Source organism: Coregonus clupeaformis, unplaced genomic scaffold (genome assembly GCF_020615455.1).
Source record: "Coregonus clupeaformis isolate EN_2021a unplaced genomic scaffold, ASM2061545v1 scaf1192, whole genome shotgun sequence".
NCBI lineage: Eukaryota > Metazoa > Chordata > Actinopteri > Salmoniformes > Salmonidae > Coregonus > Coregonus clupeaformis.
In genome coordinates, this window is record NW_025534646.1 from 45,090 (window position 1) to 170,432 (window position 125,343).

At 42.7% G+C, this 125,343-nt stretch overlaps 1 pseudogene; it reads right to left on the reverse strand.

Annotated features, from left to right (window-relative positions):
• Positions 1 to 13,699: 13,699 nt before the first annotated feature.
• Positions 13,700 to 121,496, reverse strand: LOC123486395 (annotated as a pseudogene).
• Between the last annotated feature and the right edge of the window lie 3,847 nt (positions 121,497 to 125,343).

Sequence of the window (125,343 nt, forward strand, 5' to 3'; positions counted from 1 at the left end):
CAAAACAACAAACTAACGTTGAAGCTCTAGGACTGATAAGCACTGATAAACCTAGGCCTGCTCTGCGCCACTCCATCCGTAGGAATTGATACAGCTCACAGAGCCTAAGAAGGGGTGATGATCAGGACCAGGTGGTGGATTGCGATGGATGGGTGGGAAATAAGAGGGAGCCCCTTGGAGCAAGCCTCTCGAACCCTGGGGAACTGGAGATCACGAATAGGAAAACCTGAGTTACTAGGACAGACACTTCAGACTGGGGATGTTGAGCAGCACTCCTCCGGATTAACGCCACCGGGAAGTGACTTCCTGGAGCGCCAGGATGGAGGCGGGAAATCACTGATGAGGCTGGGGCATTCAGGACCTGTCGCCAATGAATCCAACTCCTCTCTTCAGGCTATACCTTCCAATCCACGAGCATATGGATCCCCGGCCCGCCGCCTGGAATCCATGATGCGGACTGAGACCACCTCCGATCATCCCAGGAGAGGAGGAGGAGGTTGAGGAGGCAACAGAGGACTGAGGGCAGGCTTGCAGTGAGACATGAAAAGGTGGGATGGACTCTGAGCGCTCGGTAGTTTGAGTTAAACTAGCTACTGGATTGACTACATCTTCACCACAAACGATTCAATGAACTTCGTAACAACTTCCTTAGACTCAGTCCGTACGAAGATCCAAGGTAACCAGACCCTATCTCGATGGTGTAGGTGGGAGCTGGCGACGATTCGCCTGAGCTGATAAATGTCGAACTCTAAGGAGTGCTTTCTGCCCGATGCCAGGTCCGGTGGCAACGGTATTTAATAAGGGCCTGAAGCCAGGTTAAATATGGAGAGCTCCCTTCCTGGAGAAGGGAACAAGGGAGGTTGAGAGCCATACAGGCACTGGAAGGAGACATACCAGTGGCAGATGTAGGGAGAGTATTGTAAGAACACTCCAACCTAAGGTAACTGAGAGACCCAGGAGGTGGGGTTGGAAGAAAACAGCACGTAGCGTGATTCCATTTTGCTGGCTCTGTCCGCCTGACCATTAGATTGGGGGGTGAAAACTAGATGAGACTGACTGTAGCTCCAATGGCCAAACAGAAGGACTTCCAGACAGCAGAGGTAAACTGAGGGCCACGGGTTTGAAACGATATCACTGGGCAACCCGTGGACCCTGGAACCCCCCCCCCTAACCAAGATCTCGGACGCCTCCGAGGCAGAGGGAAGCTTGGCAAATTGGCACAAAGTGGGCGAACTTGCTGAATCTGTCCACGATAATAGAACGACTTATTGTGAAGGGAAACCAAAGACAAAGTCCAGGCTGGTGATGCGACCATGGTCGCTGGGAATAGGAAGGGGGGAATAGTCAGAGCTGGGCCGATTGGTACTCTTATTCTTACGCATGGGACAGGCAGCAACATAACCCCAGTATCCGCCATGGCAGGCCACCAAAAACGCCTAAGAAACCATCGTCGAGCCACGCTAGGTGACAAGCCATCTTGCTGGCGGGACATTTGAGGACTGCAGGACGAACCGAACTGCACAAACAAAACGACCGGACTGCTACTGGGACCGGGCTATGTCCGAAGAGCTGCCATCACCCCCCCCCTCAACTTCCACCTAACAGCTCCTAATGACGCAGTTCCGGGGAGAATTGTTCGAAGTTTGACCTACTCCCCTCTCCGTCTTGGAGAACATCCGAACGCGCCCCGCCTTGCCGTTTAGATCTGTGGAAATTCAGGACAAACTTGAATCGTCAAAACAACGCCACCTGGCCTGGACGGGAGTTGAGACGCGCGAGCCGATTGCACGCAAGGTGATTTGTGGTCAGTCCAGACAATAAACGGTTGCTCCGCCTCCAACCAGTGGCGGCACTCCTCCATGGCAAGTTTCACTCGCAACTCCCTGGTTACCCACATCGTAATCCGCAGGCGAAAGGCGACGGAGTAGTAGGCGAGGGGATGGAGTTTACTGTCCGTGGAGCATCAAAGCACAGGATGGCGCGCCAACCTCACATCAGACGCCCATTCACTTCAACGACGTAACTGACGGCGCGGAACCGTTGAGAGAGAATCGTGTGCTGGTGAATCAGCTTCTTCAAATCCAGAAACCGATCGCCCGGATTCCACTTGAAGGTCTGATACTGAAGTCAAGGCAGCATGGAGGACCGTAATCCCGGATGAATCGCTGGTGCAGAAATTGGCAAACCCAAAAAATCCGGAGCGTAATCTCGTATCGTGGGCCCATTCCAGAACCGCTCTAACCTTCTCCTGGTCATCCCCAATCTCTCCCTGGAGATGATGTACCCGAGAAAGGATGTCGTGTGGGCGTGAAACTCGTACTCTCGGCCTTCACTCTAACAGGCGATTCTCCAACAATCGCTGCAGAACTGCCTGACATGCTGACGTGGGTGGAAGGTTCCTTCGAGAAGATCAACGGGCTGGTCCAGGAAAAACACAAAGAGACCGATCATATCTCTCAGGACGCTGTCAAAATTACACTGAATAGAGCATTGGTAGTCCAAACGCATCACCTGATACTTAATGACCATCGATTGAAACCCACAACCACTGGTCCCCTCTCTCTGATCCGGGACCAGGTGATACGGCTGCGTAGGTTAGCTTGGGTGAACACCGAAAGGTTCTGTAAGGAGTGAAGGCAGAACTATCAAGGGCAGGGATATTGTTTGACGCACGCATTCAACCTCTATGACCAATAATGTAAGAGAGCCACTCCTTCTTACCCACAAAGAAGAATCCTGGGCCCAGGGGTGATGACGAGGGACGGGACTGTGAGACCAGTTAGAGTGTAGGTTCACGCCGGCTGTCAGGGCCTGGGAGATACAAACAACCTTCCCTTTGGGGTAGACAGCTCCAGGGACCAAAGGCTGATGGAATATATGGTGGGTGGGGAGGGAATGACAGAGCTCTTCTGCTTACTGGAAACTTCCCCCAAATCGTGATATGTCTGGGAAACTAGGACAATTGGGGTTTAGCCTCAATCACCTGACTGGGAACCGAATGGGGGCAGGAGTTCCGTGGAGACAGTTAGCATGTGACAATCAAGGCTCCAACTCGTTACCTTGCCCGCCTACCCAATCGAACGCGGGATTGTGTTCCTTCAGCCCATCAAGGACCAGAGGAACATGGGAAGACAATGAAGAATGAAATCATCTCAGAATGATTCCCCGACAACCGCATCTTAACCGGTTCAGTCCCCATCGTGGATACGTGGCTGTGACTACTGCCGCCTCAGAGTGGTCGCTTCAATGGCTTCCGGCAATTGCTCTTGAAAGTCTCAGCTGTTCCACCAACTGGGCATCAAGAAGTTCCCATCGGCACCTGAATCGATAAAAGCAAGCACACAAGCTCTGATTCCTGTTCACAGGGTGGGAAAGGGAACCACAGAGGTACTGGGAGAGGCTGAAACTGGCTGCGCTAAAAGTCCTCCCAACTTTAGCGAGCCGGGCAGTTTGACGCACTGCCGGGAACAAGTGGAGATGTAATGTCCGAGCTACTACAGTAGAGGCAGCAGTTGGTTTATGCTCATGTTGACGCTCCTCCTGTTTAACCCGTGCCGCCCCACTTGCATGGGTTCAGAATCGGGAGAGCGATTCCACTAATCCATTGTGGTGGAGAATGATCGAATTGTTTGGTCCACCACCCGACCACTGGGAACTGAGAAGCTGATCGATTGGACGGACTCCATTGTTTCTCCCTCCCTTCTCGGACTCGAGTTATCCACCCGAATAGACAAGGCTACCAAGCTGTCCAGGTCACTTGTGGCCCTCGGATAGGAGATCAACTCATCCTTGAGTCAGTTCGACAGACCCCAAAAGGCCGCTTGCAGAGACTCCCTCTGCCCACCCACTTCACCAGCTAACGCTGAACTCATACGAGCACGCTATGTAGTTCCTTGGTGAAGCGAAAACAAATTTAGCCAAGCGCCCCTCCTCAGACGGAATGGTCGAAGAGACCTCATCTCGGCCGTGAACTCCTGGTATGAAGCCATGCAGGGATCCTGTCGCTCCTAAACGGGAAGTTTAACTCAGCGCCGATCACTTGTTAAATTAAATCACAAAGGCTATCCTAGCCTTGTCTGTGGCATAAGAGTAGGCTGTAGATCGAATACTAATCCACACTGCATAAAAGGAAGGAACGGCATCTTCCCAGCTCCCTCATATTTATCCGGCGCCGGAACCTTGGGCTCACGGAGGGACACAACTTCAGAAGCGGCAGGCGAGATGGGTGAAACGGCAGTGGGTCCTCCACCGAACTGGCGGGTTAACAGACCGCAGGTGCTACAACTGACAACGCGATCTCCACACGATATGATGGCCCAACATCTTCTCCTGCTGGTAATGGTGCATAAAATCAGGGTCGCTGGGTTCATTATGTCGATGCTCATACAGTTCCAGACAGAACCCAGAAGCAGACCAGACAAGGAGAGTTGAACTAAGGTGAGGGTTTATTACAGATTCAAAAGGTGCAGAATAACTAGGAACAGAGTTGGCGGAAGTGGATGAGCTGAGGGTGCAGTTGTTGGTCCAATGATGGGCTCGGCAGCCGCCACCATCAGGCAGAGTGTAGGTGAAGGTTCCGGACGAAAGTGACTGTAGATGGAAATAAAAACGGAGGTAAAGTAAACAATAGACCAACAAGGTACAAAATAACAAAACTAACGCTAGAAGCTCTAGGACTGATACACTGATAAACCACTGTTCATGGCTAACGATCCGCAGGAACTGGATGTTCGCCAGAGCCTAAGAAGGGTGATGATCAGGACCAGGTGTGGTAGATTGCTGATGGGATGCAGGTGCGAAACAAGAGAGTTGAGCTTCCCCGAACCCTCGGGAAACTGGAGATCACGAACAGGAAAAACTAATAAGACAGGACCCGGCCCAGACTGCCGAACTCAGGTGGGTGGGGATTGTGGGAGGCCAGGTATCTGCTGCAGCACTCCATCACTCTTTCTTCTTGGTCAAATAGCTCACACAACCTGAGGTGTGTTGGGTCATTGTCCTTGCTGAAACAAATGATAGTCCACTCAAGCGCAAAACATGAAGGACGCTGCAGAATGCTGTAGCCATGTTGGTTAAGTGTGCCTTGAATTCTAAATATATCACTGACAGTGTCACCAGCAAAGCAACCCCACACCATCACACTCCTCCTCCTCCATGCTCTACGGTGGGAACCACAAATGAGATATCCATTCACTCACTCCAAGGCTCACAAAGACACGGCGGTTGGAACCAAAAATCTAAAATTTTGATATCAGGCCAAAGGACAGTACACCAGTTCACTGTCCGTTGCTCGTGTTTCTTGTGGCCTAATCAAGTCTCTTCTATTGTTGGTGTTTTAGCAGTGGGCCTACACAATTCCGATCATGAAGGCCTGATTCACGCAGTCTCCTCTGAACAGCTGATGCGAGATGAATCTGTTACTCTGAATCAGAATGCATTTGGGCTGGCAATTCTGAGGCTGGTAACTCTATTGAACTTATCTCTGCAGCAGAGGTAACTCCTGGGTCTTCCATCTCTGTATGTCCTCATGAGAGCCAGTTTCATCATAGCCCTGATGTTTTTTGCGACTGTATTGAAGACACCTCTCAAAGTTCTTGAAATGTTCCGTATTGACTGACCTTCATGTCTTTAGTAATAGATGGACTGTGTTTTCTCTTTTGCTTATTTGAGCTGTTCTTGCCATAATATGGACTCTGGTCTTTTAACAAATACGCCATCTTCTGTATACCAACCCTACCTTGTCACAAATACACTGATTGGCTCAAACAATATGCAAGGAAAGAAATTCCACAAATTAACTTTTTAAGAAGGCACAACTCATAATTGAAACATTCTAGGTGACTACCTCATGAAGCTGGTTGAGAGAATGCCAAGAGGTGATGTATCACAAAATACTTTGAAGAATTCAAATATAAAGAGATGTTAATATTTCTGGTTGGGCTAATGATTCCATATGAAATATTTCATAGTTTTGTAGAATGTAGAAAATAGTAAAATAAAGAAAACCCTGGAATGAGTAGGTGTTCTGGTAAAACTTTTGATTGGTACTGTTATATTGGAAAATTAATATTAATACATATACAGTATATATTTTGCTTGTGGAAAACCTCCGGGCCAAATAATATCACCAGGTGTCACCTATTGGGGAACCCTGATTTAGAGCCTAACCACTGATTCTTCTGATGTCTAGGTAAAAGGAAAATTAGAACCTTGTCTGGCAGAAATCCACACATCTCCGAAGATATTGTTGGATTTCAAGAGAAGAAACCTGTTAAAATGTCTTTATAAAGTAAGAAGGTGTTGATATCAGCAGATTTCCTCCTGTAGCCTACGTGGGTTTTATAAAACTAAAGCCACCTCTCACTAGAATGAGCAGAAGACCAAGTTAAGTTGTGGCAGGTTTTACACAGTGCCCACCCTGTGCCTATTCAAAGTGACGGCTCTGCGTGTGTTCAAAGAAACGGACGTACCCTCCTCATTAGTTCACTTGTGAGGTCCGTTCTTGAGTGTCGTTTAGACAGTTACCTTTCCTGTTACATCGCCTAAGTAGGGAGGGGAAGGAGTAACACTTTGGAGCTTTCTATGACTTGGTTACTCTCTAATACTGTATCTTTCCTAACTGGGTAACCTATACAATATTTATAACCTTTGTCAATTTACGCTCCAATTAATATATTATAACAGGGAACTAAAAGACAGCAAAAGAACATGACGTATCATGGACGTATTTTATTCACCCCGCCTGGAATAATCTGCCGTGGGCAGATTCTGCGCTGCTGACCAAATTACACAAGAACACTTCTGGGTTAAAAGAGGTTAATGCCTGTATACCAGCAGCCACAATTAACACAGCAAGGACATGTCTACACATACTGGAGCACATTCCTGAGGATGCACAATTCCTGAAACAGGATCGGAGAGCAGAGTAGACAGCCACCCCCATATGATCTGAGGGCAGAAAGCACGAGGGGGATATTGAGAGAAATCTGAGGGCATTTGTGTGTTTTTGCTATTATAGTGAAAGACTGCAACTTTAATTTAGCTGGCCAGGTTTGAGTTCCATGTGGCAGTATATCTGGAGGAGGCATTGACTTGTTTTCAACCATATCAGACAAAAATGGGAGTTATAGACTGGGGAGACGATTTAAAACCCAGGCTATCACTTAACAGTAAATAGTGATTGCAGCTTCCTGCTTGGCTTGAGAGAAGGTGTGGTGTATAAGGTGTTTTGTGGGAGTGTTTGGTAGTGCAGATACATTTAGTCTAAATATAGGCCCATGACAAAACCCAGGTGTTTTAGCCTTTAAATTCAAACTATTAAACTGTTGTGTAATAATAGCATATTATTTCAGACTGACTAAAAGCAGGTGAGGTAAGGCTTTTCAACAAAGAAAATAATTATAAGAAACCTTGAACTATAATTAATACCATGGAAATAATTGTACTGTCTTCTAACAATACCTCTTCTCTCTCTCCCCCCCCTTACCCATCTCTCATCAGATGGCAAAATCAATGTGTCTTTCTAATGCTGATATCTTTTGAAACCATACACCTATTGTGCTGGGGCCCCGAGTACTACCATGTTTCATCGCATTGTACAAACCCGGAGTTGCACCCTTTTTTAACATAGCGCGTATGAAAAGAAAAGGCAATATAATTGGGGATATAGATCTGGTTAATGAGAAGTCCTGTATCATCATACATAATTCCTCTCCTCTGTGTTTTTGAAAACGTTGTCTCCCACTGTGGCCCTGTAAAGTAGCAGCCTACCATGTGCAGTTAAAGCTAACTTGCAGGGAAGTTAAAGGCATTATTCAATAATTGATGTTCTGCTCCTGAGAGTTACAAAGGGAGAGCGAACAAGTGACTTGGGAATACAGATGTCACGGCTATTTTAACTGTGAGGAAAACAATAGGACTGAAGAATGAAAGGTTTAATAACAGTGATTTTGCAATAATTGATGTAATGTGCATGTGTTGTTGTTTTGAGTGATTTACACAAAGTGGCATGGGTGGATTGAGAGATTAATCCATGTTGATGGATTTCCTTGTTAGTTAGAAAGGAAGGATGAGCCCATCTATTTATGATTGAAAGACCAAGAATGTTACTCCCCATGGGAGTCACCAACCACTGAAAAGACAATTAAAAGACAGCATTCATAATAGATTCCACACAGCAATACAGGGTTCAGCAAATAAGTATAAAGTAAATACTACAACCCAAGCTACTTTCAATGTACATTATATAATAAGGTGTCTGCTTAGCCATGAGTTTATCTCACCTTTTCAATGGTAAATTTTTGACAGATTTTCAAGACTGTTTTGGACACATTCTGGACACTGGGACCTTGTTTAGAGAGGTGGTGAAATCACAGGAGGCTGACAACACAACCAACCCTCTGCAGTGCAGGCAGATCAGACAAAGAGGCTAGTGGAATTAAACTGTGCCTAGTAGAAGCCTGTGCAGAGGAGCTGTGAGACTCATTTCCCAAAGGAAAACACAATCAATGTGCATGTAGAGCCTGAAAGTCATTCTGATCGCAGAAGGATACAGTACATTGAATATAGTAGTGCCCAACACAATATGAGTGCTCACATTGTTGAAGTAATTTCCTTTTCTCCTTTGCTTTTGAAGATATATAATATGGAAACATATCCTAAAATGTGATCATGTACAACAGTTTCTGGTTTTGGTGCTGTGGTTAAACTGAGAAAATTTTGAAATTTGCAAGAATGCAGTGGGAAGCAAAAACAATTTAGGGACATACAGTGCCCCCTACTGACTCCAACAATTACCACCCCCAAAGACAATCAACAGGTAAAGGAACAGTCCGGGCACTGATGCTATTGTTCTAACGATGAAATTAGCCTTAAGAAGCTTTTGGTAACTGGGCCCAGACATGTTCACTCAGTTGCAATATTTTGAGTTTAACAAAATGTTCTGTTTGCAATCACGTTGTGAACTCTTGATATAATATATTTTGCAGGTAAAACAGCAACACAATATATAGATATAGATATATATATATGAGTCTGAGTGCATTTGAAAGGTCAAGAAACTCCCCCATTATTAAATATGATGTATGTAAGGTTTTGTATAAAAGTATAACGTAATATTTGTCAGAAAATACAAGCCAAACTGGACATATATAAACTACATATAAAATTATAAAACTTTTGTTATATAGCTCTTATCGTCATTTGAGAAGGTAAATACTGTATACATGAACGAGGCTGGGACACCATAGTACACTCTTTTTTTTTTTTTCTCCATCAGAAAAGATCTTTGCAACAACTCATCCCCTCCCTTGCAACACATTGATTAGCGATTGATTAGCGATCAGTTGGTAACAGTTGCAGCAAAGCATCAAAGCAGGGTCTACTTTAGTTGAAGGAAACCGCTGAAGGGAAGGTTATTTTTAGGTGCTGTTTATCGGCAATGCAAAAGATACACATCACAGTGTTGCCTTGTGATGTGCCTCAGATTATAACATGAAAACAACAGAAAGTTGTGCTGTGATATGGACATATAAAATCTTCTTTTCATTTCCTTTGTACATTTATACAGCTCATATAAAATATACAATAGCGTACAGTAAAAGTGCTGGATAGGCTTTATGCAATACCCTCGGGATAGTTGCCATTCCCTTTGGGAGTAAATATTGATGAGGGTTCTACAGTTTGTCTGATCAAGGTATAACTTGGGTATATGGGTTGGAGTAGTTTATAACTGGAAAGCAAGAACAACTAAAAGGAGATATATTAATTACACTAAATATGGCTAGGATGTGCGTAATAACCATTTCATTGGGCCTACATTATATAAATTAGATTAGACTAAATAGTTTCGTATCTTCAGACGCCCAGCCTATATGGGCATATGCAACAATTAACAGATAACATGATCAAGCATTTTGCAGCACGTCCAGGAGCCTTATTGTTGCTTTATAATGCTAAGACAAGAACTGTCACTGACATCCAACCAGGTGACTGTAGACAAGCTCTAGCATATGGAACAGGTTTTTAATTATAAACTGGGTGGTTTATATTCTGGAATACTGATTGTATTTACAGCAGTGATATATCAGACCGTATACCACGGTATGACAATAAGAGGGGAGATGATCCCCTGCTGATTTTTACGTTGCCCACTGACAAAGACATGATCAGTCTATAATTTTATTGGTAGGTTTATTTGAACAGTGAGAGACAGAATAACAACAAAATCCAGAAAACGATGAAATGTTATAAATTTATTTGATTTTAATGAGGGGAAATAAGTATTTGTAATCTCTGCAAAACATTACTTCTAGTGTATGGGTGGCAAAACCCTTTGATAATAAGAGGTAGACGTTTCTTGTAGTTGGCTACCAGGTTGGTACACACATCTCAGGAGGGATTTTGTTCCACTCCTCAATGCGGATCTTCTCCAAAGTCATTAAGGTTTTGAGGTTTGACGCTTGGGAAACTCGAACTCCTACAGCTCCCTCCACAGATTTTTATGGGATTAAGGTTGGAGATTTGGCTAGGCCACTCCAGGACCTTAATGTGCTTCTTCTGAGCCACTCCTTTGTTGCCTGGCCGGGTTTGGGTATTGTATGCTGGAATACCATCCACGACTCCATTTCTCAATGCCCTGGTTGAGGGAAGGAGGTTTCACCCAAGATTTGACGGTACATGGCCCCGCCCATCGTGTCTCCTTTGATGCGGTGTAGTTAGTTCATGTCCCCTTAGCAGAAAAAAACACCCCCAAAGCATAAGGTTTTCACTGCTGACGGGGAGATAAGCATTCCTCCTCCTCCAAACACGGCGGGAGCCTTAGTTATTGGACACAAAATACTTTCACCAGCCTCCTCTGAATCAATCTGATGTATACTGCAAAACTTCAGACGGCTCCTGTATATGTTTTTTCTGAAGACGGGGCGCCTGCATGATTTAGTCCTTCACAGTGTTACAATGTTTTCTTGGTGACTAGAACCTAGCTGCCTTGAGATCATTGACAAGATCCTCCCATGTAGTTCTGGGCTGATTCTCACTGCTCACAGATATTGTAACTCCACGGGTGAGATCTTGCATGGAGCCCCCAGGCAGAGGGAGATTGACAGTTATTTTGTGTTTCTTCTATTTAAAAACTGCACTAACTGTTGTCACCTTCTCACGGCTTGGGATTGTTTGTAGCCCATTCCAGCCTTGTGTAGGTCTACTATTATTTATTATTATTATTATTATTATTATTTTTATTATTATTATTACAATCTTGTCCTTATTATCCTTGGAGAGCGCTGTGGTCTTGGCCATGGTGGAGAGTTGGAATTGATTGATTGATTGCTGTGGGACAGTACTATATAGGTAACAACTGAGATTAGAGTATCCCTTTAAGAGTGTGCTCAAATTCAGCTCGTTACCTGTATAAAAGACACCTGGGAGACAGAAATCTTTCTGATTGAGAGTGGGTCAAATACTTATTTCCTCATTAAAATGCAAATCAATTTATAACATATTTGTCATGCGCTTGATTTTGTTGTTATTATTCTGTTCTCACTGTTCAAATAAACTCTACCATTAAAATTACACTGATCATTTCCTTTGTCAGTGGGGGGAACGAAAAATCAGAGGGATAAATATTTTTTCCTCACTGTATATTTTTACTGTTCTAATTACGTTGGTAACCAGTTTATATTAGCACAAGGCACCTCGGGGGCCATATACCACACCCCATCGGGCAATATTGCTTAATTATAACACATATTACACACATTCTCGAGGAAGCCTTTACCGTAGCTTTCTATGAATACAACATGAGATCCTGCATTGTCTCATAAACCCTACAATGACCCCAATGGCCTTGGCTTACCCACACACAGTAGCCGTTTATACAGCACTAGCATAATCTCTCCCAGAGAGGACAGTAAGTTCACAGGAGTTTACCTTGTCCAGGAAGGATCTCCTTCGGGGAGATGATGAACTCCTTCAGGGTGAACTGACAGAGTGCAGGTGACTGAACTCAAAGCACCACACCAAACCTACAACACCCAATGTCAACATAAACATCACACACCACAACCCTACAACACATAATCATTACAGTTTTACCTTCAGAATAGAATAGAATAGAGTAGATATTTCTATATTGGCAACGATTGGTCACACTGGCATACCACTGAATCAACCTGGACAAGTATGCGAACGCTAGTGGGGTATTATGTATCTCAAACAAACTCAGGGAAAAAGGGAGGATACAGGAGTAAGTGTTTCCAAACCTTATGTGGGTCAGGGTGAAGCTTGGCTGAAGGTGATTCCCGCATCAGCGTGATTGTGTGGTCTACCTCTATACATGTTGTGGCAAGAGGGGTTACGATCTCAACGCTATCCCACCATTCGCCAGTCAGCTGAATTACTCTGTAGATCATAAAATACTGATGAGGTTAAAAGAGCATTGTCCCCGATTGCTTCCACGCATTAGATGACCATTAATCACACAACAGGGGCGCAGCAGGTAGCTTAGTGGTTAAGAGCGTTGTGCCAGTAACCAAAAGGTCGCTGGTTCTAACCTCGAGCAGACTAGGTGAAAAAATCTGTCGATAAAAGTTTGAGCAAGGCACTTAACCCTAATTGCTCCTGCATGTGTTTGGATAAGAGCATCTGCTAAATGATCAAAATAAATGTAAATGTAAAATGTATGTAATATGAAGTGACTGGGTATCTTTTTGTAATCTGTCTACTTAGAAGAAGTAAAGAAATTGTTCCTCTCTTACATATGAAAAACCCCCAAGGCATGGTAGTGATGAGAATCACCAGCAGAACCAGTGGGACAATGATGGCCATGCTTCCTGTAACACACAGATCAAACTATTAGAGTAAGTTCAATACGTAACGTACTTCCCCTCTGTAGTGAAACAATACAAACATGTTAACGCTCCAAAAGTTTAGGAATGTTTTTAAAGTTTAATAAGGTTCTTCATATGGGGACTGAATTTATATGACTCTGCTAAAGTTAAAGTCAGTTATGGGGGGTAAAAGGTTATTTGGTACAGTTAGGCCCTGAGAGCAATACACAGTGAAATGTAGACTACAATCTCTGGGAGGGTAGGTGGTTCAAAGAGTTCGAAAAGGTTCAAACCCAGACAATAGCACTTTTAGAACTGAAAATAGACCGTAATTTTTCTTGGTAAGATTGTGTGTTATGCTTCAGGGGGGTGTACAGATGTAGGATCGCACTTGAGACAGTTTGCTACAGTGAGAAAATTATCTGCAGCAACAGGAAATGTGAATTAATATATGGATTATAATGAATGGAAAATTTTGTAGGGTTATTAAATTTTCGTAAGGGCAAATCAAATCTGAATTTTCAAAGTGGACATTACAAATTTTAGAATCCTTAAAAACTCAAATACACTACAATTTTGCAAATTCTAAGCAACAAAATAGTGATCCAATTAAGATCATACATATATCTATATGTTTGTTTGTGTTGTGTATGTGCAGGTTTAGAGAGAGAGAGAGAGAGAGAGAGAGAGAGAGAGAGAGAGAGAGAGAGAGAGAGAGAGAGAGAGAAAGAGAGAGAGTGCTTAGAGAGAGAGAGAGAACAAAGAGAGAGAGAGAGAGAGCAAGCTAGAGAGAGAGAGCAAGAGAGAGAGAGAGAGAGGAGAGAGAGAGAGAGCGAAAGAGAGAGAGAGTCTCATTAATAACTTTCTCCTAACTACACACCCCCGCTGATGTTGCCAGACAGACTGCCCTTGGGGGCAGACCTCTCACACTGTGTACCTGACCAATCAGCTGGACACCTAAAAAAAGTACAATGAAAGTGGAATAGCTGTCTGCTGCCAAACCAAGTAAGTCTCTTTAACAAGAAGGCTATAGCATACACACACACACCACAGAGGTTGGTGGCACCTTAATTAGGGGAGAACGTGGCTCGTGGTAATGACTGGACCGAATTGGTGGAATGGTGACAAATACATCAAACACATGGTTTCCAGGTGTTTGATGCCATTCCATTTGCGCCTGCTTCAGCCATTATTATGAGCCGCATCTCCCTCAGCTGCCTCCCTGTGACACGCATTAATCTCCCCATTTGGCAAAGTTTCAGGAACATGCATGCATAATCATTCCCAATGAGTTAAAGAAAAAGCAGAATCTCAACTCAGAGTCTTTAATTTTCAAATGAAAACTTATTTCGTTTGAAATTTATTTTGACCAGGGCCACAGGCATAGAACCTGGGTCAAAAGTGGTGCACTATGTAGGAATAGGGTGCATATGGGACGCATCAAGGTTTGGAACAATCCAGAGATAAAGATCCATTACTAGTTCTCTCTTCCCCTCCCTCGCCCAGAGGACAGGAAAACATGCACTTCCATACTACATGTAATCTGGACAAGGTGACCTGGATGAAATGATATTAGTGATTTTAAATAGACTGTGGGTTGTGCATTTAATCAAAGTTTCCACAGAGGATGTAACCCTGCAGGTACATCATGACATAGTCCTGAAGGGAATGACAGCTTGTGAGTTAGACTCCATATAATCAGCACCATTTGTTGCTTAGGAATATGCTTGGCTGCAGAAAACGGTTCTCTAGCACTTACAGACTGGGTTATTATCCTGTTTTCACAAAATGTATTGAGAGGCTAGTGCAAAGAGAGAAACATAAGGTGTAGTTTGTGCTGTGAATGAGGGATTTGAGGAACATGTCAAATGTGTTGGTCGAATGTACAATATGTTAGACAAAGAGACAGACAGAGGTACTGGTGAGAGTCTGAGTGGGGGAGTGATGTGCAGAGGATGTTGCTGGAAAGTGAGACAGTGAGGGCTGGTCTTGGAAATGGCAGGAGAGGAGGAGGGAAGGAGATGAGGAGAGGAGAAGGGAAGAGAGGGAGGGTAAAAGTAGACCTACTGTACCTGGGGATTGTTTAAATATAATGTGAAATCCCTTATTCTGACAGTAGTTATCATAGGGGTTGGCCCGCTGGTCACAGCGCTGGTTCAAGAACCTAATATGCAGCTGCAGCAAAGAGGAATTATAGCCACACAAACGGATCATACATGGAGGAATACAGATACATGTTGGCGAAATAGGACCCTATTTCCCTATAAAGTGCACTACATTGTTAGGGCCCACATAAGGAATAGGAGCTACCTTGCACCCACAGATCAAAGACGATAGTAACTACAGTCGCCAGCTCGGCATTGATGACACGTTGAAACCGAACAGATGAAGTTAGGTTTATTCATCCTAGTGTTTTCATAGGGATGTGTGTGTGTTAGGGGTGAGAAAGCTAAAAGCATTAGGCAAGCAATCATCCAATGTACGCCAAGTGGGAGCAAAATAAGTTTAACTGCTGGGATATCTTAAGATTGTTGTTTGAGATCTATATGCATGACACATATAGCCCTCTAGGTATGTCTTTTCCCACCAACAACTCCAATACAACAAGCAATAGATGAATAAAATAAAAATAAAACATAAACACATTTTCCTACAAGGGAAACCGCATTCAACTGTAGTATCTGAGGCAATGGTATCTAAATGTATCTATGCATACACCTTTAAAATAGAATCCTTAATTGAAACAATACCAAAGCACCCACCCCAATTCTCTGTTTTCTTTTGGTAATAGGCTGAGGGATGGGCCTGAGAAATGTAACCACTCTCAAATTGATAGACAGAGCCAGTGTGATGGCAATGGTTGATATCACAATTATAGTTTAACAATGTTTTAAGGATATACAGTGTTTGTTGACATTTACATTGTTTACACACATTGGAGTAAAATAAGATTATATTTTGGGTTTGATGTGGGGTAAGACACTTCAGAATGTTAAGCCTATGAGGCATTTGTAAGTTATATTTTCAAGAATCAATTAATATATATAATTAATTTGGCTATAAAGACTGAAACACTTGTACAATACAGTATATGATTAATTCCAAAAGTCCAAATATTGGATGATGCAAATATGTTTAGGGCTTGGGGCTCCACAAAGGAGGTAATAGAAGATCAACTTTGAAAAGCCTCTTGTGAGTGATGCAAGCCCATAAACAAACACAACTAAAAGCCTCTGTATACTTTAATATGGTATACTGGTATAATCTGCAAGAGAAAATGGAAAACTGAAACCGCTTTATCTTTGAAAACGGGAAATAAGCCACCTCAGTGTGAAACCTCATTATTTTCTACTACGTTCCATCTTAGTATCCTGGGTCTAATACAGTATCTAGTACAGTCCCCTGCTCTGTCTCTCAGCAAAACCACAAAACCACTTTCAATACCACTCAATTGTATCAGTGCTGTGTGAGATACAACTGAAAGCAGAATGAAGAGAAATACAATGGCTGCGTTTACACAGGCACTTCCAATGTGATCTTCTGCCAATCAGATCAGATCGTTTGCCAATAATTCAGCTAAACATCAGAATTGGGCTGCCTGTGTAAACACAGTCAAAGAGATGTACAGTACTTTGATGAGAAAACTGATGATGACAACCTACTCAATTGAAAGCAATAGAATCAATAGAAATAATAACAATTGGTGCTGGACTCACTGGCAGAATGGCAGGCTGGTCTCAGGTCCTGGTGACAGGTTCCTCCGTTGTAACAGTATCCATCACACAGCTGACAGTGGCTGCCACCTGCCGTTACTGCAGCTGTACAGAAATGAAGGAATGGTGGCAATGACTTCATAAAAGCATTTTAAGCGCATATTTATAATGCATTTATAAAATGATTTATTCTACTTGCAGGACACGTTGTCGTCTCCTCGGTTGAGCTGCACGGTGTCGACACTGGAGACATTCCTGTCCACTTTAAGATTTCGCCCCTCATATCTGGTTGAAACACACACTCCAATGCAATCTTGCTAGACAGGGCACAAGCCTTCAATTGGAATGGCAGATATCTGGAACTAAGATGGAGAAAAACAAGTTTATTTATTTCATGTGTTAATTCCACTGTATCAATCAGCAAAATCAATTTGTTTAGCCCTTGAAACTGAGCCGCTGTAACAAACAAGCATCTTTTGGAAGTGATTTTCCTATCAAACTTCATTTAAACCACTCAGAGAGAGGGTGGAGTGAGATCATCAAAATATTCCAACTGATCGGGATTGTTGAGGTAATAGGAAACCACAAACCCTCTTCTCATTGCGGAGACTGAACACAACATGAAATATTGATCGATTGCTTGTCTAAAACAGGCCAATCTTATGTGTGTGTGTGTGTGTGTGTGTGGCCACCTACGGTAGAGACACCGCTTCCCAGTGTACTGCCACACAGCTTATGAGACACTGGCTGGTTCTCCTTGCTGACGCCGCCACAGGTGCCCATTCAGACAGTAGTTATCGCATACCCTTCTCTCACAGACCGGCCCTGTGAACCCCAAGCAAAGAACAACGACATGGTGGCCTCCTGAGAGAGACGAGGAGAGAGAGAGGGAGGAGAGATCGAGAGAGAGAGAGGATAGAGAGAGAAGGGGGAGGAGGGAGGAGGAGGAAGAGAGAGAGAGAGAGAGAAGGGGGAGGGAGGAGGAGGAGGGAAGAGAGAGAGAGAGAGAGAGAGAGAGAGAGAGAGAGAGAAGGGGAGAAAAAAATGTAGTTTGATATATTTGACATTTATTGAAATTGGGTCAAAATTGTAGCACAAATCAATATAATCACAAGCATTTCCACTGTCCAACAGTCATAATGAAAAAGGAACACAAGGCAGATGTGATTTTTTCATATTTCAGATAATCAAAATCAAATTCATCCAACAGAAAACACACACACACACACACACACACACACACACACACACACACACACACACACACACACACACACACACACACACAAAGGTGATGCCCACAAAGAGACTCCCAAGGTCCAATGTTTTCTAAACAGCCATGTCTATTTGACTAAGATTTTTAAATCTGGTACACTGGTCCTATGACCGCTGAGAGTTACATCTGAAATACAACATCTGCTGCCTGCTCCTGACTGGGATGAATAGAAACTAACTGTGTGTGTGTGGTCGCGCGCGTGTGTGTTTGTATGTGTGTGTGTGTGTGTTGAAGTTATTTCTCCTGGCTGTTCATCCATTCTGTCAACAAGGTAAGGTGTTATTGATGTCGCCATGCCAACACTAACATTTAACCGTTATTTCACACATTAATATTTGACCACCCCATTTCCTCGCATCAAACTCCTCCCAAATATTTCCTGGAAGAGAAAGAAAAGAGAAAAGTTTGATCATTTATTTATATCTCCAACCAATTATTTATTTTGAAGAGAAAAAAATAAATCCCTATGCATTTACACAACGGAACAGGAACTGGACTTGGGGGATTTTAATGTGTTTTAACAACTGTTGGAAAATGGATAGCAATGCCGCATATAAAGCGTGTTGCATATTCATGGTGGTACTGTAGACGTATTCGCAATGTGCAATACCAAAGTGGGGCTATATGTGCGCCCTGGCCTTGAGAGGCCGGTTATTCTAGTTGGTTTGGTAGGTGAGTATCTATGTTAGAATTTCAATGTTTAGGTTTAGTTTTCCTATTTCTATGTCTGGCCGAATATATAATTCCCTAATCAGAGGCACGCCCTATTGTTCTGATTGGGATCATATTTAGGTGGTCGCGTCACTGTGTGGCCAGATCTGTTCCTGTTAGCTGGTGTATAGCCCTTTGGACTTCAGCTTGGCCTTGTTTTGCTGAGTGTTTACTTAGTTAAACATCATGTACGCTTTTCACGCTGGTACTTCCACCTGCCTCCTCAACGCTCATGGATACAAACACGTAGTGATCTATAGCTTATATCTCTAAATAGCAAACCATGGGATTTTCACTGCACTTCCTATGGCTCCCTGACAATCAATGACTACATAGACAGAGAAACAAATCATTCCCATGGAGGGCGTAATGAGTGTCTGCTGGTTTGAGCATTTCTTTTACATTAGTGTCAATTAAGATCTATACAACCAGGTGTGGGGAGTTCCTAACCAATCAGTGACCTTAATTGATCCATCTAGTACAAGGAGAGTGAAACTGCAGACACTCTGCCCTCCATGGAATAAGTTGGACACGCGTACGAGCTATAGTTATTTAGAAGCAGATTATCAAACTGAAGCAGAAGTTGTCAACAGAACTGGCATCTGTGGGCAAGATCTCATTGGTTGACAGAAGGGCGGTCCCAACCAGGTCCCAAACTCACTTCCCATAGTCATGGATGGATGAGCGCATCCTGTCCTGGGAGGTCCTAGAGGAAGAGCAGGGAGCACACACACACACACACACACACGTAGCAGAAGGGGCTTACCATGGAAGAGCCTGAGCATGTGCCCGTGTTGGCAGTGGTTGGGACACGCTCCCGGAGAAGGTGCAAATAGTTCCTCGCGTTGGTGATGCGATGTTCATTGTCGCAGGCGGGGCGACACAGCTCTGAAAGCAAATAATGTAGGCCCACGGGTTAAGAGTAAAACCATGGCAACCTTGGACCTGCTCCCATTAATATCTAACGAGGGATTAACCCAACTTTCTAAAAAAGGCTGAACTCAAATGGGCTGTCCTGACTATTCCCATGCACGACTGCTGCACCGTACCTTCACTTTCACTCCAATTTACTCAGCATATAAAGATCCAGTCTCAGTTGGATGTGGATCACCAGGCAAACTGCAGGTTGACAGGCAGACTGAATACCAGAGTGTTAGTGTCCTTCAGCCTACTGTACTGAGAGATGTCAGTGTCCCGTCAGCCTACTGTACTGGGATGTCAGTGTCCCTGCAGCCTACTGTACTGAGAGATGTCAGTGTCCCTGCAGCCTACTGTACTGATGTCAGTGTCCCTGCAGCCTACTGTACTGAGATAAGTTAATGTCCCTGCAGCCTACTGTACTGAGATGTCAGTGTTCCTGCAGCCTACTGTACTGAGATGCCAGTGTGTCCCTGCAGCCTACTGTACTGAGATGTCAGTGTCCCTGCAGCTCTACTGAACAAGATAACAGTGTCCCATCAAAAGCCTACTGTACTGAGATGTCAGTGTCCCTGCAGCCTACTGTAAATGAGATGTCAGTGTCCTGCAGCCTACTGTACTGAGATGTCAGGTGTCCCTGAAGTCTACTGTACGAGATGTCAGTGTCCTGCAGCCTACTGTACTGAGATGTAGTGTCCTGCAGGCCTACTGTACTGAGATGTCAGTGTCCCTGCAGCCTACTGTACTGAGATGTCAGTGTCCCTCGTGTCTACTGTACTGAGATGTCAGTGTCCCTGCAGCCTACTGTACTGAGATGTCAGTGTCCCCGTTTACTGAGATGTAGTGTCCCACAGTCTATCACTGAGATGTCAGTGTCCTGCTCATTGAATAGCTGGTTGACAGTTAGCCTACTGTACCCAACATATTGGTGTCCCCACTGTACCTGAAAGTTGGTGTCCTGCAGGTCTGTTTATTAGCGTGGTGCCTCAGGACAGAAAACAGCTGGCGAGGAGTAGACACAGGAAGTACAGCCCATCCTCAGGGCAACGGGATGGACACTGAGATAACCAATGGGACAAAGGTTAGAGGTGCTAGGTCTGTGGAGTTTGTAGAGTGTAGTAGAGAAGACTGTGCACTGTAGCACTGTTGTTGGAGTGGAACTGTTGGTTGCAGTTCGTGTGATTCTGTGCATTTGACATTATGTGCAAATACAGACAAAATAATGAATATCAAGATGACACATCTAAGAGAAAATCATGTTCTGTCATTTTATAATGAAAGGCTCAAACTTTTCAAAGACCTTAAGTATTGTATAGTAGAAGAGCAATCAAACATAACATGAGACACTATTATTTTGGCAAGGCAGCATTAAAATCAAACATGAGATCCAGGTTGTTTAACTGAGAGAGAATAACAGTGTGAACCTCTGGGCTGGAGCTAGGTAATGATGAAACAGAGGGTTCAACTGGCCCTTAAAAGTGGCATATAGAGGCGTAAAGTTCAATTTCAAACAGATGACTCACATTGTCATTTGCAATCCTCACAGAACACCCACAGAACCAGACCGGACAGTAAAAAACAAAACAACTGCCAGCAGTCATTGGAGAGAGGGAACAGGAGAGGAAAGGGAGAGGGAGCCAGAGAGAGAGAGAGAGAGAGAGAGAGAGAGAGAGAGAGAGAGTGAGAGAGAGAGAGAGAGAGGCAGAGAGAGAGAGAGAGTGAGAGTGAGACAGACCCACAGACAGACAGGACCGACAGAGTGAGAGGAGAGAAAGAGAGAGAATGAAAGAAAGAGAATGGGGAAAGAGAAAGTGATTGTTAGGTGATTGTTAGCCTACCATCTTGCTGTTTGAAGCAAGGATAATAATGGATCTCTACTCCCAGATGGAGCTGCCCATTGGCTGTTTTCCGTACTTATGGGACCTTGAAGAGACTGTCAATCTTCATCCCGATCCCAGCAGATATAGTCCCTAAAGATATCAATCCCTACAGGCTGGGAAAGACCTTGGAGAGAACAAGTGGCAACAACTGTAACACTAGACTAGTAAGGGAGAAAATGGGCCCCCAATAATTAATCTGAATTCTAAATAATAGCAAATAATATTTTGCAACATTTTCTATTGGTTTACCTCCACCCTTGAAGGGCGAGCTTGAGCTTTACATTTGATAACAATGACAAAAAGTTGAGGGAATGGACAATTAAAGAAGATGCAACTCAGTAACGTAATCCTTTACACTCGTACCGTATACGGGTTGAAAATGGCAGATATGGACACTAAATAATCACAAATTGGAACATGTGGCTGTACAGTGACATGACATCAGAGCTCCATGGGTTTGACTGACAACCGCCTGAATCTGAGCACCGTAAGAAGCCCATCCCTCCTGCTAATTGGGCAACTTATAAATGTTGGCTGTGAGCGAGGGAAATGCGTAAATTAAGATGATCAATGTAATTTGAAAGACGGATGTTGAGGATGATAAAAATATTGCTTTAAGATGTCATACAAGCAAGCCAAACACCTGTGAGTCCAAATGCGCGTACATTTCTCTATCATAAACCTAATTTAATATACAGTGTCAACGTTTATGATCAGCCATGTCTTGATGTAGTTACAAGATGACATGGCGTTATACCCGTGTGTCTGAACAGAATGAGCCTATGCTTGTTGGCTTGTGAAGCTTAATTTGGGGTTACACACGCATCTGAATGCACTCATGACTCCATTCTATGCGTACCAAAATTACGATCTGCTTGAATTGCCTCGTGAAAGCCTAATCTATGTTGCCAATAGAAAATGCTTCAACCAACCATGCCTAATTGACTCAGATTGCAATGTATTTATTGGATTGCGAAACTACAGCAGTAATTGTGTAAAGGCGGGCATGCAGGGCTGAACTAAAAATAAAACAACCATAAGTGTGGTTGCTCTAATTCCTCAACGGCACAGCTAGCAGCGCAAAAAAAGTACCTTATAGTTGAATACGTTATTTGACTTCATTGTAAACTAACAGTACACTGGAGAGTGTGTGGCCACTTGGAGACACTAATTTTTGTCTTGCGTTAAAAATTCTAAATTCTAAACTTTACAATAATATTCTTATGTTACTGAACGTATTCAGAGTATTTTCTAGATTTTTATTACAATGCGGCAAAATGTAAATGCACATCAAATCAACATGTAATGTGATTAGTCTTGTGTCAGGTAAACTGTGGTGCACTAACCTTAGTTAATATTTTCCATAATCTCCAAACTTGTTCCCTTTAATTGCTACATGGTTATGTATATGCTTTCCATATTACTTGTAGGAAAACATTTCAATTTTGCCTCATCCATATAGGCCAATTTCAATGAGTGTAAAGGGCTAAGGACATGCACAAGTCAGATTCTGTGCTTTGTCACCACATGTGTGACTGCTCACCACTGCCTGGGTTGCAGAGCGTGATCATCGAATCGAACGCCTCCCAATCACAGACAACTGTGCATCAGCCCAGTACAAACGCTAAGCTGGTTAATCAATGGCAAGTCCCGTGAAGATGTAAAATATATTATTCGCTCTATGTGTGTAAGTTGTAAAGTGCAGCAAACTTTCTCCTTCTGACAGGTGCTGCATTCTATCAAAATGTATACTCTACACTAAAAATAAACCAGATATTGATTAGCCTAGAGCATGATATGATGTAGAAAATAAATATGTTGAAGTGCCACAGCCCATACTTCCTGCTATAAGTGCTACTGAAGGCAGTTTATGCTCATGACCAGGAAGTTCCAGAACACCTACCACTGGTCCTGAGGCTCTTCCAGCAAGATTCCTCCCTACAGAACCACCCATGGCAGCCTCCACATGGGAGTGGTTCCCACCACTGTCCAGTACATCATCCTATAGTGAAGTACAGGAAGTAAGTAAAGGAAGTATAGGCTATTTTTACAGGTATAAAGGACAGAGCAGAGGACCAGGCATAATCTGTTGTGTATCTGTCCATAAGAGAAAATATAGTCTAAAATGTGTCAATGTGATATGTGGTTGTTTTATCTAGCAACTAAAATGTAATTAATGTAAGGATTAATCTTAACCTCGAGCTGGGTTAACAGTGATAGAGTAAGGCTCTGAAGGATGTCTGTGTGATGAGAAGAGAGCAGTTTGGCCCTCCCAGCTGGCCCACGTTGATGGAATATCTGAGCCTCCTCCAGTGGGCGTTGTAGTAGCTAAACCAGTGCATCCTGGGAGTGGTCTGTCCAGTAGATGCTGGGCAGTACCCAATCTGCAGATATATTCCTGGGCCTTCTGAAAAAGGACACTGCAGAAGAAGAATGTGTTTTACACATTTACTGACGTGACTTTCATACTGCTTACCTGAAATTGACTTAAAAACCTAGAGCATGTAGACACACACATCTCCCCCCCCCCCCCCTCTCTCTCTCTCTCTCTCTGTCAAAATACACTACTAGACCAAAAGTATGTGGACACCTGCTCGTCAAACATCTCATTCCAAAATCATGGGCATTAATATGGAGTTGGTTTTGCCGCTATGGTGGGATGTGCCATTCAACGCTAAGGAAGTAATGATGGATATTTGAAGGCTCGCAGGCCTGGCGCTTCATCATCCAAAAAGATAATGATCGATATATTCACACCGATCTCAACAAACCATTTATGTATGGACCTCGCTTTTGTGCACGGGGGCATTGTCATGCTGGAAACAGGAAAGGGCCTTCCCATTCTGCTGCCTACAAAGTTGGAAGCACAGAATGTTAGAATGTAATTGTATGCTGTAGCGTTAACTCTCACACTGGAACTAAGGGTTAGCCCAAACTCATGAAAAACAGCCCCAGATCATTATTCCTCCTCCATCAAACTTTACAGTTGGCATGGTGCATTGGGCAGGTAGCATTCTCCCCAAGGCCTGCCAACCCAGATGTTGTGGATTGCCAGATGGTGAAGGTGATTATCACTCCAGAGAATGGTACCCTCCAGAGTCCAAAGGCGGCGAGCTTTACACCACTCCAGCCGATGCTTGCGATGGTGATTTAGGTTGTGTGTGGTTGCTCGGCCATGGAAACTCATTCCATGGAAGATCCCAACAAACAGTTATTGTGCTGATGTTGCTTTCAGGAGGTAGTTAGGTGAGTGTTGCAAACTGAGGATGATTATTTTTACGGTCAGACTTCAGCACTCGGGTCCCGCTCTGTGAGCTCGGGCCTACCACTTTGCGGCCAAGGGGTTGTTGCCCCTAGACGCTTCCACTTCACAATAACAGCACTTGGGGTTGACTGAGCAAGCTCTAGAGGGCAGAAATTTGATGAACTGACTGGTTGGTGCCACGTTGAAAGTCACTGAGTCTTCAGTAAGGCCATTCTACTGCCAATGATTGTCTATGGAGCTATGTGCATGGCTGTCTGCTCGATTTGATACACCTGTCAGCAACCAGTGTGGCTGAAACAGCTGTAATCCACTAATTTGTATAAAATTCACTTGTCTATAGTGTAATTTCAGTTCAAGTGACAAATCAGTGCCACAGTGCTCTTCGTCACAGTGTGGTCTTTGGGGGCTCCTGTGTTCTGTCCCCCTTCCCTCCCTTTCCCAGGGCTCAAATCAAACCAATTAATGTAGAGATATTGAGTGGGTAGGTGTTGTTTATTTGGTTATAGGGAGAGCAGTTAAATAGTTTTAGAGATCCAGATGGAAACCAGTCACTGAGGAAATAGTCTCGCGTTGCTACACTCATGTCTGTCGATGAGGAGTAAGGAACTTGGAATTACTACATCAAAATCCACTCTATTTTCAAGGTTGCATTTTCAGGAGAAATAACAAAGAACTTCAGATATTTTCCTTACTTTAGTGATTTCCAAAAAGGTGTTAATATGCAGTGTTGGGGGGTAATACATAATCCGATTACTTTTACGAGTAATGAGTAAAGTAATGCGTTACTTTTTTAAAATTGGGTAATATTATTAGTTACTTGTCAACCAACACGTGTGTTACTTTCAGAATCTGTTTGCATGATCCGAACCTGACTTGTTTCCTCATTTAGTTTTCGAGCTTGTAATGGAGAAAGGCTGTTTGGAGAAATGTCAGACAGGGCTGCCTATAAATGGAGAGGGCACACCTCTGATCTTTGCTATTGATCGCCTTCAGGATAGCAAAGCCCATAGAGGGCTTTACTGTCTAGTGGCAAGTGGTACTTCTCTATAATCTCTATGGGTCAGGAGTGATAAAGTTATGGAGAAAGATTTTGAATGAAAAGATAGGATATATATGGCTAATTAAACAGCCTATATGATAGCGCAGCACAGGAAAGGTTTGCATATGCCCTATATTGTGTCAGCAGAATTCATTGACTGCCAACTCAGGTCTAGCCAGCTGTCAGCTTCTGGGTAAACCCGTGTCCCCTGGCATACTGGCCTTTTCTATGAAGGTTTTTTTCTGTTGGTTATTTAATTGATGGTTTAAATATATAGAATTTGTATGCATTCACAATTGTAGACTGTACATCAATTTGGGGTTTGTTGAACAGTATTTCTATTCAATCCTGTGTGAAGTGTTTTAAATCTCAGGGGTTTGGATATATTTAATCTCAAGCAAACTCATGGATAGTCTTAACCTCTTAACTTGTTTGAGTGCGTTTACAATGTACAAATATAATTTCACCTTCCTACAGCAGAGCCATTTGAAAGCCAATTGATATCAATAGATGGCTGAATACATTTGATAAGATAATAGCCTACTCTTGTGGCCCGAACAAAACCAAGGGTGCTATGACAGTAAAAAAAAGAATTTTAATATGAAGGTGGGGGGTTTGGGGAGACACTGATGGTCAGTATTGTTAAACCTCTGCACTACATTATCTTTGTCCTCCATTTATGTACCAAATGCTTTTTCATAAATCGTTTTTGAAGACCTGAAGCTAAATTGTTAGACTTCCAGACTCAGTGACCATCCTTGGGGGAGATTTCCACTTGACTCTAGATCCTACTAGTATACCACCAGCAAGCAATTGCACTCCGGGACCTTCAAATTATATTAAGACCTTTTTTAGATGACTTGAGCATCGTGGGATGCCTGCGCCTAAGGAATTCTAGTACTAGAGATGATATCTTATTTTCTCCCCATCATCAGTCTTTCTCACAAATTGATTATGTTTTTAACTCCCTGTTTTTCTGAAATGTATATCCCATGCAAACATTTTACCTATGCTGTTATCTGACCATTCTTCCTTATTGATTTCGTTTGAGATTATCAGATTCACAGGTTTTAAGAGATGTATGCGTTTCATTGGTTTTTTTTTTTGCAGGATAGGAATAAGATTTCCTTTGATTTTACAGGTTAATGCACAACTAGGTAGCTAATATACATTATGGGAAGTAACAAAGTGCTGCATTATAGGAATATCAAATCAGAATAAAAAAACATCAGATTTTTTTAATAGAGAGAGAAACAGCCTACCCAGATGATGAAAAGTTAACTACACTGAAGATGGGTACAGAGAACTCACCATTCTTAAAACTGAGAATAAGAATCAGACTATTCAGGTGAATTTATTCATTTGAAAGTTTTTAGACAGAATGACTATGAGAATGCGGATAGACCTATAGGCACTTGGCAATGAAACTAAAGCAAATTGAACATTTGTCAACTATTGATGTCATTAGGAACAATAACGCTTGACCTGTAGCTTCCTCCCAAATTAATCATACTTTCACTACTTTGTATTCCAATCTGTTTTTCTGAGCTCCCTAAAGACTAGAAGATGTGTTTTAAAAATTTATTGAACTTCCTTCCCTTTAATCAAGTCAGTCTATTAGATGCCTCCCATCTCCTTGGCAGAACTGAAGACTGCCTTTGATTCAATGTCAAAAACTAAGTCTCCAGGGCTGATGGTATTCCTCCTGGAATTATTGTTGGCTGTGTGGGATTTGGTGATCTGTATTACTAGACTCAATCAAACACTCGCTGAATTGGGAATTCATAGACACAAAAAAGCTATTATTTCCTCATGGGTTAAAAGGGTGTGGACCCACTGAATGTTCAAGCTACAGGCCATATCAATTTTGAAATGGTGAATTTAAACTGTTGCTAAGGTTTGTAAAAATATTTGTTAGACTTGATATCATCATTGGGTTAATTCTGACCAATCAGATTCATAAAGGGTTGGTTATTTAGACGCATATATATACTATTCATATTATAGATTCCACTGCCTCTCAACCACAGGCTTGCACTGTCCCTCTCATTAGATGCAGAGAAGGTGGTTTGATCGTAAGTTGAATGGACTGGTTTTTGAACTTGTATACTGAACAGTATACTGAAATAAAAATACAAACGCAACATGTAAAGTGTTGGTCCCATGTTTCATGAGCTGAAATAAAAGATCTCAGAAATTTCAGATGGGAATGATTAAATTTGTGCACAAATCTGCTTAAATCCCTGTTAGTGAGCATTTCTTCCTTTGCCAAGATACTCCAACCACCTGACACGTAAATATCAAGAAGCTGATTAAAACAGCATGATCATTACACAGGTGCACCTTTGTGCTGGGGACAATGAAAGGCCACTATAAAATGTGCAGTTTTGTCACACAACACCACAGATGTCTCAAGTTTTGAGGGAATGCACTGGCATGCTGACTTCAGGAGGGTCCACCAGAGCCAGAATGCTAATTTCAAAGATTAAGAATTCATGTTGGAAATTTGTGTAATAGACTTTGTATGTGGAAAAAATTACCCAGTGGGTAGGCCTCGGTTCCCAGTGGTGGGTGATAATACCAGCCCCACCTAATGGCTGCGCCTGCTCAATAGCAAGTGTGAAATCCATAGATTAGGCTAATGAGTTTATTTCACTTGATTAATTTCTTATATGAACTGTAACTCACTAAAATCGCTGAAATTGTTGCAATGTTGCATTTATATTTTGTCCAGTATAGTATGGTCCGCACTCTATATATTATGGGGAGAACAAGTATTTGATACACTGCAGGTTTTCCTACTTGCTAAAGTGATGTAGAGGTTAATATCATAGGTAAAACTTCAACTGTGGAGAGGAATTAAAACAAAATCCAGAAAATCACATTGTGGGCTATTTTAAGTAATTAATTTGCATTTTATTGCATGACATAATATTTGATGAATCAGAAAAGCAGAACTTAATATTTGGTACATACAGAAACCTGTGTTTGCAATTACAGAGATCATACGTTTCCCTGTAGGTCTTGACCACAGGCTTGTACACACTGCAGCAGGGATTTTGGCCCACTCCTCCACATACAGACCTTTCCCCAGAGCTTCCTCAGGCTCGGGGGCTGTCAGCTGGGCACATAATTTTAAGTTCCAAAGATTTTCTATTGGGTTCAGGTTGGAGACTGGCCAGGCCACTCCAGGACCTTTGAGATGCTTGTCACGGAGCCACTCCTTAATTGCCCTGGCTGTGTGTGTTTCGGGGTCGCTGTCGTCATGCTGGGAAGACCCAGCCACGACTCCATCTTCACGTATATACTTATGGGAAGGAGGTTACAATATATGATAATGGCCCCATCCATCCCCCCCTAAATACGGTGCAGCCTGCCCCGTCCGCAGAAAAAGCATCCCCAAAGAATTATGTTTCACCCATGCTCTAGGTTGATGGTGTTTGGGGTTGTACTATCCTCTCTTCTTCCTCCAAACACTGGGTAAGGGAGTTTAGACAAAAGCTCTAAATTTGTTCATCAGACCACATGACCTTCTCCCAATTCCTCCTCTGGATCATCCAGATGGTCATTGGCAAACTCTAGATCGGGCCTGGACATGCGCTGGCTTGAGCAGGGGGATCAAACGCTGCAGGATTTTAATCATGATGGCGAAAGAACATTAATGGTTTTGAGACTGTGGTCCCAGCTCTCTTCAGGTCATTGACCAGGTCCTGCCGTGTAGTTCTGGGATGATCCTCACCTTCCTATGATATTGATGCCACGAGTGAGATCTTGCATGAGCCCCAGACCGAGGGTGATTAATTCTACATCGTCTTTGAACTTCCATTTTCTAATAATTGTCAAACAGTTGTTGCCTTTTCACCAAGCTGCTTGCCTATTGTCCTGTAGCCCATCCCAGCCTTGTGCAGGTTACAATTTTATCCTGATGTCCGCACACAGCCTCTGGTTTGGCCAACAGGAGAGGTTGGAGTCTGTTTGATTGAGTGTATATAGAGTTTTATATGTAACGAGTTCAGACAGGTGCAGTTAATACAGGTAATGAGTGGAGAACAGAGGGTTTTTAAAGAAAAACTAACAGGTTGTGAGAGCCGGAATTCTTACTGGTTGGTAGGTGATCAAATATTTGTGTCATGCAATAAAATGAAATGAATTATATGAAATCATACAAATGATTTTGGAAATTTTGTTTTAGATTCCGCTACCTACAATTGAAGTGTACCTATGATAAAAATTACAGACCTCTACATGCTTTGTAAGTAGGAAAACGAAAATGTAGTGTATCAAATACTTTGTTCTTTCCCACTGTCCAGGCCCCACTGCCCATGTCCAGACTGGCCATTCCCACGCCTTGAGATTGTCCTGCAAAGATCCACATGACAGGGTTGTCCTCTGAGTCCTGCCTATTTGCACATTAATTAGCACCAATAGTATTACAAAAACATTTACATTTCACCTATTAAGATCAAAGAAACAGTCCACCATATTCCCCTGTATGCTGGGATGACATCTTACTCTATTTGTCCGACGCCCTAATTCTCTATCACACGCATTTCTGAACTCTAAAGAATTGGGCTCCTCTTCTCTGGCTATGCAATATCTTAATGGTTCTAAACGCCTACAGCCAAACAAATCATATTACCTTTACCTATCACTTTGAAAATAAGAGATTATTTCGATCCAATTTGAACCATTGTTAATGAGAATTTCAGTGCAACATTGGAAAATAAAGTAGATGATCACTTTATGTTACTCTTTTATGGAGAGTTTAAGAAACCCATTAATTTCCGTTTTAATGCTCTTCCTCCCCCAAGTTACTTTCTTTTAAGGACATAGATATACATCACATTACATTAAGTATGTGGATATCTGTTATTGAACATCTTATTCCAAAATCATGGGCAATCACATGGAATTGGTGCCCCCTTTGCTGCTATAACAGCCTCAAAGGCCTTGCACTAGAACATTGCTGAAGGGACTGCTTCCCATTCAAACAGAGGCATTTTGAAACGTGAGTGTTGCAAACTGAGGACAGACGAATTTTACACGCCACGCGCCAGCTCATAATGCTCTGATATCTGTGGCTAACACCTTTGCGGCTGGGTATTGTTATTCCAGATGTTTCCACTGGGCACAATAACAGCACTTACAGTTGACCACTCCAGCAGGTTTCAGGACATTTGACTAACGATGTTGGAAAGGTGGATCCTATGATGGTGCCAATGTTGGGGGTTGAGCTCTTTCAGTAAGGCTATTCTATTAATGTTTGTGTATGGAGATTGCACTGCTGTACACGCTTTCTTTTATACACCTGTAATAGTACTGGAAAGTGGGTTGAAAGGTAAATCATGTAATCCTAAAGTAAGGGTCAGCATACCGTATATAGGTATTATTTAATTTTGGCATTTTAGTCATTTAGCAGACGCTTCTTATTCAGGAGCGACTTACAGTTAGTGAGTAACACATTTTCATACTGGCCCTCCGTGGGAAATCGAACCTACAACCCACAAGCAAAGCACCATGCTCTACCAACTGAGCGGATTGTTATGGCTGCAATAACAGCAGGAAAAACACTAAGGAATGGTTGAAGGGTATTGCCCAATTTTGCTGCTTATGTATTTGTAATAAAAATGAGTGATCCACTGCCAGAATTGTGAGGCCAAGGTACCCCAATAAATGGTACATGCTATCTCTCACTTGTAATAGCTTAATCAATAACAATGCTTGGTCTTGATGGGAGAGAGAAAGGGCCTGTCCTTTCTCTGTCGTTTTTAAACAATCGGTTTTCCTATGTGGCTTGGGGTTGGTAGCCTGAGAATAACATTTGAACAGACTCATTGAATTTGGAAATACTGAAACATATTTGTCTTCTAATCTGGGTTGTTTTGTCCTTTTTCATTTGTATAAGCTTTTGTTTTGGGGTTTTAATAGTGTTTTCCACTGTACATATTGGTATGTACATATTAGTATGTAATTGTTCAGGACATGCAAGAAAAATAAAGAAAAGCTAAGTGTGGGCATAGATGAAAGGAGAACAGTAGCTATCTTTGGTAGAACGTGAACGGCTGGCCTTGCTCCTCCGACTGTCAAACCAACTAAGAGATTTTGAGAATTTTTCATGGCAAAGTAACACAAAGTACTATAATCCAGTAATATAATGCAACATTTTCCACACAAAGTAATATTGTACATATTACCTTTCAAGTAACTAATCCCAACACTCATACCTGTGTAACAGATTAATATGTTAATGCAACCCTAAAATGTTTAGAGAGGTGCTGATTGAGGGTAAACTGTATAAAAGATAAAGAAAGTCGCACATTTGAATTATGCTCCTAACAATTTAATTAATATAGCTAAAAGTTGGGAGCACATTTAGAGCCATGGGATTTAACAGATAAAATACACAACATTCAGATACAGTAATAACATTGATTACATTAAGTAATAACCCTCCACCTCTAGCCCACTCAAAACCTTTACTCTACTATGATTCCGCTTATTTGAATTGTTGGGAGCATATTTAGAAGTAATATAATTAGACAATCAGCATTCAGGGTTGAACCACCCAGTTTATAATAAGTCACAAACCTCTACCTCTAGCCCACTCAAAACCTTTTACATACTATGATTCCGCTATTTGACTTAGTGAGACTTCTGTCCACGATGTCTTTGGTAAAACATTCCACCAGGGTTAAACTGTGGGCTGACAAATCTCAGTCAGGAAAGAGAGCGCCCATCCCAATGAATTTAATATGTTCTGATATGAGCAATCAGTTTCTGTCCGTGTCTGCGAACGGATAGACAAAAGTTTGATTTCAGTGTATTAGCAACGTAGAGCACTTGATCTTCTGGTCCTGCCCATTGAGTTCATTAAGATAGAAGAAAAAACACAAAGAAATAGCATAAATATAAAGAGTGTACATTCCAGGATTACAATAAGCATATTCAAAGTAGATAGATAATAAAAACAGATCAAAATATAATAATTGTGATGCATAATTGATCAAGCATAACTAAACATCATTTTGATGTGATGTGTGAATCTCAAATTGTATTTGATTATGTATGTATATGCAATCAAAATAGTAATGGTAAGCTCTTACAGGTTATAATTACCATGATCAAAGTTACGGTCACATGTGCACTTGAAGGATCCTTTAGTATTGGTGCAGTAAGCACATGCCAAACTGAAGACATCTCATTGATCTCTGAGAAATAGATAAAGAAAGCAGGTTATAATTCCACAGTTTAGACATAAAGATTAAAATAGGTTTATCACAATTGTGTCTGTGCTCTGTCCTAAGGAGATAAATCTTAGAGTGGGTACAAATTCTATCTTTGACAGTTCATATCTAAAACTAGCCCAACACATTTATCAAAAAGAAAGACAGCATAGTAGATAATGCCAGCTACACATTGCCATTGTCCAGTTGTTTGGGAGTTACCAGAGCTTTTCTCAGTGATAAGTGACAGACTTGACGCGATGGATGAATCCTGTAAAGTGTTGTTTGAATGGCAACTTAACATTTCAAACTCTTAGCAGCAAGTGAATGCAAAAGAAAACCCTGAGACAAAGAAAAGGTGACATCATCACTGTACTGTACCTTCACATTGCCTCCTGTTGTCTGGCTCCTCTGAAAGCCAGTTTGCACTGACAGAGTGAATCTGTTCCTGGTATTGCAGACGATTCACATAGACCTACCTCTCTCCACATACTCCTTCCTTGGAAACCACTGTATAAAACATGGACATCACAACAATAATCTTATATGTAGTGGATGTTGTTTGTGCACACTAGAGAGTAGGTTTTGGCTGTCTCCTATAGGAGAACCCTATTGGTTCAGGTGGAAACCATGGTTTTTACATGGAACCCAAAGGGGTTTTCAAAGGGTTTCTATAGGAACCAAACAACCTTTTCTATACTTTTCAAAATGTGATTGATTCATAAATTGAAAATGTAACATGGTGATTTAAATAATAAAGACTCATCCATTAGCACAGTCAGTACACCACTTTTTATTCAGCTTTTTGTAAATAGAGTACTCTTTACATGCTGGGAATAAACATGCCCTGAGTGCACAGATGTTGTTAAAGCTGACAGTTCCAGAATCGGGGACTAGTATACATTTATTTTATGTTTTATTTCAGTTCTGTTTTCTTATTTCCAGCATGTTCATCCAGGAGAGTAATATAAAGGGGATATTTCCTTCCCCTTCCTCCTTTATACAACATTTCTTGGGGAGTACTGAGACGAACTGAATCTGAACTGAAAAGAGAAAGATAGAGAGGACAGAGAGAGAGAGAGAGAGAGAGAGAGAGAGAGGAGAGAGAGAGAGAGAGAGAGAGAGAGAGAGAGAGAGAGAGACAGATTGATAGGATACAGAGATAGATACAGAGACAGAGACAGAGGGGGAGAGAGAGAGCGAGAGAGAATCAGGAGCGATACATGGAGATTGAGATGAGAACGGGAGGGATATTTTGAAAGAGAGAGATAGCGAGACAAGATCACATCGAAGAGAGAGAGCGAGAGCGAGAGACTTTAGGAAGCTACCTACCACCTTTACATTCCTGTTATCCGAGCCCCTGTCTCCACAGTCATGGAACAGGTCACACTGCAAGCTCCCATGATGCAGCGATGGTTACTGCAGGCGAACTCCGCCCCTCCCACAGGGCTCAGGATCCGGGGAGTTCTGATCCAGGTTACAGGACAAGCCAGGGATATGAGAATGTAGCAACATGGGGCAAAGATAGAACAGGCATGTTTATACACCATAGCTTGGCTACTGCTATCTCCAGCTTTCTATTTTTTACACCAACAATGATGTGTATGTAGTGTATGTATGTGTGCACGCACACAATAGCTGTTAGCCAGCTATATAACTAGACGAATGGAGTTCTCAGAAAGCAGTTAAATGTGATTGGGGACTTCTTTGCTGAGGGAATGGGATTGCTTTCTTGAGTATGATTTGTAATGTTGTATATTTGTATGATGTTGCATTTGTAAATTCAGGGGGTATGTAAGGACTCCCTTTGTAAAAGAGATGTTGCTCTCAATGGATTCCCTAAAATAAAGGTGAAATAAAACATGTAGACAAAACAGAGGAGCTCTGTGATTCTGGGTTATTTGTGATCATCTGAATGATTGAGTTAAAGGTTAACAGACATGATTGGACTCACTACAATCGTCTTCATCGGAGTTGTCCCCACAGTCGCCGACTCTGTTGCACACCTTGCGCCGAGCGCAGACACCGGTGCTCCTACAGCGGTAGGGTCTGCTGGGTGGACACGGTAGTTTAGCACACATGTCAGAGTCTTATCAGAGTTATCTCCACAGTCATCCTCTCCATCACACACCCAGATGTAAAGCTAACAGTGTGTTGGTACAGACAAACTCTTATCCGCACGGCAAGAGGCTGCTGCAAGAGAAACAATAAAGTAGGAAACAGTACATGGTTTTTTCACCAAAATTTGATCTTTCACCAAAAATATGATTTTCACAAAAAATACGATTTTTACAATAAATAAGGTTATGGTACTGTTTTTGAGAAAAATACTTATTTGTTACCAAAATATTATTTGTACCTAAATATTATTTGTCACCTAAATATGTTTTTTTCGCCAAAATAAGATTTTTTCCCAGGTCGCCAGAGAGTAATATATAGGTAGGAGGTGGGACCAAGTACTATTATCTGAGTCAGTAAGCAAGTTAAGTTCAAGTCTGCCAAGGTCAAGTTCAAGTTAAGTCTCAAGTCTCAAGTAGAACTGGTCAAGTCAATAACACAAAAAATACAAACGACTCTGTTTAACTACAAATCTTTGTCTAACTATTGAGGCTTCAGACAGCCCTTTTCATTATTTTGTCTACAACACATTTTGATTATATAACAATTAATTTTAACAAATTCCAAATGCAAAATGTATAATATATTGATCAATTTCCCAAGTAATTTTGACATACCAAAAGACCAGTAGGCATATGCTAGTAATTGTTGCTTGATGCCTCACGGTGAGCTTAAAAACATAAACATATGATATAAACAATATTTTGAGCTTCAATTATCTATGTAGTCTTTCTCCCTACAATTTGACATTTGACTTGCACTCCGATCCTATTGCTGCACAGCAAATCAGTAAACGTTAATAGCTCACCTAACCTGTGTTGGATTGGACCTTGCTGGTCAATCAGTGGGCAGAGTGTGTGTTTACTAGCCAATCTGTTGCACGATTGCAAGGTGATGCATATTACTGTCTCTGGCTGCGTGGAAAGTAATCCACTGAGACTGTGCCTCAAAATGAATTACAAACCTGTCAGATCACTTCAAGATCAGTTCTAGTCAAAACTTCGATCCGAGTTTGAGGCTCAAGTGAAGTAGGTTAAGTATGATATTTTTTATTAGAGTCAGACTCGAAACGAGTAGAATCGAGTCACACTCCTCTGCAGCAGTTTGAGCTTGACTGCTTTTCAGAAGATGAGGTACAGCTGTTTCTCTCTATATTGATTAATACTTTTTGCAACCCACTTTCCACTTGCCTCACCCATCCAGTGGTGTAAAGTACTTAAGTAAAAATTATTTAAAGTAAAAGATTTGGGGTATATGTAATTTTTACTTTACTATTTATATTTAGTAACTTTTACATAATGCATTTTAAAGAAAATAATGTACATTTACTCCATACATTTTCCCTGACACCAAAAAGTACCTAAATAGGAATGTTAGCAGGACACCTAAAATGGAAAACCCATGCACTTATCAAGACAACATCCCTTGGTCATACCTACTGTCTCTGGATCTGGCGGACTCATCAAACACAAATGCGTTGTTTGTAAATGTTGGCACAACCTCATAATGAAACACATTTTAACGTCTGGTTTGCTTGAAATAAAGAATTTTAAATGATTTATATTTTTATTTTTGATATTAAACATATGTTAGCAATTATATTTAGTTTTGACACATAAGTATATTTAAAACCAAATACTTTTACTCAAGCAGTATTTTATCAGTGACTTTCACTTGAGTCATTTCCAAACAAGTATTTTTATTTTTACCAACATGACAATGGGTACTTTTTCAAATTAGCACTAACAACTTCTCCTCACCATTACAGAGAACACCTGACTGAAAGGAGATGGCAATGGACACACACTTTTAACATAACACTGACTGAGTGAATAATACATCACACATGCTGCAAAGAACATTGTGTGTGTGGTGTGTGTGTGTATGAACGAAAGTGTGTGTTCTAGGCTCACCCTGGACACAGTTATGCCTATCACTGTGATCCACACAGTCAGGCAGGGCATCACAGTGTAGCGGCTGGGGATGCAGTGAGCTCCCTGTTCAGGCACAGGAACTCATCCTCCCTGCACTCCTCACACAGTTCACCTTGTCGGCAGCCAAACACACACGCAAGTTCATAAGGGCACAGAAACAAACAAACACCCCTGTCCGCCACCAAACCATTCCACTGCTAGGTCTCAATAAGGAAGAAGAATAAGAAGAAGAAGAAGAAGAAGAAGAAGAAGAAGAAGAAGTTAAGAAGAAGAAAAAGAAAGAAAGAAGAAAAAGAAGGTAAGTGTCATTTTCAGATCAAATGTCTTTTATTTTTTCAAAACATGAATGATGTGTTATAAATCAGAGTTATAGGTTGAATTAAGCAACATAAACCCTGACACTAAATACTTGGCCCTTGGTGAACAATTTAATATATAATGTATGAGGCCAGATGCACGTGTTTTCCAGGGGGTGTGGAGAAAGACCTTATTAGAAAGAGAGGTAGGCTGCCACTGCTTGGAGGTGAACTACTGACTCTGAACTAAGAGCATGGTTTTAATTACACTTAGGTCCTACGGGAACTTGTTTGGAGGAAACAGGCAAACATGATCAAACTGCTTGTATTCAGGCATTTGAGAGATGAGGACGTTGATTGCCAAAAGCAGTTTTATATTTATATTTTTTAATTATTTACAGACGCTCTTATCCAGAAGCGACTTACAGTTAGTGAGTGCATAATTTTCATATGCCCCCCGTGGGAAACCGAACCCACAACCCTGGCATTGCAAGCGCCATGCCTCTACCAACTGAGCTACAGGGGACTGGTTTATACACCGGCGAGCAGTGCTGCAATCACACAACAACATTTCAGGGGGATTTTTCCATGAAAATATGGGCAGGTTAATAATGTAGTAATTTTCTGATGTATGACTTATGAACAAATGTCATACATTAAAGGCAAACAGGATATGAAAGGTATCCTGCATTATCGATAGACGTATGAGGCTCAACAACTACAATCAGGGATGGCAATCAGGCTTAACAGAGAGCACTCACCTCATCAGGAACTATCTGAGCAGGGCCGTCACACCTCAGGGTGGCCCATACACAGCCTCCCGACACACTCATACCTCACTCAGAGCAGGACGGAAGGACCGCTGAAACAGAAAATATAGCACTTTTGTTCAAAATGATTATAATACAGTGAGTGCATACATTTGTTTTATGTGTAGTTATTGAACCCACAACCTGATGTTGCTAGCTCCACGCTCTACCAATTGACACACAGGACCACTATAGACAAAAAGAAGCTGATGACAGAGACAATCCCTATTAAACCAGTGCTGAAAATACATCTCAACTGGTCAAGACAACTAACTGCTATATAGTACAAGTGCAACACAAAGGCTGCAGATACAGAGACAGAGTTGCTTCAGAGAGCCCATCCTGGAGTGCTATTCAGGGTTTGGGGATCAGAGAAATTCACCACTCCATCTGAACCCGGAGAGAGAGAGGAAAGCTTTTTCATGCATGTCACGGGTGGCCTTCAATTGAGGTAATTTATAGTGCAAGTGCAGTTTTTTACTGTCATAGGAATTTCCATATAAATATATAAAGAAAGTATACAAGAAACATATTAGGAGAGAAAGAGAGGGAGAGCGAAAGAGGGAGAAAAGGGATATGTAACGGTTATTTTGACTTTTGGGGTGTTCGTTGCCGTGACAATATTGATTATGATTATTTTAATTATGTTAATATTGTAAATATCCGAAGTAAGCTTGGTAATATGTTGACATTGTTAACATGCCAATAAAGCAAATGTTAATTCAATTTGAGAGAGAGAGAGAGAGAGAGAGAGAGAGGGAGAGAGAGAGAGGAGAGAGAGAAGAGACAGAGACAGAGAAGAGAGAGACAGAGATATCTCGTGAGAGAGACAGAGATATTCGTGAGAGAGACAGAGAGGAGAGAGACGGATATCTCCGGGAGAGAGACAGAGAAGTGAGAGAGACAGAGATATAGGAGACAGAGATAGGAGAGAGAGAGGGAGAGAGACATAGCAGCTTAATTCACACCTTAGTTAGTAGACAGGAAAAAGAGGCCAGCTTTTGATATTGTAACTATCTGGCTTGAGATTTGAAGCGCTCCTTTGAAGCTACTCTGGCCTTGGCATTTATTTCTCCACACAAGACTTAGCAAGTTTGGTATACATTCAATCTTACTACAATGAAGCAAAAGATTCTAATCTTAGAAATAAATGTGAATGTAGGATATACAATGGAGTAAAATGTAATTGCTGTTAACTGAGAATAGGTCCACGTGTGGGAACACGTCTGTTTGTTTGAAGGTATTAGAAGATTTTTAGGTATGAAGACAGTAGGTATAAAAAATGAAACATATGTATTATGCTTATGGTGAGTAGACGAAAGGGAGCAAACAAGACAAATAACAAATAGAGATACAAAGCTCAAGATTAACATGGTTGATGAGAAGATTAGTGAAAAGAAAGCCACGACAGCCGAGCCAGAAAAATGCTCCAGCAGAGTATCCCAACAAATGCTATTAAAGATAAAGTAAGGGGTGAGGTGATGTAATATCAGGTTTGAGGCGCCTTCCCCATCTGACAGTTGGCGCACAGAGTACTCTGTTGATAAGATGAGACAGGAAGGTGAGGGACGAGCGTGTCTAAGCCTTTTCATCAGAGTTATCAGCACAGTACTGTACTCGTCACAATGGGAAACGAGCAGGAGATGTGACTCCCCGTGGTAAGTATAAAGTCCCTGGAGGGGCAGGTGGGCCGGCTGGAGAGGTATAAGAGAATAAGGAATGACAGTGATTTTGTAGATGTGTACGACAGGAGGCAAGTTTGATTCATATAAGAAATTTGGTTGGTAGTTATATAGGTGGTGTTTTTGGCGTAATCATGCTCGCATGATCTGGATTTATATAGAAGGATGATGATCATATCTTATTTTTGGTGTAATTGTATTTCTGGAGAAGTGTTAAATAAGGATAAATTTATAAATGATATTTGCGCAAAAACAGTTCAGAAAGTTATAGTGTAAGAGAAGTAGAGAAGTTATGTAAAAGAAATAAGATTAGTAGATAGGATATTGATTTAACTGAGTAATTGACCGGACGTGGATCGTAACCAGGAATTGGATAAATTCTATGAACAATGAGGACTAACAACAAGCAGTAAAAGACGCGAAAAAAGCTAAGTGTTGGAAGGATAACATGATTTGTATGTTGCTAGGGGTGTGTGATCGGAACTCTATGGAAGATAAACAAGAGATAAAAATCAAGAGTAAGAAATTATACTGTATATAAAAGTGTAAGATGAAAGACTAGAAGAACAGTAACTTTCCTGTCGCCTTTCTAAAATAACAACTTAGTAATCTTGTCCTACATAGTGTCCCAACACTGTAAAATCAGCAATGTGAATTCCATCTCCGTGGATTTTATAATCTGTATCGGGAGAATAGATAAATAATAATGTATTATTAATTGACAATCAAACAGCACGATGTACGAGAGCTAATTTCCTAGACTTAGTATGACATTTAATAGAATTCAAATTAATGAGAACACTAAATTGAGTATAAATATGATTCATCCCTATGCCTGGAAAGATTTATATTAGATTTAGAATTAAGAAAGAAAACTAATTTGCTGGGAATTCCAGAACTCTTATGCTGTTGCTTGTGACGATGTAGTTAAGCAAACGGGTCTGCTGGGGTGGCCAGTTTGTAAAAAAAGGTATGTAAAGAAGAAACCTTAAAATATGACCCCACAGAGAAAAATAGACACTAAAACCAGACTGAGAATGATAAATAGAGGAGACCCTACTGTATCCCCGATCCTTAATGTAATAAATAAAGCAGATGTCAAGCAAGTCTAAGTATTTGATGAGAGGAAGAGCAGAAGGAACCCCAGCTAATTCTGGAGCTGAGATTATTAACAAGGTATGAACAATAAACACTAGTAGCATTAATGAGGTGGCTACATTCAAAACTGTCAGTTGATGTTGCATAACATTTCATTTACATTTTCTGTCATTTAGCAGACGTTTATCCAAAGCGACTTTACAAACTGGTGCAGACCACCTTATGATAGCCAGTGGGACAACCACTTTAAATAGTTATTATTAATATATATATATTTTTTTTGGGTGGGGGTAGAAGGATTATATCTATCCCAGGTATTCTATGTTATCTATACATTCAATTTAAGTGCATATTATTTGCGTTAGCTGCTCAAAGCTTGTATATACACTGTAGTACAAATGAGACACAAAGCTAGAAATTTTAGAGTAGGGCCACTCCATTGAAAGCAAAAAATAGACTAGACTAGACTACACTCAGAAAAATTGCACAGACCCCACAGGGTTTTCGGGCCAGAGAAACCCTTTGAAGAAACACGTTTGGTTCAGATAGAACCCTTTGGGGGATTCTATATGGAACCAAAAAGGGCTCTTCCATCGGGACAACCAAAGAACCCTTTTGGAACCCTTTTTCTAAGAGCGTAGACCAGGAATATAATATAACATATACTGCCTTCAGAAAGTATCTATACCTCTTGACTCTATTCCACATTTTGTTGTGTTACATTGTTAGAGTGAGGTATGATATAGTGTGAGATTCTGGGTAAGTCTCTAAGAGTACTGTACACATGGATTGTACAATATTTGCACATAAAATCTTCTAAGCTCTTTAAGGATCATTGCTAGACAGGCCAATATTTTGATGTTTGCCAGCACTTTTCAAGCCATTGTAAGTCAAAACTGTAACTAGGCCACTATGGAACATTCGATGTTGTCTTGGTAAGCAACTCCTGGGTATATTTGGCCTGTGTTTTATAAGTTGCTGAAAGGTGAATTTGTTCCAGTGTGACTGAACCAGGTTTTCCCAGGACTTTTCCTGTAAAATAAAATAAAATAAAATTTTATTGGTACATACACGTGTTTAGCAGATGTTATATGTGTAGGAAACGTTTGTGTTTTAAATTCCTGACAGTGCAATAATATCTAACAAGTAATATCTAACAATTTCGATAACATATACCCAATACACATAAATCTAAGTAAAGCAATGAATTAAGGGTGATTTTAATCTATGTATATTGGCAGCAGCCTCTAATGTGCTAGTGATGGCTATTTCTAACATTCTGATGGCCTTGAAATAGAAGTTGCCTTTTTAGTCTCTCTGGTCCCAGCTTTGATGCCACTGTACTGACCTCGCCCTGGATGATATGGGTGAACAGGCAGTGGCTTGGGTGGTTGTTGTCCTTGACTATTTTCTTTGGCCTTCCTGTGACATTGGGTGCTGTAGGTGTCTGGAGGGCTGGTAGTCATAGTGATGCGTTAGTAAGACCGCACTACCCTCTGGAGAGCCCTGAGTTGCGGACGTGCTGCTGCATTCAGCGTGATAAGAGCCCAACAGGATGCTCTCAATTGTGCATCTGTAAAGGTTTGAGGGTTTTAGGTGCGTGTAAATCTCTTCAGCCTCCTGAGGTTCTTCTTCACCACACTGTCTGGTGTAGGTGGACCATTTCAGTATGTCAGTGAAGTGTACGCTGAGAACTTGAAGCTTTCCACCTTCTCCACTGCGGTCTCGTTGATGTGGATAGGCTGCGTTTCCTGAGGTCACGATCATCTCCCTTTGTTTTGTTAACACTGAGTGAGAGGTTATTGTCCTGCACCACACCCCAGAGCCCTCACCTCCTCCCTGTAGGCTGTCTCAACATTGTTGGTAATCAAGCCTACTACTGTTGTGTCGCCTGCAAACTTGATGATTGAGTTGGAGGCGTGCTTGGCCACGCAGTATGGGTGAACATGGAGCACAGAGGGGGCTGTAAGAGGGGGCCCCAGTGTTGAGGATCAGCGAAGTGAGGTGTGATCACCACGTGGGGGTGGCTCGCCAGGAAGTCCAGGCCCAGCTGTACAGGGCGGGGAGCCCAGACCCAGGGCCTCGAGCTTATTGATGAGCTTGGAGTGGTAATTATAAGTTGATGAGCAGAAGCCAACAGAACAGCATTCTTACATAGGTATTCCTCTGTGTTTAGTATTCTGTTTATTTTTATCCTAACAAACTCTGTAGTCCTTGGGTAGATGAGTATATCCATAACATGATGCAGCCACCACCATGATTGAAAATATAAAGAGTGGTACTCAGTGATGTGTTGTGTTGGATTTGCCCCAAACATAATGCGGGTATTAGCACATAAAGTTATATTTAATTTTAAATATTTATTTTATGAGGTTTTATAAACTGCCTTATTGCAAACAGCATGTATGTTTTGGAATATTTTCCAACTTTTCACTCCGCCGTTTAGATTTAATGTTGTTAATCCATCCTAGTTTTCCTCCTATCACAGCCATTAAACTCTGTAACTGTTTTGAAGTCACCACTGGCCTCACGGTGAAACCCTGGGAGCGCTTTCCTTCCTCTCCGCAACTGAGTTAGAAGCATGCCTATATCTATGTGGTGACTATGTGAATTGATACACCATCCAAAGTGTAATTAATAACTTCACCATGCTCAAAGGATATTCAATGTCGCGTTTTTAACATTTTGCCCATAGGTGCCCTTTCTTTGCGAGGCATTGAAAACCTCCTGGTTTCATATGGCTGAATCCAAGCGTGAAATTCACTACTGACTGGGTGGAAGCTTACAGGATAATTGTATGTGTGTGTTAGAGATGAGGTAGTATTCAAAAATAATGTTAAACACTTATTGCACAGAGTCATTGTAAGTTATTATGTGTTATGTTAAGCAAATCTTTACTCTGAACTTATTTAGTTTGTATGACAAAGGGGTTGAATACTATTGACTGAAGACACTCAGTACATTTTTATTAATTTATAAACATTTCAAAAAACATAATTCCACTTTGACATTATGGGGGTATGTGTAGGCTATGACACAAAATCTAAATGTAATCCATTTTAAATTTGGCCATAATACAAAGTAGAAAAAGTAAATGGGTGTGTGAATATTTCTGAAGGCACTGTAGTACAATAGAATAGGAATATAAATAGAATAGTAGAACTCACCACAGTTACCCTGGCCTCAACCCATCGGCACAGTCCGTCCTCACACACCCACAGGGCTGAGATACAGCGCATGGAGGTCTTACACTGAACACACAGCGAGGTACTCTCAGGCTGGGGATGGAGACCGGCTGGCACAGAACAAAAATAGAATATTTAACAGGTGTATGAAGGATAAAGACGAAAAGAGATGTATCATGTGCTATAAAAATGACCAGTTAACCAGTTAAATATAATTAACAAAACTTGTAGGTTAATGTAACTGATGGTACCAAAATGATCAAAAATGACCAAAACAATAATAATAAATTTATTGTAGTTACACTAAATTCACACAAATCATTTTCTATGTGGCCTACAAAACTAGGTGTGGAGTAATAGAGAAAGGCAATGAGGTGTAAATTAGATTCAGTATCCTGACATCCACAGCACAGCTTCCTCGTTCCCAGTGAGGGGGATGGAGGTGGTTAGAGTCCAGCTGGGCATCTCAAAACCTCAGCCTCCCAGCATGATTAGCCCTGGCTAAACCTCCCTCTGTCTCAGAAAGGCATCCTCAGCCTCAGAAGCAGGCTAAACCTCCTTCTGTCTGCTCCCAATCTGCACCCTGGGTGAGACTCCAGCTGCTGGAATCGCCCGTCTCTCTCTGTCGCTCATACGCAAGTGTATGTGCAAACACACACAGGGCTTCTAAACGCACGTTAGTTTACATAATTTCGTCATGTGTAAAACTGGCGGTAACGCCCAGGTTTGTCCGCTACCTGTCTAAGGTCAGCTGGTTTGCGCTGAGGTGGGAGGGGAAATGAGGTGTGTCTGTTCAAGTGGCCTAACATGCCAATTTCAGTGGAGTGCAACTAGGAGTTATTTAAGAACATCAAAAGCTACTTGAAGGTAACGCAATTGGTTATGACATTGAATTTGCCAGCTGTGGGGCACACAGTAGCCTTTAGTACATCACACAAATTTATTAAAATATATGAACACTCAACAGAATTACCAACAAGAAACACCTTTTTATTTATCTTGGACATAATTTTTGTCCAGCTTCTGTGAAACGCTTGATCATTATGTGCCATGCCCATTGCATGAAAGGTGTTAATGACTATAGGAAGCCTGTTTAGGGAACATCAAGTTATAAAACAAATCTTAATAATTGAACATCTTATTTTGTAAAATGATTTACTTTCCTCGTTGGAACTGTCAAATCATGGAATTTGATAGCTGTCGTAGTGTGAATCCGCTTTAAGGCTATATTTGCCTGTTTTGTTACTCACTTGGCAAAGTCACTATGGGACATTTCAATGGCGATGGTAGGCTATAGCCATATGGGCATAATTTTTGGGAGCAGTAACGGTGAGAGGGATTTCCCTTTTCTCTTTATATTGGATCTTTTTCCAGCTTCTGTGGAAAGTTTGATGTGCATAAAACCCTCCATAGTCTACGTTGTCGCCTAATATTACAGTGCATATTACCCACGGGGAGCAATTGTGGTGCCTGTAATTGTATTTAGACATAGCCTATTTAAACAAGTTGTTGTGTCGTTTTATGAGAATTTGATTAGAATTATTCACAATTTAGGTCTTATCAAATAGTGAATTTAATATTGCGTATTGGACAACGCTTGGCATGTCATGACTAATGCATTTTATAATAGGTTATAGCAGTAAATGATATGTTAACAATATATTTCCACATTGGTTATGCAATTACTGTTCCTAAAACAGTTAACACATTTATTAAATATGGATAGGGCTCACATTTGTTATTTGTTTCTGTAGGCTATTTAACAGTAATAGGCTATAATGGACTAACATTCGACTAGGGCTGATGACAACATAATAAACAAAATACCATAAACACACACTGGAGAGTTGGGACTATAAGGTTCTATCTAATTTTGTAAATAACCTATATATACTAACTCCCTCCCTCCCCCACCCAGCTCCACCTTCCCCAGCCTACCAGCATGGCTCAGCCTCACAGAATTAACATGTTTCCTCTCTGTTCCACTCTGTTCCCAGTGCCCCTGGCAAGGCAACACAGCTCTGCCCACCGTGCCAGGCTGGGCTGGATGTGACTGCAGCCAGAGACAGGGGTGCAGGAGGGGCAGGGAGGGAGATTAGACTGCTTGTGAGCTCTGAGACGAGTCGCTAACCCACCACTGTGATCTAATAAGGCGCCCATGGATGGTGTGTATGTGTGAGTGTCTTGAGAACCTGCTCCAGTGCATGTTTTGGAGCTGTCACTTTGACTCATGATGGACAACCAGACAGGTGTAATTACAAGTACTTATGAATAACCTCAGGCTCTCTCTCTCGTCGTCTCTCTGTCTCTCTCTTGTCTCTCTCTCTGTCTCTCTCTCTCATCTCTCCTCTCTGTCTCTCTCACACACATGAGGAATTGTCTCATAACCTTTACCTGGTGCTGTAGATTTCAGACAAGGAAGAAAGCACCCATGAGTTCAGAACTTTAAAATGTCAAGACAGAGGGATAACAAGCAGGGGATGAAACTCCAATCAAACCTACAGTGAAGTCAAACTAGGTCAACTAAAAGGGAAACGCATATACTTTCCGTATTATAACAAGAACATCTGGCTTTTATTAATCATGGACCTTCCATGTGTGTCTACACGAGCAGAATTAACCAGTATGGCAGTATGAACAGTAGAAGGATGGGGACTTTCTATAATCCAAAGAGAATTGCTAACAGGGTGAATGACTGACCAAGACTTGAAGATCAGAGAGGAAGTCACAGGAGTCTGTCTGTTCAGGGGGCTGAGTATCTCTCTACTGTTCCTTTCTTTTTCCTTTTGTCATTCATCAAAGGGTTAGTCTCCTACAAAGAAATGACTAGAGTGCCAACAACTAAAGCCCAAACTTTATTATCTAAGTTGTACACATTTTTCATGGCCAAGGAAAAGGAAATCCCAGATAAAAGTTCAGAGCTGTCAAACTTTCATCACATAGTTTTAGCCTGTTATTTAAGCACCGCATCGAGCAGAGATGTTCATTCAGATTATTTGATTTACGGCAGTCTGTTGTCTTCCATCTCTAGCCAGTCGCCCTGTCCGGTTACAACGCAGGTTCAGTGGGATGCACTTCTGACGCTTCCTGCATTTGAACTGTCAGATAGACAGATGGATTCTGCAGAGGCATGAACAAAGGTGTTAGTTTAGCCGAGGTAGTCTACAATGTAGGTTTTGATAGTTGTGGGAAACATTTGGGCGATTGGTAAATAAAATGATATTAATAAGACTTATTTCCAAAGTATATGGTGGAATGATCATACAATAATGACCAGAAATGTGAAGAAATGTGGGTAATAGACAAAAGGTCTTTTACCACAGTTGGTAACAGAGTTGTCCCCACAATCGGGCCTCCCCATCACAGATAAACGGAGGCAGAGCACAGGAGACCAGTCCCACACTGGAACCTCCTGGCTGGCATCAGAACTCAGCTGTGAGGGAAAGGAACAGAAACACATACAATCGAAATGAATTTGTAGAACGCTAATGTGACACCACCAGGAAAGAAGGGGTTGTAACATTTTCTGTACTGTACTGTGTGGAAGAAGTGCCCTGCGCCACTAGGGGGTGTGAATGTTTGTGTACAGGCAGAATAGTTTACAACCCCTACTTGACTTGTCAGTGTGTGTGTGTGTTAATGGTGATTCACGGCAGTTGAGGCTCGTCGACCTGTTCCCTACAGTCATCCACTGTGTCACACTTCCACCAGAAGGGGATGCACCTGCCTGTCCCACAGCGAAACTATAGGACACAACAACAGCAGAAAGTTAGATATCAACACACATCAACATCATGTTATATATATATCATAGCATTGTATCATCATCATCATTCAGAAAGATTTTGGGACACCAAAGTACCTTCATTGAAACTACAAAATATAAAACCAGAGCCCCTGTTTGTCCCTGCCCATCTTCTGTAAACATATGAAAACATACTCCTCAAAAATGTATCTTGAATTATCCCACAGCAACTCTCTACCCTCCAACTAGCACGGACTTAGCTGGAAGCCGTACTATTGGGTGGCAGGTAAGGTAGCATTCAAGGTTAGAAGTTGGGCCAGTAACCGAAAGGTTTACTTGATTTGAAATCTGGTTTAAATAAGTTGCTGAAAAAATGCCGCTGTACCCTTGAGCAAGGTATTTCAACCCAATTGGTCCAGGGGCGCGAAATGGTGACCCTGGTCGTGACCCCACCCATGGGGATTCCAAGGAGTTGGGATATGTAAGAAAGATATTTCTGTACACACTTGTACAAGTGTATAACAGTAAAACAGGCAACCTAATTATTACTGAGGAAAGATTCACTAAAACTGTAAGTCGCCGATAACAACGTCTGCTAAATGCACTAAAATGTAAAATCGTTCTGTAAGCAGTAGGAGAAAGGGGCTTACTGACCTGGCTTTGGCTGTGCAGTTGGACAGGCAAGTCTTGTTGTCTGCAGCCAGGTAGAAGTGGGTGGGGCAGGCACACCTGTAACCTCCCGGGGGAGAGCAGACACAGCTGCAGCTCGGTCACCTGACACTGGTGTTTGGGCACCGCGGTGGAGAGAGGGAAGGAGGCTAAAACCAACATCCAGCTAGAGCCCTTCTCCACTCTGCTGTCAGCATCATTAGTCTGAGGCACGTTTGCTCATTGCGAACATCTCTCTCTCAAGGCATGCAGACACACACACACACACACACACACTTATAGATAATCACTGGCCGGGCTGATGGAGAGGGTGGTATACCTTGATGTTGTGGATGGCTCTCCAGTATCTGAGCAGCTCTGGGAGCCCAGGCCTAGGCCGGAGACTATCTAATCCGTTAATGATGACATCCTCAAACAGAGACAGCCCCGTCACCTGCCGGATGCCTTGACTAGGCACTGGAATGGAATACACACTGATTAATCAGAGTCTGGAATACATATTATCTCACACACGTGTATCGCCATGAACGCACACACACATACACACACACAGCCTGTCCTGAGTAATTGCTGTGACAAGCTGCCAGGCTCTGTGATGTTTTATTGCTGGTAAAAGAGTAAAGAGTGATAAATGGACTGTCCGTCCGTCCGCCTGTCAGCATGGCTTAGTGGTGAGCAGGGGAGAAGCACGCAGGTGGGTATTGCAGCCAATCACAAACCAGCTGCTAGAGCATGAAAAACTGAAATGGAAATGAAATGAACAATAAAAATATGTTGAGAATAAGCTTAATGCTTGAACATAATGGTTTGTTTGTGAACTAAATAGTACTGTGAAAATTGTGTTAGAACAAATTAATAACTAAGTGTATGGAACACGTATAAGGCTATGGAGTTGAATCAATCATGGACAAACATTTTCACAGTAATGTAAGGCTTTTATCTAAAGTCTGAAAAAGTAATGAAGCAATCAATGCCAAACTGACCTTGAATCTGCACAAATGAATATTTACAAAGCAATCATTGAGCCACCACATTTGAGAGGAGAGAGATAGATAGATACAGTTGAAGTCGGAAGTTTACATGACACCTAGCCAAATAATTAATTGAATTCTGACATTTAACTTTAGTAGGAAATGCCTCTGTCTTAGGTAACAGATCACCTACTTTATTTTAAGATTGTGAAATGTCAGAATAATAGAGTAAAGATAATTATTTATTTCAGCATTATTTCTTTTCATCACATTCCCATAGAAGTTTATATAACTCAATTAGTATTTGGTAGCATTGCCTTTAAATTGTTTAACTTGGGTCAAACTTTTCGGGTAGCCTTCCGCTTCCATAATAAGTTGGGTGAATTTTGGCCCATTCCTCCTGACAGAGCTTGTGTAACTGAGTCAGGTTTGTAGGCCCTTGCTCGCACACGTTTTAGTTTAACACATTTTCTATAGGATAGAGGCGGTGATGGCACTCCAAATGTCATCTTCAATTGGATTGAGGTTGGGATGATAGCATTCCAAGACATTTAAATATTGAACCACTCGGGTGTTGTTAGAGTAGAGAATTAGGGTATTGTCTGCTGGAAGGTGAACTCTGCTCCAGTCTCAAATCTCTGGAAGTCTGAAACAGGTTTCCTCAAGAATTTCCCTGCATTTAATGCCAATCATCATTCTTTTCATTTCTGGGAATTAGTTTATCCTGCTGACAGTAAAAACAAAGAGTTCTTTTGGGGTGATGAGAGGTGTTGGGTGGCACCAGACATAGCATTTCTGATGGCCAAAAACTAATTTTAGTTATCTGACCAGAGTAATTCCTTCTTCCATATGTTTGGGAGTTCCCACATGCCGTTTGGCGAACACCAAACGTGTGTATATAATACTTATAATCTGGCCACTCTTCCGTGTGCTTCTCCAGCTCTGTGGAGGCACGGGTTTAAAGTGGTTATGGGAGAATGCTGGGAGTTGCAGCTCCTTTCAGGGTTATTTTGGTGTGGTTGCCCTCTGATTAATGCGCCTTGCCTGGTCCGGGTGAGTTTTGGTGGGCGTGCTCGCTTCGCAGGTTTGTTGTGGTGCCACATTCTTCCAATTTTTTAATAATGGATTTAATGGTGGCCGTGGACAAGACAAATTTATATTTTTATAACCCAACCGTGATCGTACTTCTCCACAATCTCTACTGACCTGTTTGGAGAGCTCTGCCCTATGGTGCCGGGAGATTCAGGTGTTGCTTAGTAAAAGGGGTATGGGGTTTCAGAACAGGTGTATATTTACTGAGATCATGTGACACCTTCTAGGGATTGCACACACTTATTTAATAATTATGACTTCTGAAGGTAATTGCTGCACCAGATCTTATTTAGGGGTTTGAGTAGCAAAGGGGTGTAGAATATATATGCACGCACTACTTTTCCAATATTAATTTATTGAAACAAGGTAATTTTTTTATTCACTTTTTCATTCAATCCAAATAACCCATTTAAATTACAGGTTGTGGAATGCAAACAAAGAGCAAAACGCCTAAGGATGAATATTTTTGAACGATAGATAAGACAAGATAGATAAGATAGATAGATATTAGATAGAGCAAGAGAGCGAGAGAGCGAGAGAGCAAAGAGAGAGACTACACTAAGGGCAATAGTTAATTCACTGTCACTTACCTTTTGTGTTTTTTTGGAACTGGCCCATGTTTGAGAAGAGAATAACATGTGAGTCAGCTCAGTACAGTGTTTTTGCTGTAATGATGGTGAGAGCTGCAGGGCTGAAAATGTCTATACTGCTGATCACCGTCCTCAAGCTGCTGCACCAAACCTATCCCCCAATATGGAATTCAATGTGATCCAGAACACATAACTACAGAGGAATTAAACAGTTTCTCAGCTAGATACCGTATATTACACAACTATCATAAATGTATGATTTAGCTCTCTTTAGGTATGGATAATTCAAGTGCTCTGGACAAGAGTGTTGGCAAATGACAAAAATCATGTATGTTCGTGTTTACTTCCTGCTATGGAGGAAGCATGAGATATCAAATTCAACATCAAATGATGGATAGACTTGAGAGCCTGAGAAAAAGTGGCTGCCTCAGAAACAAAACAGTATAGTTGAAGTTACACAGTGCAATATACTGATTAGCTGGTATTTATTTTGACAGTCTGTTGTACTGTGATGGTTTTAACAGACATAGCTAATGGATTAATTTAGATTATATGATTTGTATCAAAGAGCATTATGTAGAGCGAAAGATGGAGAAGATGTAGAGTTGTAATGCCCAGTGTCTGCCTCCAGAGCCAGGTCAGTAGGGTTGTCCAGACCAGTGCCAATTAATACTTCACAGGATAGGAGGCATAGCGGACACCTCCAGACCCTTCTTCCCCATGTCACACCAGATTTTTCCCTATCCAGTCCACGGCCAGAGCACTGGGGGTAGAGTTGTATATAGGTTAGAGAAACAGGTAGGACCTATCTCAATATCAAATCATTTCTGGGTAATAAACAAGTGTTACTGTGATTGTTTTCAATTAAATTTGTCAAAAAGAAAACAAAATAGCTTCTTAGCAAAGATAATTTCAAGGCAAGAATTTTGCTAGGACTGTTTGGGAGTGGTCTGAGTTGGGAGGGGAACTGAAAATAATTTTTATTGGCAGAGTTGGAAATTCAGGCTGAAATTTGTGGCAGTTTTTAAACAGTTTTTACACTAAAAAATACAATATTATAATGTCACAGCATTATTCCAACCTCATAGTGTGGAAGTACATATAAAAAAACACAGGAAAGGCATGGGTTTACCCACTGGGCCTTTAAAGCAAAACCTAAGCATGATTCAGAAAATCCCCAGAACAAGCTCAGGAGCCTCATAATCTACCAGACAGTTGGGTCTAGTTAACCCAGGGTTAACACTGATTGTGTGAATGATAAGAGTTGAGCCCTGGGGTATTGTTAACCACAAATTAAGAAGATACCACTGAAAAGCCCTTACGATTCATAACAAAGCCTTTTATGGGTCTGCACTGGGTAACAGTTCTAACATCACCTCATTAGAGTGATTAATTGGTTAATACTACAGAAATGGTTCTGCTCTGAAGAGTTTTGCAGCAGAGCTAAAATTCAAATCAAAAACGGAGTGATCTTGGGTACAATAAAGCTATAATGAATCATTATCCCTGTGATTAATGATAATCTGTGCCACGGGGAGCGTCAGGTACTCAGGTTTGTTAACCTAACTTCACCCAGACTCTGACCCTGGCCTTGGAAAGCAGAATGACATGACAGGAGACCAGCCAAGGGTTTAAGGAAATACATACAAGCACACAATACTGTATCATTGACATTGAGATGTTGAGTAGGGATCTTCTCTGTGTGCCAATAATGATTTAGAGGCAAAATTGCTCCCCAAAAAGAAAGCACATTGAGTACTGTACTGTATCTAAGGCATAGCATGATCATACCAGGATCCAGTAACACTTTATTTGGAACTGTAATGCATTATAATAAAGATATATTGCCGCGAATATGACAAAAAACAAAATGTATAAAAATGTGAGCTGAACCTTAAACCAACAACCATTATTCTGTGCCGAACACCATAAACTAATACTCAAGTAAGCCATAAACTACATAATGCTGTGAATTATAAACAGGGGGTTTAGGTCTAAACAATTAAGTATTTCCTTAGGTATAATGAAAACAAAGATTTACGAAGAAGCTGTCTAAGGAATTATCCACACATTCACATTCTATATTGTACATTTTATGACATAATGGAATGCATTAATACAAAATATTACTATGCATTAGGCGCTGCATGACCATAATCCCTCAGATAATGCATTGTTTTGTGCCTGGGCTCAATCCTTCAGCCAGGGAACACTGTCCCCTTTAGTCACATTTAAACCGCTACAAAGTCAGGGATATTGAAATATAGATTTATAAAGCACCTATAAACCTTCTCAACCTCTCATCTCTGGCAGTATAATCCTTCCTGGTGGGGGGAGAAAGAGAGAGAGAGAGGGGGGCCTATACATTAAACCTCAACAGAACACTATCTCACCACACACCTCTCACAATGTTAACACGTTTATAAATTTGAATTGAAGACACCTAAATTCAGGAAGTGATTAAAATAAATTACAATGTGCAAATAACTTTTGAAATAAATAGCCCTTCCGTTTTTTGAGAAGTATTGAAAATGGATGTTTTTTTAATTATTACAACTAAACTTTATTCTAAATTGACTAACTAAACACTGCTGAGTTGCACTCCACTGTACCTTTCAGGTGCCTCCCATTAGTGATTCTGTTTATCCTCCTGTCATTAGTGCAGAGAGATGAGTAATCAATAAATCAACTCCTTCCTATAGTCAAAGTCCACTGCTATAATGTTATTGAGATTCTGTAAAATAAACCGTCGTGTTATTACAAAAAAATACATAACATATTGAGTAATTGTTGCATTATTGGTGGGGAGATAACATAGCATATAAGGATATATCAAAGTATCAAGTGAGAGGATCAACAAAATGATTCTGTACAAGTCCATAAATATTGAGCTGGTTCTGCAAGACCGTAGAGGAATATAATTGATCATCAGTGCTGCCTTTCCTGATGTCATGATGGTTTGCCAGAATCAGGAAGGGCATCAGCTGAAGAAAATACAAGAAAAAAAAAATACAGCAATTATAATACACGATGACTACAATGACTAATAATATAGTCAGAAAATATAGTCTGAAAAAGTGATGGTCCTAAAGAGTCATGCATATGATTATTCACAAGTCATTACATTCAATGCATCGCCTCATTATCCTACGCTGCTGTGCGCTGCAACGCTACAGCCGTAGCCCTGGAGGTGTAGTTTTATACAAACACTGATTTCCTCCCCAGCTCCAAGCCCTAGCAGAAAATCACAGGCTGTTACTTGACTGGGCCTACTAAGTACATTCAGATAGAACACGTAGATTTAATTTATAATATTCTAGTGTTTTTTTTTAACCAATCAGGATCCCCGCTCTGACGGCAAGGTAATTTTCCAGATAATGATTTAAAAAATCAAGCGGAAGGTGGGTGACAGAGGAGCAGACACACGGCAGATGGGTAAGAAGGAAGAGAGAGAAGGATGGAGAGAAGGTGGGGTGGAGAAGATAAGATGGAAGTGGGAGGGAGAAGTATATAATGAGGTAATAGATAAGGACAGATGGGTAGGGAGAGAGAGAGAGAGAGAGAGAGAGAGAGAGAGAGAGAGAGAGAGAGAGAGGAAGAGAGAGGGAGAGAGAGAGAGCAAGTAGAGAGAGAGAGAGAGAGAGAGAGAGAGAGAGAGCAAGCTTGAGAGAGAGCAAGCTTGCAGGAGAGAGAGAGAGAGAGCAAGCAGGTGAGAGAAGAGAGAGAGAGAGAGAGAGAGTAGAGAGAGAGCAAGCCAGAGAGAGAGAGAGCAAGCTAGGAGAGAGAGAGAGTATGTGCTTAGAGAGAGAGAGAGAGAGAGAGAGACAAGCGAGAGAGAGAGAGAGCAAGCGAGAGAGAGAGCGAGAGAGAGCGAGAGAGAGAGCAAGCGAGAGAGCGAGAGAGCAAGCGAGAGAGCGAGAGAGAGAGCAAGCGAGAGAGCGAGAGAGAGAGCAAGCGAGAGAGAGAGAGAGAGAGCAAGCGCAGAGAGAGAGAGAGAGTAGAGAGAGAGAAAAGAGAGAGATGTTTAGAGAGAGAGAGAACAGCAGCCGAGGCGAGAGAGAGAGTGCAAGCAGAGCGAGAGAGAGGCAAGCGAGAGAGAGAGAGAGCAAGCGAGAGAGAGAGAGAGCACAGAGAGAGAGAGAGCAAGCTGAGAGAGAGAGAGAGCAAGTTGAGAGAGAGAGCAAGGAGAGAGAGAGAGAGGGTGAGAGAGAGAGAGAGAGAGAGAGAGAGAGAGAAGAGCAGAATAAGAACAGAAGATAGAATGATGATGGAGGAGAGAAAGAGGTGTACTGAGAGAGACTTGCAGCTATGTGAGTTCTTAGCTGGGGTGAACCGTCTGCACACAGACACTTGTAAGATCCGTATGTGTTGACGAGCTGGCTACAGGGGAAGTGGATGAACATTCGTCATCGCCACCACACGTTTGGCCATCGCTCTTCAAGCGAAATCCCGCCAACACTTGCACTGGATCGGACGTGAGGGAAATTGAGAGCAATTATTTTTCTGACCCTAAGACAGAATCCATGTGTTGAGGCACTGAATCAATCAATAGAAAAGTCTTGGGGTACTGTCATTATGCCACGTGGAGTGACTATGGACTATACAGGGATACTACAATATATGGATACTCTGACACAAAGGGATTTTATTGGTTTGTTGAAATGTTGTTTTGTTGGCAACCCACTCTTTAAACACGAACATCTAAAGTTTTCTGTTCGGTCTGGAGGGCCGAAACACTTCGGTTTTTTATTTCTACCTGGTAGTTAATTGGAATTTCACCAGGTGTCCAGGTCTGAATTAGCCTCTGATTAGAAGGAGAGGATGAAAAACAGAGGTGTTTAACCCTCCAGGACCGGAATTGAAGAATCCTGTCTTACAGTATGGATTTAAATACATTTTTTCTCTGACAACCTATGGCTTAAAGTAACCAAGCAGATCCAACATAAGATATAGTAAGTAAATTATGGTTATTAAGTATAATAGGTACAAACAAACACATATTGTAAGTCAAGACAAAAGTTGGAAAACAGAACCTTCCATTCTGAGAAATATCAAGTCCACATAGTATGCTGATTTGGGTTGTTTGTTTTATTGTTAACATGATAATATATGGAATGTAATAACCCTGGGTGCTATTACACAGAAATCCTATCATTATGCAGAGAAATGTGCCAAACATCAATAAAAACTGTTTTCGCTAAGTCTTAGTTTTATGTTGTAAGAGTTAGTATAGCATCAGGTATGTGTGTGTGTGTGTAGTGTGTGTGTTTGAAAATAACTCATGGTAAGTTCATGACTTGTGATTTGTATCTGTATGTATGTATGTATGTATGTATGTATGTATGTAGGTGTGTGTGTGTGTGTGTGTGTGTGTGTGTGTGTGTGTGTGTGTGTGTGTGTGTGTGTGTGTGTGTGTGTGTGTGTGTGTATGTGTGTGTGTGTGTGTGTGTGTGTGTATAATTCTGAGAAAGCCCCACCTTGTACCCTACAAGCTGGTCTTCACAGTCCTGTGTGCATCCACTGACCTGGCGGTTCAGACACTCGCTGATTTGACAGTTCCTCTCGCCTGACGCGTCACCACAGTATCCTCCCAGCTACACAGGCTGGCCAGCGACACAGCGGCCGCTGACACATGAAGAAAGAGCCGCTTGCAATGTAAGATCACAGAACAAAGGGCATGCTAGATTCAAACTTTCGTGAAAGCCAGAATGAGACGGATATCCTGGACCAGATTAAGCCTTGGTCCTGGATAAAATATCTAGTTTTTTTGTTGTTGCTGTCCAGTACCAGGCTTATTTGGGTCTGGGGAACTGGCCAACATAATTAAACAGTAAATAAACATATTTTATCAACCAGAACGTGTAACATAGGGCCCAACGGTACCAGAACACCTGGCCCTTTGGCCTCCCACTCGCCAGCTGCCCTTGATGTATATTTTTTTGTACACCGTTGACATGTTGTTTGAACCCACTGCCCGAAAGTTGTGTGATTGTCACAAGTTCGCCAACCCCACCCCGTCAGTTGGCTGGTTGCGCCTGCCCTGTTGGTCTGCACTGCACGGAGTTCGCGACCCGTATCAAACATGTGCGTGCATTTCGTGATATCCAATTGGTAGTTACAGTCTTGTCTCATCGCAGCAACTCGCCATAAAGAAGCTGCAGATAGTGGATTAACATGGCTGCATCTACAAGAATTCTTCGACCCAACTCCACCCCTTCTTCAGTCGGAGTTGCACATGTGTATGGCAGCAGCAACACAGGCATTCAGTTTCAAATGTAAATTGGTTCCAAACCGGCCAAATTTCTAAGCTGTTCTAAACGTAAAATTTCTCAAGTTGTTCCAAAATGTCAAATTTCGGGGTGTTCAAACGCCAAATTTCAAAGTATTTGATTATTCTCTGTATCGCTCCCAAGGTTGGGATCAACCCAATTCTTAAGGTTATTAGGCATTAATTCGAATGGTTAAAAAGTGTAGATAAAAAAATATCAAAAACAACTATTGATTTGAACATGCAACCCCGCTCTTTGGAATCAGAGGCGGATGCTAACGCCCATCTGCCATCTACATCCACAACGCCTACTTCAAGGTGGGGGGCCATTACCACTGTTGGCCCCTAGTGGCCAGTTTCCACGCATCTCCCGACGTCCCCAGACATGTGGATGGACGTTGAATACTGACTTGAATCACGGTGACCTGCCTGAGCTAACCACCACATACTCAAAAATATCCACACAAGCTACTAGCTAGCCAGCCCATATATCAGAGTAGGGAAGATTATGAATATTATATTATAAAAGAGCATTGAAGATAAATCAATACAATCAGTAAAACCGGCAATGGTGGGTTTATTTGAGCACCTGGCCCTGAAAGGTCCATCATGGCCCGTTATCAACTCAATTTAAATTAGCCCTGTTCACAGCAGGCGAAGGAGCACTGGTGACATTTATAATAGTGGAAACCAGCTGGGACATGGTGAGACTGGGGGGGTCTGTCCCTGTTCTGTTCCTCTCTGCGCTTCTCTCACACACACACACACACACACACACACACACACACACACACACACACACACACACACACACACACACACACACACACACACACACACACACACACACACACACACAGCATCAGATGAAAGGCTTGCCTGCAGCGGAACACTTGGGGGTTGTGTGGCAGCCTCGCCTGATTGGTCGAGACAGCCGGGATGGCTGTCACACTCCCACTGGACTCTGGGTAAACAGCGGCCATCTGTGCAGTGGAACTCCCCAGACTGCAGGGAACCATACTCTGTAGGACACAGTGAGGCAAGAGGCGGGATGTCAGTCAGAAACAATAATAGGGAGGAATAGAGAAAGGGAGATTGGATATCACAGAAGTGCTGACTACTATGCAAATATAATAATTACAGGCAGTATAGCAGAGCATTTAATACCACTTTATTGCAAGCCTTAATGTTATGAGAACACTAGCTAACTGTGAAAAATACAACCATATTAAATATGGTTCTTATAAGAGTAACTCCCAAGACAAACTTTACGAAAGCACCATCTGAGAGAGAGCGAGAGAGTTTTACACACTCCAGAGTCTCATCGGAGCCGCCTCCAATATATGGTATGGTAAAGGGGATGAGACCTGACCACACTGAACATGCCCCATGCACGGGGTGGGGGCTGTGTTAGGAAATATGTGGAGGGGCTAATTTGTATACTGAGATTTTCTTAATTTAAAAGATTGAACTTCTATAGGAATGTGGACATTATTAACAAGGTACTATATATATACAAAAGTATGTGGACACCCCTTCAAATAAGGATTATCTATTTCAGCTCAGCCGTTGCTGACAGGGCTAAACAGAGCACACAGCCATGTGAATTTCCATAGACAAGCATTGGCAGTAGAATGGCCTTCAGAATAGCTCAGTGATTCCTAACGTGGCACCGTCAGATGCCACTTTTCCAACAAGCCTGTTCGCCAAATTTCTGCCCTCCCAGAGCTGCCCCCGGCCGGTAAGTGCTGTCATTGTGAAGGGGGAACGCCTGCAGCAACAACGGCTCAGCTACAAAGTGGTAGACCACACAAGCTCACAGAACGGGACCACCAGCTAAAGCTCAAAAATGTCTGTCCTCAGTTGCAACAGTCACTACCGAGTAAACTGCCTCTGGAAGCATCACAGTACAACAACTGTCTACTGGAGCTCGAAATGGGGTTTCATGGTGAATACGCATACTAATACTAACAGCAATGCCAAATACGGGGCTGGAGGTGCAAAGCTGGCCAACACACTCTGGAGCAGTGGAAGCGCTGTTTTTCTGGAATATGAATCATGTTTCACCAATTGGCAGAACACTGACGAATTGGGTTCATGATACCAGAGAAGCCCAGATTTGGGAAGGATGACTCCCATGACAAAGTAGGTCATTCTGAAATGGTTTGTGAGATCGGTGTGGAAGAACTGATCAATTTGAAATAGAGTCTGACTCAAACTCCCATCAAATACCTTTGGTATGAATTGAAACGCCGATTATGAAACAGTCGACCGCCCAACATCAGTGTCTCACCTCACTAATGCTCGGCTTTAACAGAAGCAAGTCCTCGGCAATGTTCAACATCTAGTGGAGACCCTTCCATAGTGTGGAGGCTGTTATAGCAGCAAAGGGGGCAGACAAACCCATATTAATGCCCAATTTAAATGAGATGTCTACAAACAGTACATACTTTTGGACTATGTAGTGTAGATCAAGTGAAATGTGTTTTTACAGTATGTAGAATATTTTGAAAAGAAAAAAATTATAACAGAAATATATTGAGTAATTTCTGCTTGTATGGATTGAATAAACAATGACAGAAAACAATAGATACTTTTTTTTTTTAGCAAATGGGACTAAATTATGTCTGTGTGTCATTATTAGGGAAGGATTGAGTATATTAGTATAAAAGGGATTTGAGTGACTAAACTCTGTCTGTGTGCTTTCGGGTCGGAGGCCTTCAGAGGACAATACACTCATGACAAACATGTATCGAGACATTTGAACTTAGAAAAGGGGTCAACACTGTCAGACACATATTGAGACATATGTGCTTTAGAAAAGGGAGCAGACTACACCATGACTGTGACTTTTGTTGGAGAACTTCAGAACAATAATATTACCACAGCCAGCAGCAGAGAGCTCATCTCCCATCTGGACAGTCCCTCTCCCCATTCACAGAGCTAGTGTTTGGGGACGAGGCGTACGAATGGGCAACTAAACAACCCTGGGCCACAGGTAGCCGACCTAAGGAGTTACAATAGGAGTCAGGGTCAAAATAGATTTTACTGAACTGGAATCTTTAGACGAGTGCCAGTCTGTTTCAGCTTCTGCTAATCCATAAGGAATTGTCATGCCAAACATGTTTGGTATAACAATGAGTGACAAGGACATGGCAAGAGAGCTGTAGACTTGGCACTCAGACTACAGAATCTGCACAATTACAGTACTAGAAATATAGATATTCCCAAGACTTTCTGAAGAGTCTGTGCAAATATTACTGAAAAACATCAATCCATATCTCTGTTTGTAGCACATTGCTCATCCATATATATCCACCAATGATGTATCTCATAAAATTTCAAATATATGAAATTCATCTTAATCTTTATTAATCTTTCCCTGTCACTTTGATGTTGATTTATGGCTGTTCTCTACATTCTCTCTGAGAATAAACACATTTGAGTCAACATAATGTAAATAAATTCAGGTGTGTTTTTATACCACAGATCTCTGCGCTCTCGTCAGTCCATCCCCACAGTCGTCCTCTCTCCGTCACAAAGCCACTGCTTGGCTATGCACTTGTTCTTAGAGAGGCAAATTGGTTCCACAGGCAGGACAAGTCTAGACAGAATGAAATATAACATATTATATGGTATTTCATTGGGACAGGAAGCATGTAAACATCTTCACAATTAACCATGTAGAGAGCAGTGATAAATTAAACATTTAGTACGGCAGTGTAGGTGCGCAAATCCAATGGCCCCAGGTTTAGAGTAATGTGAAATTGTACCCCAGTCACATACTTTTCTGTGCAAGAAAGAAGGTAGGCCATTGTACAGAAAAGGTGAAGAAAATAATATTACATATTGAGGTGAAGGTAAACAATTTGAAGCGAATCTCTATTCTAATGCAGGTGGAACATTGAATCACTATATCAATGTCATCTGTGAAATTAGATACACCAACATTGCAAAACCATTCCCTCAGTCGTAAGCACTTTCAAGGTAATGCTTGTCTTACATTCTAACCTACAAGCAAGGAGTGAAGGGAGTGCCAAGTGAGGTAAAAATAATTCAGCCTCAGCAGAGAGAGAGAGAGAGAGAGAGAGAGAGAGAGAGAGAGAGAAGAGAGAGAGAGAGAGAGAGAGAGAGAGAGAGAGAGATGAGAGAGGGAGATAGATAATTGTCTGTTTGTTTACTTTGTTTCCATTCCATAAATTGTATAATGACACTGTGGAGCTGCTTCCTTTGCTCCTTGGGCAGCCAGAGAGCAACCATTAACAATGACTGTGTGGCTGTATGGACAAGGTCAGTGTGAACTAGCCACACAAACAGCAGGCACCAACAACACTGTGTGTGTATCCAACCGCTACTGGCTGGGACTCATTCAAATACACAGACGATGAGCATTGCTGCCCAGAGGGACTTAAAAAATCACAAGAACAAAAAAATCCACAACAAATAGAAATAGGATATTTGTTATTGCTATTCTGTTTGGGTTAGCAACAACATAGTCCACTGCTCTGCGCTGAAGAACCAATAGCAGGAGTGAAACATCTCCTTCCGTCATTATTCCTCAGTAGGGTCTTTGAGCAGGGATTGTGGGAGATTTCCACATAGGGGTCAAATCAGGGATGGAAGCATTTGGCTCAGCAGGAGACACCCCTTCACTGCTTCCTTTAATGACCCACACGAACGAACCACCAACACTGGGTTATCTTCTCATCTGGCCGTATTGACCGAATGTATTGACCAGACACAACAGGGGATACTGGACAAAAGGGGAAATCGTACAATCTAGAAATTCTCCATTATATTTGGCCACCTTGAGCTATGTCAACATTTCATGCAGGATGTACCCTACAACATAATGATCCAACCATTCCTAATTGGAATAATTTAGACTCTCTCTCTCTCTCATCAGTATCAGTGGATACAAATCAGTGCAATATGCTTGCTGAAATAAATGTAATGTAAATAAATATTATAGAAATAAATATGTCTGATATCATACCACACTGGAATTCATCTGCTCCATCTTCACAGTCTTTCACTCCGTCACACAGCCAGACAGTGTGGATGCAGTTTCCACTGGGGCAAGCAAAATGGCCTTCCTCACATCTCTTTCTGAGGGAAGGAGCTGGGGAGAAACCAGAAGCCAAGATACAGTCAGAACATAAACTATGAGGCCGACTATTTTCAAATGACTATTTCAAATGTAATCTTAAAATGCATTCCCACTAGGCCTGGTGTCTGTCTGGTACACGACCACTTCAACAGTAGACGACAGAACTAGCGTCACAGAACAGAAAAAAAAGGAAGGAAAAAAACATACTCCGGCAGTTGGTTTCATCTGCATAATCCCCACAGTCGTTGGCTCCATCACATATCCAGGAGGGGTGGACACAGAGGGAGGTAGAGTTGCAGCTGACGAACACTGTCTCCTTCACCCCCAGCTTGTAGTAATCCAAGCAGCCTGTGTTGCCTAGAGGAAGTGGGCATTCGACCGGCATATCCAAAGGCTAAGGTTAGGGATTGATATTCCTGGCTATACATTGTCTTATCTATAATAGTGTAGTGTCCTGACATTAATAACAATGAAAAATAACTTCAAATTCCGAGGTGCGGACTTTCCTTCTTTTTTTATTATCTAACATTAATAACACACGATCAGGCTAGCCTACAGACCAGCTACGTGGAAAAGCTATGTTGGCAACGTTGTAGCACCTTAGAAAGATACAGTGTAGCGCCTTAACAAAGATAGTGTGTTGCCTTAAAAAAGACACGGTATGGCGCTTTAACAAAGGCTTATCTTACTGCAGTTCTTCTCATCTGAGGCGTCGGGACAGTCGATGATCTGATTGCAGCGGGCCGAGGCCGGAATACAAACCCTGTTTAGACAACGCCAGTCTGAGGGAGAGCATGTGGAATCTGAAGAGAAAATACAGGTCAGAAAAGAAAAAGATTAAGAAAGGAGGGGTAGAAATATGTTGTATTTGAAATCCATCTCTTTGGTTCATCGTCAGGTGGATTAGAAAGAGATAATAGAAAGACTAGATAATATTATCCTTGCTTGGAGAAATGTTCCTCTAAGAAATCTAATAGGAAAGACAGTAGTTCACCCTAAAGCTATTTTTTTTTGTTTATACAGTAATAATGTAGTACAGATTATGTTGTCTGTCGGACTGGGCATGTAAATTCAGATTCTTATTACTCACTGTTACAATAAACCTCGTCGGAATTATCTCCACAGTCGTTGACTCCGTCACAAACCCGCCTATTGGCCACACAGCGCTGGTTATAGCAGCTCTTGAAGCCCCGTCTACAGTTTCTGTTATCTGTAAGAGAGGAAGAGGAGAAAAGAGGGAGAGGAAGAAAAACGAAAGCGATAAAAAGACACTTTAGGAAGAGATTCGACCAAAGAAATTACATGAAAGACACTTTAATACTGTTCCTCTTCTCCTTCATGGATTTCAGGAAGTGAGCGAGTCTGAACTCATTCTATTGGACAAGAGCCCCGGGGGGCTTGGTAGGGAGCTGGTAGTAATTTTCATCTGAGCACTGGTGAACTAGTACAGTAACACATATTGGGTGCTTACTTACCACAGTACTGCATTTTCTCATCAGACTTGTCTTTGCAGTGAGCTATTCCGTCGCATGTCAGCTGATAGTCGATACACTCCCGTTCCCACACTCCAAACTCAGTGTGGATGTTGCAGGAGGAGTTCTCAGCTGCAAAAATAAGAGAAAATCAATATTTTCTGATTGATTCTTTGTCCAAACAGAAGGGTCTGTTTTCTGCTATATCCCTCCCAGCCCCTCACATTGCTTAATCTGACAGTAGCACTGTCAGATGACTATTTTCAGATGACTATTGTCAGATGCCTATTGTCTACTAGCAATACTTTTACATGGTCCTTCGAGCCGGATGGTGTTTACCAATGAATTAGAGGGGAAAAGACAAAGTGCTAGACTTACATACACATCTGTTATCTTCCAGTAGTAGTCTCTCTCCTCTGCAGCTACAGTTGACCGTGCCGTGAGGGGTCAGAAGACAAAGGTCATGACATCCACCGTTCAGCACAGTGCAAAGGGACAGTTCACCTGGAAAAACAGAGCATTATGGGTACTGTAGTACATCATGTTACAGAAAACACACATCAACCTCCAAATAAACAGGAAAGTGTATTGATAAAAAAAATCAAATCCAAAAGCCATGCTTTACTTCCTTCTTGCAGTGCCTCCCATAAAGAGTTTCCAGCTTCCAAATATTTGAAATCAAGCACTGAAAACTTTTCAAGGGCAGTGCTGTGTGGTAGAAAGGTAGACGGTCTCCGTTGGGGACCCTCTTTGAACTGTGTTTGGCTCGGACAGCGGTATGGAGAGGTAAGCTATAACCCATGCCATCATGCTGCCCCCTTAATACCCACACGTCTGCTCATTACAGTTACTCCAGGAGAGAGAGAGAGAGAGAGAGAGAGAGAGAGAGAGAGAGAGAGAGAGAGAGAGAGAGAGAGAGAGAGAGAGAGAGAGAGAGAGAGAGAGAGAGAGAGAGAGAGGATTTCTCTGCTCGAATGGTATAGATTCAGCTGACTGCACTATGCCAAGCTTTGGTTCTGTTGAAGCACAGGCCAGGCAAAATGGGGTAGCCTGTGGCACTGGAGGTTGGGGTTTTTGAGGTTATTTCTTCAATAACAGATTTACATTGAGTGGTAATTAATCGGGGAGGGTAAATGGGGCTATAGTAAGTCTTGTATAATGTTCATGCCAAATGGTCAAACTCAGCTACACTGGGTTGTAACCAAAGGCAAACCATCACAGGCTGCAGTTACATTTTATCACATACAATTACAAAATAGTCTACTCTCAAAATACCACATTTTGTGTGTATATTTTAGACAATGTATAGAAGACTCTGTGCCAACAAGTGAGTTTTGCTTTGATGTACTGTATAGAATTCACTTACAATTGTTGGTATTGTTAGAAACTGCAACAATTCCCATTGGCTGGTGGGGGATGTCGGCTCTGAGGACCTTCATGTCGCCACCTGTGTACTTATTGGAGCGTACCACCGCCCTCCGTACCCAATCAGACCAGAACAGGAAGTTCCCATAGATAGCCAGGCCAAAGAAGGTTCCTGGACCTGACTTCACAATCACCTACAGAATGAACGGAAGAAGACAATGGGATTCTACAAGCAACCATGAAGGGTTCTTCAAAGGGTTTTCCTATTGGGACAGCCGAAGAACCCTTTAAGGTTCTAGATAGCACCTTTTTTTCTAAGAGTGTACAAGATATGACTTAATCATTCTATTGAGAATAACATACAGTATATATAATATTTTTATTTTTTTCTCCTTACAAATCTGTGTGAGCCATCATATTCACATCGTTCAATCTTTCCCAGACTGCCATCGGAGAAGAAGAGTTTCTCGGCGGTATGGTCGATGGTGAGTCCATTAGGTGTGAGGATGTCTGTGGTGACAATACTCTGGATATTGTTTCCTGACAGGGTGGACCTCATAATGCTGGGGTGCTGTTCATTCCAGTTAGTCCAGAACATCAGGCTGCATCAGCAGTGAAAACAAAAACTATATTGAGACTTTCACAGAAGCAAACGGATGGGATGCACCTTCATTCAATATACTGCATTGTAAACATCCATCAACCATCAACGTCTACACTGAATGATGTATTTCCATTCAAAAGAAACATGTTTCCAGGAAAAAGCGGATACACTTTTTTTCTATCTCTATTTTCTAAAGATATGAACACGTTTCTATCCTCACATTCTAAAGCAAAATGATTTAGTCACATTTTTAAGACAGCCTCGTGTTCTTGTGAATGAAAGTAGAGGATAGAAGGGAGGCAAAGAAAACATAAAAGACATTAGGATCAGTAAGGAATGACGATAGAACACTTCTGACATTCCCCCAGAGCAGTTACAAACCTCATTCCCCTGATTGCAGAAGTTTTCAACAGATTTACTAACTTAGTACATAACACAACCCAGTATGAAAAATGTATGCACTCACTAACTGTAAGTCGCTCTGGATAAGAGCGTCTGCTAAATGACAAAACATTAAAAATTTAAAAATATACCCAAGTGAACATCTACTGTAGGCCATTAAGGGCCTCTATAAGACATTAGGAGCAGTGAAGGTTTAACACCTACTTCTGACACTCCTCCAGAGCCAGGTTATGTGGGTGGTCGTTCCTCTGCCAGTGTGACCACAGCCTCTCTGGTGATGGCCCCGGGGGAGGCTCTGGTCCAGGCTGTGCCTGCTGATGGTGGCTGTGGTCGAGCTGGTCCAGTAAAGCGGAGTCCCAGGCTCCATGGTACGCTAGGCCCTCCACTGACCCCACATCTACACATGAACAATAACACTGGAATAATTAAGCAATAACGCATCGAGGGGGTGTGGTATATGCCAATATACCATGGCTAAGGGCTATTCTTATGCACGATGCAACGCCTTGAGTGAGCCATGGTTAGACGTGGTATATTGGCTATATACCACAAACCCCCGAGGTGCCTTATTGCTATTATAAACTGGTTACCAATGTAATTTAAACAGTACAAATTATTTTTTTGTCATACCCCTGGTATACTGTCTGATATACCACAGCTTTCACCCAATCAGCATTCAGGGCTCAAACCACCCAGTTTATAACACTGAATATAACATTGACAAACACTGAATAACACTAATCTGACTTTCGGTAGAGTAAGAAGAGCTCAACAAACACACATGATACTGTCAAACGCAGTAAGCGGATTTGTCTTTTCTTTCAAGGTAAAGTAAGAAAAAAATATATATACAGTACAAGTCAAACGTTTGGACACACCTACTCATTCAAGGGTTTTTCTTTATTTTTACTATTTTCTACATTGTAGAATAATAGTGAAGACCTCAAAACTATGAAATAACACATATGGAATCATGTAGTAACCAAAAAAGTGTTAAACAAATCAAAATATATTTTAGATTTTTCAAAGTAGCCACCCTTTGCCTTCATGACAGCTTTGCACACTCTTGGCATTCTCTCATCCAGCTTCATGAAGGAGTTCCCACATATGCTGAGCACTTGTTGGCTGCTTTTCCTTCACTCCGCGGTCCAACTCATCCCAAACCATCTCAATAGGGTTGAGGTCGGGTTATTGTGGAGGCCAGGTCATCTGATGCAGCACACCATCACTCTCCTTGGTCAAATAGCCCTTACACTCTCTGTGAATACTTTGATTTTAAACTGGTTGGGTCTGAATGTGGATAACCTTCATCGGGATACACCTGGATATCCCTGTGAATATATCCCATTATTTCACATTTGCCGTACCGACCAGTAGAGTTTCTTCCTAAAAGATCAATCAATGCCAAACTCATTTGAACGGAACCTAACAAGCCTAGGCAGGTGGAAAGATGTCCCACTGTGCTAAGAGATGAGCAATAGAAGACTGCGGTGCCATGTCACAGCTGCTCACTGTTTTACATTCAGACAGGACAATAGCACAAACTAGGACATACAAATCAACATTCGCTACCAGTAAAAAAAGTAATACAAATAATTGAGAATACAGCCAGTATACAAACAGGCAACACCACTAAGAAATCTTTCAACAAACAACTGAAAAAATAAAATCATATTCTCTTCATCTGCCCAAATGTATTCAGAATAGATTCTGCAACTAGCGTAATATCACACACTTGTTTGAACATAGGCCTATATGGATGACAAAATATTATTTTAGGAGATACTTAATTATCATATTCGATTAATCATTATTTTGTATGGGAATAGTGTTGGTGCTTTCTCCATGAGCTAGCCTCCTATAAGCACACCCATTATTCCCTTCCCTGTCCAACATCCAACCTCCTGAGTTATTTAGATGGATCTTCCTTCCACGTTTCTGGTCAGTCAGATGTATTTGAGCCAAGTCAGCATGGAGCCTAGCCTAGTATACAGAAGCTCCAGGGGCTATGGGGTGATGGGGATGTGCTGTCTATGTGCATTAGGAACTTTACTGCAACACCTCCAAGGCCTCTGTGTGTGTGTGTGTGTGTGTTCAGCTGATTCCTCCTAAAACACTGTATCATATGGACATACAGTAGAAATGTCATATTCATCTATTAGCATTGATATTCACTATATATCTATATAGGAAGAGAGTAAAGGCGTCCTTATGCTTCCCATCCAAAACAGTTGGGAACAGTTTGTGCATGCTGTATATTATGATGACATTTAGCGACTTGTTGTTCGTTTGGTCTTCGGCTGTTCGTGCACACATTTTTTCTAGTCGAAGTCGGTAGCGGAAGTCTACGCCCCTTTGTCGGTGATTGGTCAACAGTAACGGATTCTTCAAAGTGTTTGTTGTCATTCAATGAGAGACGACTTCGTTCTCATGCACATTTTTTCATTGAGAAATACTGCACCAAACAACATGTAAAATTGTGCAACTAAGATCTGCTCTGGAAAACGTCAAAATGAATGACAGATTCGGAGTTATCTTAGATTCATTCTGACTACAGCGTCTCAATATGGACAAACATTACTATTGCTGTTTTTTCTCGTTTTCAAACGAATGTCTTTCCAACGTTCGGTTCGCATATAGGCTCCAGCGTCATATAGTTATATAGTCATATACAGTGGGGGGAAAAAGTATTTAGTCAGCCACCAATTGTGCAAGTTCTCCCACTTAAAAAGATGAGAGAGGCCTGTAATTTTCATCATAGGTACACGTCAACTATGACAGACAAATTGAGAGAAAAAAAATCCTGAGAATCACATTGTAGGATTTTTAATGAATTTATTTGCAAATTATGGGGGAAAATAAGTATTTGGTCAACAACAAAAGTTTCTCAATACTTTGTTATATACCCTTTGTTGGCAATGACACAGGTCAAACGTTTTCTGTAAGTCTTCACAAGGTTTTCACACACTGTTGCTGGTATTTTGGCCCATTCCTTCATGCAGATCTCCTCTAGAGCAGTGATGTTTTGGGGCTGTCGCTGGGCAACACAGACTTTCAACTCCCTCCAAAGATTTTCTATGGGGTTGGGATCTGGAGACTGGCTAGGCCACTCCAGGACCTTGAAATGCTTCTTACGAAGCCACTCCTTCGTTGCCCGGGCGGTGTGTTTGGGATCATTGTCATGCTGAAAGACCCAGCCACGTTTCATCTTCAATGCCCTTGCTGATGGAAGGAGGTTTTCACTCAAAATCTCACGATACATGGCCCCATTCATTCTTTCCTTTACACGGATCAGTCGTCCTGGTCCCTTTGCAGAAAAAACAGCCCCAAAGCATGATGTTTCACCCCCATGCTTCACAGTAGGTATGGTGTTCTTTGGATACAACTCAGCATTCTTTGTCCTCCAAACACGATGAGTTGAGTTTTTACCAAAAAGTTCTATTTTGGTTTCATCTGACCATATGACATTCTCCCAATCCTCTTCTGGATCATCCAAATGCACTCTAGCAAACTTCAGACGGGCCTGGACATGTACTGGCTTAAGCAGGGGGACACGTCTGGCACTGCAGGATTTGAGTCCCTGGCGGCGTAGTGTGTTACTGATGGTAGGCTTTGTTACTTTGGTCCCAGCTCTCTGCAGGTCATTCACTAGATCCCCCCATGTGGTTCTGGGATTTTTGCTCACCGTTCTTGTGATCATTTTGACCCCACGGGGTGAGATCTTGCGTGGAGCCCCAGATCAAGGGAGATTATCAGTGGTCTTGTATGTCTTCCATTTCCTAATAATTGCTCCCACAGTTGATTTCTTCAAACCAAGCTGCTTACCTATTGCAGATTCAGTCTTCCCAGCCTGGTGCAGGTCTACAATTTTGTTTCTGGTGTCCTTTGACAGCTCTTTGGTCTTGGCCATAGTGGAGTTTGGAATGTGACTGTTTGAGGTTGTGGACAGGTGTCTTTTATACTGATAACAAGTTCAAACAGGTGCCATTAATACAGGTAACGAGTGGAGGACAGAGGAGCCTCTTAAGGAAGAAGTTACAGGTGTGTGAGAGCCAGAAATCTTGCTTGTTTGTAGGTGACCAAATACTTATTTTCCACCATAATTTGCAAATAAATTCATTAAAAATCCTACAATGTGATTTTCTGGATTTTTTTTCTCTCAATTTGTCTGTCATAGTTGATGTGTACCTATGATGAAAATTACAGGCCTCTCTCATCTTTTTAAGTGGGAGAACTTGCACAATTGGTGGCTGACTAAATACTTTTTTCCCCCACTGTAGGCTCCGTCATACGATGCCACCTTTCCAACAAGTCAGTTCGTCAAATTTCTGACCTGCTAGAGCTGCCCCGGTCAACTGTAAGTGCTGTTATTGTGAAGTGGAAAAGCCTTGGAGCAACAACGGCTCAGCTGTGAAGTGGAAGGCACACAAGCTCACAGAACGGGACCGCCAAGTGCTGAAGCGCGTAAAAATCGTCTGTCCTCGGTTGCTACACTCACTACTGAGTTACAAACTGCCCCCTGGAAGCAACGTCAGCACAATAACTGTTCGTCGGGAGCTTCATGAAATGGGTCTCCATGGTCGAGCAGCTGCACACAAGCCTAAGATCACCATGTGCAATGCCAAGCATCGGCTGGAGTGCTGTAAAGCTCACCGCCACTGGAGCAGTGGAAACGCGTTCTCTGGAGTGATGAATCACGCTTCACCATCTGGCAGTCCGACGGACAAATCTGGTATGCCAGGAGAACGCTACCTGCCCGAATGCATAGTGCCAACTAAAGTTTGGTGGAGGAGGAATAATGGTCTGGGGCTGTTTTTCATAGTTCGGGCTAGGCCCCCTTAGTTCCAGTGAAGGGAAATCTTAACGCTACAGCATACAATGACATTCTAGATGATTCTGTGCTTCCAACTTTGTGACAACAGAATGGGGCAGGCCCTTTCCTGTTTCAGCATGAAAATGTCCCCATGCACAAAGCAAGGTCCATACAGAAATGGTTTGTCGAGATCTGTGTGGAAGAACTTGACTGGCCTCCACAGAGCCCTGACCTCAACCCCATCGAACACCTTTGGGATGAATTGGAACGCTGACTGCAAGCCAGGCCTAATTGTCCAACATCAGTGCCCAACCTCACTAATGCTCTTGTGGCTGAATGGAAGCAAGTCCCCGCAGCAATTTTCCAACATCTAGTGCAAAGCCTTCCCAGAAGCGTGGAGGCTGTTATAGCGGCAAAGTGGGGACCAACTCCATATTAATGCCCATGATTTTGGAATGAGATGTCCGACGAGCAGATGTCCACATACTTTTGGTCATGTAGTGTATTTAATCACAGTATTTATCTGTCTGGGCTCAAACATTTTATAGAATAATAAGACTGTTTTCCTGTTGTTCTAGGTGTCATGGTTGTCTATTAATATGCTATTTTCATCTATTTCTCATGTTTGTACATCTGAAAGAAACAGAAATGAAATACATATATTTTGTCTTCTTTGATGATTGTTGGAAGGAATTTGCATTAGAAGGTCGGAAAAAAGCCAGAGGAAATGCCAGTAGTAGTCAACTGTCCCTGACAGTGTGAATAGATCAGGTAATATGTTATGGTGGAACTGATTGAACGTGTCTGTAGTGTTTGAATTTTCTGTGTAGTGATTTACAGTGGGGACAGAAGGTGTCATCACATCACTTCCGGTTTGCCATCCATCACCTATTACAGTTGGCTGCAAACGAAGATGGATCGAAATGCCAATACCAACTAACACGCCCACTCCTCACAGCACAAGCCTCAGGCCAACCCTTTTATACACCTACACCAAATTCTGGTACTCTCTAGCTCAGTTGGTAGAGCATGGCACTTGCAACACCAGGATAGTGGGTTCGCTTCCCAGGACCACCCATACATAAAATGTATGCACACATGACTAAGTCTTTGGATAAAAGTGTCTGCTAAATGGCATATACAATATTATTGTAACGACCCCGGTATTGTGTTCTGTGTTCGTGGGTGTGTTATTGTTCTCATGGGTGCTAGAAGGGGTTAAATATACCAGGACAGATGGAAAGGTTGGGGGGGTATGATGGGTAATGCATAAATAGGGGTTACTGTCTCGTCTCCCCCTCTTCTGTTCGGGACCCTTAACTTTACATGTTATATTTGTGTACGTTCGGGATTTAGCGGCGTGGGCTGTGGCCTGAACAATAGCCCATTTAGGAATAAACCTGTGTTCTGCCCTGTACACCTGGTGCCCGTCTTTCTTTTCCTTTATGACTCAGCTGGGTCATTACATTATTATATTAATACACCTAAAGCTTCTCTATATAGGATTCCTTTCATCATCTACAACTCCAGTAGAACTAGATAACATGTAATGTATCACTTCTAAAATCATTTCAACTGACATCTCATCGTGCTGTACAATGCAGTCTTTGATAATCAGCAACAAAATGAAAGCAATAGAAATGGCAAAAGATCTGAGTTTCTGTCAGACGTACAAAAGAGGCTTGAGTCGGTCTCTAAATGTTGACATCAGTGGTACATGAAAGGCAGTGAGATTATGTGGGATCCCTCTGGTTTCACGCTCCAAGTAACAGTTTGAGCTCTTGTCAATGGAAAGTTGAAGACCTTTGAAATTGTGGGAAAGAAATGTTCACTACTTGAAACAGCAGCTTTACTTGCTCATCAGTCTTCTCCATCTTTCTAAAGGCAGGGAGGAAGCTAAGGTGCAGAAGTCAAATAATGAACGCATTCAATGTGAAAGGAGGTGAGAAAAGGATGCACGTACATTCTACAGGGATTTCCACTTCTCCCGTTGATCTTTGCTACAGATGTAGGATCTTAATTTGATCACTCTTTTGTTGCTGAGAATTTTCCTGCACAGCAATATTTGAGGTTTAAAAAGGCTTTTAAATTTTGTCATTTACACTTTGAAATTTCAGACTTGATTTGCCCTAACGAAAAATGTATATTAACCCCTACAATAATGTCCATTAATTATAATCCACATTATTATTCACATTTCCTGTTGCTGCATGATTATTTTCCTGCTGTAGCAAATTGGCTCAAATTAAGATCCTACATCTGTAGATATGATAAACAAAATGTTTTCAGCTTTTCTAACTCAGAGCTGTTAGTAATCCATTTAGTAATGGATAAATGAGCAGACAAACAAATAACACACTTTATCAAAGTGAACTTACTCTCAACGATCACTCTCCGTCCAGTCCAGTCATCATTGACAACCTGTATATTCCCAAAGTGAACGTCACTATAGAAAATCCGGTTGGTGCCTCCAGAGTTCTGTTGTTGGTGATGAAAGGCCAGCGCTATCACATTCTTGAAGTAGGCAGGGTTCTCATAGGGCCTGATGGGAGAGTTGAGGTCGCTGTCGTCTGATAGGTGGATGCTCCTCAGGACCGACCTCTCAGAGTAGAGAAGGTAGCCATCGTACTGGTGACAGTTGAGACCGTCTAATCAAATGACAATGATTATCTAATTGAACCCTTGAAACTGTGATTAATTGAAATAATAAACATTTGATGTGAAAAAAAGTAAAAAATAAGATCAAACTTTAAAATGCATTTAAAATCGCTACACACTTAACAGTAAAACAATTATAAATGAAAGAATAAAAAGCAAACGAGGCAATAAAAGAGATGAATAAATGAACATAAACATACAAAAGATCACTGATTACCTTTAGCCAAGTAGCCGTGAGCACAGAAACACGTCCTCCTCCCACTGCCCTGGTGGAAACACAGCTGATGGCAGCCTCCGTTGTTCTGGCCACACGGGTTGGTTCCTGTAGGGAAGTCAACAGCAGGGTCAGAGGTCAACACAGGGTCAAGTCAGGTTCTCCACAGTCTCATTGGCTATCAATCTGAAATGTATTGTTTTGACCATAAGGAATAAGATTCCATTATGAAGTTGCAATGATATTGCAGTATCAATGTTAGTCAATATTCAGATATTAGGTTTCAATACCTTCACATTAAAGGGGCAATAAGCAGTTGCTGCATCCATTTTTTGACATTATTTGTACCTATTGATTCTTGAAGAATATAACCTATAAATAAATACCTCATGAGCTTAGTTTAACTGTTGTACCCCAAAATATAAGCGTATTTTATTCCAATGTTTGTAAACAAAGTAAATGTAAACACACCATGGTTTAAACTATCATTTTGATATCATGGATGGTCAGTCCTTGCATCCATAGCTCTGTTTATGAATTTGAGAGTGATTAAATTTTTCTGTCCCCATCCCTCAGCTTTTTACTGAAACAGATGATGATGATGATGTGATGGGAAGAACGTTGTTATTGTTTCAACAGCTGATTGGCCCTTTAATCTCAGGTCGATTCTAGAACACTTAACAACAGGTACTGACAGCCTGGTAAGAACATGAAATAATAAGGATGTGATAACGAAGTTGAAACCTCAACCTTTCTCCCGTCCTCGGTTAAAGACTTTGACATCGTTCAGGTTGACCCCCAGGCCACTCCTCAGAGTCATGGCTCCCTCTGTTGCATAACTCTTGACGCCTCGGCGAATGGAGCCGTTGGCATGAGCCCTACGCACGCACACATGCACACACACACACACAACAGGAAGAGGAGGGAGTTTGACACCAGGTAACAGGAAGTTTGACACGGGGATAATCAATGGCCCTCGACTAATTAAAACAGAAGAACTCATTAAAATACACTAGACAGAAGCTAAAATATGCTAGACAGCTGGTCTGACAGAAGGTGACGGGACCTAGCTACCCTTGTGGACGACATTGAGGTAGGTACGCACAATTTAAATAGAGAGAAGGTGTCTTTTCACATTTTTCTGCCCTTTTCTCTGTCAATTATTATAGTATTTAAAGTGACCTTGTGGTGAAGGTGGTTAATCCAACAAGGGTAGAGCAGCTGACGAAGGCTTCTATGGAGCCTGTTTGGCGAGACTGTTCTGTACTGTAACATTTATGGAATAATAAATTACCTGTCAGCCCAGTATATGTAAGCCCCATAGACGGCCATTGAAAACAGATCTGCTGCATTGCTGGCTGAAGATGACAGTACTATCTCCCGGCCCTCTCCGCTCTCAAGGCTGATCCGCTCTATCTTGTCGGCGCGGGCATCGCACCAATATAATTTATTTTCCTAGAATACAATGTGGAGAAAATAAACTTGAGGTATATCACGGTGGGAGAGTATCCTTATAAAAAGATAACACAAAGCAGAGTGTAATGCCACTTCAGCCAGGAGGATCACAGGGAGGCTAAAGTACTGTGTGTGCACTCTGGGGGCCCAAAAAACACCTGGTCCTCCTGTTTGGCTCAGTGGGTAAGAGTGTGGAGCTAGCAACATCAACGTCATGGATTCGATTCCTGCTCGGGTCAGAACACTACAATGCCTGCACCCACTGATTGCCAATCATTTTGACACCTATCTTTTTAAGAAAAAAAAAGAAAAAACTTGTTCAACAAAATGTATTTCTCTGAGCATCTGTATTACTTTGAAATAATAATAAAAAATACTAACAATTGAGCATATAATAAAGCTCAGTATTTGTATTATTTATTTTAAACAGTCTTTTTTGCTTATCTTTATCAAGGATGCCAATAACTTTGGAGATGAACGTATATAAGTTGTTTTGGATAAAAGCATCTGCTAAATGGCATTAATTATTCTATTTTATTATCTGGGTGGTTCGAGCCCTGAATGCTGATTGGCTGACAGCCGTGGTATATCAGACCGCATACCATGGGTATGACAAAAAATACTGTTTACTGTTCTAATTACGTTGGTAACCAGTTTATAATAGCAATAACGCACCTCAGGGAGTTTGTGGTATATGGCCAATTTACTGTACCACGATTAAGGGCTGTATCCAGGTACTCCGCGTTGCGTCATGCTTAAGAACAGCCCCTTGACTTTTTCCACATTTTGTTACGTTACAGCCTTAATCTAAAATGTATTAAATAAAAAACATTACTTAGCAATCTACACACAATTCCCCATAATGACAAAGTGAAAACAGGTTTTTAGAAATGTTATTAAAAATAAAACAGAAATACCTTATTTACATAAATATTCAGACCCTTTGATATGAGACTCGAAATTGAGCTCAGGTGCATCCTGTTTCCATTGATTATCCTTGAGAGGTTTCTACAACTTGATTGGAGTCCACCTGTGGTAAATTCAATTGATTGGACATGATTTGGAAAGGCACACACCTGTCTATATAAGGTCCCACAGTTGACAGTGCATGTCAGAGCAAAATCCAAGCCATGAGGTCGAATGAATTGCCGTAGAGCTCCAGGATTGTGTCGAGGCACAGATCTGGGGAAGAGTACCAAAAAAGCATTGAAGGTCCCCAAATGCACAGTGGCCTCCATCATTCTTCTGAGCAGTCGGGGGAGAAGGGGCTTGGCCAGGGAGGTGACCAAGAACCCGATGGTCACTGACAGAGCTCTAGAGTTCCTCTGTGGAGATAGGAGAACCTTCCAGAAGGACAACCATCTCTGCAGCACTCCACCAATCAGGCCTTTATGGTAGAGAGGCCAGATGGAAGCCACTCCTCAGTAAAAGGCACATGACAGCCCGCTTGGATTTTGCTAAAAGGCACCTAAATTCTCTCAGACCATGAGAAATAAGATTCTCTGGTCTAATGAAACCAATATTGAACTCTTTGGCCTGAATGCCAAGCGTCACGTCTGGAGAAAACCTGGCACCATCCCAACGGTGAAGCATGGTGATGGTAGCAACATGCTGTGGGGATATTTTTCAGCGGCAGGGACAGAGCAAAGTACAGAGAGATCCTTGATGAAAATCTGCTCCAGAGCGCTCAGGACCACAGACTGGGGGCGAAGGTTCACCTTCCAACAGGACAACGACCCTAACCACACAGCCAAGACAACACAGGAGTGGCTTCGGGACAAGTCTCTGAATGTCCTTGAGTGGCCCAGCCAGAGCCCAGACTTGAACCCGATCGAACATCTCTGGAGAGACCTGAAAATAGCTGTGCAGCAACGCTCCCCATCCAACCTGATCTAGCAGAGAAGAATGGGAGAAACTCCCGAAATATAGGTGTGCCAAGCTTGTAGCATCATACCCAAGAAGACTCGATGCTGTAAAGTGTCTGAATACATACATAAATGTATATTTCAGTTTTTTATAATAAATTAGCAAACAATTCTAAAAACCAGTTTTTGCTTTGTCATTATGGGGTATTGTGTGTAGATTGATGAGAAAACAACAACAATTTAATCAATTTTAGAATAAGGCTGTAATGTAACAAAATGTAGAAAAAGTCAAGGTGTCTGAATACGTTACAAAGGCACTGTACAACACCCCCTCGGGCCTTATTGCTTAAATATACCTCATAGTCTATGGAGATCCCATTGGGCCATGCTATTCCAGAGTTGACAAGAATTACTTGGTCTGATCCGTCCAGCCGGGCCCGACCGATGCAGGGGCTTTGGCCCCATTCTGTCCAGAACAGAAACCTGGCCAAGAGGACAACAGAAGGGTAAGAAGAGTTCACAGCCACCACCAAACAATGTTCATACTTTACAGTCACCTCATACATTGACAGGAAATGCTTTGGGTTGATCTAATGTGAATTGTTCATAATCGGTAGACTATTTTTTTTTTGTCTAGTTGCGATAAAGATCTATTTTTCAAGAGAGAAATGGACCAAGTCAGCAGCATCAACACATCATTATTAGACACAGGCTCATGACGGAAATTACATCAACACAATAAGCAGCATGTCAGTAAGAAACATGTACACAGCACAAGCCAGAAAAACAGAGTGCAATACATCAAGCATCAGAGCTTGCAATAAATCACATGGCCATAACAGAATCAATGCATAAACTAAAGGTGGCTGAACTCAATGCTGGTATGGATGGACAGTGGAGTAGACATTTTCAACTCCCTTTCAGAATACTAATACTGAGGCGTGCAGCTGATCAATGTTCCAACGGTTATGACTTACTAACTGTGAACGCACCAATTATAAATTATAAAATATAACATGACAGTATGCCCTGGCTCCAATCTCCTCACACAAACTCTTATATCCATAGGGGGCCAGTTGTTGACATATTTCTATATTGGCTTTAATTTAAGCAATCAGAGTGATTGCCACATAAAGTTATCTCTCTCTACATGAGACCTCGGGGTAATGCATGCATACAATGCTATGAATAATAGGGGTTAGAGAGAGACAACATTAATTAGCCCGGCGCAGGTGAGGCACAAGCTGTGACAGTAGGCACACACACACACACACACACACACACACACACACACACACACACACACACACACACACACACACACACACACACACACACACACACACACACACACACACACACACACACACACACAGTGCCAGTAGACTCATCTCTATTCTCCTCAGCTGCTTATCCTGGTTCATTAGCATCTCTCATCAGGGGGAGGAATCAATAGGAAAGTGCCCTGCAGTCTAAGCTGATGTGGGAAAATGGACCTGTCATTTATTTTCCTCTTATTAATGATCGAGAAGCTGAACACATGAGACAGTGCTATCAGTTATGAATGCAGAGAGTGGGGAAATACTGTATTTATACTTTATAGTGTGCTTTGGATGAAGGGTGGAGTGTTTAGATTTTATTGGCTGGTAATTGCTTGATGTCATATGTACATTTTGTTGTGTTACAGCCTGAATTTAAAATGGATTAAATTGATATTTTGTGTCACTGATCTACACAACAATACCACATAATGTCAAAGTAGAATATATACACTACTGTTCAAAAGACTGGGGTCACTTAGAAATGTCCTTGTTTTTGAAAGAAAAGCAATTTCTTTGTCCATTAAAATAACATCAAATTGATCAGAAATACATTGTAGACATTGTTAATATTATAAATGGCTATTGTAGCTGGAAACGGCTGACTTTTAATGGAATATCTACATAGGCGTACAGAGGCCCATTATCAGCAACCATCAGTCCACGTTGTGTTTGCTAATCCAAGTTTATCATTTTAAAAAGGCTAATTGATCATTAGAAAACCCTTTTGCAATTATGTTAGCACAGCTGAAAACTGTTGTGCTGATTTAAAGAAGCAATAAAACTGGCCTTCTTGAGATGAGTTGAGTATCTGGAGCATTAGCAATTGTGGGTTCGATTACAGGCTCAAAATGGCCAGAAACAAATAACTTTCTTCTGAAACTCGTCAGTCTATTCTTGTTCTGAGAAATGAAGGCTATTCCATGCGAGAAATTGACAAGAAACTGAAGTTCTCGTACAACGCTGTGTACTACTCCCTTCACAGAACAGCGTAAACTGGCTCTAACCAGAATAGAAAGAGGAGTGAGAGGCCCTGGTGCACAACTGAGCAAGAGGACAAATCCATTAGAGTGTCTAATTTGAGAAACAGATGCCTCACAGGTCTCTACTGGCAGCTTCATTAAATAGTACCCGCAAAACACCAGTCTCAACGTCAACAGTGAAGAGGCGACTCCAGGATGCTGACTTTCTAGGCAGAGTTGCAAAGAAAAAGCCATATATCAGACTGGCCAATAAAAAGAAAATATTAAGATGGGCAGTCTGAGATATGGCTGTTTCTTTGCATAAGTATTCAGACCCTTTACTCAGTAGTTTGTTGAAGCACCTTTGGCAGCGATTACAGCCTCAAGTCTTCTTGGGTATCACGCTACAAGCTTGGCACACCTGTATTTGGGGAGTTTCTCCCATTCTTCTCTGCAGATCCTCTCAAGCTCTGTCAGGTTGGATGGGGAGCGTCACTGCACAGCTATTTTCAGGTCTCTCCAGAGATGTTCGATCAGGTCTATGTCCTGGCTCTGGCTGGGCCACTCAAGGACATTCAGAGACTTGTCCCGAAGCCACTCCTGCGTTGTCTTGGCTGTGTGCTTAGAGTCGTTGTCCTGTTGGAAGGTGAAACTTCGCCTCAGTCTGAGGTCCTGAGTGCTCTGGAGCAGGTTTTCATCAAGGATCTCTCTGTACTTTGTTCTGTTCCTCTTTCTCTTGATCCTGACTAGTCTACCAATCCCTGCCGCTGAAAAACATCCCCACAGCATGATGCTGCCACCACCACGCTTCACCGTAGGGATGGTGCCAGGTTTCCTCCAGACGTGACGCTTGGCATTCAGGCCAAAGAATTCAATCTTGGTTTCATCAGACCAGAGAATCTTGTTTCTCATGGTCTGAGAGTCCTTTAAGTGCCTTTTGGCAAACTCCAAGCGGGCTGTCATGTGCCTTTTACTTAGGACATTTTTATAAACCTGTTTTCACTTTGTCATTATGGGGCATGGTGTGTCGATTGATGAGGAAAAACAGATTTAATACATTTTAGAATAAGGCTGTAACGTACCAAAATTTGGAAAAAATGAAGGGGTCTGAATACTTTCCGAATGCACTGCATATTAGTGTTTTATTATTCATGATTTGTATAGACGTTCACATTTTTATTTTCTTCCACTTTGACATTAGAGTATTTTGTGTAGATTGTTGACAAAAAATTACAATTAAATCCATTTTAATTCCACTTTGTAACATAACAAAACGTGGAAAAAATCAAGGGGTGAGAATACTTTCTAAAGGCACTGTAATTATATAATTCTACTACATAATCTTGTGATGATCATCTTATGACGTTCATTATTACTGGCTATCAAAATCAATTAAAACATTTTTAATTATTTGGTGGTCATTTCTAGGGAATACATTATGCAGATAGGACGTGTTCATTACATACCAAGTGGGTGGACTTTAAAGTGTTGACTGAAATGAAAGACTGTACACACCCTTTCACCGGGTGCACAGCAATGGCTTTGGGCTGGTCAAGTCCTTCAGCTATCACCATGGCTCGGTACAAGCCACTGAGTCGAGCAACCTCTATGATGTTGAAGCCATGGTCCGTCCAATAGATATTACCTAGTGAACAACACAAACAAACATGACTTTGTACAGTGTTAAACCATTGCATTACAAGTCAGTCAATTCATTACATTTTATGTATGTCTTATTTGAGAAGTATGTCCAATATATTTTACTTGCAGTCAAATATATTGGCACCCTTTCACTTTACAATGGAGCGCAATGGAGCAGAATGTTCTGTTTTCTATTTTTTTATGGTTGAACTGCTATTTTTACTCTGTAGCCACCTGAAACTTACCACAGGTAAGATGTTACACTGTAAACGAGAATCGCCTGCCTCCAACCAAATTAATTTGAATTCTGAATAATTTAGTCAAAGCTGTTTTTTTTTTATACTTTGAAGTGAAAAATATTATTATTATATTTTTTTCTTGGTCCTGTGCAGTTGTAAATAAAACAAATACCTGTGTGAAAAACGTTGTTTTAATTTCAAATTATTTTAGAAGAAATAGTGAATCTTGCAAGGGTGCCTTCGGAAAGTATTCAGACCCCTTGACTTTTTCCACATTTTGTTACGTTTCAGCCTTATTCTAAAATTGATTTTTTTTTTTTATCCTCAGCAATCTACACACAATACCCCATAATGACAAAGCGAAAGCAGGTTTAGAAATGTTTGCAAATGTATTACAAATAAACAACAAAAATACCTTATTTACATAAGTATTCAGACCCTTTGCTATGAGACTCAAAATTGAGCTCAGGTGCATCCTGCTTCCATTGATCATCCTTGAGATGTTTCTACAACTTGATTGGAGTCCACCTGTGGTAAATGCAATTGATTGGACATGATTTGGAAAGGCACACACCTGTCTATATAAGGTCCCACAGTTGACAGTGCATGTTGGAGCAAAAACCAAGCCATGAGGTCGAAGGAATTGTCTGTAGAGCTCCGAGACAGGATTGTGTCGAGGCACAGATCTGGGGAAGGGTACCAAAACATTTCTGCAGCATTGAAGGTCCCCAAGAACACAGTGGCCTCCATCACTCTTAAATGGAAGAAGTTTGGAAACACCAAGACTTAGAGCTGGCAGCCCAGCCAAACTGAGCAATCGGGGGAGAAGGGCCTTGGTCAGGGAGGTGACCAAGAACCCGATGGTCACTCTGACAGAGCTCTAGATGTCACACCCTGATCTGTTTCACCTGTCTTTGTGATTGTCTCCACCCCTCTCCAGGTGTCGCCCATTTTCCCCATTATCCCCAGTGTATTTACACCTGTGTTCTCTGTTTGTTGCCAGTTTGTTTTGTTTCGTCAAGCCTACCAGTGTTTTTCCCCTTGCATCCGGTCTTTTTAAAGTTTCTGTTTTCTAGTTTTCCCGGTTTTGACCATTCTGCCTGCCCTGACCCTGAGCCTGCCTGCCGTTCTGTAGCTTTCCCCCTTCTGATAACCAGGTGGCGAATCGCATCTCTGCATGTCTGGCAGACATATCAGTATGGATGACGGATCACCACCTCAAGCTGAACCCTGGCAAGACGGAGCTGCTCTTCCTCCCGGGGAAGGACTGCCCGTTCCATGATCTCGCCATCACGGTTGACAACTCCGTTGTGTCCTCCTCCCAGAGTGCGAAGAGCCTTGGCGTGACCCTGGACAACACCCTGTCGTTCTCCGCTAACATCAAGGCGGTGACCCGATCCTGCAGGTTCATGCTCTACAACATTCGGAGAGTACGACCCTGCCTTACACAGGAAGCGGCACAGGTCCTAATCCAGGCACTTGTCATCTCCCGTCTGGATTACTGCAACTCACTGTTGGCTGGGCTCCCTGCCTGTGCCATTAAACCCCTACAACTCATCCAGAATGCCGCAGCCCGTCTGGTGTTCAACCTTCCCAAGTTCTCTCACGTACCCCCGCTCCTCCGCACACTCCACTGGCTTCCAGTTGAAGCTCGCATCTGTTACAAGACCATGGTGCTTGCCTATGGAGCTGTGAAGGGAACGGCACCTCCGTACCTTCAGGCTCTGATCAGTCCCTACACCCAAGCGAGGGCATTGCGTTCATCCACCTCTGGCCTGCTGGCTCCCCTTCCTCTGCGGAAGCATAGTTCCCGCTCAGCCCAGTCAAAACTGTTCGCTGCTCTGGCACCCCAATGGTGGAACAAGCTCCCTCACGACGCCAGGACAGCGGAGTCACTCACCACCTTCCGGAGACATTTGAAACCCCACCTCTTTAAGGAATACCTGGGATTCCTTCTACCCCCCCCTCACCCCACCCCCCCCCCCCAAAAAAACAAAAAAAATAAAAAAAAACATTGTAAAGTGGTTATCCCACTGGCTATAAGGTGAATGCACCAATTTGTAATTCGCTCTGGATAAGAGCGTCTGCTAAATGACGTAAATGTAAATGTAAATGTAGCTTGTCACACCACCCTGGATTATTGACCTCTGCCTGCCCTGACCCTGAGACTGCCTGCCGTTCTGGACCTTTTGGACTCTGACCTCTGCCTGCCCTCAACCTGTCGTTTTGCCTGCCCCCTGTTTTTGAAATAAAAGTTTATTACTTCGACACTGTCTGCATCTGGGTCTTCTCCTGAAACGTGATAGTACGAACTGGCCATGACTGACCCAGCAGACTCGGACTAGCTCCGCAACGCCATCTCCTCCCAAGGAGCCACCATTGGAAGACACGAGGAGTTGCTTTGTGGTCTCATGGAAGAGTTCCAGACCTTGGCCGAACGCCATGTCCGAGCATTTAACACATTGCTGGAGCAATTCCGCGGGTTGTCTCTTAGGCAGCCTACCACAACGGTAACCTCCCAGGCCCTCAGCAACCCGGCTGTTAGCAGGTGTGCTAAGCTTGTAGCGTCATACCCAAGAAGACTCGAAGGCTGTAATCGCTGCCAAAGGTGCTTCAACAACTACTGAGTAAAGGGTCTGCATACTTATGTAAAGGATCTGATTACTTATGTAACTGTTATATTTCAGTTTTTTACAAAAACAATGTTATACATTTTAGAATAAGGCTGTAACCTAACAAAATGTGGAAAAAGTCAAGGGGTCTGAATACTTCCCGAAGGCACTGAATTTGACTGCAACTGTACTTGTATGTCCTACTTGGCACTTGACATTGTATTTTCTTATGTAAAGGTTTACTTTGAGAGCTCGGCTACTTACCTGCAATCCAGTCCACTGCAATCCCCTCCACGCGGCTGATACCACTAGTGACAATGTCCTCTCTCCACGTCTGATCTCGCTTGGCTCTGGATATTCTGTTCAAGCCCATGTCTGTCCAATATAACGTATCATTTCCTATGAGGAACACCAATTAATTGAAAAGGATTAATGTTCTCCCCCTCATTTGTTTTCTATAAACTATAATTAAAAATAACAATTAAAATATTGAAATGAGTGATTAATTTGCAATCCGAAGCAGGAAGAATAGTCCAAATAATCACAATAAAACAATGTCAATACACTCACCAGCATGGAAGTCAATCCCCACAGCCATCATAGAGCCGGTCACCGGCATCAAGGCTTCACTGTTATCACTGGGATCCAGGGATATCCCCCTGATGCCCTCATGAACCGAGTACATCAGGAAAGACCCTATGCCTTCAAGTTGAAACACAAAGCCAAACCAATCAACTGTATGGCATCTACTGTACATGTACAATTCAATTCTAACCTTCACATCACATCAGGAAAGACCCTAGTCCTTCAAACACAAAAAAGCAACACTCATAGACAACACCATATGTCAAGGCCAATATGGGACCTGCAGAGCATGTCAAATCAGATTCACATCATGGTTTAAATATATTGTGTTCCCTGTACTCCCATGAGAAGCCGGTACAGTACCTTCACATGACATGCGATCAGAGTGGAGGTTGTAGCCCACGGCACAGGAACAGCTCCGTGTGCTCTCTGATGTCGGGAAGCAGAGCTGAGAGCAGCCACCATTGTTGACCTGACAGAGATTCCTCCCTGCACAGCAGTGGGACATGGTTAGGTTACATTGTACGTTACGCTGTAAACAAACAGTGTACATTAGACATTACATTGTACATTTAACACGTAGTTATGGTCATTGTATATGCTTGTGTATTCATTCAGGAAGCAACACAGTAATGACACAGTAGAACAACATGTTTTAATATTTAACTGAGCATTATGGGGGAAATAAGCAGAGTTAGACAGAGTACATCTGCATTGCATTACGTTCGATTATTTTCATGAGATTACAGTACTTCCAAGAAAGCATTAGCACTGCCATTGTGTGTGTGACAGAGAGAGAGAGAGAGAGAGAGAGAGGGGACGAGAGTGAGAGTGAGAGTAGGAGTGAGAGTGGGAGCGAGAGCGAGAAAGAGGAGAAGGGGAGAGAGAGAAGACTAATGAGACATGGCCATACTCCCATGTGGTCTGTGTCAAAAAGATAAATGAAGTAGCTAATCGGTCAGAGGAAGTTTGAGGAGGAAGTTTAAAGATTTACATTTAAGACACCTTCATTCCCATGTTTATTACTAACGGAGATCGAGAGCAATCCTTATATTGGACCTGTCAATAAAATGGATGATACTGCCAATGACTCACAAAACTGCTACAAGGAATCCTAGTGTTATTTCAATAAAGCTGTGCCTCAATGAAGAACCATTCTTTTTGGTCAGTTGGATTCAAAAATGACAATTTCTGCTGAAACATACATATACAGTTGGAGTCATTAAAACTTGTTTTTCAACCACTCCACACATTTCTTGTTAACAAACTATAGTATTGGCAAGTCGGTTAGGACATCTACTTTGTGCATGACACAAGTAATTTTTCCAACAATTGTTTGCGGACAGATTATTTCACTGTATCACAATTCCAGTGGGTCAGAAGTTTACACACACCAAGTTGACTGTGCCTTTAAACAGCTTGGAAATTCCAGAAAATGATGGCTTGGCTTTAGAAGCTTCTGATAGGCTAATTGACATAATTTGAGTCAATTGGAGGTGTACCTTTCGATGTATTTCAAGGCCTACCTTCAAACTCAGTGGCTCTTCGCTTGACATCATGGGAAAATCAAAAGAAATCAGCCAAGACCTCAGGAAAAATAATCGTAGACCCCCACAAGTCTGGTTCATCCTTGGGAATAATTTCCAAATGCCTGAAGGTACCATGTTCATCGGTACAAACAATAGTACGCAAGTATAAACACTATGGGACCACACAGCCGTCATACTGCTCAGGAAGGAGACGCGTTCTGACTCCTAGAGATGAACGTACTTTGGTGCAAAAAGTGCAAATCAATCCCAAAACAACAGCTAAGGACTTTGTGAAGATGCTGGAGGAAACAGGTACAAAAGTATCTATATCCACAGTAAAACGAGTCCTATATCGACATAACCTGAAAGGCCGCTCAGCAAGGAAGAAGCCACCGCTCCAAAACCGCCATAAAAAAGCCAGACTACGGTTTGCAACTGCACATGGGGACAAAGATCGTACTTTTCGGAGAAATGTCCTCTGGTCTGATGAAACAAAAAAAGAACTGTTTGGCCATAATGACCATTGTTATGTTTGGAGGAAAAAGGGGGATGCTTGCAAGCCGAAGAACACCATCCCAACCGTGAAGCACGGGGGTGGCAGCATCATGCTGTGGGAGTGCTTTGCTGCAGGAGGGACTGGTGCACTTCACAAAATAGATGGCATCATGAGGAAGGAAAATTATGTGGATATATTGAAGCAACATCTCAAGACATCAGTCAGGAAGTTAAAGCTTGGTCGCAAATGGGGTCTTCCAAATGGACAATGACCCCAAGCATACTTCCAATGTTGTGGCAAAATGGCTTAAGGACAAACAAAGTCAAGGTATTGAAGTGGCCATCACAAAGCCCTGACCTCAATCCTATAGAAAATGTGTGGGCAGAACTAAAAAAGTGTGTGCCTACAAACCTGACTCAGTTACACCAGCTCTGTCAGGAGGAATGGGCCAAAATTCACCCAATTTATTGTGGGAAGCTTGTGGAAGGCTACCCAAAACGTTTGACCCAAGTTAAACAATTTAAAGGCAATGCTACCAAATAATAATTGAGTGTATGTAAACTTCTGACCCACTGGGAATGTAATGAAATAAATAAAAGCTGAAATAAATCATTCTCTCTGCTATTATTCTGACATTTCACATTCTTAAAATGAAGTGGTGATCCTAACTGACCTAAGACAGGGAATTTTTACTAGGATTAAATGTCAGGAATTGTGAAAAACTGAGTTTAAATCTATTTGCCTAAGGTGTATGTAAACTTCCAAACTGTATACCAATAATAAACAATGTTAGTGCATTTACATTTTAGTCTTACAGTTGCGAGCGCATACATTGTCATACTGGTCCCCCGTGGGAATCAAACTCACAACCCTTGCGTTGTAAGCGCCATGCTCTACCAACTGAGCTACACAGGACTGCACTCTCAATGGAGGATAAATACGTATTTATTTCTAGTCAAAAGGCTACAACAAAGCTTTAAAAGGAGGTAGGACATCATCAGAGTAAAAGCATTGAGTAGCAGTCATACTCATTGCATTACCTGTCTGGCTGTCTTTGTCGTACATCTTCATATGAACAATCCCTGTGGTCTTGTTGCGTAAAACCACCATGTCCAGCCCACCTCTCTTACTGATGGTCCCCAACTGGGCCAAGTTGTCATCAGCCCACCACAACTTGGCACCTGAAGACAGAAAATCAATGATTGTTCATGACTATATTGACAAGTATATTGATAAATAATAGCTATTCAACAGTCCATGAATACTGTACAGTAGCAATAGGGGTTCTGTGCTGTCTGTGAGTAACCCTTCAATAAAAATCTAACAGCACATTTGTTCATAAATAGAAGGCTATACAGCATGTTCACAGAATACTATAAATATCACTGGACCCAAATAACACGTTGAATGATTGCTTTCCTAGGAATTGTAACGTACAACTGTAACTGAACTGAATACATTCTAGGAATGGGATAATACTGTACTATCCATAAGGTATGTATAGCTCTCACTGTACAGTAGGCCCAGGGTGACTCCTGGGATTGTTGTAAAATAAGGTACAAGGAGGGAGCTTTGTAAAGGAGGACTTTCAGATGTCTTCCTCTGAGAATTGGGTGATATGAGACGGAGAGACAGGATCTTAAATTCATTCCCCTACCCATAAGTCTCAGGGGCACAGGTCCAGGGAGGAAACAGAGGAACTGGGCCATGTGACATTGTTATATTTTTTTCTTATAATATGAGCCCATGTACTGTACTTGCACCCTTGACCGAAAATGAAAAAAATGTTTATGCAGTTCCAGCAAAACAGGCAACACTGAGATACAGTCAGCCCAGCACAACGGACATAGGACAGCAGCCCAGCAGTCAGAAAACCTCTGAAGCAAGACCAATCCTGTGCCTGTAGGCTGTAGACAGGGAACTTAACTTTCTCTTCTTTTTTTAACCTGTCTGCAAGCTTGAGTGGGGAACAGTAAAGTGGGCTTAAGCCAGACCATTCTTGGCTTTTGGCCTGCTGGACTACAGCTATCAACAAAGAACAGAATCTCCTCGAACGATGGGAGGATTGGAGAGCATACAAAAAGACGCTGTGTTAAAACCACAGAGGAAAATATATATATTTCTATGGTTAAAACACCCATACGATTTACATAAACAGCAGTCCCTCTGCAGGTGAATTCCATCAGAATCAAACAGTAGACCCCACAGAATGACACCAGACCGTAGATAGATAGATAGATAGATAGTACTTTAATATCCCAGAGGCCTTTTCAATATCCCAAGCAGATAAGAGGTAATATAAACTAAGGAATCATAACAAAAACCAGAGCGAGAAGCCCATCAATTATCATGTATCTCTCGTCTAGCTCCCTGTAGGATTACTCATGGGGAATAACCACTATAAGGAGGTTAATGGAGATCTGATATTAAAAAAATTAATACAACCATCCAATCAATATGAAAAAGAATGATTCCACCATGATAATAGTATCATGATCAACTTTCTTGTAGAGCGTGGAGAGAAACTCCCCCTCAATGATCTGTACTATTAAAACAGTACAATCACCATTACAGCTACAAGTAAACCTGGAACAGACGGTCAGTGAGCAGGATGGATAGAAAGCCCAGGTTGCCCATCACCACGTCAGAAAGCCTGGTTACTGTTTTCTGTTTCTGTAGCGTGAGGCAGCTTGATGCAAAGGTACATCTCCTGGACTGTCGCCCATCACTGTAGAGGCCAAACAAGTCCTACTGAAGTCAAAGAAACTTCCCTAATGCATTCTGTCTGGATGAGGCATTTTATCAGATGGGATGCAATTTTAAACATGAATTAGAATAGTTTCAGAGACAGACATAAACAGAAATGGGTAAACGGCAAATAATACAATGCAAGAAGACAGCAAAGGTTCATCACTGTCAAAACCCCTTTTACTCATGTACTCCAGATCAAAAACAACCCGAAATAAATGTACTAGTATTTAAAACAAGATACAATTTGGGCAGCAAATACTTTTATGAGCTGGAAGAGCACAGCATATTTATATTAGGCACTTTCTAAGACAATAAATATCCACAAAGAGTCTCAGGGTAGTAGTGCTCATCCATAGAATCATGCTCTAAAGGCAAAAACTGATCCTAGATCAGTACTCCTACTCTGAGACACTTTATGAACATGGGCCCATGCACTAAACTCTCGTCACTCACCCATAACAGCTAGAGCCGTGGCTTTGACCAGCTCTTTCTTCATGGTCTCCAGCACTTCCAGACCACTACCGTCAAGACTACACCTGTTGATGGTGGCATTGCCTGCACTGATCCAATACAGCTTATCTGATGTGTAGTCTATCGACAGCCCTAGAGGAGACATCATTGATTAGAGTCATTGTTTTATATATTATGGGGTTGCTGTTCTACCGATCATCTCACTCAATATTGCAATGTTGTTTGTTACCAGATAGTACTAATGTTATCATGCAATATAAAATTGCAGAAGATAAATTGTACTGGCCACTAAATGTGGATGTTATTGTACTTAGAACAAATATTCAGAATTGTACATGTGACATTTACCAACAGGCTCTCTCTGGTTCTGGTGAATGATCTTGCTATTGCTTCCATCCATGTTGGCCATGTTTATTGCATTGCCATCTGTCCAATACATTTTCCTGGGAGGTAAAAACTCAATAAGAAAACAATATTTTCCATACAGAACACCAACACAAAAGTGAATCATTGATCATATCATGTAACTAGCATTAATTTGACTATATAACATCAGTTCCACTGGATATCTTGTTATACCTAATCAATATCAGATATTGAACTGTATAAAAGTATACACACAAATAAAATACAAATATTACCCTTTAGACGGATGTACAATGAGACACTTAGGCTTCTCAATCCCATGAACCACAGAAGTTTTCAGCGACCCGTCTAGCCTTGCCACGTTTATCTGTGTCTCGTCATTTTCTGAACTAATCCAATACAGGTTCCTGGAGAGCCAGTCCAGGGCCAGCCCTCTTACATTAACAATACCTGCAAACAATCATATGCAGAAGACAACATCAATATGTTAAACTCTTTAATCAAATAATGTACTGAGTCTATCGCTTGAACAACCTGACAAGTGCACTCTCTCTCCCTCGGTAGCAACATTAATTGCATTCAATTATCTTCACTCTGCTCACCTCCCCTCTCTACTCAGCCTAACTAGCTCCCACCTGCCCTGCTCTGCTCTTGTTACTGGCCAGCTGCACTGCATTTCCCACTCACCATCCTCACCTTGCCTCACTCTGTTCTAATTACTTCTGCCAGCTGAACTGCATTTCCCCACTACCCTCTCCCAGTATATCAAGCCCTGTTGTTGTCAGCTTAGCCCTGTCAGGATCGTCTTCAAACCCGACCAGTAACCTGCCTGTTGCGCTTGACTCCTGTTTGTGATAACCGATCCTTTCTTTGACTGCCTCCTTGTTCTACTGCCCCGTCTATCCAACCTGCCTTCTGACCCGACACCTCCGACCCTTTCAGCCCCGGTAACCGCTGTTCTCACACGATATTTGCCCAGCCGATCGTATTCAAATTGCTGTGTGTGTGTGTGTTCCCCAGGTCTCCGATCACCAGATGAGCGTGCTCAGACGTTTCACCACCCTCAGCCCGATACGCCCGCCTCCATCACTGGGGAACACACACACTAAGCACTTGGATGGACACCCCGGACATTTGTGACCGGAGCACAGGTACCCACACAGGAGGACCCTGAAAGACCCCCTGACACCCCCTGGGACTCCCTCTTCCCGCCTGTAACCTTGAATAAAGAACTCTGAATTTGAACTTGCGCTGGGTCCTCTTCTGTTCGGTGACAGAACGATCTGACCATCATGGACCCAGCGCACTCTGACCACGATGGAGGAAGAGTCAGAGAGGATTTGCTGGGCCAAGGACTGGAACGCTTGAGGAATAAATCGGATGGCTGGGACATGTCCCCTCTCCAGTTGTTCAAACTGCAGAATAAATAGTTCAACTGCAGCAACAACAGCTAGCCCAAGCCCTGCAACTACCCTCAAGTCCGGCTACTTCCACCTGCACCCCCTTTGTTGTACACCGATACTCCTTCATCCCTCCGCGGAGGTCCCAATGCTGCAGGCTCTGCAGTGCCGCTAACACCAGATCCCCACGTCTGAAATCCAAGGATTGGGAACCCGGAACGCTGTGGATGGCAACCAGAAGCAAGAGATCTCGAGCAGCTGCTCGAATCCAGTTTGCACTACAGCCCAGGATTTCAACAGGAGGGAGCCAAGGGGTATGTATCACACATCTACGGTCGAGCTCGGGTTGTGGGGAAAGAATTCGACCGCAAACCTCCCAGCCCGTGCCTCCTTCAGTGCCTTTTGAGGAGGAGATGTTAAAGGTCTTTGACCTAGGCTCGCAACAGCCGAAGCACAAGCTCTGCTCACCATCCGTAGGGCAATGGACAGTGGAGACTTCTCCATTGACTTTCGTGACCCTGCAGTCAAAGCTGTTTAACCCAGAGGCACTGGTGCAAGCCTTCCTCATAGCCTGGCTGACTATATCAAGGACGAGCTTGCTCTCCCCATGACCCGTCCTCAACGCTTGATGCCGCCATTGACCTTGCCGCTCGTATTGACCGTGATACAGACCCGGGAGGAGGGAGAAGGGCCGCTCAGTCAACCTGCCATCCGTACTCGGGTCGAGCACCGCCTGTCCAGCCCCTGCCTGTCAAGTCCTATGCAGCCAACACAATCAGCCTGAGCCCATGGAGATTGGCGTGCCTCTCTGACTCCCGAAGAGCGTCGGCTTGCGCTAAGCTCCAACCTTGCCTCTACTGTGGTGGCGGAATCACTGCAGCCGCTACTTGTCCGGCAAAAGCCGCAGCTCACCAGGTGTAGGGGAGATCCGGTGAGCTCAACAAGCCTTCAGTCTCCCTCCATCCGAAAGACCTATCTCCGCCTCAGCTTTCTGGACAAGACTCAACATTGGCCGCCCTTGTGGATTCCGAGCCAACAACATCATGGACCCTGAGCTTGCACAGCAACTGGGCGTGAACCATCATCAACTGACACAACCCATTCCTGCACGAGCCCTGGATGGCATCATTTGCACTGTCACTCATATGTCCGCCTGTGACAATCCTGCTGTCAGGAAAACCACCAGGAGTCATCCAGTTTCACCTCTCCTACACTCACCGGGCCAACCACTCATTCTTGGATACCCGTGGGTCTTGGCCAGCACAAACCCCCACATCGACTGGGAGACAGGAACATCTCATGAGTGGGGGAAGGAGTTGTCACCAGACCTGTTTAAGGGGGGCCACCTGCCTGCTCACCGGGAAGGATCTAGCACAACCCAACATAACTAATGTTCGGCCTGTTACCACAGCCTGAAAGAGGTGTTAACAAATCCAAGGCGCGACATCTTCACCCTCTACACAGACCCTATGACTGCGCGATTGATCTGCTGCCTGGCACAGCACTTAAGTGCTGTATTCACTGTCAGCCCCGGAAAGAAAGGCCATGGAGGACAGCATTAATGACTTCTGTTGCTCTCCGGGGATAATTAGACTGCTGCCTTCCTTCGCAGGAGCAGATTTTTCTTTGTCGCAAGAAGGAGTTTTTCGTCATGCATAGATTATCGGGGTTGGAACGACATCAATGTTAAGAATCGCTTACCCACTGCATTCTGCTCTTCAAACTGCTGTGGTGGGAGCCACTGTATTCACTAAGCTGGACCTTCGCAATGCCTACCATCTGGTGCGGATGAGGGAGGGAGACGAATGGAAGACAGCTCAAATACACCAACCGCCACTAGTGAATATTCCTCATTGCGCCCTTCGCCTCACTCAATGCCCTCGTGCAGATTTTTCAAGCTCCTAGTGAATGATATCCTCAGGGACATGCTAAATAGTAGATTTCAGTACCTTGACGATATTCTTTAATATTCTCAAAGACTGTGTCAGAACACACGCACCACGTGGTCCTGCGGCGCCTGCTGGAGAATCCTCGTTTCGTGGAAGGGGAGAGAAGTGCAGCTCATGCTGCAACTGCTTTGCATTCCGGGGTATGTGGTGACCGAGGGCAGCATTCAGATGGATCTCACGAAGGTGTGGTGTCACTCCTGGCCAGTTCCTGAGTTCTGGAAGAAGCAACAGTTGGGCTTTGAAGCAACTTTATAGGAGATTATCAGAACCAGACAGTGGCTGCACTCCTCACGGCGCTAACCAGCACTAAACAACCGTATCAATGGACATCAGCTGCTGATAAGGCCTTCAATATCCTCAAGACATGTTTCCCACTTCTGCTCCCATCCTCCAGATGCCAGATGCAGCAAGGCAGTTTGTGGTGGAGGTAGATGCTTGGGACGTGGGAGGGTGCAGTGCTTTCAAAGAGCAGCTGAGGATGGCAAGATGCAACCCTGTGCCTTCTACTCCCTTCGCCAACTCCTGCCAAATGCAACTCACGACATTGGGAACCGCGAGCTGTTGGCTGTCAAGCTCGCCTTGAAGAATGGCGGCACTGGTTAGAGGGGTCAAAGGAACCATTCGTAATGTGGACAGACCACAAGAACCTGAGAATATAAACAGCCAGGAGGCTGAAATCCCGTCAACAGCGGTGGGTTTTACGCGCTTAATTTCACGCCCCTACCGCCCGATTGCAACATCAAACCTGATGCTCTCCCGATGTTTAGAAGGACGAGACCACCGCCATGACAGCTCCTGCGCTTCCCAGCCACTTGGTCGTAGCGTACTGGAGATCGAGGCAGGTATGGAGGCTTCAACCCAGCCAGTCAAGCACCAGCGCCCTGCAACCGTCGTTTGTTCCAGCAAATCTCTCAGGTCAGTTAGTGGGGGTACTAACCCTGGCCTGGCCTGTCATCCCGGCATCACTCGCAACCTTCATCTGGTCCGCCATCGGTTCTGGTGGCGGGGGATGAGACGGGATGTCGAGAATTCATCCGAGCTTGTCCCACTTGTAACCGAAACAAGACTCCCAACCAGCCTCCTGCTGGGGTTGCTGCAACCCCTACTCATACCCAAGAGGCCCGGTCCCACGTTTCACTGGATTTGTTACGGGCCCCGCCTCTGGACGGACACACAGTATCCTTACATTGTTGACCGCTTTAGTAAGATGATCCACTTCGTGCCCCTTCCCAAACTACCCTCTGCTAAAGAGACCTCCCAGGTGGTCTGGAACATGTGTTTGTATCCATGGCCTACCCTGTGATATAGTGTCAGACCGGGGCCCAATTCTCAGCAACCGGAAGGAGTTGTATTCTGGGGGCTGACAATTTTTTTATTCAAATTAGAGATGGGTACCTATCAAAAAGGACGTCGAATGGATGCAAAGCAGTGTGACAGTCTGCCAGCCATTTGTAAAAAAGCGTTTTACGTTTTTATTACGTAAGTGTCAGAAAAAACGATACATTTAAAAACAAAGAGGTAAACATCTTTCTCACCTCGGATATGATTGTCTCTATTGCGGTTCCCGTTGATGGAGAACCGTTTAATGTGATTTGTGTTTTGGCGTCAATTTGGTGGTCGTTCCTCTGATGCATGGTGCTGGCATTATCATCTATATGCCAGGACCGTCAGGCATTGATGAAGTTCAGGTATGGGAGTTATCCAAATCCGCCACGGATCTCTGTTACGCCTCACATACAGCAGAAATCTCTTCCAGTGCTGTTGAAGGACGAGAAAATTATACATTGACATTGCTTTGTATAGCCTGTTTCAAAATTCCAGAATCAAGCTGGAGTGTTATTGAGTGTGGCCTTGCCATTCAACACTCAAACCACCTGAGAATGTCTCTTTCAGGGTTATGGTTGAAATCATACTCTTTCAAAGTCATTGTAGTGTGAACATAATTGCAGTCTGTGTCAGATAACTTTTCACTTTTCTTCTCAAAAACCAACAGGCGAAACCTGTGTTTTGAAATGACTCACTTACGAAGGACATGCACTATAGTGTATGAATGTATGAAGATTGTGAATGAATGGCTGGATAGATGGGCGATGGATGGACAGAGAGACTGATGTAGGACGGGCGGACTGACAAGCGGATGAAGGAGTGAGGATTCACTCATAAGCAAGTAAAATTTGTCTACAAGATATCTTCATGAGGTGAGGGGCAGGTACAGGGCCAGCGGTGCGGTTGTAGTTGATAAAGGCACAGATGAGGCAGGAGTCCACGACCATGCTCGCCTCATGAGAAGGCCATCATGAAGAGGGAGAGGGAAGTTGTTCAATAATCAGCAGCATGGCAGGTTTCAATAATCAACTAGTCTGGTTTTGTTTAATACAGATTCTGATGTCCTCCTGGAAGAAAAGTATTTTGATTTGTGGGCTGAACAGTCACTGTAGTAATTTTACTGCCCAAAGAAAGTCCAGACAGAGAAAATAATGACAGATGAACCAATTCATCAGGTTACCGCGTTCATCCCTGGCTACGAGGTCATCCAATGGCGCTGATTTGTCTTTTACCTCAGTCACTGGCATAATCCGTAAGGTGCATCATGACAGCGTCGTCCCCACAGTGACCGTCGCGGCGTATTCAACCCGAAGCCGCTGATTCTGGTAGCATCACGCCGAACGGGCTGCGGTGGCGGCTTTCAGGGGCAGGACACTAATTCGGACCGCTTATAAGAAAAACCCGCTATGCCCTCAAACCCGAACCATCAAACACTGTTTTCTTGCTCTATTTTCTTTAAACTGCATTGTTGATTTTAATATTGTTTTGAGCGTTGGTTTGGACTGATGCCGACTAAACATTCTCTCAATGCATCGTCCCAGTGAGCGCTGATGAAGATTTCATCAAAGGAGTGCATTACAGTGGCTTAAATCCAATAACATTCAAAAGGTGACAAATAGTGGTCTGAAAAACTTTATTATCACATTTTGATATTTGCCAGATTGACTTTAGATGCGGTATAACGTTGGCTAACTAGCTAAAAAGTTGAGGAGGACACCAGATTTTGAAACATAACATTAGCATTTGCTATTATTTTGACTAACTTTGTTAGGTAGTGACAACATTGCCCATCTGTCTCAAAATGGAATTAAACGACATGATAATGCAATAAAAGTTAATTCTAATAAATGTTTGACTACTTTTGTAGCGTCATCGTTCCAGGCTTTTTATGGTGCAATTTAGACTCAACAGTAGTTGCTTATCCTTCCCAGAATATGCTGGGCTTATCACCACTTTTGGGACCACCACTATGGTGCTTACCGATAGAGAATTGGCTTGAGAACTTTCATAACAATGGCATTTTGTTCCGAGTGATGGAGAGTGCAACCGATGGAAATAATGACAGTTGTTAAGATGTTTTCTTTCAACATTAAGATTGAACCAGATCATCTCTTTGACAACCCGACAGTGTATAGCTCTCAGAGAACTTTGGATATAAGTGAAATACCCATTTATGAAAGCACTTAACAGAAGTAACCAGCATTTTTCACGAAAACAGATGTTACCAAAATCTAAACGTGTTTTGACAAATGAAGTTAATTCTGATCTAACAAAGCAAAACTCTTCAACCTTTCCAGTTGGACTTTGGGTTAAGACTGAAGGTTGTCTTTAATTCAAAACATCCAATCTCTTTTCAACCTTGTCATCTTAATGTTTGGAGTTGGTAGCCTACCTTGTGGTTGTCTGCTGGGGTGGGTATCTGAAGGTCAAAATGGCTGGGCGCTGGTCTTCTGGATGACTGTCGGCGGCCCCTGTCCATGTTGGCCATGTAGCCAGAGTGTTGGTGCTCAGTCGTCCAGTAGACCCACTACATGAGACAGACAGCGAGGATGTGACAGTGCTCATGTCCCCTCAGAATCTCCTATCACACCAGTCCCATGGTACTGGAAACCAGAAAAGCTATAACATCAAACTGTTGAATGAATAGATGTTTAACCATTGAATAATTTTGGCATGATTTTGTCAGCAGGAGTTGGAGTGAATTCCCAACTCAATTCAACCAATTCAGAGTCTCAATTGGAATTCTCACAAAAGTGGAATTTACAGTTGACTTCCTGAATCGAAAATAAAATTGATGAATTATTATGCGAACAGGTGATCATGTGACATGCCTGGCGTGGTCCTGATAAACCTCTTCTCCATTGGGTCAGAAGTGAGACCGACTAGGCCAGGCTCTATCTCCACTGTCTGCAGAAGGCAACATGGCGATCACTCTCAGCTCACTTAGAAGCAGCCTCTGATCAGGAAGGCATCCCAAATGTAATAATTCTTAACCACAAATAATTAATAAGAATATATCTCTCTCTTATATATATCATTTAACAAGATAACTAACACCTGCTCAAAGGTCTGAAGCATTAGCTCAAACGGATGCTCCCATCCCTCCAGCATGATGGTGTGGTCAGGCTCCATTTGGTTTGTACCTCATCTGATCTGGTGCTGTCGTCATGGGTGTTTTACTATCCAATCAGCAGCCAGACCCTCTGGGTAAACAATCTGCTAAGGTGGTTCTTCAATCTGTCACACCTGTGAAGACAGTGACAGTAAAAAAGGACCAAACACTGAACATAAGAGGGCAAGAGGATGTGCTGTGACTTTGGGTAAAATGGGCTTTGGTTTGAAGTCTTCAAAAGGGTCCCTCTGAGTCAAGCACAGACTGATATTAGATGGAGAGAACAAAATATAGCCATTACTAACACGACCTCAATTAAACATCAACATCAGCTTGTCAAAAGAGAAAAGCTGATTGGCAAATGTCTATGTGTTACTATTGTGAAGTCTATGTTCCTCTGCCTGTCTTATCCTCTACCACATGGGATCAGTAGATCAAACTCTGATTGAAGTGGAAGTCAGGCGTGGTGTTCCTCAGCAGACAGAAGACTGTAGTCTGCGTCTGTGGATCTATCCTCCTGATGATCTCATAGGCGGATCCTGGAGAAGATGAGAAGCCTCAAAGGGATCTGAGGAAAGGAAACAATAAATAACTCAATATGTTTTTATTAATAAATATTGGTACTTATTTAACAGTTCTTTCCACATACACAAATAACTGTCATGTTTGTTTTGTCTAGCAGCAGCATTCCAACTCGTGTTAGTTTTGTTTGTGAATAAGATTATATTAGGAAATCAGCCTATGCAAGTATTTTATTAACAAATTCTCATTTTCCTCATGATCTCAGTTTGGCTCATCTTGTCACTTTGAAATAATTTAGAAACCTTGGAGGATTATCTCAGTGAAAGTGTAACAATTTTAAATTCGAAAAATAAGCTTTATTCAATACAATTATGAGAAATTAGTTAAAAAAAGAAAAAGCTTAGCCTATAAATGCTATTGTATCTCATGTGCAATATTCCTATGTGGATACTGTTTCCAAGGGTGTTTTAAATGAATCTCCCAAATAACTGTACTTTAGAATTTGGAATAGAATGTACAGTGGAATATAACCCAATTGATCTGCATTGCTTCTTATCTATTTGATTCAAAGCATAGGAGTAAAGTGTGTCCCATAGGGTATGTAATGTATTTGCATCTTTTTGTCTTAGTGACTTGATCGTCATTTTTACGCCAATTTGCGTATGATTGCTTCCAGCGAGTCAAACCACGCCCCTTGGCGGTGCAAGCACCATGCTCTACTGACTGAAACTACCACAGGACCACGGAACCCGTTCTCATTTCTGTGGGCAGAAAAGAACCTCAGCCGTATCACTGGCTTAACCTGGCTACATTAACTGCTCGCGACTCATCACATCTGGTTCCGGCCTTCCAGCCTGGTGTGGGAACGCCTGACGGTTGTTTTGTACTGCTCACACACACTTGGCTGCATGAGGTGCCTGGAGCAGTAGTCCAGGAGTTTGGCAGGTCTTGTTGTTTAGGCTAAGACTGAGTCCGCGGTGAGAGAACGCCACGCCTCCCAGGAGCCACTGCACCTGGGTGGCTGGCCGCCATTACTAAAAATGCATTCGTCTGAGATGGTGAGAGAAAACTGAAAACAGATTAATTTCAGAGCACAGACAGATGGAAAGAGAAAAGTCAGAGAGCAGTGTTGAATGGAGACCTGCGACATGCTGTACGTCCTTGTTTGGCTGGTGGCATAGGGCTCAAGCCCCCACAAGAAAGTGAACTGTCTTTCTGACCTTTGTCTTAGCATCTTTTCTGCTGGACAGTGTTGTGCCCTGGTAATCCTGAATAAGGAGTCATTCATATGCTGAACTTCAGGCATTCATCTCTGGACCAAACTCCCATCAACATTACCTAAGGCTGAACCACTGCTGTGATCATCTAGCCCCTGTGGATCAGAGCAAAGGCTTGTCTCTGTTTTAACCATAATACCTTCACTATTAATATATCTCCATAATATATTTTTACTGTGTTGGGTGTTTCCAGACAAAGCTAAGGATCTTGGTCAGCATGAGTTATATGATCTTCGGTCCAACAACATTGTTCTCTGATATTTATCCTGAGTTCAGTAGAATAAGAGGACAGATAGACGATACAGTAACTTTTCACTGCTGATTTTCAACAGCTCAACACTGTCTGTCGTATACATTTGCTGGTCAGGTTAGCGGAGGAGACAGAAATATGTAATTAAGTGAAAAAAAATAGAACGATATTTAATAATTAATTGAATAGGGACCAGAGAATTGGGCCACCGTGGAAGAAATAGGACCAAGAAAAGGGAGTGGTTAATTGGATTTGAACAAAAGGTCATACCACAAGTGTCCTCATCAAGAGTGGTCAGAGCAGTAAATATCTTCCAGTACAGATGTTGTCAGGCGGCAGGCAGACAGAGGTGTCATTGGCACAGGGGTGTCGGGGGCTTTACAGAGGATGTCTCCCAGCCTTCTCCTCCCGGACAGATCCTCACAGTCCTGGTTCCCGTCACACACCCAGCTCTTGCGAGTCTGGCCTGTGTGGGAAAGCGACGGAGGCGATGAGTGGTAAAAGGCATGAGACCATGTAGTCAAATAATTTTGTGGTACCAAGAAATATTTTGAATGATTACAAACACAAGTTCAACAAATGCAGAAATATAATTGGTGTCAAGTCTCTGTGGAAAGCAAATGCTCAGAAAAAACAGAGAAAATAGTCATGTGATACCTAAGCCTAAACTGTCATTACAATCAGTCAAGCAGTTACCTGGATCTAGGTAGTTGGTCAAATGTGTTTCTATCAAAAGAAGTGACTGGAAGATAGAAGAATTTTAGAAACAATTTATGAAAACAGAAGCAATTATTGGGCTTGTGAAGTAAAAGCACAATCTCAGAGGAATCCTGAAAAAGCTGAAGATAAAACTTTATGACATCAGAAGAAATAAAGTACCCAATGTCTTCCATTTTACTGTCATGCCTAAGGCATAAAGTGTAGGAGAAGCTCACAAGATGCACTGCAGGTATCATAAAACGCTCACATTTTAGAGAAGATATGAAAGGCGCTCTGGATTTTCTCACGATGTGTGAATGTTAACCCCACACAAGGACACAAATTAAGACCATTTGAGGGTAATAACCAGAGATAAATCAAATAAATGTATGTCTAATTAACCTGAGAGGTGACATTAAAAACATGGCCGCTCTGGTTCATTTTGGGGACATAGAGTACAGTGCTGTATGCAGAGGTTACGTAAAGGAGCTAGCATGACACAAAACATCTGGAGATGTAGCTGCAGTACCTGAGATTTTACAGGTGAGCTTGGGTGTGGGTCACAGAAGCAAGAGTCCTGTATGAAATCTTGATGAAGGCAGCATAGCTGTCTACAGTTAAACATGGGTCTTTAATGAAGTATGCACTGCAATAGAGCCACAGATTGTGAAGCATTTTCTAAATGTTTTCACACAGTAGCTTCAGTACTGTACCTGAGGTTTGACAGGTGAACCCTTGCGTGTGGGTCGCACATTCTGCTGGTGCCTTCACAGTCTGCCTCGTACTCCCGTCTCGCAGTCCTTGTCCCCTGGGCCACACCTCCAGCGCTGGGATACAGGTGCCACTGGGCTGGCCACGGCAATGGAACTCATCTCCGCTGCAGTATAGCTGATACAGAGGCTATAGGAGCAGAGGTCACAGAGATAAACATACATTTACAAATTTAGAGTTCAGGTAGGGCTCAGCACTTCAGCAAATAAAGTAAATTTTTTCTTGCATAAAAAATTTTACAAAGACAGATATGTATATTAAACCCATATTCCTAAACGTATCCCCTGTGGAAGTGTGATGAATAGCATCCCCATTTGGAAGACTATATTGGGCATATTCGTAATCTAATATTCCTTCACAGATCTAAGACTTGAAACTAAAGGGGGCATGTCCCGTATAAACAGATAGAAACATAATATAGTAAGTTACCTTCCTCATCTGTCCAGAGCAGGTGGTGTTTATCACTGTTGTCCCCACAGTCATCGTCTCGTTTTACAAAGCCCAGTGGTAGGATACACTTCCCACTGGTACACTGGAATCAAATGGTGGAACAGGGTGGACACAACCCCATCTCTCAGTCTACTACATCCCCACAGTCATCATCTGTGGGAGGTGAAAAGGGAAAAGGATAAAGAGAGGGAGAAAGATGGAAGAGGAGGGGGAAAGGATGGAAGAGGAGGGGGAAAGGATGGAAGAGAGAGGGAAAGGATGGAAGAGAGAGGGAAAGGATGGAAGAGAGGGAAAGATGGAAGAGAGGGGGAAAGGATGGAAGAGGGGGAAAGGATGGAAGAGTAGAGGGAAAGGATGAAAGAGGAGAGGCTGAGTGGATGGAAGAGAGGGGGAACGAATAGATTAAGAAACAGTGTTGGAGTGAAACTTGATCCTGATAGCATCTTTCCAGAAAACTAGTTGAAAATGATGTTGGAGTTGCAACCTGATTTACAACCAATTCCCAGTTGTACACTGGTTGTTGTAATGATGCCATTTTAAATCAGGCAAAGTTTTTTTTCCACTGTGGTAGAAATTGAACTGTAAAAGAGAGTGTCAGCAATATGAAAAACAACACTTACTTTGAGTCACAGTGCCATTTTCACACTAATGCAACTCATTGAACAGCTGAGCTGTGAGGTCATGTGGGGAAACTGTCAGAAAGAAAGAAAGAAGAAAAACTGTGCTATTGTTGTAATATACAGAGTTTTGGATCCTTCTAAATGATGACAGAATAATAATTATGATGTCAGAATCACATAGCCAACAATGTAAGCAGACTGAATGGTCTGGAAACCTCTGAAACAGTGTAATAATGTTATATTAGGACAGGAGACATTGGCACGGTGTGTGTTGGGTTGTTTGGGAACTTTGGGCCACAAAATGAGAGTGAATAAAGTGTTTTTCAGCGCAGGCTTGAATTAGATTTAGCAGTGCTATGAAACTGTAAATTTACTTCAGGAACACTGTCTGTCTTCTTGCTTGTACTTGTGAAGTGAAGAAAAGAGCACCAGGTGAGGTGGCCAGAAAAAAGATAAATAATAGCCATATTTTCTAAGAAGGTTCAAATTGTTCTTATGATTATTTTTTTTTTGCAGACGGTGTTCCTACTGCCTGGCCTTCATCTATGAAAACAAGTGTAAAATATGATCAGATATAATAAATTATTTTGTTAAAAACTCGTGGGGACAGTATTATGTACAGCACTGTTGGGATGTATCCTCACAGAAGAGGGGGTATTTACACTGTGGGGATACTTGACCTGGTAGGCCATTTGGGGTTCATGCGCATGTGTCGTGGGCTGTCTTTGAACCTGTTTGAACTTGTAATTTATGTCTCTTACCTGACATTTTCAACCTCTTCCTGACCCAGTCTGTAAAACCTACATGTGTCAACAGATCACCCATAGCTCCTGTGCCCAAGAATTCAAGGTAACCTTCTCTAAATGATCACTGACCCCAAGAAACACATCGTAGCCATGAAATGCTTTGAAAGGCTTGCTCATGTGGTTCACACATCATAACACCATCCCTCCCAGAGAAAATGTGCAAAGTTATACAGCTAATTCTGCACTTCTACACATTTTGCCATAGGATTTATATAAAATGTTTTCAGTTTTAGTATGATATCTGAGTGAGAGGATAACAAAACTAATGGGGCTCCTCGCTGGTAATTAATCTCATGATTACTACAACTCATCAAATATCAAAAACAAGTGAGAGACGGTTTGATCCAGTTAACAATTTAGAGTACATCTTTGAAAATCCATGGATGATGGCCAGAGAAGGAAGACAAATATCCTCATGACAAGAGAGTCCGTTATTTTCACATTTTAAACATAAAAAGCTTCTGTCTGAGCTGTCTGCTCCAGAGTATGTCAGAGCATGCCTGGAGGTTAGCCTACATGCTAAATTGAATTAATATGATGGGTAGGTAACAGAGCAGAAAAAGATATCATAAAAAAAATATAGAATAATGCAAAAGACAGAAATTCAAAACATTGGGTGAAGGATTTCTGAAAAATGTTAGGCTATAATGTTGATTTCAATTTAAGTCAATCATTCTATGGAAGGAACCAAAGGAGGAAACAAAATCTGGATCTTGTCATAGTTGAGTGGGTGCTGCTGCAAAAGCTGTGGCTATGCCACCATGCTAAACATATCACTAAGAATGCCTGGTCTAAATTTGATTAAATTTTATTCTTGGGCAGTATGCCAGCATGAATAATTCTGATACAGGTAGGCTGACTTGAGAAACACATGTCTAATTTACAGCAACGACTAAATAGTTGCAGGAGGAGGATGAATAAGCCAATTGGAAACTTGTCCAGAAGCTCACCACAAGAGGTGCCTCATCAGAGCGTGTCCTCACAGTCGCTGTCCTTCTTTGAACACAGCGCCTAGACTGTTGGATGCACTTCCCAGCTGTCACAGGAAAACTCGTCAGCTTGGTATGACCTCAAGCGAAATATATTAGTAATAGTAGCATTTTATGACATTGGCTTTTATTGGCACTGGGCCCTCAGTAAAAAGCCATGTTTTTCTAATTCATTATGCAACATTTACATTGTGTTTTTCACAGGTAATATGATCTCAATAAGCATTTTTTACACAAGTGCAGTGGTAAATGATCAGGCTCAGCTGGGGTTTTGTAGTGAGGAATCCACACCATAATAGCAGGAAGATGTGATATTTTAATTTACTGTTATGTTTTTGCTTTGTGGCCACGGCACCGGGGCGTTGGGATGTATTTTCTTTAAAAAGCGCAGGTTGCCAGGAAACGTCAGCTTGGCAGACTCATGAAAACATCAATTGTTTATTCGTATATATTATTACATTATTTTAGTAAAAAGGATGTGATTGGATTTGGCTTCCGCATTGCCCTCCGTAGAGAATTGGCTCGCTATCTATTTACAGTAATTACTTCTCCACAGAGAACAAAAGAACTGGAAAACGCGAAACAAGGATATCGCTCATATAAACCGGGCATTTTCTTATGGAATCATCCTAGCGCATGTTCAGGATCGGCATTGTGTAAACATCTGGCAACTGAAAATACTTTTGCAAGAACTAAACTTTCTCATCTACATCCCCTAACAAAACCCTCATGAACTCTGTGAGGGTAAATGGTCCTTGGATGAGAAGATGATGAATTATCACAGTATATAGATACATTAATGATGTGCAAGCACAGAAACCATGGGAATCTATGACATAATGCGTCCCCCACCAACACAGGAAATCATGCAAGAAGCCAAGTTTGTAAGAGATTTCTCTTCGCTCTGAGTATTTCCCAATGGCTGCTGACAGAACCTTCCTCCCAATGAGTATTTCTGTTGAGAAACTTGGAGATCATCCAAGTTTGACTTATTAAACATGGAATCTGTGGCCGCATCCTGTCCCATATGAGCCAGAAGGGCCCATTAGTAGAGCAAGATGGTAGCATACCAGAACAGGTGAAGTTGGACTCGTCCTCGTTGTTCCGACAGTCATTGGTCCCAGTCACAGAAAGCTTCACCTCTTAGGATGCAGCACATTCTTCAGGAAACTTTTGAACTGATCCATGGGCACTACGAATATCTGTAATGATGGGCAAAGTTGCTTTGATATTTAGTTTTGACAGGAACTTGTCATGAGCCCTCTACCCACTAAGTGGGTCCGCACCTTTAGTTGTTTCCACTCTGCTTACCACTCTCATCTCATCAGCCTAACCAGCTCCACCTGTCCCTGCTCTGCTCGCTCCGCTGCTAGCTGCGCTGCATTTACCCACTAACCTCTCCCAGATGTTATAGCCCTGTCTTTCCCAGCTCTCCTTTGTCAGATCGTCTGCAAAAGCTCACACCCGAACCTGTTGACTCAAGGTTCTGGCTCACCCTGGTTTTGTGACCCCCGGACCCCTGTTTTTTGATACTCTTCTGCCTCAGGAGGATCCAGACCTGCTTCTGCCATTACTGAATCCTGGACTACTCTTCAATCCCGGTAACTCTGACCAGCCTTCGCCATAAGGCACACGTGATTTTGGAGTTTCCCTTGTACTCGTACTGCTGCCTGGTTTCATTCCGCCCCGTTGCCAGTTCAGGTGTTTCCCCTCCCCCAGGACTTCTGGACCACAACCCGCACCGCATGCCCCATCGGAGCATCCTCCAGCTGCCACGGGGAGGCACAGACCACACATCGGGACGGGATAACCCCTGGAGCCTTCTCCACTCCCCTACATCCCTTTCCCTTTGAGTTCAAATAAACTTTCTGGTGTGAGAATGGTGTGGTCCCTCTTTGTCGTCTGTCTGAACCGTCGACAGTACGATCTGACCATCAGGACTCAGCGCACACTTCCCACGACATGGAAACCGAAGAGCCTGAGCACCCACCGCCATGCTCGCCTGGAACACACAGAGAGAGAGCTAGGCACGCATGAGGCGTATCTCCTCTCTGCTTCAGGTCGGCCACCAACAGCATCTCGCAGTTCCAGCAGCACCAGCAGCTAGTCCCAGCAGCAGCAACAACAACTCGCCATGATCATTCAACTCCTCACCAACCTGACCCCAGCCAGTCTGCCCACCGCGCCAGCCCTGCCCCCGGAGGTTACCTGCCCCGGTCATTGCAGCCGCTGCTCCGGGAACCCAAGGATTGGGAAACCCCGAGCGGTTCAACGGCGATTCAACCCAGGTCCCGGCCATTCTGACCTAAGCTGCCGACTTCAGGTTCTCCTTGCAGCCAGACCTTCGCCACGGAGGGGGCTGGATGTGCTATCACTCACCTGATGGGGCTTCGGCTTACCACGGGGAACAGCAGAGTCCGAACGTCAACCCCCGCATGTGCAACCTTCGACCTGTTTGCTGAGGAGATGCTGAAGGTGTTTGACCTTGATTCCCCCCAACACTTGCAGAGCGTCTCGTGAATTGTTCAGTATTCGACAAGGCAGACGCGACAGTCGCAGACCATTCCATCGACTTCCGAACCCTGGCTGAGACTGAAGTTCTTGGAACACACCATCGTTGGTGGGACAGCGTTCTTCCATAGTTTGGTTGACTATAACAAGGACGAAGTTGGTCTCCCATGAACTGCCTTCCACTCTTGATGAAGCCATCGCACTGACTGTCTGGATCGAGCAGTAGGATAAGCAGACCCGTCGTCGGTGGGAGGGGGCGCCAAGGTCCCCACCTACACGGCATTCGGGAGATCCGACTGGGCTCCTGTCATCTACTGCCACTCACCCAGGTCAGCTTGATCAGTCTGAGCCTATGGAGATTGGGCGAGCCTCTCTCACTCCTGGAGAGCGCCAAAGACGCTTCACCTCAAACCTCTGCCTCTATTGTGGAGGTGATGGACATCATGTGGTAACCTGCCCTTTAAAGGCCGAAGCTCACCGGGCATAGGGGGAGTCCGGGTTGACTTCAATGACCATCCCAGTCCTCAAACCTGAAACCCCTGCAGCAAGTTCACCTCCGCCTCCCTGACTCAACTCACACCCTGGCTGCTCTTGGATTCTGGCGCCGAAGCCAACATAGGCTGCATCAAGCTGGCACGCCTAACTGGGACTGGAGAACCTCCGTTGACACCTCCTATTCCTGCCCGGGCACTGACGGGACACACTCGATCCGGGCACTCATGTCACGGCCCCGGTCTCGATGGGTCTGTCCGGAAACCATCAAGAAACCTCCAGTTTCACTGCTCCCTCTCCAGGCCAACCCTCATCCTGGGTTACCCATGGCTCACGCCTGGCAACCCTCAGCTCGACTGGGTGACCGGGGTGATCAGGGAGTGGGGAGAGGACTGTGCACCGAACCTGCCTGCTTGCCGCCGCACTACCCCCTCGGCCAGTACCTACTAACTCCGCTCCTGACCCCTCCAAGGACCCTGTGTCGATTCTGCCAAGTCCCTGCATCGACAGCTCTGACCTGGGCTGTTGAGGAACAGGTGCTGGAGGCTCTCCGTAACCACAGCCAGGTCCCAGCACTTGCCCAGCTGACCGCCTGTCCCCGAAGACCTGAGGTCCCAGGTCGTTCAGTGGGGACATGATCCCGTCTAGCTTGTCACCCTGGCTCCACCCGCATTCTTACAACCTGCTCGCTTAGAGAGGGTTCTGGTGGCCCTCTCTGAGGAAGGATGTACGGGAATTACGTCCAAGCCTGCCCCATCTGCAACCAACACAAGTCGTTCTGCCAGCCCCGCAGCTGGATTGCTGCAGCCCTGCCTGTGCCCAGGAGTCCGCTGGTCCCTCTGCGCCTTGTCCTCCTCCTCCATGGCTCGTCGATGGTGGTCTGCGTTTAGCACCGTCCCCGCGCCCGCTTCGGTCCGAGAGACGGGAGGGGTAGGGGTCTCCAGTACTCATTGACTGGGAGGGCTATGGACCTGAGGAAAGGACCTGGGTGCCAAGCATCGGATTAGTGGATAGGACCTCATCACCGCGCTTTCACCAACGGCATCCTGATCCAACCTGCAAGTGTAGGGGCCGCCCCAGAGGGATCCTAACCGTCCGGCCCGCTCGCCGCTTCCTGTCCTGTGCCTGATCCTGTCTCGCTGGGACCTGTCCCATCTCCCCACCACGGCCCTCCGGCTTCCTCCGAGGATGAGGACGTTCGCCGGACAACGTTCGGAGGAGTTCTAGCCCCTCCTCGGCTCCCTCCTCCCGCCCGGCGTGGTGTTGCTCTTGGGACTTCTGGGGCCGTCCACGGGGGGGTTCTGTCATGAGCCCTCTCACTCCACTGGGTTACCACCTTTAGTTGTTTCCACTCTGCTCACCACACTCTCTCTACTCAGCCAACCCAGCTCCACCTGTCCTGCTCTGCTCGGCTCTAATTACTCTGCCAGCTGCGCTGCATTACCCACTAACCTCTCCCAGTATTTATAGCCCTGTCTTTCAGCTCTCCTTTGTCAGATCGTCTGCAAAGCTCCACCCGGAACCTGTTTGCTCACAAGCGCTTCTGGCTCACCCTGGTTTTGTGACCCGGACCTGCCTCTGTTTTTGGATACTCTTCTGCCTCAGGAGATCCAGACTCGCTTCCTGCCATTCACGACTCCTGACTACTCTTCAATCCCGAACTCTGACCAGCCTTCTGCCTTGCTAACTACGTATTTTGGATTTCCCTTGAACTGTACTGCTGCTGGTTTCATTCCGCCCCGTTGTGTCTGTGTTTCCCTCCCCCAGGACTTCGGACCACGCAACCACCGGGCGTATCACCGGACCTTGTCGCTCACTGGGGGGAGGCACAGACCCAGCAGCACATCGGACGGGATAACCCCTGGAGCCTTCACTCCTCCCATCCCTTTCCCTTTAAGTTTAAATAAACTTTCTGCGTTAGCCACGCAAATTCTTCGTGGTCCTCTTGTCGTCTGTCTGAACCGTGACAGAACTGTCATCAAATCAAATTATATTGATCACATACACATATTTAGCAGATGTTATTGCGGGTGTAGTGAAATGCTTTAGTTCAACAGTGCAGTACTATCTAACAATATAATGCATTCATATTAACGTATTCATCGTAGATACTGGATAGATAGCTAGGAAAGTATGACAGAAAAGTCAGCCTAGCAACTTCATTCTTGCATAGATGATGTGTGTTGTTAATGTCAACTTAACTCATAAATAAATCTGTCTCTGGGACATGTCCTATTCTTCATAACTGCAAAATGATACAGTATATGTTTTCTAACATGCAGAATAAGACCTACAGCAGATGTACGGTTCCTCATCACTTCCGTCCAAACAGTCATGGTCCCCCATCACATTTCCAGGAGGCCTGGATACAACGCTGGTTCCTACACTGGAACTCTTCATTCCTCATCTCCGTGTGGCTCCCCATGGTCCCCTGAATCTCCCAATGTGGCTGCAAGCACACACACATACACACAAGTCCACTTGCTGGCTCACCTTCATACTCTGCAGAACATATTCCTCAAAAGAGCCACAACTGAGGAAACGTTTATTTAATAGTTATATGCTGGCATTGAAAATCAATACCCAGCATATTGAGTTCGACATGACCATTTCTTATCTGCTGTCATTATTACTATTGATTGCCTTGGTCATTGATGTGGAGTGCCAGGCTGAACAGGCCTTTTATGTTTAAGATAAGAGTGTATTTGACATTACTTACAGGAGCAGGTGAGGTTATTCTTGTCCAGGTACTGGTTGTCAGCATAGCAGGCACACACTCTGCTATCGGGAATGGCCAGACACAGGCTACCGCAGCCACCATTGTTAACCCGACACGCATTGTCACCTAAAGATCAATTAGATAAACCAAAGTAGGCTAAATCAGATAATTCTTGGCAGCTGCAGCGCTTTATAATGCAACATATTAGGAAGACAATAACATAACTCATAACTGTACTAGCAGATACACTGCATTCGGAAAGTTTCAGACCCCCTTGACTTTTTTCCCATTTTGTTACGTTACAGCCTTATTCTAAAATGGATTAAATAAAAACAATTTCTCATTAAGCTACACAAAATATCCCATAATGACAAAGCAAAAACAGGTTTTTTGAAATGTTTGCAAATTTATAATAAAATTAACAACAGAAATACCTTATTTACATACAGTGGGGAAAAAAAGTATTTAGTCAGCCACCAATTGCAAGTTCTCCCACTTAAAAAGATGAGAGAGGCCATTTTCATCATAGGTAAACGTCAACTATGACAGACAAAATTGAGAAAAAAAATTCCAGAAAATTACATTGTAGGATTTTTCTGAATTTATTGCAAATTATGGTGGAAAATAAGTATTTGGTCACCTACAAACAAGCAAGATTTCTGGCTCTCACAGAATTGTAACTTCTTCTTTAAGAGGCTCCTCTGTCCTCCACTCGGTGGCCTGTATTAATGGCACCTGTTTGAACTTGTTATCAGTATAAAAAGACACCACTGTCCACAACCTCAAACAGTCACACTCCTGCAAACTCCACTAAGTGGCCAAGACCAAAAAAGCTGTCAAAGGACACGAGAAACAAAATTGTAGACCTGCACCAGGCTGGGAAGATTTAAATCTGCCATAGGTAAAGCAAGCTTGGTTTGAAGAAATCCAACTGTGGGAGTGGCACATTAGTAGGAAATGGAAGACATACAAGACCACTGATAATCTCCACTCCAATCTAAGCGCCACACAAGATCTCACCCTGTGGGAGTCAAAAATGATCACAAGAACGGTGAGCAAAAATCCCAGAACCACACGGGGGACCTAGTGAATGACCTGCAGAGAGCTGGGACCAAAGTAACAAAGCCTGCCACCATCAGTAACACATACGCAGTGCCAGACGTGTCCCCCTGCTTAAACCCAGTACATGTCCAGGCCCGTCTGAAGTTTGCTAGAGTGCATTTGGATGATCCAGAAGAGGATTGGGAGAATGTCATATGGTCAGGATGAAAACCAAATATAACTTTTTGGTAAAAACCATTTCGTCGTGTTTGGAGGACAAAGAATGCTGAGTTGCATCCAAAGAACACCATACCTACGTGAAGCATGGGGGGTGGAAACATCATGCTTTGGGGCGTTTTTCTGCATAGGGATCAGACTCGACTGATCCGTGTAAAGGAAAGTGAATGAATGGGGCCATGTACGTGTGATTTTGAGGAAAAACTCCTTCCCATCAGCAAGGGCAGCTGAACATGAAACGTGGCTGGGTCTTTCCAGCATGACAATGATCCCAAACACCGCCCGGGCAACGAAGGAGTGGCTTAAAGAAGAAGCATTTCAAGGTCCTGGAGTGGCCTAGCCAGTTCTGCAGATCTCAACCCCATAGACAATCTTTGGAGGGAGTTGAAAGTCCGTGTTGCCCAGCGATAGCCCCAAAACATACTGCTCTAGAGGAGATCTGCATGGAGGAATGGGCCAAAATACTAGCAACAGTGTGTGAAAACCTTGTGAAGACTTACAGAAAACGTTGGTATTTGACCTGTGTCATTGCCAACAAAAGGGTATATAACAAAAGTATTGAGAAACTTTTGTTTTTGACCAAATACTTTATTTTTCCCACTCATAATTTGCAAATAAATTCATAAAAAAATCCTACAATGTGATTTTCTGGATTTATTTTTTCATTTTTGTCTGGGTCATAGTTGACAGGTTATAAGATGAAAATTACAGGCCCTCTCATCTTTTTTAGTGGAGAACTTGCACAATTGGTGGCTGACTAAATACTTTTTTTCCCCACTGTAAGTATTTAGACCCTTTGCTATGAGAGACTGAAATTGAGCTCAGGTGCATCCTGTTTCCATTGATCATCCTTGAGATGTTTCTACAACTTGATTGGAGTCCACCTGTGGTATTTTCAATTGATTGGACATGATTTGGAAAGGCACACACCTGTCTATATATGATCCCACAGTTGACAGTGCATGTCAGAGCAAAAAACCAAGCCATGAGGTTGAAGGAATTGTCCGTAGAGCTTCGAGACAGGATTGTGTCGAGGCACAGATCTGGGGAAGGGTACCAAAACATTTCTGCAGCATTGAAGGTCCCCAAGAACACAGTGGCCCCCATCATTATTAAATGGAAAGAAGTTTGGAACCACCAAGACTCTTCTTAGAGCTGGCTGCAAGGCCAAACTGAGCAATCGGGAGAAGGGTCTTGGTCATGGAGGTGACCAAGAAACCGATGGTCACTCTGACAGAGCTCCAGAGTTCATCTGTAGAGATGGGGAGAACGTTCTGCAGCACTCAACCAATCAGGCCTTTATGGAAGAGTGGCCAGATGGAAGCCACTCCTCAGTAAAAAAGGCACATGACAGCCCGCTTGGAGTTTGCCAAAAGACACCTAAAGACTCTCAGACCACCTGAGAAACAAAAATTCTCTGGTCTGATGAAACCAAGTTTGAACTCTTTGGCCTGAATGCCAAATGTCAGCGTCTGGAGGACACCTGGCACCATCCCTACGGTGAAGCATGGTGGTGACAGCATCATGCTGTGGGGATGTTTTTCAGCGGCAGGGACTGGGGGAGACTGTCAGGATTGAGGGAAAGATGGAAAGAGCAAAGTACAGAGAGATCCTTGATGAAAACCTGCTACAGAGCAAGCTCAGGACCTCAGACTGGGGCGAAGGTTCACCTTTCAACAGGACAACGACCCTCAGTACACCAGCTAAGACAATGCAGGAGTGGCTTTGGGACAAGTAGCCGTCCGCGACCGGGAGACCCTTGGGGTGGCGCACACTGGCCCAGCGTCGTCAGGGTAGGGGGAGGAATGGCGGGGATGTAGCTCAGTTGGCTAGAGCATGGCGTTTGCAACGTCAGGGTTGTGGGTTCGATTCTCAACGGGGGTATGAAAAATAAAAAAATATGTATGCACATGTAACTGTAAGTCGCTCTGGATAAGAGCGTCACAAAATGACTAAAATGTAAATGTAAATGTAAGTCTCTGAATGTCGTTGAGTGGCCCAGCCAGAGCCGGACTTGAACCCGATCGAACATCTCTGGAGAGACCTGACCAGAGCTTGAGAGGATCTGCAGAGAAAGAATTAGAGGACTCCCCAAATACAGATGTGACAAGCTTGTAGCGTCATACCCAAGAAGATTTGAGGCTGTAATCGCTGCCAAAGGTGCTTCAACAATGTACTGAGTAAAGGGTCTGAATACTTATGTAAATGTGATATTTCCGTTTTTTGTTTTTAATACATTTGCAAAAGTTACTACGAACCTGTTTTTGCTTTGTCATTATAGGGTATTGTATGTATAGATTGATGGGGAAAAAATACAATTTAATCAATTTTAGAATAAAGCTGTAACGTAACAAAATGTGGAAAAAGTCAAAGGGTTTGAATACTTTCCGAATGCACTGTATATGATTCTAGTTACAATGACGCTATTATACCAAATACTTTATTCAAAACTTTCATAAAACGGCTTTTATGTCTGTATTCCTATTCCCCTATTGCATGCCAGTCAGAGAGAGACTGTTTACATGACTCAGCCAAAGGCAGAATCATCCAAACCCCGCTGCTATTAAAAGTCTGAGCGGACAACATCAACAGATGAAAAACGGAACACACTGTGTCTGACGGATCGTTTGGCGTCCTCCTTGAAGTAGATGAAACTTTATTTGGAGTGGAGGATACGAAGAGCGGTAAAAAGGAGGGATGAAGTCTGAGGTGAAATAAGGCATAAGAAAGAAGTTGTGAAGGTGAGGTAGTGGCACCCAGCTGAGTTCAGCGTTCCTTTTGGGAGTATTGAGAGACAGGACAGACAGGTGCTTCCCTGTGCCAACCAATGACTGTTATCATGACAACCCCAGTGCAGCTGAGTCTGAAAGCATGGCCTGGGGTAACTATAAGTAGCTGTTAAAGGATTGAGAGTGGGTGTACATTTGAGGACATCCTCAGCTTAAAATTCTCATTGAGTCAATCATTTCTTTGTTTATGACTTCTTCCTCCATGGCTATGAGGTTTAGCTGTTAGAGGCGCGGGTTGCACCAGACAGACTAAAATATGCCTGACCCCCTACTGTAAGGAGCCAGAGTGCCAGAGTTGTGCATATAAAATATGCTAAAAGGGAAAAATCTAAAGAGAATCTTATGACTTATTAACTGTCATGCATTTCAAACCTCCTGGCTGGAGCAAAGCCCAAGTTTAGAACTTCCAGCCATTTTCAGTGTTTGTAATTTCATCGAAGGTCCCCTCAGTTCACCCATCTCATCAGGTTTGATGAAAAAAACTGGTTTCACAGGGTTGAGAGACACAGGGATCCTGTACTGTACATAATGATTATTATATATCCACTAGTCTCTGATATATTTATATTCCAAAAGTGAGCAGTCTTGTATTTAAATAGTTTTGGTGCATGACAATGATATAGTGTGATCGTGTATTTACCTTGCCCTTGCCTTTGAGCATCGTGATCACAGATAGCCCAAAAGAGGGGGTTTCTCACTTCTCATTAGAGCAACCTGCCCTGACTGCAAGTCAGTTGGAAAAAGTAGAGGCGTTCATGTAATCGGTCCAGAAACGGAATTCTGGTGCAGGGAAATTCCAGAGGGGATGGTTTAATTCTTTGCCGTTATACACCACCTTTGGATAAAAGAAACAAAGAACATGTTAGACAATAATTCACAGTTAAAAGCAACTTTTTGATGGAGTCATGTATTTGCAACCATACAAATATTGAAAATAAATTTGTACATATTCAAATGTAACTAAACATATTTGTTGATGGTATAGTCTTAATCAGTAGAAAAGAACACTCACTCATTTACTAACCGTTCTGTGGGTGCCATCGAGGGAGATTTTCTCTATGTGGTCATAATAAGCATCGCACCAGTCATGTTACTGGCGCCATGGTCTAGAGTGAGTCCGTTGGGCCACAGTATGTCTAGTGACAAAGTCCTGCCGGTGGGATCCATCCATCCAGGCTTTCTCTATCCTGCCAACACTATCGTTCACCTCATCCCCTCCTCCCAGTCTGTCCAGTACATCCAGTGAAAACCAGAAAAAAATGAATTATCAATGACGATGGTTTAGCATAGAGAGTGGTAGATCATTTAGCCCAAATATACACAGAGTATACAAAAACATTATGAACACCTGCTCTTTCCATGACATAGGCATGTCCTCCGAGATGCAGTGGTCAAGGCACTGCATCACCGGTCTAGCTGTGCCACTAGAGATCCTGGTTGAATAGGCTCTGTCGTAGGCGCGACGGGAGCCCAGGCGGCGTAAATGGCCCAGCGTTGTCTAGGGGAGGGAATGGCGCAGGGAGTAGTTGGTAGAGCATGGCGTTTGCAACGCCAGGGTTGTGGGTTCGATTCCAGTATGATAAATATAAAAATTATAAAAATAATGTATGCTCACTAACTGTAAGTCGGATAAGAGCGAAATGCGGTAATAGGGCTGACCAGGTGAAAGCTATGATCCCTTATTGATGTCACTTGTTAAATCCACTTCAAATCAGTGTAGATGAAGTGGGCAGGAGACAAGTTAAAGAAGGATTTCTAAGCCTTGAGACATGGATTGTATATGTCTGCCATTCAGAGGGTGAATGTGCCTTTGAACCGCGGTATGTTCGTAGGTGCCAGGCGCACCGGTTTGTGTCAAGAACTGCAACGCTGCTGGGTTTTTCACACTCAACAGTTTCCCATGTGTATCAAGAATCATCCAGCCAATTTGACACAACTGTGGGAAGCATTGGAGTCAACATGGACCAGCATCCCTGTGGAACGCTTTCTACACCTTGTAGAGTCCATGCCCGACGAATTGAGGCTGTTCTGAGGGCAAAAGGTAGGTAGGGGGGGGGTGTAACTCAAACCTGTTTGGTTATACTGTATATTTTAAGACATGATACCAAATGTGTGAAAATCAAATCAAATCAAATCACTCTTAAGTTCACGAAAAGCAGCAGACACTCTAGGCTGCTCTGACACTGTTAGGCCTGTTATACCAGAGAGCAACACACTACTTAAATTTTGCCAGAGCAGCAATTCACAGCATTTCAGTCTCCATCTCACCTCTAAGCTCATTCTTATAATGAACTAACCGAAAAGTGTCCAACCTCAGCTCCTTTCCTCAGATGGAGATGTAGGCCGCGATTCAATCAATCGCGCTTTGTCGGCTATGCATTTAAAGGCAATGTTTCAGCATTTGTGGAGACCGCATTCAGGTAAAACACTGCATATGTTCGTCTCAAGTGAAAATTACCTTTAAATGTCAAGCGTGCTAAAATGTGGATACTGATAGGATTGATTCCCGGCCAGAGTCAATTTACTCAAAACAGTACCAAAAATTGGGTCCTAACATCTTATGTCCAAACCAATATCTACTGAAAACGTCCACTACACATGAGGAGGCCTTATCAGGGTGTGAACTGTAAAATAAATGTTCACCTGTGCAGAGGGTCCACCACGATCGCTCTGGGGTGAGACATATCTCCCTCTAACAGAGTTCTCCTGGTTTGTGCAGCTTTCTCCAATCTGGCAACGCTGATTGTTTTCCTGTAGCCAAATCCATTTGTCCAGTACGTTGTTCCCTATCCAGTCCACTGAGATCCCCTCTACGTTATCAAGGTCTAGGTCAGGATGTGAGGGGGAAAAAAGAGGCAGAATTAAATGCATACAGTACCCTGCTGTTATCCTCTATGATTATCCCTGCAGGAGCCGTAATCTTATCACTGTCTCCAGATCGTCGTTAACGGAATCGAAACCCCAAAGCATTGTTCTAGAATCTACTGTAAGCAGTATATTAATCATACACAACACAACAGCCATGCAAAAATAATGCTGCTTTCACAGAACGCTTTTGGGTATTAGAGATTGACCTAATTCGGGACACAACTTTAAGACCTTTCAAAGTATGAATAACATATGATTCATTTGTGTACAGAGGTGTACAGGTACATGCTAGGTATGTAAAGAAGACGTAGGACTCCTATCCTCCCACATAATCTGCAGAACTAATATCTTGCGTAACTTTCGTCAGATGTTCGATTATGTTCTGGGGGGAGATGTATGAGTAAATATACTAACAAGACTGAGCGAAGTTCACCCCCTCTAAATGGAAACTCTCAACCAAAGCATGGGCCAAATGTCCCCTACCCTTCCAAAATTTCAGGATGCGGAACCAACCTGTGAAATTGTGATTTGTCCAAAATATCTGCCTTGCTATTTGGAAAGAGTTCCTCGTTAGTCGTCGCATCTCACAGTCTGTTGACGGATGCTATGATACAATCTATGTTACCTGCGTCTGTCCACATGAGTTTAATCCTCACATAACTTGGTTGGCATGATTCTCAATTCATTAACTTAAAGGTGCTATTTTTTGTCAACATCTGGAATATCTCATCTAAAGGTTACTTGAAGTTTTTACCTAACAACCAGAACCATCTGAATGCACTGACCATCTTTGAGGATCGTTTTTTCGATTGGTCCCATCCAGTCTTTGTCGGCCAATCAGAAAGCTGGTTGTGTCGGCAACAAAGCATATGTGACTGGTCTCTGCATGGAAGCCGATCGCCCGGGTGGGTTTACAAGATTGTCAATCTGTACCATGCTCAGCCTCCCGACTTGCTATTCAGGTCCAGGCCTCGGATGACACCAGGTCTCCCTGGCGTCCGTAGAACAGGAATACCTCATTCACAGGCTCTGCAGAGGAGGTTATAATGCATTATGAAGAGGTGCTCATAGGAAGTGTTATGAAGATTGACATAAATAAACCATCAACTACTAATCTTCTTTACCCTGCCAGTGTGTAATTAAATTGACTTGATTAGCTTTTCTTCCATCCAACACAGGAAATTAAACCATTTGACAAAAACGTATCCTATCTAAGACGAGGAGAATAAGCTAATTCCAATTACCTAAATTAAAGCAAGAATTAGTTATGCTGATTAGACCTTGTCAAATCAATCAATCAATCCCTTTCTCCAAACTAGTCTGTGCTAAAGCAATGCTTGAGACAAAGTTAACGGGAAGCATTGAAGCTGACCAAAACTGAAGTCATTAGTAACATGCAGAGAATGAGATGTTGTTTGGGTTGACTAGATGTGATGTTCAGTAGACCTGACAGAGGAACGCACTAGAACAAAGTTGCAGGCATTTGGTTTGTGGGCGCTGTCACTAATTTTTAGAAGTTACTTTGCCCCTGACTGACACTATGACTGTCAAGACAGACATTATGTCCTAATATGAACTTACTCTTGCAGGATTTGCTGTCACTTCTCAGTACAAAGCCTGTTCGACAGCGACAGGATCTGGTTGTAACTTCCACTGAGCAGACACATGTGCGAGCATCCTCCTTTCTTCCAGACGGATCGGGATCTCACGCATGAGTCCTGACTGCAGAGAGATAGGACATGAGGGTGGATACCACACACGACACACACACACACGCACACACACACACGCACAAACACAGTCTTGGCAGCTAACCTTGTGGGGACATACAATTCAGTCCCATCCAAAATCCCTATTTTCCCTAACCCGGTACCTTTACCTAACCTTAACCCAAAAACCTAAACCCCCTAACCCTATCTCCTAACCCTAACCTAATTCTAACCCCTACACTAACTTTAATCCTAAACCCCCTAGAAATAGCATTTTTACCTTGTGGGGACCAACAAAATGTCCCCAGTTGGTCAAATTTTTCTTGGTTTACTATTCTTGTGGGAATTCTGGTCCCCACAAGTATAGTTATGTGCCACACACACACACACACACACACACACACACACACACACACACACACACACACACACACACACACACACACACACACACACACACACACACACACACACACACACACACAGCTATCTTCTAAACATGCAAGAAACACTATATTTTGCTTTTTACCTGTTGGTTGGGTGAGTTTTTTAGTAAACACGTATTCCCACAGAATTCTCAACCGTGGTTACAATTTGAAACATCTGTGACGTTAAATCCATTTATCTGTAAAATGTCCGCTTTTGTTCCTTTAGAGGGCTCGAAGTGCGAGTTGCAAACAAATAATCTTCAAAGAGTGATAATCCGTGGAGGTGCTCCAACTGGAAGACAAAGAGAGCAGTAGTGACAAGAGGAAGGAGGAGCACAGTTCTATAGAAGCAACGATAGGCTATTTTGATGTTTCATTCATCTCAACTTAATCCCCGGGTAAACACATTTGCCCCCAGCTAGCACCATAACGTTTCTTTAGTGCTTGGTGAGAGGGTGGTTGTCCTATGGTTAATTTACATACAATATTCCAACCACAGGAGGTTGGTGGCACCTTAATTGGGGAAGACGGGCTCGTGGTAATGGCTAGAGCAGAATGAGTGGAATGGTATCAAATACTGTTCCATGTGTTTGATGCTATTCCATTTACTCCATTCCAGCCATTATTAAGGAGCCGTCCTCCCCTCAGCAGCCTCCACTGATTCCAACAACATTCTTGAAATGGTGCGTACCCAGCTAGCACATAACGTTCTGAGAACCATATGTTTCTAGGTGGGAATTTCTGTACATCAAAGCATACACATTTCCTCATAGTTCTATTTAAAGTAATGTTCTCAAATTGTTCAGAGAATGTGAACAAACAATGTTTTTCTGTGGGAATTTCAATACTTCAGCATAACTTTTCTGCAGGTTTCCTCATGGTTCTATTTAAGTAATGTTCTCAGAACATTAAGAAAACTTTCCATAAAAACCACAAGAAAACATTAGTAACGTTCAAAGAACGTTCTGAGAATGTTATTGCTACTATACATTCCGTTCTCAGCGTCAACAAAACTCTCTATCCTCTATCTTGTTAAGTGTGTTCAGTGTGTGTAATTGGCCAAGCACCTGATCTTAATGAGTGCTTGTTTCCCTTTGAAATGGGGTCTGTTTGAATAGACTAAAATGAACAGCATCGTATGAGTTAAAAAAAACATGGCATGCTAGCTCCATCCTGCTCGCACAGTGGAATAATTCCATGGATAGAGAACAGAAGATCATAGGTTTGAATGTCACTGATGCCAGTACCACAATAAAAAATAAATGTTTTTGTATGATTAATGCCTGCAACAAATACATTTCCATGTGTCCTATGCTGTGCTTGAGTTCAAAACAGTTAACCCAAACTAAGCTAGGAATGTTTGCATTAAAAGTCTTTTTGAAACATGTTCTCAGAACGTTATTTAATAACCCTTCAAATAACCTATAATTTACCTTCTCAAAACGTTAATAAAACCTCCCAGGAAAACTTTTGGGGAACACATAGTAAAATGTTCTCAGAACCTTTCTGCAACCTAAAAATGTACGTTCCCAGAAGAGGCAAAATTTTCACTTGTGGCTTCGTTCCCAGAACCAATGGGAAACCAAAAATGTCTGTTCCACAACTTCCAAGGAACCAAATGTGCTAGCTGGGCCTGCTCTTCGCTCCATTCTAATCCACTGGAAAATGCTGTGGCTAGGGGATACAGCAGCAGTAGCAGGAATGTACAGTGCCATTGGATGCGTCTTTCTCAACCCTATTCCCTCTGTAGTGCACCCCTTTTGACCAGAATAGGATATTTGGGATGTAACCCATTGTCTCTACGTAAGTTACGTTCTAGCACACACACAGCTAGATGGCTTCTTCACTTCAAACCCCTGGCAGGTATCCAGGGTCAACACTACATAGTGAACAATCCCAAGAGGAGGGTGAGAAAGTCCACACTCAGCAGAGTATCCACTCCACTCCTTAACAAAAAAGCGTAGTTCATTTGGACTATCTTATTGAACCCTCACAAAGTACCACTCAAAAGTGAGACCAACTGGCATGCCCTTTGATAAATATAACTGGTTTCTCTGAAACAAAGAATTATTGAACATTGGAAATGGGAAGATCATAGGAGAACAACTGTCACACGCTGTAACTTACAGAGCTTTCATGACAATGTGTGCCGGTTGCTCCCATTGTAATCCACCCATCGATATAGTCCAGGCCAGCATCTGCCCAGTAGACCAGCTTTCTAACCAGGTCTAGAGTAACAGCTGTGGGCTTCTCTTCTGTTCCATATCCTGGATTCTGTTGGTGCCGGATAGCACTGTGTATTCCAACCAGATAACAGAAAAGGAAAACCTGAGAAACAAGTTGAATCCCAGTGATAAAAGTTCTGCGGCAGGCGCTACAGAATCAAACCATCAATTTGAGAATCAATGTGCACAGTGACTGGGCCACATTTTTGGATTAGAGATGGAAACAACGTTGCGCTGGGTCGATAAGCTTTAACATTGTGGAACCTGAAACCTTGAGTAATGTGCACTTTATCCCATAAAGCCTCCCGTGGTCCTCGTAGCTCAGCTGGTGTAGAGCACGGCGCTTGTAACGCCAAGGTAGTGGGTTTCGATCCCGGGACCACCCATACTGTAAAAAAAAAAAAAAAAAAAAAAAAAAGACAAGATGACTGTAGAAGTCGCTTTGGATAAAAGCGTCTGCTAAAGGCATATTATTATTATTATTATAAACAGTAGGAAAAGGTGTTGTGGAGAAATCAACTGTGGAATCACAATAGAAACGGTCCCTCCTTGTGATTCTTATTTCACACGCCAGTCACCTACAGAATTTGTCACATGCAATGTTGTGCTGCAAATTAGTAGTTTCGTTCAACCATATTTGAAAGCTCATTCGAACAGTTAAGTAGTGTTTTGTAATTAAAGAAATCAATACCACCAATCAGAAAGCTATTCTAAGATGCAGTCAACCAAATGCACCATGCCAACGACTTATTTCAGCATCAAGGCTCTTTTCAACATTGAGCTTCAGAACAGAAGAATGTCTGCCATGCAGAGTTTACCTTCACCCTTCACTTGTTTTTGATAAGATCCAGATATGATTAATCTATTAAAATGTATCAACCCTAAAATTACTAATTTGAAACATTTGAGTTGGTCTATGCAAAACAAATGTATCAGATCCAAATCAGACTGAGACAATATCCTCTATTCGCTTTCATTAATTTCTACAATCCAACTCCATTTTAGCACAGCACTATAACACTTAACTACTGTAAGTGAAACCCATTTAAATGAATACATCAAATCCTTAGATAGTACTCGTCTAAATTCCCTTTGTCAGATGTCATCTGACAGATATCATGGGAGTAGAAGGGAGTCATTTTTCTCCGAAGGAGAATCTAATGTCTTGCAGATGATATCGCATCAATAATTCAACACATTGCTCCTGGAATATTACCCCGTCTCACTTTGATGTTGTGAAAGCAGCTTTGTTGCGTGTGAGTGCAGTGGAGTGGCCTCAGGAGGATAACACATTCTCCTAACAGCAACTGACTGCTAAGGTGTAGGAGCCACTTAAATCCCAAGTCAGGAATATCACGGGTTTGGAAGTCACGCCTAAAATAGACTGTCTCAAACAGCATCATATTCCTATAAAGTGCAACAATTTTTTACTAAGGATAGGGCTCTAGTCAAAAGTAGTGCACTATATACTGTAGAGAATAGAGTGCCAGTTGGGATGTGCACACAAAGTATCTTTATCACTGGCACTCAGTTTGATAAACTGGTACAGCGCTGCATCACATACGAATACAGGTCTGGTAAGAATTGAGTTGTCAAATGTTGCAAGAGCAGAGTCAGTTTGATTTAAAGTAAACAAAATTAAAAATAAGACATTCTGTGAATAGAAAGTAAATATAGTGGTGTCTGTTGCTGCTTTTAGAAAATGAAAATATATCATATGGTTCCACTAACACCTTAAATCAAACAAAAGAGCGCGTGTTGATACCAGTACAGCAGCTGATGGCAAGCTGAGGCTATTTAAAGACTGGAAAACCTTTCACAAAAGACATTTTCTCAATTTCTCCAACTTTAACCCATCAATGAATCCAGAGCAATTCCGATGGGGTTTGAAGATCGAGATCGACTATTGACATGTGTCGTCTTGTTCATTGCAGACATATTCTTTCACTACTCTATCCACAAAGTAAATGTTTCTTGTGAGCCAGTCTATGGCAAAATGTTCCACATCTACAACCAAAATAACAAAAAGCACATAATAACAAAGACCATTGTGACAAAGAGCAAACATTTTTGTTAGCAGCAACATCCAGAAATATTTATACATAATTTAGAGTGAAACTTACTCTCTAGATTCTCTCATCCTTACTCTTCAGCATCTGTGAAAAACTCTTTTAACTTTGTCATGGTGGCACACAAAAGCTGACCCGTTGGAGTTTGTAGAGGAGATCCAACATAATGATTTCCTCCTTGTATAGAAATCCAATGTTGATCGTCTGATTAAAGTATCCAATGGTGGCTTTAGGTTGGGTAGAGAAGACCCAGTTGAGGTGTGTGTCACTGTGATATGTTCTGTACTTGCAATGAAAACACAGGTGGTCTGTCCCCAGGATCTGAGAAAGAGAGAGACTGAAATTAGTATCCACACATAAATTATTAAAGGATACTTATAATAAGTACTTGCTTTAAGCTGCTGTGTTGACCCATCAGGTAAAATTTATTTGTTTCCAAAATCTCTGATTAATTCTCTATAACAAGTGTAAGTAGACAGAAGCTTTACAGATGTCTATGTGAGCGTGCCATATTACTGTGCAAGCAGCATGTTAAAATGCTAGCATTCCACTATTCAGCTAGTTTGGGACGTTGAATTTACTGCCGCTTTCACAATTACTGCTATTGTCCAGTCACTGTTTAGGTTCCATTGTTTAATGGACTTTATTTCAAAAGGGAAAGACAACTACTGTAAATCTCTTACTAAGGGATAGCCCAGGCTACTAGGATCCAGCAGGAAAGCAAACAAAGGATTGTCACTAGGTGTTTTAGCAACTGTTATTGACCTGGGAGACATACAGTATGGGAAATGCAAGTGAGGTGTGTGTGTGTGTGTGTGTGTGTGTGTGTGTGTGTGTGTGTGTGTGTGTGTGTGTGTGTGTGTGTGTGTGTGTTTGTTGTGAGTGAGTGTGTGTAAGGGCCTGGACTTCATATTCACCCATGAAGAGTGTGATTTACCACTCAAAGGAAAGTTTAGCTCACCACTGGTACTTGAGTAATGGAAGTAATGCAGTCTCCATAAATCAGGGTTCCCTCTCTTGCCAAATCCTTTCCTTCAAAGATTATGCAAAAAGGGATGCTTTAGAGATTTTGTCAATGAAGCCCCTTCATCTTCTTCCCCGAGTCAGATGAACTCGTGGATACCATTTTTGTGTCTCTTTGCAGGTTTAAAGTGGTGAAGTTACTGGAACTAATGTTAACAGACAATTGCAAACTAGTGTAAGCGCAATGACTGGAAGTCTATTCACGTAACTGCTAGCATGCTATCAGATGCCACAGACGTCATACGTTCATACTGGATTCTTGAGACATAAAAATGGTATCCATGAGTTCATCTGACTCTGGGAAGTAGATCACGGGTTTCATTGTCAAAAATCCTGAACTATCCCTTTAACAACCCCTCTTGTATTTTCTGCAACTATTGTAAAAGTTACCTGGTTTGAATCATCATTATCGTTGGCCCTAAAGGGACAAGTACCATAGAACAGCAAAGACATGTAGACAAAATAGCTCAGGCCATGTTACAGGTCGGCTATACTAAAAACTTAAATCATATTCATATATAGTTCCCGCCAGCCCAGTCCGAAAACTGTTCGCTGCTTCCACTCCAATGGTGGAACAAGCTCCCTCACGACGCCTTAGGACAGTGGAGTCACTCACCACCTTCGGAGACATTTGAAACCCCACCTCTTTAAGGAATACCTGGGATAGGATAAAGTAATCCTTCTACACTATACCCCCCAAAAAAATAAAATAATAATAAATATAAATATTAAAAAAAACATTGTAAAGTGGTTATCCCACTGGCTATAAAAGGTGAATGCACCTAGTTATGATCGCTCTGGATAAGATCGTCTTCTAAATGAC